General features: G+C 40.2%; 8 protein-coding genes and 1 non-coding gene across 12 annotated transcripts; 7 read left to right on the forward strand and 2 right to left on the reverse strand.

Moving 5' to 3' along the window:
• Nucleotides 1-3,779: 3,779 nt before the first annotated feature.
• rtbdn (retbindin) lies at nt 3,780-10,467 on the reverse strand. Its single transcript, XM_053338767.1, has 5 exons — nt 10,308-10,467; nt 10,092-10,191; nt 9,223-9,351; nt 8,232-8,328; nt 3,780-4,127 (listed from the first exon to the last, which is right to left on the reverse strand). The coding sequence occupies exons 1-5, from the start codon at nt 10,465-10,467 to the stop codon at nt 3,780-3,782; spliced, it is 834 nt and encodes a 277-aa protein (XP_053194742.1).
• Nucleotides 10,468-29,591: 19,124 nt separating this feature from the next.
• LOC128379194 (microtubule-associated serine/threonine-protein kinase 1-like) lies at nt 29,592-73,570 on the forward strand. Its single transcript, XM_053338837.1, has 28 exons — nt 29,592-29,630; nt 34,698-34,760; nt 39,513-39,544; nt 55,376-55,470; nt 56,341-56,416; nt 58,324-58,396; nt 60,331-60,491; nt 60,830-60,905; nt 62,020-62,229; nt 63,273-63,374; nt 64,255-64,387; nt 64,480-64,547; nt 65,052-65,128; nt 65,291-65,499; nt 66,238-66,376; nt 66,527-66,659; nt 67,514-67,679; nt 67,828-67,929; nt 68,629-68,751; nt 69,151-69,260; nt 69,400-69,560; nt 69,714-69,940; nt 70,069-70,293; nt 70,396-70,625; nt 71,043-71,165; nt 71,278-71,411; nt 71,503-71,690; nt 71,946-73,570. The coding sequence occupies exons 1-28, from the start codon at nt 29,592-29,594 to the stop codon at nt 73,568-73,570; spliced, it is 5,100 nt and encodes a 1,699-aa protein (XP_053194812.1).
• Nucleotides 73,571-75,828: 2,258 nt separating this feature from the next.
• Nucleotides 75,829-80,714, forward strand: LOC128378454 (cysteine protease atg4da-like). Its single transcript, XM_053337976.1, has 11 exons — nt 75,829-75,964; nt 77,014-77,264; nt 77,389-77,472; nt 77,605-77,778; nt 78,261-78,564; nt 78,643-78,707; nt 78,853-79,001; nt 79,319-79,397; nt 79,483-79,559; nt 79,752-79,871; nt 79,959-80,714. The coding sequence occupies exons 2-11, from the start codon at nt 77,072-77,074 to the stop codon at nt 80,127-80,129; spliced, it is 1,416 nt and encodes a 471-aa protein (XP_053193951.1). The 5' UTR covers nt 75,829-75,964; nt 77,014-77,071; the 3' UTR covers nt 80,130-80,714.
• Nucleotides 80,715-82,722: 2,008 nt separating this feature from the next.
• smarca4a (SWI/SNF related, matrix associated, actin dependent regulator of chromatin, subfamily a, member 4a) lies at nt 82,723-97,906 on the forward strand. Of its 3 annotated transcripts, none has more exons than XM_053338785.1 (34): nt 82,723-82,888; nt 85,645-85,909; nt 86,226-86,358; nt 87,260-87,700; nt 87,920-88,018; nt 88,112-88,367; nt 88,649-88,775; nt 88,934-89,107; nt 89,245-89,418; nt 89,539-89,706; nt 89,790-89,840; nt 89,950-90,080; nt 90,341-90,434; nt 90,508-90,617; nt 90,928-91,075; nt 91,176-91,339; nt 91,457-91,523; nt 91,666-91,776; nt 91,872-92,114; nt 92,249-92,362; nt 92,486-92,593; nt 92,692-92,778; nt 92,872-92,918; nt 93,050-93,216; nt 94,044-94,207; nt 94,394-94,660; nt 95,200-95,277; nt 95,376-95,594; nt 95,687-95,949; nt 96,061-96,169; nt 96,261-96,362; nt 96,610-96,742; nt 96,829-96,968; nt 97,208-97,906. In XM_053338785.1, exons 2-34 carry the CDS (start codon nt 85,688-85,690, stop codon nt 97,238-97,240), a joined length of 4,944 nt encoding a protein of 1,647 aa, XP_053194760.1. In that variant the 5' UTR covers nt 82,723-82,888; nt 85,645-85,687; the 3' UTR covers nt 97,241-97,906. The 3 variants fall into 3 exon arrangements, with proteins under 3 accessions (XP_053194760.1, XP_053194762.1, XP_053194761.1); XM_053338787.1 differs by having other exon boundaries at nt 90,341-90,404; nt 90,505-90,617; XM_053338786.1 differs by having other exon boundaries at nt 89,793-89,840.
• Nucleotides 97,907-102,236: 4,330 nt separating this feature from the next.
• On the forward strand, nt 102,237-113,148 carry ldlra (low density lipoprotein receptor a). The gene is made up of 18 exons (XM_053338788.1): nt 102,237-102,509; nt 105,673-105,798; nt 105,920-106,042; nt 106,599-106,979; nt 107,102-107,224; nt 107,344-107,466; nt 107,608-107,727; nt 107,867-107,992; nt 108,113-108,284; nt 108,372-108,599; nt 108,702-108,820; nt 108,938-109,077; nt 109,233-109,374; nt 109,588-109,731; nt 109,846-110,115; nt 110,258-110,338; nt 110,459-110,622; nt 110,831-113,148. Exons 1-18 carry the CDS (start codon nt 102,437-102,439, stop codon nt 110,885-110,887), a joined length of 2,712 nt encoding a protein of 903 aa, XP_053194763.1. The 5' UTR covers nt 102,237-102,436; the 3' UTR covers nt 110,888-113,148.
• A 5,283-nt stretch (nt 113,149-118,431) lies between these two features.
• kri1 (KRI1 homolog) lies at nt 118,432-127,286 on the forward strand. The gene is made up of 18 exons (XM_053338789.1): nt 118,432-118,602; nt 118,747-118,823; nt 119,150-119,252; nt 119,348-119,447; nt 120,551-120,608; nt 120,695-120,744; nt 120,823-120,934; nt 121,030-121,107; nt 121,207-121,310; nt 121,423-121,651; nt 121,772-121,942; nt 124,539-124,614; nt 125,103-125,209; nt 125,329-125,491; nt 125,596-125,726; nt 126,299-126,363; nt 126,461-126,556; nt 126,645-127,286. The coding sequence occupies exons 1-18, from the start codon at nt 118,518-118,520 to the stop codon at nt 127,135-127,137; spliced, it is 2,298 nt and encodes a 765-aa protein (XP_053194764.1). The 5' UTR covers nt 118,432-118,517; the 3' UTR covers nt 127,138-127,286.
• LOC128379679 (Z30 small nucleolar RNA) lies at nt 126,106-126,201 on the forward strand. The gene has a single exon (XR_008323449.1). It is a non-coding gene; the product is annotated as a Z30 small nucleolar RNA (small nucleolar RNA).
• Nucleotides 127,287-128,214: 928 nt separating the features above from the next.
• On the forward strand, nt 128,215-131,198 carry spc24 (SPC24 component of NDC80 kinetochore complex). 2 transcript variants are annotated; one of them, XM_053338794.1, is made up of 6 exons: nt 128,215-128,263; nt 128,861-129,040; nt 129,372-129,516; nt 130,276-130,380; nt 130,787-130,863; nt 130,978-131,198. In XM_053338794.1, exons 2-6 carry the CDS (start codon nt 128,875-128,877, stop codon nt 131,082-131,084), a joined length of 600 nt encoding a protein of 199 aa, XP_053194769.1. In that variant the 5' UTR covers nt 128,215-128,263; nt 128,861-128,874; the 3' UTR covers nt 131,085-131,198. The 2 variants fall into 2 exon arrangements, with proteins under 2 accessions (XP_053194769.1, XP_053194768.1); XM_053338793.1 differs by having other exon boundaries at nt 128,235-128,263; nt 128,858-129,040.
• Nucleotides 131,199-133,368: 2,170 nt separating this feature from the next.
• On the reverse strand, nt 133,369-136,917 carry s1pr5a (sphingosine-1-phosphate receptor 5a). The gene is made up of 2 exons (XM_053338790.1): nt 136,841-136,917; nt 133,369-136,086 (listed from the first exon to the last, which is right to left on the reverse strand). The coding sequence occupies exon 2, from the start codon at nt 135,791-135,793 to the stop codon at nt 134,588-134,590; it is 1,206 nt and encodes a 401-aa protein (XP_053194765.1). The 5' UTR covers nt 135,794-136,086; nt 136,841-136,917; the 3' UTR covers nt 133,369-134,587.
• Between the last annotated feature and the right edge of the window lie 6,671 nt (nt 136,918-143,588).

Consider the following 143,588-nt stretch of genomic DNA (forward strand, 5'->3'; position numbering starts at 1 on the left):
ACACACATTCACAAATACAATAATTATCAGTTTTAAGAGATAAATCATCAGTTTTTAGTTGAAAACTCACCTAGCAGCGATATAGAATGAATTCCTTCACTTATTCCCACCTCAGGTCAAACCTCTGACTTGACATTGGCCTGCCAGGACAATTCAAATAATTAATTTTTCAAATACAATCTTTCAATTGAATGAATTACTTAGTCTAAGTTTGACTTGGTCTGCAGCAGCAAAAACTGTGTTATTGTTACTGTAATTAGATGGAGTTTGTGTTTCTCCTGTTGCTTGAATATTAAACATCAACTTCATCTTTAACATGGAATAACACAGTGCAGCTCTTCATTATAATGTATTTTTCATATTGTATTGTATATATATAGTACTGTGCCATGGGAGTCATTTCTCTTTGATATGAGGGTAAATCACAGAACGAAACCTGACACAGACAGACAGAGGCACCATTAGTTACCTGTCAGATGTACTAGTGTGTTTGCTTGAGAGTGAGAGTGAGAGAGAGAGAGAGAGAGAGAGAGAGAGAGAGAGAGAGAGAGAGAGAGAGAGAGAGAGAGAGAGAGAGAGAGAGAGAGAGAGAGAGAGAGAGAGAGAGAGAAATGAAGAGAAAAGGAGTAAAGGGTGTTTTTCAACTTTGAAGGTCAGATTCTGGCCTTGCTGAAACAAATTAAAAAGATAATCTCATCTCATTTATGTTGCAGTTTGTTTAAGATGGTGTCCTTGTAAAAAGCCCAGACACATGCTGAAACAAACTGATAAGATAACTTTGCCTGTGTTACAGTGTGTCCTATTACTGGTGTGCTCACATTCTTGCATTCATCAGTTTAAAAATGTGTGTGTGTGTGTGTGTGTGTGTGTGTGGTGTGTGTGTGTGTGTGTGTGCGTGCGTGCGTGTGTGCGTGTGTATGCAGAAAGACATTTGCGACCCTCTCTCTGTCCGGCTCTGTCATTTGCTGTGATGATGACTTTCACAGAGGACAGAGGAAGCTAACATCATCAAGTACTGTAGCACCAGTTCACTACAAAAATAGCTGTGATGGATTCAAACACACACACACACACAGACACACACATGCACACACACTCGCGCGCACACACACACACACACACACACACACACACACACTGCACACCTCATTGTCTGTACTCTTACCAGAAAAATGTCAAGTGGCATTATCAATATGACGCACAGCTTGTGTTGACTGCATTTTCACCTGCAGAGGGCACACATTGTTCTAGTGAGGAACACATCTTATAAACTATTCATGTATAAAATCCATGTATTAGTTATTGTTAATGACATATGCCACATTGTGAAGATGCAGTCTTGCTGTCAGTTCAGTCGCTGCGAAGCTGAATCACTTAAAACACCTAAACCATTTGAAGCTTAAAAGGCATTTCATTGTAAACATAACAAACAACCCTGTATAATAAAATCAAACTTTGACAGTGTTAAAATAAATTGTCCTGATATGTATTTAAATATAAGACAATTTGAATTCCTCCCTTAAAGCAATGGTTAGGAGAGGGTGAGACTGAGTGACAGCTGTCTGGACGGGAGGATAAACACACTTGTCATGATGTATCAGTAAATTGGGGGTTGACAGTGGTGAGAAGACACTGCATACACACTAGCTACTCCCATAATCAGAGGTGTAGGCCATGTTCTGAGACACCAGCACAGCAGTCAAATGTTTCTCAGCATACTAATATGCAATGCTCAGCCATAGATTGCGGCCATGGGTTGCTGGCTTTGATTTAATTAGTTCTGAACAAAAAGGAGCCCACATGCTGTAGTGTAGAGTTATGAAAATGGTGTGATCTCTTGAACATTTAATCTTTAGACTAAAGCAACACTTTTCTCAAATCAAGGGAAATAAACATTTTGGACATAATTTTTTTTTCCATAACTTTATAATTAAACTTTAAACCTAGTTACAAAATGCTTAATGGTAAAACAAAAAGAATAAGCCTAAAACTGCTAAAATAATTAGAATGTAAAAAGATTTCAAAAGTGGTCGGGGAACACAAAATTAAACATTGAAACAATGAGCAGCATACAAATTGAGCCTTGGGGGTCACCACAGGCGAGGGAGCCATGTGTGGATTGGATTCTCCCAATTTCAAGTCAAACTTGTATCACAAAGATAAGAGTGAAACCAATGGAGAACCATATCTTAAATACCAACCCCCCTTTTCCAAACATTCAGTTACAACTGGTTGACAGTGTGTTATGTGCAAGAGTATTACGTTTCAGGGCAGCAGTCAGTGGTGTATCAAATAGAGAGAACACGGAGGAAGGAATTATCTGCTGTGTTGTGTCTATTTCAAGAGCTTTGAGGTTTGTGATGCGTGTTGCAGAGAAACTCTGCAAGTAGCTCTGCTCAGTAGGGGTTTTAGTATTTGAAGAAAGGAGTGTGCAGTAGCATTTCCAAACAAGGCTACCCTCTTTGTAAGAATCTACGTTCTTTGATAAAATGAAAAAAATGCAGAAATCTCCTGTGTGCAGAAAAAAGTTTGTATGTAAACTTCTCTAAGAAAAATAAAATCTTTCCAGTGTTTTACACCCTGCTTTATGTCTACCTAAAACATAAGGGTAATTCTAGTATAGTGAATAATCTTTCATTGTTTTTTGGATGAAAAACAGCTTGATGACAGTCAGAAGAACTAAGACAAGCTCAGGATGACATTTAGAAATATTTTCTTTATTGAGAACGTAAAGAAAAGCACACAAACACCCATTTCAGCAAGCCTACCATAAATCAGATGAGTCAGTTTCCCTTTTTATAAAACATTTACATCTAACAGTGCCTCTCTCTAGAAATACATGTTGTAATTATAAAAGAAAAACCCACAGTAAATTGATGATCAAACTACCAGAACAACCTTATCTGGTATGAATGCTACCTCGGCAGATTTACTCTGGCTGGTAGGCAGATTTAGTTTCTGAATATTAAACCTTCCCTCAGGTATTAGGCATACTTCTTCAGTCTTATTATCATACCAGATTCTTTAGTAGTCTCTGTTAGAAAGCCTAAGTTACATTCATTATTTATCATTACTTGGAGTGACCTTCTTCACTATCATACATCTCATGACAAGCAGACTGCACGGTACAGCATCACAACAGCAAGTTCTGCATGTAACAATAATGGACTAATGCACAGATTAAAGTCACCTAGATGATTGAAAAGAGAAGCAGGGTAGTGAAGTACTGGTACAGGTACATCATGTATACAACACTAACGTGAATAGTCCTCTGGTTAATGATGACACATTTGGTTCATGCACAAGCGCAAACAGGACTAAACATTTTCCATGTGCAAGACTTCACACTCCTGAAAATGTGAAGTGATATATTTTACTGAACCAAACAAAGCCAATAAATCTTTACCTTGTTATCTGGCAGTAAAACATTAGTCCAACCATAATAGGGTATGAGCAACATATTAGGAGAGTTTTATTGAAGTCAGTGCCTTTTCAGAATTCAGGGTCTCTCTTTAAATGCTTGTTCAGCTGTGGCGTCTTGAATAGTAATTACTTTTTAAAATCCTGGCTGTTCAAACAAATACCTGACCGGGTGACACCTTAAACCAGATACATTTAAAACCATAGAGATTACATGTGAAATGTGATGATACTGATAATGAAAGCTTAGGTTTGTGTGGTAAGGTTAGTTAGAGGAGCAAGGTTACAACTCCATTTCAAAAGATAGATTTAGGATCTAGACAATTATCTCTAAATATATTTCAATCTATCATTCCTCTCTACAAGCCACTCCCGCTCCCTTCCCCGTCGTCCACTATGACTGAGCGCTTACGCAGCACAGAGTTCCCCTTTCTGCCGCTCCTGGCCTGCAGGGGCAGCTTGGTCTGGCAAGGGGCGCGGTACTGAGGGAGGCCAGTCTTGGTGGTGTCCAGTTCCTCTGGGTCGTCCTGCTGGGCCCTGAGGGCAGCGATCACATCCTTGTCTGAGGGACTGAGTGTCAGGCAGCCACAGGGGTGACCGCCGTCACCAGTCTCTCCAGGCTCTCCCATCTCCTCTGGCTCATCCTCCACTGTCATGAAGGCATCACCCCACAGGCTCTCGCAAAGATCCCGGCCATGCTGGTACATCTACATACCGCACAAACACACACACACACAAATATTTTTAGGAAGTGCAGTGAAGACATATTTTTCCTGTTTAAAACAACTTTACTGATGAAGATGATGGCTCCATTACAGGTAATGACCGGTGGTGAAAAAACTACTCACATTCTTAGCTTAAGTAGTCATGAGGGAAGCAGAGTGTGCATTAAGTCAAAATGAAAAATCTAAAGTAAAAGTACTCATTATGCAAATGGGCTCTTGTCAGAATGTTAAATTATGGAGCCCCCAAGGTTGAAAGATTACAGTTTTTTATCTTATGTGAACAAGATAGTCATTTGTGTGCACAAGTTAATGATTTCATGCAACAAGATTAAAAAGTACTCTTTTTCAGGGCTTCAGGGCTCTGCTGTTAGTTTTGTTGCGAGACAGTTACAACTTTATCATTCCTATTAGAACATGATGACGCATATCTTTGCAAGGTTTTAACAACTTTAACACCACAAAACTGTAAACACGCAGAACTTTTGGTCTATAATAGTGCTACAAATATATATTATAACTTCATCTAATGTTCTGAATGTAAAATATATATTAAGTAGTCACTACAGCTGTTAAATCAATCTAGTGATGAAAAAGAGTCTAATTGTACTGAAAATTGTACTTAAGTGCAGTTCTTGACTAAATGTACTTAGTTCCTTTCCACCACTACTAACTATTAGAGTTAGGAGAGCTCTCAAGTAACAGGTACATTGCCTCACTGACACTGCATTTTCGAGTAGATGCAACATTCACAAAGTATAGCCTTTCTTTGCTTGTAAACATCCATCGGAATAATTGATCTTGCCCTTTCAGGGCTGCACCAGCCTTGAAAGCAGACACCCTCTGCCAGGTGTTAGAGGGGGCTGCAGGCACCTGGCAGCTGCTCTTATGGCTTTTGTGTGCTTCGCTCGTTTGCCTCACCTCATCTCCAGCAGCCTTCAGAGCAAATTAGAAGACGTGACCTTGAAAAGCTCATGCCAGTATCTGAAAGACTTCATCTCTGCGCCGTCTTAACGGTACAGTGATGATTCTTGCAGAGCAGACCGACAGATATAAACTAATCAGTAAGGTCACATCCAGCACCTTTTGTGTCTCCATCTGACAGAAAAGCTATTACAGTGCTACGTCTTTACAAAGTTATACTTTGAGGAAAAACTCCAATTACTGCTGACATTAGCCATTAGACATTTACGGTTTCTGGAGCATGGGAAATTATATTCCTCACTAACAAGACACAAATGCGGATTAAAAGGGATATTGCATAACAGTGCAAAAAAAACAAATCATAATTTAACATTTAAGCTGTTTAAAACCTTCATGGGATACTGTAAATGGCCTATAAACTTATAAATAGTTGGGAAACCTAATTAGTGAAGTTTTAGTGACACACACACTGTGTTTAAGCTCCTATTCACTGACTGCTTCATAACCAGTCATTAAGAATGTGCTGCCAAGTCACCGTCTGTGTCTCCTACCATACCTCATTTCGTCCCCTACCTACTTTTTACATAACTTCCGCCATATCTCACCATTGCATTTCTTTCTTCTCTTGCTTATTGCTTCTCTTGCTGTTTGTGTATCACTCCTATTCTCCGTGTGTTTCTCTGTAGCACACCCCCACCCCAACGTCTGCTTCCTTTCATCCTCCTGTCTGTTGGGGGATTAAGACTGAGTCACACAGGGTGCTCAGAGAAGAAAAAGCTGTAATATATTTACCGTGTTCGAAGGACAAAGAGGATGACGGCTATTTCTCTCCACTACATATACTCTCGGTCTGACACTTGGGTCTTATCGAAGCGACCCTGTAATACACATGGAGGCAAGTGTGCACACACATACACACATTTCTGTCCCATCCCCAGGCAGACATGGTTTGCTGCCAAAGCTAATTCAGTACAAGCGCAAGTAGTTTTAGACGACATGGTGTGATCGAATAAGTGAGATACAGAGATTTCCTGAGGCTCTATCCTGTCCCTCTGATCCTTATCTTATTCAATTCTGCCCTTCTCTGTCCTAAATCTATGACATTACACCTTGTTTGAAAAAAGGAAACAGAAAAGAAAATCAGTAAACTGAGTGGCAGCAACAAAAGGTGTACTCTTTATATAGCAGTCATCTAAAGCAATAATTCTCTTGATCATTGTTGAAGATCAGATTTAGGAAAAAGCTTAATTTCATTCTTTATGTGACCAAATAGAAAGTATACTGATTTGAAGATATACAGTATATCAGACCATTCATTTGCTATATATCTGATCCGCAGATGCTGCTCTAGATGTGTTTCGTGCCAACTTCCGGCACACACACGATCACTCTTTGCGGATGTAACCTCATTCCCACAAAATGAGGAGCAGAAAGAGTGGCTAATGCTGAGCTAAATCAGACCTTGGCTGGCAAATAATGTTACCAATGAGTACAAAGAGAGAAAGAGAGTGAGAGAGAGTGTGCCAGAGGGATTTTTGCATGCAATCGACGTGTGTGTGTGTAAATGTGTGTGTGTATGCCTTTATGTAAATGTATTAGCTTGTTTCTATGCAAATTGACACCTACTGCAGTCAGCATTTACTAATCCTGTCTATATCTGTGTATATTTATTCTACACACACACACACACACACACACACACACACAGACACACACACATTGTGCTTCTGACAGATGAACTTTTCAGGAGCTGGGAGAAACACTGGCTTGTGACCACAAAGGGGTTTAAAAAGGTTTCATGAGCATGTGGTGTCATATAGTGGAACTGTGTGATATTTTATTAGAAAGGGAAGCTTGAAAATATCTTAGATCTGTGTGATATTTTCATGAGATGGCAGGGACAGATGTATCTCAACACGTCTGCAACTTTGCTAACCCCATGCTGCACATGGATTAAAGTGCCGCAAGCTCAAATCTGCCATCTCTGCTGGCTGAAAAGAAAAGAAAATGAAGCTTTACTGCTGTGACCTCCAAAAATGTTGAGAGAGAAGCAAGCATTTGTTTGCGGTCTCTCTGAGGGTGATTTGTTAATGAATGTGCTGAATGCCATGACTCATTTCATTGTGTTCCTTTTTAAAACACTCAGTTTTGATAGCTATTTAAATTTATTGGGAGCCTATTTCGTGCCATTTGTGGTGCCCTATATGATAACTATATGAAATGCCAACACAAGCACAAAAAGCACAAGAACAAACAGGCACACACACACATACACACATTTATGGAACACTCAGATATTCTCTCTTTGCATTTTCTCGCTTATACAAATCTGTTATTTCTAGCAATCATCTAATTGCCACCAGAGAGCCTTAATAAGTCCAGTGCCTGTGGGCGGGTGTTCATTTGTCAGAGTGTCCCTCTCTCTCCCTGTGTGTGTGCGTGAGAGAGAGAGAGACACAAAGAAGGAGATAAAGGGGAAGAGAAAAATGGAGAAAGAAATGGACACACACTCGCATGGACAGATAGAAAGATATTTAAAAATGTCCAAATTTCTCTCTCTGTCAAGATAAATAGGTAGATAGATAGATAGATAGATAGATAGATAGATAGATAGATAGATAGATAGGTAGATAGATAGATAGATAGATAGATAGATAGATAGATAAATAGTGTCCTGGCATTTGGTATGTGACACTTGGTTTGCTGTTGGCCCCAGCTGCACACCAGCCCCTCGGCCACTTTGCCTCTCTTTAAATCACCCAGCTGGTCTCTGCCCACTGAAGCAGCACCAAACCTTTTCATGCTCCAGCCATTGCGCCATTAACCCCTCGCTTACCGCTCTCAACCACCAACATGCTGACTCTACTGTGACATAGTGCCTGACCTTCCACCTGCGACACCGCACTCACAAGCTTTGAGGTCAGTCAATGGGAATCAAACCTCTGACACCTCGTCCTATGCTGACTTCTTTTGGCAGGACAATCTTGGCTAAGTCGTGACTCTATTCTGCTGACATCAGTTTTTGCAAATACTAAAACACTTGGTTTCAATTCAACACCCTATTTGAGGTAGAGACACTGAAAATGACAGATTTCTACTGAAAAATACACAGGTGCCAAGTTATTACATAACAATCAATCACTGAGGTGCCAGATCACAGCCTACCTGCTGATACTGAACACAGGTACCAGTGCAGTTCTGTCCTCTGGGGTCTCTGGCCCAGTTACGAGCGCACGTCAAGTCCATCCTGCATGCATCAAACCTGAAGAAAGATATGTAAATTCTCTAAATAAAACATCTGAAATGGCAAAACATTAAACTGTAATTATGTCATTTGAATATTTTCAGGACAGATTCATACTGTGTCAAAGAGAACTGAGGTGTCACTTTTTCAACTGAGGTACACTGTTTATTATTCTCTGTCTTACTGAAGATAAAAAGAGAAGATGTCTATCATTTATGTCTTTACAGTTAATATGAAGCTAGAACCCTGCAACAGTTGGTCAGCATAGCTTAGCATGAAGACTGGTTGGGCAAAGAGGGAAACAGGCAGCCTGACTCAGTCCAAAGGTAACAAAATCCACCTACCAGCACTGCTAATGAGCTCACTAATGAACACTATTTATCTAGTTTGTTTAATCCGTACTAAAGCCAAAGAGTAATAAACAAGATTTTGTTGCACAAAGCCTTCTTTATGCTAAGCTAAAATAACTGGCTACTGGTTCCCACTATGTATTAGATAGAGATATGAGAGCGGTATCAATCTTCTTATGTAACTCTTTACAAGAAAGCAAATAAGCGAATTTGTAATTAATTCCCTCTCACTGCAATCCCTGCTAGGACAAAGCTGTAGCCTTCTGAAGATGCCTATATTTGTTTTTACAACAGTAGTACCTCTGTTTCTATCAGTCTTTCTACTACATTTTCCATGAAGCTGTTTGTCATTTTGCTGGGATCTCCTGGGTGTCTACATGTATAATTGGTCTTACCTGTGTCATACAGGTTTATGCTTTTTATGGGGCTCTCTATCTTAGTATGAGTAGACATGCCATTGTTACACTGGCTGGTAATTTCTCACTTGACAGCCTTATAGGTGAAGTGGGACAGATACTGATTTTGATTTAGGTTTGCTTGGTAATGTGTTTGGCAGCCTCACCAATCACGGCAGAAGCTGTGGCAGAGCGGCACAGCCTGGATGTATGAGCGGCGGTGAGGATGAGGCCAACGTGCAGCATCAGGGGAGCAGCGGTAAAAACATGACACACGTTTCAGGAAGCCTTCGCACCTGAGGAGTCAGAGGGGAGCATTTAGCACAAACATGATGTATAGTGATGCCTGTATTTATATCTTAATTTGCCCTGGGAAAGTGAAATGTTCTCAAGGGAGATCAAAACAAAAACATGTGATAACCCAGTAGTTGATACTGATATTGGTATTGTTATGAGTTATGACGTTTTATCCCTTTAGAGAGTCTGTTCCACTTTTGTTTATATTACTTTCAAGCTGGCTTCCCTTATTACATTTGCTGTTGCCTTCGGTATAGTAGTAGGATCTTTGTCTTGTCTTTATACATTTTCCCCTAATTCACCACCAAGGTGCATTGTGCCACTTGACAAGGATTAATGTAATAAAGACTGTCTTGGTTGAGTAAAGGTAAGTATCTTCACTGGGCCTACTGTCTGTGGTATTGTTCACTCCATATATCTACATAAGATATCAAGGTTATTTTCTGTTCCGGCTTTGAATATTTAATTCAATACAACATTAATCGAAGCCTTGGAACAAACAAGTAAAGAAATAAATAAAGTAAATACAAATCTCACACTGACAAAACCTGCAGTGCCAAAATCTTGGCCACTTGGGGGCAGCAGAAACAGGCTGTGAACAACATAATCTCTGTAAATTGGTGCGGCAAACTTGTTAGCAAATAGTTATTTACACACCCAGCAGAGACGGAGCGACATTATCATTCATTTGGACTGGACATGGACTGGACTATAAAGACCTCTACTGGGTGACACTTACATAGGGCTGAGAGGCCCACACTTGTCCCAGGGTTCATTCTTGTTGATAGCAGAGGGAACATGGGAGATGTCCTCGATGTCATCTTCTGTACAGCAGCTATCTGTCAACAGCAAGAATGTCAAAACATGTCAGCCAGGAGCTCAGATGTAGATTGATGCTGTCATTACAACATTGAAAATACTGAGTTTCTACTCAGGTAAGCACACAGTTACTTACTGTCGGCGTACAGCGAGCAATCCCGCAGGTGTGGCTCCGGGCTGGGCGTGGTCTTGTGCTTGCCGTCCTGAAGACACACCCCGCCTGAGCGCGCTTCACCAATCAGCGCAGCCGTAAAACATGCGCAAACCAATAGCAGAGAGCGAGAGGTGACACCCATCTCTACAGCCACAAACAAGTCTGTGGAAAAGAGTTCAGCACATTGGACAGCGGCACGTTGAGGCAGAAATTCGTACTATTGTTACAGCAGTGCAGGAAACAAGGTAACAGATACGAGCTAGGATCAATAAACAAAATAAAATGAAAAGTAAAGTTGATGGAAATTAACCTATACATTGCAAACGTACTCAGGCGAGTGGGTTGTAAAAAAGTAAAGTTGTAGAAGGGGTAGGGGTTCTGGTGTATGTAGCTGCCTACATAATAATAATAATACTATTATTAATATTAATACTCCTAATAACAACAGCAACAACAATAATACAAATAATAATAATAATAATAATAATAATAATAATGATACATTTTATCTGTAATGCACTTTACATTTGAAGCAAATCTCCAAGTGCTACAAGGTAAAAGTGTCAATATAAAAGACAGATATATATATATTTTTAAAAACTAACATAAAACATCACAAAAATAAGAGCATAAAAGCAGCAACCAGCAAATCTCAACTGTTGTTGGACCTTTATATAGGTAGAAACGTACATAAACTTCATGTCTGTGATTGAAACTGCGTGTGTTTAAGTTACATATGTAGGCTATCACTGATTGGATCCATGTCACTGGCTATCACAAATCCAATTATGGCTGTTTACATCAGGTTCAATATAATTATAAATGACCTCTTCAAAATAAATCAACAGTTTGTTGATACATGACACACAAAGTAGTTTTCACGCCTCCTGATCTGTCAGCTCTATTCATTATGGCACATAGTGAGTTATAAGAGTGAGACATCCAGCACAGGCTCAGTGTTTGCTCTGCGTGTGGTGACCTAGTAGACAGGGTGAGCCTAATTAGGCGGGATTGAGACATCGTGCTGAGATGGATGACATGCGTAGTTGTTTAATCTGACAAGCGGCTGGCCGATGTGTAGCCTACATAACACGAATTAAACAAATCTGTCAGACATGACCGCATGGCCCCTGGACAGGTCTGATGTAGCCCTGAGTTTACACTGAGATAAACAGTAAACACGGAGAGATCTGTCACATTAGTTTACTCTTCATAACTCCCAGTTTGAAGCTATCATACAGTCTCAGTGAATTATTGATGAATTGATATGGCTGTAGGCTGCTCACTTATTCAACAATATCTTACAAATAAATTTGAATCAGATAACATTGAAAAGAAAAACAGCAGATTCCATTACTTATCACATACTTATTTTCATTAATAACATGTATCCATGGTCACCAGCTTTAGGCTTTACAAAACACACTCAAAGTGAGGCTCAGTCAGTTGCCTTATCATTGCAACATATGAAGATCACCTTAACAAAAAAGCTGCAACTTTAACAGGTAAAAGGGATGCAATTGTCAAAACCCCCCCCCCTAAATTTCATTTTCCCCTCTATGATGTATTTTAGTGCTTATTGATGAGTTTGCAGTGACCTCAAGGTACTTTATAATGTTCTTTAATTTGTTGTAGGAGCTGTGGCACAATAAACATCCCAATATAAACCTGTAGTTTTGTGTAGTATTACATCAATCTGATTTTTTTACTGTAAGATTACGACGTGTCCTATTCAGTGTTGCCTAATCAATCTACTAACAGTCTCGTGCATTTTTTTTTACCTGTCGGTGGGGTAAATGATGCTCCGTCCGGATTAGTTCCTTCTGTTTTAAACACAAAAAACAAACGTTGAATGCTTTGCTGTTGCAGTGTTTTCCCGGTGTGTTGCTGTGGATGCAGCGTCTGTACGCGGTGCTCTGCTCCGGTCTCCTCCTCTCTCTCTCTCTGTCTCCCTCTGTGCTGTGATCTCTGCTGCCCGGGGGCCGCTGCTCGCCACTTTGTCACCGGTTTATATGAAGGACATTTCTTCCACCAGGCAACTCACCCCCTCCCTCTGCCCCATGCTGGGAAGTCCTCTCTCTCTCTCTCTCTCTCTCTCTCTCTCTCTCTCTCTCTCTATCCCTCTGCCTTCTGTCTGTCTGTCTCTCTCTCTCTCTCTCTCTCTCCTCCCTCCTCCCCCCTTCTCTTTTGCACATACACACGCACGCACACACACACACACACACACACACACACACAGAGAGAGAGAGAGAGAGAGAGAGAGAGAGAGAGAGAGAAAAGACTGGGCTCCTTTCCTTGTTAATCTCCCAATGAGACGTTCACCAAATCCTCCTTGTTGACAGCTTTCCTTCCAGCACCAGTCTGTACAAGCAGCATCAAATCAAAGACGGAAACACTGAAATTAGATTTCTCAAATTGATTTAAAGGCAAAGCCTACCCACCCCCCATAAAGGATGTGTTGCCCTTGATTTTGAGAGGATCATTCACAGGTGGTGCTGAGTCACACCTGTTCTGTCTCCCACCAGCTTTCTCTATCCATATACACACTGAGGTCAGGGCTTTTTCCAGATGACAGGGTTAGAGGAGAGTATTGCTGAGATTTAATACTGGATGTATGATATGCTGAGGGCAGAGAACACAAATCTCTGTGGAACAAAACACCATGAACTCGATGGCAAGCTGCTTCACATTGCAAAATCACTCCTGTCATCATTATCAGAGTTCACTTCAGCCTATTTTTCTCATTTGTTCTTTTCCACCAATGTCAGAGGACATGTCAACGGATGCATGTGGGTCATTTGTGTAGAAGAAGTGTAGGAGATGGTAATGTTGCCAACAATGCTATACCAAAACGTGAAATCCTTGAAATTAGTTTATTGATTCTTTCCTTTTTGCTGACTGACATTTTAAACATTCACATGTGAGATATGAATGGAGATATACTGGATGTACACATGAAACGTCAGTGTGTTTTTCCACCATGTGTGTATTATTGCTCCTGCTTTTAATCTCACCTCCCCTTAGACCTGCCAACCTAATCCCTGGCTGGGTGCATATCCCTCTCTCTCTTTCTCTCTCTCTCTCTCTCTCTCTCTCTCTCTCTCTCTCTCTGGGTGCCCTTCCCAAGGCTTTTGGACACACAAGAGCAGATGGAGAGTGTCTTGTGGCCTAGATACGTCTGCCTAAAACCAAGACTGTGAAATTGGTGACATGCCTTACACATGATTGGTTTTGGCAACAAAAACCGTGCAGGGACATGAGAGTAGACAGATCGGCCATCAAATAAACACACAGATTGAGTGCAGATGAAATGGTCTCGGTGGAGAAGCGCTGTACACGCTCAACTTGGATTCACACTGTATACGAGCTGAAGGAGGAAATGAGGTCTCACTTGGGCCCCGTTGGCCACCAGACTGTTTCATAACTGCCGAGGGTCGTCACCACTGAGCACTTTATTTCTGGGGGTGAGAGCAGAGGAGAGGGAGGCAGACAAACAGCTCTCCATCTGGTAATTAGAGAAGGAATAACGATATCCTTTGTGCTAGAGCTATTCAGGGAACAGAGAGAGGGAGGACAAAGCAGGCCATCATGGCTCTCTGTGTACCCTTGTTGTCGTTCTCATTTAACAGGGTTGGGTAACTGCCTGCATTTGAGCCTTACTGGTCCTTTGCTGGCAAACAGTGTCACCCATCCTTGTCGACTCACTAAGTGATAGACATTCATTTCCGCCATTTAGAGTTTCTTTGATTTGCTCCATTGACCTATTTCTCCATGATGGCAGACATTTTAAACAGCATGAAAATAAAAGGTGAGGAGAACCTGTCTGAAAACTCTACATGATACCAGGATGTAGTGATTCCCATCCAGGAATGGATATACCCCATGGGGTACTTCTGCAGTTGCCAGGATGTAACTATGTGGAAAGCTAAACAAATGAACTCATTTCAACTCAGCTTTGATTAAAGAATATATCCACATCTTTGTGCTGAGGGGGAAAATAAACAGACAAATCTTTAGTAAATTTAGTCATTAAGCAGATCAATAGAAATAGTTAAAAAGTAAAGAATAGGCTTACATTTTTCATTACAATTACAAATCAGGCTAGCAGCTAGCTAGTTAAGATAAGAGTAATAGATAAACAAAGCTAAAAGTACATTTTTGAAATGGTTAGCTAAATGTAATGGTTATACAGTTGAAATAGCTAAAAGTAATGGATAAACAAAGCTAAAACATGCTTAAGCATGAGCTTAACATGATGGATTAAGAGTTGAAATGGTTAGCTAAAGGTAATGGATAAACAAAGCTATAAGTAACAAGCAAGCTGTTGACTTATAAACTTAACGTAATGGATTAAGATTTGAATTGGTTACCTTACAGTAATGGTTAAACAGTTGAAATAGCTAAAAGTAATGGATAGTTGAAATAGCTAAAGCTAATGTATAAACAAAGCTAATAGTAACAACCTGTTGATTTATTATCTTAACATATTGGATTAAGAATTGAAATAGTTAGCTAAAGGTAATGGATAAACAAAGCTATAAGTAACAAGCAAGCTGTTGATTTGTAAGCTTAACGTAATGGATTAAGAGATGAAATGGTTAGCTTAAAGTAATTGATAAATGGTGGAAACATTGAATTTCTGTCACTCCAAGTATTAGTAGTATGAATGCAGACACTGACAGTTCAACTGTATGAAAAATATGCTGTAATAAAAACCACTGTATAATCCCTTAAAGAGACCACACTTGGAACACAATGGGGGGCGCAGATGAGTTCATATGATATTGCTGTGGGGAATCACCAGATACTGGTTCACTGAATGTTGAACATTTTCTCCCATGGAAAGTCAGGGAGTCCTCAGGGTCTGCATGTATCTCCTCAGCACGAGATAATCCACTGCAAAGGATATTCAACATGATTTTATACATTAAAATATGAGAAAACTCCTCAAACTCAATCAATGCTATCTTTTCATTTTAAAAATGATCCTGCATGTCATGTCAGCCAGCTGGAGTTTATATTACGTACTTTGCAACATTTAATGTTAAAAGGAGACACTAATGTGAGCACAGAAGCTCCTCTCAAAGAAAGGTCAAAAGCAGTGACCTTTCTGTTGACAGAAATGTCACTGGTCAAATACCAAATTGTTGGTGTTGCTAATTAAGGTTTTTGCTAAGAACAAAGTTTTTTCAAATGTCACTGGGAGTCAGAGGTTTGCAATTTGATAAATAGGAACAATGACGACTGACTGAGATTTTTGTTTTTCTACTAAATGATTCAATAAAAAGTTAAATTTGCTAATGTACAGTACTTTGCCTGGACTGGAATACTCTCTCCCTAAAAATCTTTATTTTTTTATCTATAAAAAAACACATGGCTTTGATCTTTTTGTCTAAATGTTTGTGCATCCATTGCACTAAATCAATTCAAATCAGAAGAGAAATCAGCACACTAGAATACATTTCACCATGAATTCAAAGATGGGCACATACACACGGTTTATTTTGAAAGTCTTTTTATTGTACAATTGGCTGACACTCAACAAGCATCAGTGCAGCCCCACAACCTCACAATGTAGTTACATAAAACATATAGTCAACATGAGCAATGTGACATTATGTGTAAAAAAACAACCAGATAATCAATCCACCTTCATTCACACAGGCTTTTAACACAATTAAAAGGCAATTTGTGTGAACAAAGACTTAAAAAAAACATCAAGAACATTGGACAAAATTGGACTAAAATTCTACTTGATAGCCATAGAGCATCCGAATATCTTCTTTATCTATTCTGTCTTATGCGTTGAAAGAGTTTTGTTTAATAATGTCACTGTCCTGGGAAATTGGTTAGATGATCTGACAAATGTCCAAAATCCAGTGAGCTTGTATTTTGTTGTTGTTGGGGATCAGAAAAGAAGTGAAGTAGTCCGAGTTCTCCACCCTGTGGTCACATGGCAGCACTGCATTCAAAGTATTAATGCCCGTATGTTATTATTCATCTATGACCAGGACCATCTTTCATTGTGCAACACCTACTTTAAGACCACATCCTACCATCTCCTTGGTAAAACTTGGTATGTATAGGCACCCTGACTGACTTAAGTAGATTTTTAATCATCTCCACGTCGTCGCAGATGAATTCAGTTGAAGTGACCCATTTCATATGAGGAGAAGCATTTCGGTTCAGTGCAACTTTTTCTGTCATTTGTAGCATTGATAGAGAGTCCAGATCTTTGAGAAGACCATCATTGCTAGTGGGTGTTTGATCTCAATCTTCGTTCTTGGATCTTTTTCCCAGTGTTCATGGTCAGGGTAGCAACCGCATAAGTGGACAAGATCATGATAGTGCTCCCCACAAACTGTGAAGAGGCTCCCCGCTTCGGTATAAACTGCCAGCCACGTCTTTGGAAGTAAGCATCTGCTGCCTCCACTGTCTGAGTGATGGGCTCCATATCTGGATCCTGGAGTTGATGTTGATGTTGATGAATTCAAAAGTCAGTGCTCCTGTCTTGTCTGTCTCTCAGGGTGGACTGTGTCCTTCTTGTTGTAGCTCAGAGCAATGGTGCTTCTTTATGTAGCCGGCCTTCTTTGCATACGTCAAATCCTCAGGGTCAGCTGGGTGCCAAGATACGTCAACAACACCTGCAGGAGACTGACTGAATGAACAAGATCTCCTGCCAGTAGAGACTGTACTGCAGCACCAAATGTCCAGACTCAATAATAGAACCAACAGAAGTCATTCAGTCTGACCTCCTTTGTATGTCAGGACAAGGGTCAGCACCAATCATCCAGTTCTAAATGCATACTATCATCAAATCACAACTTAATCCCACCACCTATCTGCCAAGTATTACAGTCACAAAAAGCACATTATTGTGTTGAACTCTTTAATGGTCTTATATTTTATAGAGCACATTTAAATAAATCTGAAAATGATAGGGCTGCAACTAATGATTATTTTCAATTCATCTGATGATTATTGGTAATTTGATTAGTTGTTTGGGCTTTAAAATGTCAGAAAATAGTAAAAAAAAAGAAACCAGAAAACATTCACATTTAAAAATGACTCAAAGCAATTTAAGAATTATTAATGTAGTTGCTAATTGATTTTCTGTTGATGGATTAATCATTTAATAGTTGCAGCTCTAGAAAATTAGTTGCACTCACCATAACCAAGCAGTAGTGCTAATTAAATACCAAAATAGTATAGAAGTATAGAAGTGATTCAGATGAAATGTTGAGGATCCATTCATGGTCCCCAAGGGGTGCACCCCACTGATTTAGATGATCCCCTGACTTTGCCTATAGTGCTACCATGAGGTTAGCATTTTTGTCTTTTAGTAAAATGTCTTGTCAGTTATTGGATGGATTGCTTTGACATTTGTTACAAATATCCATGGTTCCCAAATGATGAATCCAACTGTGGTTTCCCCCTAGTGCAACCATCGGGTCAAACTTGACATTTTACCAAATATGGCCAAAGTGTGTTTTCTTGTGTTTGAATACATGTCTGCAATGATTTATAGAAAACCACAATAAGAAGATACTTTGCTCACAAAAACTTGAGCTATTGCATCACCACACAGATCTGTTTTCATGAAGATTGCACTACATATTATATGACTCTTTATTTATTCATTTAAAAAAAAGGTTCATGGGAATTTACATGTATAATGTTTTATTTATCAGATTTATACTGTTGTTCATTAAACTGATGAAATGCCTGTTACAGTATCTCACTTTAATAATCTATGCTGGGGCATGTTGTAGCCTAAGATGCATATCACACAACTGGTGATTTTTGTTGGATATCATACTCTAGTTTCCTGTCTCACTGCACTTTGAAGCTATCAAATAAAGGCGAACACACCAAAAAATAGTCTCTAATCTATGCAGTGTGCTTTTACTGTGAATCTCTACCTTTTTGTTGAAGTTTATAAGTAAAAAACTAGCATCCAACGAGGAAAAACAAAGACAATATGTGTTAATGGGTGGAACCATTAAATTGTCAATTATTATCAAATGCAATAGGGTTTACTTTTTTTAGTAAATTACAATAGTTAAAGCCTCCTCTTTTAAATGTCAGTGTTACCACCTTCCAGTCCAACGAAAGGTGTTCAGGTGAAAATTAGTGAGAGAAAACTGATTTCACAAAACCTCAGTACATCATCATCTCCCTCATATCCAGATTATTGCTTTTTGCAGGGGAGCCTATTATTATCTCATTTCCACTGCTCATAAGAAGCAAATCACTAGCTAGAAAGATGAAATACTACATATAAAGAGAAAATCTCTGAACCATGGTCAGGCTGAATTTTGACTTTAAGGAGGATATTAAGAGACACACAAGAGACATTTCTTAATGCCTTAGCTGTGTGAGTGCACCTTTGGGAAGATATATCTGATAGCAAATGCCCAGACAGATTCATGTTTGTATTACGAGCACAGGCTCTGCAGCTAGAGATGGATGGCAGAGGAACGTCCCGACAAACAGCTGTGTTTGTCCCATAACTCTACTTGTGATCGATACACAAGACAAACCTCTCTTTCCCTCCCGCTTTCTCTGCAACAGCCCTGTTCTCAGGTCTTTCTGCAGCCTTAACATCAGGCTTTTAAAAATTTCAAACCTGCACCCGATATTTATTCAAATCAAACAAGACAGGTTTGTGCACCTACGATTATGTAGGTTTGGCAGATTTGAAATATTCAAATCTAATAAACCACATGAGCATTTTTGTCCACATGCAAGAGGTCAGTGGACATTGCATCAGCCTGAGCACAAAGCCACAGCTGTGTGCTACTTTTGGGATGTTGTGTACTCTTGCAGGACTCTTTGCGTCATTGTAATAGGCTTAGCTGTGTTTGTGTATGTGTGTGTGAGTAGGTAGGCCTTTTCATCAACTGTCTGGACTAAAAATACTGGGTAGGCCTTGCCAATTCTGCTTCGAAACTACACTAATTCCCATTCATACAAAACACATACAAACACACATACATACAAACTCATACAACTCAAAAAAATGTATTCACTTTAGTCAATTAATTTCTAAAAGCACTATACTCTGATAACATCTGCCTTTATTCTCTCTATCTCTTTGTTGAGTCTTCTCTCTCCTTGTTGCTTTAGTAAATGTTAATAATTAATACAACAAAGTTCTTATAATTTTTTCTGTCTCCTTTCTTCTTTATCCTTCTGTACACCAAAGATCAACTGATACCATACAAAGGAGACAGCAATTGCCTTGAATCAAGAACACTTACTTTAATTAATGGGCTTTAATTAAAGTTTTAAATGTTTAAAAAAAAAAATCTCAGTTCTGCATTTGATGAAGAGCAAAAATATAGTGTTGGATTCATTGAAATGGGTTTAATGTTTACAGACCAAGAACTTTTTTGTCTTTATTGGAGCAAGAGAGGCCTAAACAATAGACTGTATATGGAGTTCTTCAGGGTTCAATTCTTGGTCCTGTTTTATTTCATCTTAACATGCTTTCACTTATACATCAGTAATATACATTCAAACATAAATATGTATGCAGTGCATTGGGCATATTAATGACTGGGCCTCACAGAATTTTCTTCAACACAGGAGCAAGAAAACAGAATTTTACTAACTACTAACATAGGCAAGACAGAGAGAAAGTGTCTTAATTTTATCTCCATGTCAATTCAAATGTCAAATCCAGTCAAGAATCTGGGCATAATGATAGACTGTGTTGAATTCAAAACTGCTTATATCAATAAATGACTAACCTGCTCCTACAATATGAAACAGCCGGACCTTGGAGAGCCTCTGCATTACAGTGGCTTGCCACACTTGTGGAATAAATTACCAGATTCTGACCACATTCTAGGGTCAGACCTTTAGGGGGGCTCAGCTCCTAATGAAAATTTGACATACAATGCCCTGCAAGTGTTCAAACCCCCTGCTAAATTACTCATTTCAGTGGATAACATAAATTACAACAAGAAACATTAATACATAGTAGAGTGGTCTACTGTAATATATAATAATAATAATAATGGTTCAGAATAAACAATCACAGATTTCTACAGAGAGGACCCTAAGATTATAAAAGATTATATAAATAACAGAACTATCCAAAGTACATTAGACCTGTTAAAATAAAACCATTTGAACCTGTAGAATAATCGTTTGTCCCATCTCGAACAGAAAATTCTATAAAATTATTTTTAGAAAATACAATAATTGATTTATTTTTAGGGGTGCTGAGATCAAATTTAGTGGTGATTGAGCACCCTTAAAAAGAGTCTTAAATCGCCACTGATTTTCTGTTTCTGTTATTTTGCTTTTGTCTTTCTTTCATTTTTTATATCAGTGTTTCCTCCAGATGTATATATGTGTATGTATATAACCCTAACCCTATAAGTTTTAACTGAATGTATGTACTTATGAGCTATATAAAAAAGTTGTGTTTTCTAAATTGAGGCAGGATAAATGTATGGATGACCTTGGATGTATGGATTTGTGATTGAGGTATGTGTATTTGTGTGTGTGTGTTAATGTGCATTTGTTCATTTGTGTGTATTTTGGCTAGAGTGAATGGAGCAATCCTCTTATAGTGTCCGTTCGTCAGTAGCAGCAGTCTGTCATGCAGTACTGAGGAGGGTTTAGGGATGTCCCGCTGGGCCAGGCCTCTGGGCTGCCAGCAGGAGAAGCACCTCCTGATTCAGAATGAGGCTCGGAGGCCATTGGGATTACCCACAATGCCCACTGCTGCTGTCTCGCCTTTCTAATTGGTGACGTCAGTCCGTGGGTGTATGTAATTAAAGACTGAAGCACAAAACCAGGGGAAAGATTTATTTAGACTACTTTGTCTAGACTACAACAAGACAAACACTAAAAACACCATTCTTACATATTGGGTTCAAGCAAAACTGAAAAAATAAAATAAGTGTCTGCAATATAATATAAATGTAGAATTATAAGATTATCTTTAAAATTGAAAGCATAATTTGTTCTCTTATAACTATAATAATCAAAATTCTACCAGAATCTTTTTTTTGACAGGCACAGTTTCTTAGGCTCATTACTTTAAATAAAAACTGTATTGGTGTATTGGTAGAAAAATACACGGATTATAAAGACAACATAAGCCTCTTTCATCGTCCTTTCTAATTAGAGCATGTTTAAACTGGATCCAGGTAGGATGGCTGCCATATGGTTACATCCCAGAACGGCAATGTGATCAGGACACATCCTATCTAGTGTTTTATAACTAAGCTTTAATTACGTCCTAGTAGTGTATGTGTGTGTTTAATTCTGACTTTATCATGACCCTATGATCGTCTTACAGATTAAGTAGTGCTCCTTGTGGCTCTCTAATTGAACTCATGCAGGGAGTGATGTGTACTTTTAAATGGGAGTGCAAATCTTCCTTGCATTTCGACTTAGATAATAAAGGATATTCCCCCCATTAGATCAATCATGCATATATATAATCACCCAGGAGGAAAAATATCACTAAACACATTATTCACTTGTGTAATTTAACAGGAAAATGTGACGACTGGGGCTAGAATAAATCACATGATGTTTCAATTCATCATGCCCTCGCAGGCAAACAAAGGAATGTCTAATACAGTGCAGCAGTCATACAAAGTCTACGTTGCACTGCCATCTCTCACCACAGGGAGTCACAGTGGTGATTCATTATTGTGAGGTGAGGAGAGAAGTTACCATAAGGGAATGTTAGAGCTTCATTTTATTAACGAGACTCTTACTTTAGTTTCACTGAAGTTACCTCACATGCACACTTTTTTTTAAAACATGTGATTTCTTGTAAGACATCATGAGTCCTGTTTACTCCAGAGAGCTGTGCATGTTTCCTGGCAGTAATGATCCTCTAGAGGTCTCTCTCAACACAAGCATGTTGTTTGGTTGTTTGTGCTCACATCTGAACCCAGTCCACACACACACACACACACACACACACACACACACACACACACACACACGCGCGCTCATGACGTGCATAGAGCATTTAGGCTTGTTTGTGCTGTGTGTTTGACGTGGCTCAGTTGACGTTGTTGATATTGTAAAACTATGGAAACAGAAGATTTAACAAGCCTTTGAATATTTCCTCTTTATCAATCTCCTTTCAAGAGTGTCTGAACCATTGGGCTTTAATGAAAAAAAACAGAGGCTTTAAAAAACACATTAATTTATATTCAGTTCGCTTCACGACTATTTTTGAGGATCATGCCTGCTTATATTTAATCTTTTAGTTTAATATTTCACATTTAATATTGACATTATTTTGCTATTCCCTCATCTGTAGATAAATGTGAAAACAGCCTTCTAATATCAACGTCTGTACATACATCATACTGCATAGTGAAGCTCAAATATTCAACCGAAGTAACAATCAGCAAAACACATTTCTGAATGGAGAGAGACTTACTGTAGGTGTTAAAGCATGTTCACCATTAGGCCATATTAGTTTGAATACCAAGTGACAGTGTCTATTAGAGCTACAACAGAAATTTAGTATTGCACTTCCATAAAGTTGAGGGGCATTGTGGGATAAGATTAAAAATACACTTCTCTCTCAAACACTTTACAATGATTTAAATGGGGAGAAAAGTCTCAAAGTAGCTGGACTGTCAAAGAGTGATGAGAAAAACCTCACTAGCAGTTACTGTAACTGACAAAGACTTACCACAAGGGCACAAATCATATGCCTTAGTAATGCTTAAGTAATGCATGAGTCATGATGAATTAGTACAGGCTGCATCATGAACACTGTTGCTCACTGTAAGGACATTTGCAAGTCACTATTGGCTCATTTGCATCAGAAAGCACCTAAAAAACAGTGACTATCCTGAAATATAAAGCTTCTTTCAGATCTAAACATATTGATACAGGGCAGTCTTTGAGAGAATATGTGCTGTTCTGCTCTCAGACATGATGTATAAGCCTTTTTTTCTATTTAGCTGGAGTTCAGCTAATTTGGTGATGCATTACTAAAGTACATGTTTTGTAACCTTGTTATTATGTGTTATATGTTTATATAAATCATATATCAATATGAAACACTAGTATATATTTGTTTTCTGCACTGCAAACTACAGAGCTTCAAAAATGATCCTTATAGAAAATGAAAACCCGTTCAGGTCTCAGAAAAACATTATGAGCTTCAAGTAATGTTATTTATTGTAGGAGTTTGTAAGTTGGTTGATTTAGGAATGTGGTCTAACCATGATTATTGATTGTGACCCTCACTATACTGCTCCAACAGTGATAGAGTGCCACCCAGTGTTTTGTGGACTCTAATATATCATTCTACTGTATGAACTTGCAGACAGATGTAATTTGATGTTTTGTGCTGAAGCTCGGTACACTGTACACTGTACAGCTGTTTTTCAGTGATGCTTAGGCTAGATGAGAGAGAAGGTTGTGATCTGGAAAACATTGCTTCCTCCATCTGCTCATATGCTGTGTGTGTGTGTGTGTGTGTGTGTGTGTGTGTGTGTGTGTGTGTGTGTGTGTGTGTGTGAGTGAGTGAGTGAGTGAGTGTGTGTGTGTGTGTCCACTGGCGAAACATACCAACACCATATGTCATATTTGTGGTCATATTCCACATAATCAATGCAGCTGCTACAGACTTATCCTCGTTGGTGGGTGAAAACCTGATATCTCCGCTGTGTCATTTTTACCAGAAGCAAAGATACTTGTTTTCAACTTGGTGATGATGAACTTTTTGTTCATCTGATGGGTTTTAGGGAGGCTTTAATCATCCCAAAGACCACATCGTCTCTCAGTGTTGTGCTTGAAGCATGAGGGAGGGGGAGGGAGACTCTGTCCAATTTTCTGTCTTAAGACAATTTGTGCTGTTTAGAGCGTGGGTGCTTCAGTTGTGTAATGGGACATGAATGAATGGATGTGTGTCTGAGCACTAATCCTTACTTTTAGGAGGCCTGTTGCTGAAATTTCAGAGGAAGAAGTGTAATTTTTTTAGATGTTAATAGACATTCAACATCTGTAACTTAATTCTAAACATCTTTAAAGATAGTTGTGAGTTGCCAGATGTTGACCCAACCAAAAAGTCTAACCGCCCAATCAGCCTTCTCTGTATTCTCTTTGTATCAGGACAAATTGATTAAAGAGGATCTAAACAGATGGGAGGTGCTGCCCCTGTCACTTTTTGGCAGGATTGAGTCATTGAGTATGACCCAAAACTAAAACTACTTTTCTTATTTCAATCCCTTCCTGCCCTAGTACCATAATCCACATTTAAGCTGTTAGAAAAATGAATATAAAAATGTATCTGGCAAAACAGGCGACCGAGAATCTGGTTGAAAATATTGATGTCAACTAAATAATATTAAAAAAAATATATACTACTCCAAAACAAGGTTGCCTAACTCTTGAGTGACCTTTACAGACATCTAAAGATGAGACACTATATTACAACAAAGACTGGGATAATATAGAAACCCAGTCTACACATCTGTCTGAACAACCTGCATTAACAAAAACCAAATATCCCACATTTCTAAAAGGCTAATGCTAGCCACATCAAATAACACTCTACATATCAAAGGTCAATGGGAACAGAAGCTGAATACAATAGTGAACGATGATGCCTGGGTAAACATATGCTCTAGATGTCACAGGAGTGTTTGGATGCCAATATATGGAAAGAATGAGGTTCTTTAGGACCCTGTTGACAGCTTGTGTCTTTAAGAACAATTCTACCAACACATGCTGGAGAAACTGTGGTATGTTTGGTGACCATACTCATATATTTTGAGACTGCCCGAAAATGCAGACATTATGGAAAAAGGACACATTCTGGAAACGAACATCCCTTTGGACCTACTATCGTTCTTGTTGAAAGTATTATCTGAACACCTGCACAGACTAGTGTTATATATTGTTTATTCTATTGATATTGAAAGAAAAATAATTACTATTAATTGGATGATTTTACAAACACAACTGCTCAGCTACAACTAAATATGCCTATTTTTAAAAGGATATGGACATCAGTTATCAACTACACTAGTTAGAAACCTTGTAATTTATTGTTTTTAGGTATAACTTTGTAGGTATATAGGTAATATGTATGTGTTGTATTTTTATGTTATTTGCATTTGTATGTGCAAGTATGTCAAGTGAAGCCCAATCTCAAGGTGATTTTGTTTTGTAATGTTAATAGCAATACAATTAAACAAAAGAAAAAAAGCCAGGTGTTAGCATTTTTCATTAATATAACTTCTGGGTTAATTAGTATGTTTTGTCCTTGAGCTTTACAGTGATGAACAGAATAGCATCATCTCTTGTTCTAAACAAACTGAGCAGCTGTTACTGTCCAAACTCAAATGGATTACCACATCATTATGTAAGAGGATATGAAAGCAGCATTGGGTTTGAGCACCACCACTTCATCCTACAGCATCTATAATGACGACATAATGAAACTCAATGAGGTGTGTCTGCCTGGCCAGACTTCCACCTGCACTCTGCTTTTAAAGCTGCCGTTGCCAGAGCAGAAATCAATAGCCTGTCCTGCCTGCTATGTGTCCTACAGCTCCACTGCGGCACAGGCAATGTATAGGCTTTGAAAGGCAACAAAGATTTGTATTCAGGAGAGGGAGTTGAGAGTGCTGTGAGAGTTTTGTGTGTGTGGCAGGGTTTACACAGCTAATGTACAGACTACAGAACAAAGCACTGCCATCAGCACTGAGAAGATCTGGCTCTCTGACTGCCAGCCAGACGGCCCTGACAGCTCCATTTAATCTAACAAATAACAGCCTGCTTACTGGAGCTTTTTTCTGACTAGATTTGTGCGCCTCTGAACACATTCTGCCACATCAGAGGAAATGTTATCATATTTCACTATTTAGTTATCTGTGATATGTAGTCTTGTCTGTTTTCTATACATCTATCTTCTTATCTGTCTATATCTCTCTATCTATGTCTATGTTTATGTATTTATCTCGACTGACAGAGAAATCTAAGCGCTTTTAAACATCTACCCATCCATTCCTTCATATTTTAGTTGTGTGATTTTTATTTATAAAGAAAAAAATGCTACAAATTTGTTTCAGTAAGACATGTATGTGCTTGTCCAGTGATTCTGCTGCTCTGCTGCCAAATTACTGTCTTTTCACAACCTTTACCGTTGCCCGTATGTGCCTATTTTTATGTCATCATGTCTAATTTTATTTGTTTGCATTTTTTCTGCAACCTTTGTGTTTATCTTTGCTTGTTTCTTGGTTTTGCATCTATTCACAAATCTGCAGCCGTGTTAGTGGCTCTGTTAAGCTGTAAAAACTAACTCACAACAACGATAACATGGTGATGTTTAGCAGGTGTAATGTTTTCCATATTCAGCATCTTAGTTTTGCATTATAGCAATTGCTAATTAGCACTACATTCAATCATAAACCGGAAAATTAAGTAATTAAAATTTTGGCCTGATGATTGCACTAAATGAAATATCACAAAAGTGATTATAATTAATTTAGGGGCCATGAATGTCTGTACCAAACTTCATGAGACATCTCGCTAAAAACCTTAAATATGAACCAGGTGATGCCTGTGAGGTGATTTCAGGGGGTCACCAAAGTCATTACGAGTCATTGTTGGGGCGCCATGTATATCTGTACTAGTTTTGTTTTGCCACTTCATCCTGTTAATCCAGTATTTTACAACATAAGTGAAAATGTTGATCTCCTGTTAGCAGCCAAAGTCATTAGGGGATGTCCTCTTGGCACCATGAATATCTGTACCAAATGTATACATATACATATATATATAGTAATAGTTGCTGAGACATTTCTGAGACTAGAAGTTATGTCAAAGGTTCATACCAAATATAGTTGAATTAATCTGCTGGACACCATCAATGTCTGTCCAACAATTTTGTGGGAATCAATCCAATAGTTGTTGAGATATTTTAATCAGGACCATCTGTGATGCACAGAAAGTTTTAAGTCAAGGTACTTTTTATTTTGCAGACATCCTTTTATCTATGAAAACATTTGGTAAAAGACCAGCATATTCCCATCAGCGTTCCTGGCCATTTGCTTTCAAATGGGTCAGCGTGGGTTGAGTTTGGAAGCTGTGTTGCAGATCTCTCACTGAGTCTGGCACTGATGAGGTCATAGCTGTGTGGGCAGCTCAGACCATATGTTGCATAAAAACTGTGTGAAAGCCCTAATCCTCAACAAGGCATTATGCAATGACTTTGCCAAAGGGCCACCCGCCTGTCAATCATGGAAGTAATATCACGGGTGTAAACATCATGTCGCCCAGTGTGACCCAACCTGATGCCTGTCTTTGTTTTTTCTAGCCTCAGGTTGTGTGTTGTGCTGGTGTTAGTGAGGTTTAGTGGTGCTGGTAGGCAGATTGTTCTACTTTTGGAGAGAGCCCAGCTTACTGTTTCCCTGTTTTCCACTTTTCATTTATGCTGTCGGCTGCCTGTTACTTCATAGTGATTAGTCTTCTAATCTAACTCTTGACAAGACATCAAATAAACACATTCACAGAAATGTTGAATTATTGCTTTAAATCATATTATGCTGCAGTGGTACAACTTCTTAACAATTTTGCAATCACTGACCATCTGACCATCATTTCCAAAGTGTACCACACTGCAGCCCAGTTTACTAGAAACCACATCCCCAAGACCACACCTTTGTATGGACACTGAATGCATGAATTGGCCTTTAATATGAGCAGATAAAGATGAGGTGTGTGTAAATGTGTTCTTGTTTTGAATACCCTATTTATTATGGAGTCAAACTGTAATAAATTTAGTGCTACACTTTACAAATATCCCTTCTCTCACAGTAGGGAAGGTGACACCCCACAAATTAGGCTATTTAACATTATTCCTGAGTGTAGACTCTTGACTTAATCTACAAATGGACATCTCTAGACTGTGTGTTATGATAGTGTTTTGCCATTATCTTTCCTGCATTTACCTGTTATTGCAGTGCAGATATTAGCCTTTAAGTAAACTATATTGTAAGAAAACTAACTGCCCTGGTTAGTTTTACTGTGCAGTGAGATAATCACACAGTCATATTTTACAGTGATGTAAAGCAGCTTTTATCCACACTATCTTACTATACTCTCGTGTCGCTGTCTGTGGTGCTGAATTTAGCTCTAATTGGTGTTTTTTTAATACACATTACACATCCTTGCGATAACTGGAATTATCCAACACATGTTCAGGATTTAAATCTACACAGTTCAGCACCGGAAAAGCCACTCTGACGTGACAAATGTGTAGGGCCTGCGTTACAGCATGGGTTGTATCTGCTGGATTGGATGTCGCTCCATTCATCTGAGGAGACTCCCGTTGTGAGTGTGGGAGGAGGGGCGAGAGGGAATCCCAGGAAGGGGTTACAAATATCGCGTTGCTGCTGTCGCCCCGTCTAGTCTCCAGTTTCATAGGAAGTGAAGGTGGAGGAGCGACGAATGGATGAATGACAAGAGTGCAAACTTTCTGTGTGTTATTTTTTGAAGAGGGGCGAGAGGGCAGGACGTGCTCTTCTCACTCCCGGTGATGTTTACGGGACCGGACAGCCTCCTCCGCGGCGAATCAGCGGCAATGTCAGCCCGACCGAGGTGCTGAAGGATGAAGCGCATCTCAGAGCAGAGCTACTCAACTACCTCGCAATAGTATGTATGAAATCGCCCGCTTGTTTTCGCTGTGAACTCGTTGCTCTTTTGTTACCAAACGTGGGGAAGACGCTCACGTTTCTTCGGGAGATTGTTGTGACAGAAGAGGAGAAGTTCAGGATCTGGTCCGCTGCTCCTACGTGGATAGTGTGATCACAGAGGGATTTGTTCAGGCCTCCAATCGGTCGGCTGGACAGCATCGAAGTGCACAAACCTCTGGCAAAATGTCAAGGATGCTCCGGGAGGCAGTGCAATACGCAGAGGCAGCAGCATGACTGTCACCACTCAGACACAGGACTCAGGTCACAAGTGGGTGTGAGAGAATTGTTACCTTGCTTTTTTGAAAGAGATTTCTTCAATCAAGACAGAATGGGGCTGCTTGACATTTGTGTATATTCGTGGGCTTCCTCGTGACACCGGACTCCCTCTCTGCGTGCGCCCCTTTGGCTCCGAGTGCACCAGGACGCGGCTGCTGCTGTGCAGTTCGGTTGTGAACTCGATGCCGCAGCCCTGCTGGGTCAAAACACAGATTAGTGAAGGGTCAAGTGATTGTTTTAGTGAGGGGAAATCCCCGCCAGGAGCCCCACCGCTCTTCATTACGCCATGGATGACTCGGGGATAATACGGCGCCGGAGGCTGCAGGTGAGCTGGTTTGGTTCGTACAGCAGGCTGGATACCTTTCTCACACTGGACATTGTCATCCTGTGATGTGATTCCAGCTCTTTACTTACACATCTACCATAGCTTACACTTCAAGGCAACACAATAGTGTCTACAGGCTAATTTGTGTATGTGTAATGACAAGTTAGTGTGATTTTGAGTTGGATTTGTATTGCTCCATCACCACAGGAATTCATATACAGGCCTTATTATAGTGTGTCATTATAACATTTTAATACAGACTCTCCTGTCTGTATTAAAATATGACCTACTTCATTGTGTCTATTAGCTTCTGTATAATGGAACCAACCAAATATAGAACATAGAAATATCACACTTTGCTTTGATACTGTAGCCTATATAAACACTATCTTATATTGCATTGGGCTGCAGCCAATAATCATTGTCTTTGTTAATTAATTTGCTGACTATTTTCTGGAATAATGGATGAGTTCCTTAGTCTGTAAAACACCAGAAAATAAATAAAATAATGAAAAAATATCACAATTTGGCAGAGCCCAAGGTGAGCTCATCTTTTACCAAGCAACAGTCCAAAACCCAAAGATACTGAGCTTTTGGAAAAGTGCCCACATTCAAAAAGCTGGAACCATCAAATGTTTGGCATTTATGCTTGAAAATCTACTTAATGATTTATCCATGATTAAGACTGCAGGTGATTTATTTTATGTCAGTAGAATAATCGATTGATCAACTAATTGTTTCAGCTCTAATTGAAGGCTGTGTGTAAGAGAATAGCTCAGTATAGCCTCAATATGAGCCTTTAAGCCCCCAACATAAAGGCAGTCTCACTGTATGCTTCCTTATGGTGCATCTCAGGTGGTAAATGTCTAACAATAAAGTGACAACATTGTACTTCAAGGTATTTTTAATAAATCCACACCATCCATACATGCAATATTTAGACTTTTAGCTCTGTGTTTATTTTGTAATGAGCTTATGTAGGCTATACAGTCCCTTTGACGAAACATTAGTAATGAATCGTCACTCATGCATACTGATGTGACGTGTTCAACTCACTGTGTTCATCCATTATGAAGCAGTCTGCTTAACCATGGGTCATACGCCTCCCCCACCCACCCCACCACCCCCGCCCCCCTCTCCATCTTTGTGTGATTCAGTCAAGTGAACTGAGCAGAGATGAGCAGCCTGCAGGCCGGGTGGAGTGCAGCCTCCTGTGGGCTTGTGTGCATGCCATTGTGTGTGTGTGTGTGTGTGTGTGTGTGTGATCATTCATTCACTTTGTCTTTGTTGTTATGGTGCTTTTTGCTAAATATTGCACATCCAAGCTGCTCAGTGCCAAACTGACCCCTGTAACTGCAAGGAAGGGGAAAGAGAGAAAGGAGGAAGGGTATAGAAAGGAATCGAAGGAGGATTAGTTGTGAGGTGAGCTGATGGTTTCATGTCTCATCATCCCCACCACTCAGCTCACTGCTCTGCTGCCGTGATGTATGACAGGAGCCGCAAAGGAATTAATCATCATCGAGTCAGACTCACAAAGTCGCTGGCATTTTATAGATATAGGCAGGCCGGCTCAATGATTTAGTGTATGCCTGTGTGTGTATCTGTGTGTTAGTGTGGGAGCTCGTGTGTGTGTGTGTGTAGACTCATAGTTCAAGGGATGTGTGCATTAAGCTTATCTACATGAGGTTTTATGTCCATGTTTTATCACTGTGTGTGCGCAAATGTGTATATAACGTTGTGTGCTGACGTGTGATTGGCTCTGCTTGTCCCATTCAACTGCTTTGTCACTCCCCTGAGTCTCATCATCCCAACCGTCACTCTCTCTCTCTCTCTCTCTGACTCTCTCTCACACACACACACACACAGCCTCTCTCTAAGCACCATATGGTGACACACCCCGTTCCCCTGCAGTTGGGGTCAGGGGTCACACCCATGATGCATTGCTTCAAAATGACTAACATGAATTGAACATCTTTGTGCCTGCTGCACTCGATTACATTGCAGTTGGCTTGCAGACACATATAAATGCATTATCATGAATAGCATACATAGCAAATATTTCGTAATAATAACAATTTAATTCGATATGTGTGTGAAATAGTAACAAATATGCCAGCTATATAATTAAACTACTTTTTTTAAAGGAAATTAAATTAGGATGTGCTGTCAGCTTATGTGGTACACTATAGCCTGGAGCATATGATAGTGCTGTTGGCTTATGAGCGTTGATATGGGATATTTCCCCATTTTCATCAAGCCCACATTGCTAATTAAAAATTATTAGCAATTTAAGCCTGTCCCTTTGCAATAGTCTTTATTTTTGACAACCCATCATGCCGTTCAATTTGTTTTTCACCAGAAGCCTGCAAGCTAGGCTAACTAGCTCCCTCCAAGTGGAGCCTCTTCTCCAGATATGAAGGACAGTGTGAAGGATTCTTAAGTTTTCTTCCAGACAAGTGTTTTTGGTCCCACACATGTGTCATTAAGACTTTATGGTTTGTTTGAACCTTTTTGGAAATTTTGACATGAAAGCTCCTCTCTGAAAGGGGAAGCTAGTTAGCCTAGTGTGCTAGCATAAGCACAAACTAATGTATTTCAATTGGAATATCATAAGTGCCCGCACCAGTTGGGACTTGAAAGCGCAGTGTTTTTTTTCTAATTCATTACTATTATTATTATTAGTTTAACTGCTACATTACTCAACATGTAATTACAAGATTTTGTCTTACGGGTGATGTCTTGTCACTTATATATTTTGTCTATTTATTTCTTATTTCAATATTTTAGTTATTATCAGTAGCAGTTCTGTTATGTGGTCTCTGAAGGTGACACATTCAAACAAACAAACCCAAAAGCTTTATTTTACATATTGGGCCTTCAAAATGCTCTCTGAACCTTAGCCTGTGATGGCTTGTGTCCATAAAATGAGACAATTTACATTTTGTTGTAGATCTAAACCAAATACATCACTAGAAAGGTCACGACCTGGAGAGTAACATGTCAATAAGACTCTACATGGCACCTGCTTTAATATACTGACCTTTGAAGCTTGACCTCAGTTCATGTTTGAAGGCTTATAATTCAGCAATTCAGCAAGGGGCAGCAGACTGTTATAGAGAGCTCTTGACCTCAGCTGTCAACAACTGGGGTTTAGGCTGTCAAATATAGATACATACTGGTTTAAATTAATTTTCAACGATTTAACAATTAGATATTTAAAATATGATTTCACACATGTGTTTCCTATCCCTTTAACCCCACCATTGTACTCTCAATTCAGCATTTACAACTTCCACTTCTGGGAAAAACATGTTTCAACATATTTTTAAAAACTGCAGCTTGACACAAATCAGCACCCAACTAGTTTTTCTCGTTTTCAAAGTAGGGTTGTGAATAGGGTCATAAAAAGATATATCTACTGAATATATGAAATGTCTATTGCAACTGAACTAGTAATTATTACACTACATAAGCCAAAATAGGGGTCCAACATGCAAAGTCCGTTAGCCACATCATACACCATTGAGTGGGTGTGTGTCTATGTGTCAAATTTAGATCGGTTAGTCAGTCACTGCTGTGGATGATGACTGGTCTGGTCACCATGTCTTGACAGCATGACACCACATGATTGATCCCCGTTGTTCGTCTCCAGGCCGGCTCCCTACCATTTGTCTTTACAGTGTGTCCACAAAATAATTGGACTGGACCAGCTCATCCCGACAGAGCAGCTCTGTGCTTTATAGGCATGCTGCTCAGCTAATGCCATTTCATTATTACAGGGGCACTTTTATTCCTTTAGTGCAGGCAAGATGACTTGAAGGACACAACAGCGAGGGGACCTTTTATGGTTTGTCATATGCCAGGGGAAAGATGTCCCAGGAGACAGAATACCTTAGCCTTTCAAGTCTCAGTTATTGTTTACAGCTTGCATTAAAATCTTTACCTCCTGGCTTTTTAGATGGCTGACTGAAAGGACTGATAGATGGATGGATGCAGGAATGGTTCTTAACTGACTTCACCTTGTTAAATGACAGAAGAGAATCATCCTAGACAAGTCATATTATCATGACTCTTTCACCATTGTTAAGATTTATGTTTTTGGGAGGAAATTAAAAAGAGAAAGGAGGAATTTTGCAGCTGAAATATGCAGATAAGGTTTATAAAAACAACTTTTAATTTCAACATGCTCTTCATCTCTGCACATTTTCGCCTAAAGCTTGAGTGAATTAACAAATGATTCATCGAGAACGACAGTGACTCAAAACATGAGGCAACCATAAAAAACATGCCCCGGGAGTGTGTTCAAACACACGCACACACAGTATAGTACATGAATATAAACTGTATGAGCGCTACAGTTAAGCCATAAACGAGGTTATTTGTTGTCAAAGTGAACATGCTTTGACAGAAATGGGCCATCTGCAGGTTAGGTAGTAAAAAGCCCAACATTCATCTGCAAGAGCTTCAAATTGGAGCTGCAAGTAACGATTCTTATTATCAATTCATCTGTTGATTATTTCCTTCATTAATCATTTTTCACCACTCAGAAAGTGGTGAAAAATGTCAGTCATGGTTGCACAGAGCCCAAAATGACGTCCTCAAATCTCTTCTTCTTTTGTTCTGATCAACACAAACACAAAGATATTCAGTTTACTGTCATAGAAGACTAATTTATCATGAGAATATTCATATTTGAGAGGCTGGAATCAGAGAATTTTGACTTATTTTTCTTACAAATGACTCTCTATGACTAATTGATTACCAAAATAATGAGTTAATGTAATGGGTGGCAACTAATTGATCATCCAACCAATCGTTGCAACCATCTTTAAATGATCTTAAGACAAAATACCCATACATAAACCATAGACATCACAAGACAATCACCCACCAGTGAGAGCATCTGAATACTCATTGAGGTTCGTGCAGTGTCCCTTTCTTTATCTCTGTTGCTTCATGTTTTACACAAAAACACATAAACACATAAGCTGCTGTCAGTGTGATAGCCTGAAACTGAAGGGGATCAGATGATCGTTTATAAGCTCGAACCTCCGCTCTCTCCCCCAGGGGACGCAGCTAAACCTGGATAAAAAAGAGCAGCCGTCGCTGTCGGGAGAGGGAGCAAACAGAGTGTGGAAGTGTGTTGCTTTCTAATCTGTGAGCGGTGGGCATGTCATGTTTGTGACAGAGCCTCCCATCTGTTGTCAGTCGGCCTTCACCACCACCAGACTTCATTAGCGGGAATCAGGGAGCATTTAGCTCTAAACCCAGCAACACATCAGCCACAGATAATGTTTAAAAATAATTTAAAAAAAAAAATTATTTACATGCTGTGACGTGGGAAAGGCAACCATGCGCTAAGCAAAAAGCGTGGCATTTCTGTCACACTAATTACACCACCAGAGAATGAAGTCGCACAGAATTCAAGCTTGAGTCAGACTTGTTGTGTAGAGCAAAGATCATACTTCCTTCATGCTATATTGTCTGCTTGTTTTTTACTGTGTCAGACAGGAATATTTGATTCACTCTGTGGAAATGCTGAGGCTGTGAGTCACAAAAGCAAATTTAGAAGCTGACTGGTGTGCCACTCTCCTGGCACAATGACCACTGACTGAGCCTAGATTGGAATTGGGAAATGAGTTGTCTCTGTTTGACCTTTTTGCAAATTAAAGTGCAGGGGGGTAAAAAGCTGGGGGATTGAGGATCATGAGGGAGATTCAAGCAGATACCATGTGACAGCATTTACTAAGGAATATAGTATCTAAGTGATGGTGACAGAGGATTACTTTAATGGAATTTTTAGCGGGTTAATAAAGGCCATGTCACTAGAGGATTTGATAATTGAGCTACAGTAACACAGCAGGGATATAATCTATAGTCCTGTACATTCACTACACAGTCTGGACTCAGTTATAAATCTGTATTTAGCTCCTAGTTTTTGTGTTTACTATGTGAAACCATTAACCAGGGAAATAAGTCATGTGAGGAAGGGATGGTGGAAGCCTCATATTTATGGTACCTATTTATTCTTTCAGGCACGTGCCAACTGGTTCTTTTTATTGTCTAGACATGCCTGAACATTAAAGAATCCCACAGAGGGAAGTCAGAGAGACAGTGAGCAGATGTTCTCAGGTCTGAAATCAGATCGAAAGATGTATCATCTGCTTTGGTCCGCTGATAGATTTTCTTCTTGTACTTTTTGTCCAAAACAGTCCTTTGTTTGTTATGACTGCACCTCTAGAAGCAGTTAGAAAGCAGCCCAACACATACTGAGAGTGTGCCTAAAGTACACACAATTAATACATGGTGTTTTGTTAGTGTTTACACCGCCCAGGGCATGCCATTAAAGACACTGAAGTCAAGTTTTGGTGTATTTTTTGAGGAATTTGGGACTTTGAGCAGTTAAAGTAAAACACATGGTTTGTATTTTATTGACTGCTTGACAAGCTTAGCCTCATTTACTGTTAATAAAAGCTTTATTTTCTTGCACAGCATACATATTTACTACTCAAAATTATTCATAATTTTTCAAACAATGTGTCCCTCTGCTTTTACCTTAACTGCTGTTCGCTCCATGAATTAGTTGGAAGCCTTATTTCCAGCTGACCTTAATGTTTAAAGCTGCCCCTTTTTAAAACAAAGTAAAAAAAAAAATGGGTCGTAGTTATGTAAATGATGACTACATGCATGACATAAAGAAAGCATTGTTCTTTAATTGCAGTGCTAATTAGTCCTATTATGATGAAAACACTTCAATAAATTCCTTACACTTTTGCTCTTGTGTTCTTAGTTTGAAAAGGTTATTTAAAAAAAGACACCACCCCCCAACACTCTTGAAATGCCAAGTATCACTACAGCTCTGTGCACATTGCTTTAGCAACAAAGCTTGAAGCCTCCCCCAAAGCTTATGGGGGAGGGGTTTTTAGGGTATAATATTCAGTAAATTCTTTCAAAGCCAAGAATTCATTATTTTCCTTCCAGAATCTATTCCAGGTTTTGAAATAGCATTTAGACCTTAATGATGGTCATTTCTGTTTTCAGAAAATAGAATTGGTCCGTTCAATATATATAATCCAAATAAAAAAAATAGAGACTTTCCTTTTGTTGTCAGTTTTTTCTGAGGGGGGAGGGCAGTGCAGTGGGGATCTTTATGACTTTCTAAAATCCTAGCTACAGCCTTGATACTGCCCCCGTGTACAGTTCAGTGTTCTGTATTAGGCTAAACGAAGCCTAATAAAATAATCAATAATGTTAAACCACTATGTCATTTCTTGTGAAACAAGGTGAGTGTGTATGAAGGTCATATAGTGTGGCACATTTACACTGGACTGAAATGCTGCTGCATAAAATCATTGAGTGTCAGGTCTAGTCATGGTTTGTCTGTACATGTAACCCTCCTAATCACTAAGAAGCCTTTCCGGATGCCTCTCGTCCGTTAGTCATCTTGTCCTCGGCTCTGACGGCTCAGGGTCAATTAGCCTGATCAACGAAGGACAAAGTGAAGGGGGATCAATGGCTTGAATATTCAGTCATCCTTGTGAAGAGGGATTTGTCCCTGTTAGCGTGTAAACCCTCAGGAAATGCAGGCGTAGTGGAATAGCTGTGTAGTGTGTAATTTGTTTATGATGCGGAGGTGAAGAGAAAGATTATTTTCTGTCTTTTATCAGGTGGGTGATTTATGTTTGGCATTGTGGTGCCTCTTCTACTCCGTTTTCTCCTTTGCAGGTAATTGTCGTCTGTGTCATAGGTCGTCACAGTCGTCCTCGGTGGATGACAGCTGACAACATACAAGCACTCTGCTGTGCTGTAGGTTTGTCCTTGTAACACAGAGCTATCGGGCAGCCGTAGTATGATTCACATATTGTATTGTTGAGGCGATCAGTAGCAGCAGGTCTACCGGCACACATGCTCACTCAGACATACACAAACACACCCACAGAAAATCGTTATCTGAAGGTTAACCTAATAATTGCATTGACTGCGGTTACCAGGCGGCTAACAGCACCTTAACAACATTACCCTGCATGTGACAGGAAAAGGTGTGAAGCAGCTAATGCACTAATTGCATCTGCTACTATATACTATGTAATGGCTCAGAAGACACACACACACAGAGTCAGAATACTAAAGGCTCAAGGATGTGGCTCCAGGCACAATCTCTCACCGCCCCCCACTCCCCCTTCTTCTCGCTCACCCTCTACTCCACCCTTGTTTACACCCTGTGTCCCCTCCTTCTCTCTCTATCTCAGTGCGCAGGGTTTTGTAAAGAGCCAGGCTGTGCTGGCATGAGATCTGGCACTGCTCGCAGTGTTTTCATTTGGTGCAGTGAGTGTCTGCTGCTGTTTCAGCCCAATGTTCCCTGTCCATCTGGACTCAGGAGATGGGAGGATGGATGGATGGAAAAAAAGAGAGAGAGATGTGCCCCGCTGATCTAAGCAGAGGCAGAAATGAACAGACCCACTAGTTTGAAAACATAGATGGAAATACATAAACAACATGCAAATGCCACACTGTACATGTGATGCTGAAATGAACTAGGATCAGTTAAGGTTAGAATTGCTCTCTTGTTACTGTAGCTTATTTTTTTCAAGTCTGGATTACCAGACAGACCAAGTTGGCAACTTCCCATTTGGGCCATTGACTCTTGGAGTTCCCCAATTAAATATTTGGGAGTATGCTCTACTAAAGTGGGGTAATGCCCTCATAACCCCCCTACTGTATATCTGTATTTGCAACAGCAACATAGCTTGACTACAAATTAAAATGGTTTAAGTTTAAAAAAAGGTAAAGGAAGGTAAAATATCCAGCAATAAATCATAATTATAGCACAATTATATTTAAATTCTAAGTGAAATAACATGCAGTCAAACGTGAATGTGTGTTTTTTAATGTATTGTTTTGACATTTTTTCTTTATTTTAAAAGAAAGAACATTGATTGTCATTAGCTGGCAGGCTGGCAGAGTGCTGGCTTTACATGGTATTTAACCAAAGTAAACACACATGTGCTGTAGCATGGGCAGACAGTGTGTTGTTAGCAGTGGTATTGAAGACTAAGAACAACACCAACATCTAACTGCACATACTTGAAATGACATTTTTAGGTAAATGTTCATACTGTTTAATTAGCTGCACCTGACAACTAACTAGCCTGCTAGCTGATGTTTGTTTGGTGGTTTGTTCAGCAAACTAAGGTGCCATACGCTGGTTGTAGAAGGAGACTTTAGCTGCAAGCCAAATATGGGTTGTTGTTCAAAGTGTTGTGTGTTGTTTAGCAGGACGCAATCAGGCTCAGTGTGACCATCTGCTATGCTTATGATAGAACGGCATGTTATCACTGTATACAAGATTTGATTTGATTGCGATGGACTGATAACAAACAGTATTCAGTTGGGTTAATATAAAACTAAGAAGTGCCATCATGAAACCAAGAGAAGAAATTCTTCCAAAATAAAATATTTTCTTCCTGTATAAACAGTGTTTTTTTTTAATGGTTAGATATTTTATCAGTCAAGCAAATATAAAAAAACCCAGCAGAGATTTCTCAACAATCCCACTTATCCTTTCTCTCCACTTGACATTGCATTGAGGGCTTTCTTTGTTTTTTGTTGAATGTCAACAACCAGTTTCAACATGAGTCATAAAATTTAAGAAAAAAGATGCTCTTAAAAAGCTCATACACATCAATTTCCATACAAAGGTAAATAAAAAGAGTACTACTCAGCCGGTGAAAAGGGTTGTATAACGCCTTCTGTTGTTCTGGGAGCACATGGTAGTGTCAAGTATGTACATAGGATGTTTTTCTTTATTGTTCATGTAAGTATATATTTTTTTTCTCTGTACCTGATCTCTCTTTTTTTTCTTTTTCTGTGTCTTTCTTCCAGAAGGATTTGCCACTGCCTCGCAAGAACAGCAGGTAAGTGTTACCTTGGTTCATCTCTACCTCTGTCTTTTCTCTCCTCTCTGGGGAGAGACCTCCAAGAAGAAAAACAATCACGCCTAGAGAAGCTACTCTGCGTCTGGTCATTCATCAGGTCTCTCCTTGTGGGCTCTCATGAGACTGGCAGGCTTCCTTGGATGAGCATGATTTGCACATTGTGTTTGAAAGCTCTGAGGATGCTTCAGTGGTGTTTGTGATGCTGAGTGTAGTCCTTGTAGTTAAAGAGGAGGAGGAGGCTGGAGGGGTGGTGGGGTGGTGGGAGTCTGTCAAAGTCTGATTAAGGCCAGCCGGGAGCTCTGGATGCTGTCCATGGTCCTGAAAGCCAGTCCGCCTTCTCCATTTGCTCAGTTTCTCGCTCTTTATCTCCCCTGTTCGCCTCCTACTGCTTGTTTATTAATCTGATTCTGTTCTGCTCTCTTTTCCACCCTTCAGTCTTTCAGTCCCCCTCTAGCTATCCTTCTTTTCTAAATCCCCTCTCTCGCTCTCTATCTCTTTCCCACACAATTGGAGTTTGTCTGGTTATCGGTTTATTTATTAGCATATTAGCAATCTTAGCCAAGCCACAAGCAACACTACTGTAGAAAAAACAAAACAGACACATAGTGGTAAATATCAATGCAGTACAATACACACACACACACACACATACACACACACACACACACACACACACACACACACACACACACACACACACACACACACACACATATATATACACAATAAAACATACAGCAAAATACACCTAATTGCATTCTGGCAAAGACTTAGACAAGAAGATTGATACCACTCTCATAACCATGCGCTAAATGTAAAGCTACAGCCAGCAGCCGCTTAGCTTAGCATAGCATAAAGACTAGAAACGGGGAAACAGTTAGCCTTGCTCCACCCAAATGTTACAAAATCTACCAACAATCACCTCTTAAGCTCAGTAATTATCACATTATATCTTGTTTATTTTACTTGTACAAAAACAAAAGTGCAAAAACGTCAATTTGCCATTTTGAAGGGTAAAAATATATGCTATGCTAAGCTAAGCTAACTGGCTGCTGGCTGTAGCTTCATGTTTACGGTACAGACATGAAAGTGGTGTCGATCTTCCAGTCTGAATCTCAGCAACAAAGCAATTCAGCAACTTTCTTTAATATAGCAAAAATAAAACAGGCATTAAAGCAGCTAAGAACACTGTAAATACATTTTGAGTAGTGAGTAACAACAATGAAAGAAATGCTAAAAGTATTTTAGCCTGATACCAAGAGGCAAAAGACAACATTTTGATGTGTGCAGTATTACATTTAGACAAATAGCATGTTATTTGCGGTTTGAAGCATCAGTTTAAGAGGCTTCATTATCATCTCTTTGCTCCATTGAGTAAGTGTCAAGCTGTTTGTGTGTGTGTGGTCACAGCCCACTACCTCTGTCTCCACTGTCTTCCCTTGTCCCCATCTCCATCTCCCTGACCTATCCATCTTCTACACTGCCCCCTCATCCCGAATCATCATGGGTAATCAAACATGAAATGAGGCCGCCGACCAACTCTGTTTCTGTGTCCTTCTATCCATCTCACTGTTGTCTTTCACTTTATTTCCCTCTCTCTCTCCGTTTCCCTCTCTCTCTCTGTTTCCCTCTCTCTCTCTGTTTATCTCTCTCTGTCTGTCTGTCGCTCTCTCTCTCTCTCTCTCTCCCCCTCTCCCTCTCTCTCTCTCTCTCTCTCTCTCTCTCTCTCTCTCTCTCTCTCTCTCTCTCTCTATCAAGACTTTTTCCATTTGGGTCCAGTCTGTCTTTGTCTCCTTCACATCACATCCCGTCTCTCTCCGTAGGACGCTATGAGCCACCATTTATTATAGATGAGCTCAGAGGACTCGGCTTCACATTCAATCTGCCTACTGCATTCATTCATGGGTAAACACAGCGTACGCATTCAGTGTGTGTGTCTGTGTGTGTGTGTGTGTGTGTGTGTGTGTGTGTGTGTGTGTGTGTGTGTGTGTGTGTTTGTGTGTGCTTGGCATACAGCCTTATTAGCTTTTGTGGATCTTTGATTCCATTTCATATCTTTTCCACAGTTACGTAACAGTCCACATGACCTTGTCCCCTTTATTCACTCTCTGCTGGAATGAATTAACCTTCCTTTGCTTCGTCTTCCTTCATTCATGGTGTCCATAGCCTGCAGTAAAAGCTTTTAATTCCCTGTCAGGTTCTCTCAGTGCACAGACACTGAGAGAACAGAGGGAAAAAAAGAGGAAACCACAAAACACAAGCACACATAAGTCATAAAATTACACTCTGTACCATGGCATGTTAGCCTTGAGAAAATGACCCACAATCCCCTGCCGCCTTTTGTTATTCCTCTCTCTAAAAGACAGACCCACCCTACCTCCTCCAGCCTCCATCCCTCCCTCTCTGTCTTTCTCTCTCTCTGTCTCTCTATCTCTCTCTCTCTCTCTCTCTGCTTTGGGTCTTGGCCACACTTGCCCAGACACACAGACATCAGTGCACATCCAAAGGTTGTGGGAGTTATGCGTTGCATTGCGATGACATTTTTCCCGAGACCTTCTGCTTTCTGACTGCTCTCTCTCACCGCTCGGCTGTTGTTGCTGCTGCTGTTGCTCAGAGCTACACCCAGATACCCAATGAGCAACATGTTCCGACGCACTAAAAGGTACAACAAGAGGTGTAGACAGAGTGGGGATGATTCGGTCTTTGATGTGGGGTGTGGTGTGGTATTTGCTATATTGTTTAGTCTTCTCTCTGTGTGAGGTTACAGTGTCTGCAGTATGGTATACGAACAAGCTGGCATTGGCAGTGTTAGTGTAAGGTCACTGTTTGCACGTGTGCATGTGTGACTTACTGTGGTTTTAGATGGCTGCTGTGTTTTGCTTTTGAGTGTGCATGTTGAAAATCTTAGTCATTGCTTCTCAACGGTTGTTATACAGAATACTGTTACCATCATACTAAAGAGCTGATAGGTTCTAAACAAATCAGGAGTCAAAGGGTGCAATGTGAAAACTTGCAAAAGTTGTATGATATGCATACTTAAAGGTGCAATGTTTAGGATTTAGGGGATCTAATGGCATAAATTGAATATTATATTTATAATTATGTTTTCATGAGTGTATAATCACCTGAAAATAAGAAGTGTTTTCATTAACTTAAAGTGAGCCCTTCATATCTACAAAAGGACCGGGTCTTACAATATTGCACTGCCATGTTTTTACGGTAGCCCAGAACAGACAAACAACACACTGGCTCTAGAGTGGGCCTTTTACAGTTTTTTTACAGTTTTTTCTGGCATAGATGCCTATTTGACAGTAGAGAGACAGGACATTATGGGAGAGAGAGGGGGGTGTGACATGCAGAAAGGAATCGAACCTGGGTCTGCTGTGTATATGGCATGCGCTGTTAACCACTCGACCACGTGCACGCCCATTTTTTGTTCAAGTTTTGTGACCACTGTAGGTTCCCCTACAAACTTGGAAAGGGAGGGTTATTTAGTTGGTTGCTCTCTTCAACCTCATCACTAGATGCCACTAAATCCTATTTGCATATTCATCCAAATCATTATAGTGTTAAATCCTTTTAACTGTGCCACATCTATTTTAAAAGAGTCTTTAAAATCAATACTTGCAAATTTGTCAGCACCTTTTATCAATGTTAGCAGTGTGGCTCTAAGAATGATAAGAGTGGTTGGTCAGTTAGTCAATCTACCATTTGTATCCACACAGAACTATTGCCACAAACATCTGATTGATTGCCATCAAGTTCTGGAGCATGGTGACTTTGCAGTTTCTGTGACTTTTCTCAGGTGCTGCCAGTTGGTCAAAGTTTTCACTTATCCAGTGAAGATTTGTCACGTCATACAGTCACACTGTACTTACTGACTTTGGAGATTTTTTCCTCTAAGGCCACCATGTTGACATTTATGGTTTTGATTGAAATATCTTGGCGACTATTGGATAGATAACAATTGGTACAGGTATTCATGTTTCCCACAGGATGAATTGTAATATTGATCTCTTGATTTTTCCATTTCCATGACCAAAAACTAATGACATTCTTATCAATATCAGCTGTACTTTGTGTTTAGTGCCAATTATCAAATATTAGCACGGTAACACACTAAACTGGATGGTCAACATGGTAAACATTATACATGCTAAACGTCACCATGTTAAGATTGTGACTATGTTACCTTAAGCATGCCAACATAATCACACTGTGGCTAGGTGCAGGATGACAAAGCTGCTAGTGTGGCTGTGTCACTGTTGTGATAGGTGCCATTTGGGATAGATATTGAATTGGAGAATAGTATGTGCTTCTGACACATACAATTTCACATTTTATGTATTTAGCACTTACATTGGTGTTTCTTGTCGTGTAGGACAACCTTCATCTTATGGCTGACATGATCCAGCTAACAGCTCACACTTGATGTGAAAGTAAAAGGTGCATCAGTGACTCAGTGATATTTTTAGCAGACCTGCAGACTGATTCACCGTCTGATGTGATCAATGAATGATTTCACAAGTCACATATGAGTCAGTCAGAGGTTTTACATGGATTTATCCTAATCTGATTCATTGATGCTGAGAAATGGTTTTCTGTTGGAGGATGAGGGGGTTATTGGGGGTAAGTTTTTAATATGATAAAGTTTTCTTGTGCCAGACATTGAATCCCTACAAGCTGTAGCTGCATTTTCCTGCAGGGATCAAATATCGCATTATTGCATTTCTAAGATTAATAATACTGTATAAGCACTATTTTCCTTTGTACTTAATTGCTACTTTTAATCACTCTGATGTCAACACCCAGAAAATTTGAGCTGACATTAAAGCACTGGGGGTTTACTCCTTAGCAGCGGCACTAGTGGATGTCATGCTGAGTCTCTCACAGTGACTTCATTCTCCCCTGCTGATCGGAAATTAAACCGGCTTCTATTACAGTATAGACTGTCTTCATGGCACACCTGAGCCCAGACACACAGGCAGATAGATGGAAACAATGAAGAAGTTTCATCCTGTTTAATGCCGCTCAAACCCTGAAATGTGTATGAAATGCAGTGTAGAATAAATTAAATGCCTAAAGATGTATAAACAGTAATATACAGTAAATGTGTGTGGCTGCAGAGTGCTGAAAAGTTTATTTCTCGGCTGCTACAAGAAAACAAGCTGAGGAAGGAAAATTACAGCCAAGAAAGACAGAAGAAGGAGGGATGATTAGGATGTGATGTGAATAAAGGTGGAAAAAGAGGGCGGTTGTGCAAGAGGTGAAAGAAGGAGAGGCTGAGATAGAGCTCAGGGCCCTGGGGTGATATCTGTGTCTGCTCTTCCATTAGGGACTAGCTCACTAAGGTTACGTGAGCATCCAAGACATGCATACTGGCTTTTACTGCCTGACTCTCACTCTTTCTGTCTTTCTTTTCTTCTTTGATCTCACTCTCTATCACTTATTTTTTTCTTTTTTGCCATCCTTTCTTTCCTTCTCTCTTTCTGCAGTGTTCTGTACATCACGGTCAAAGTGAGACAAGAAATGGGCGTTACATAATTTAATCATTAAGCCGTGTACTTGAGCATAAGGGTTTTTCCTATGAAAATACATGATACATAAGTACATAGTTAAGCAGCCAAATAGGGTTTACTTTAGAACTAGAGCTGCAAAGAACAGTTGATCAACAGAAATATAATTGCCAACCACGTAGATAATCAAGCAATTGTTTTCTGTCATTGTTTAAGGAGAAATGTTTCAATTCTCTGGGTGCCACTTTCTAAAATGTTACATTTTGGGCTTCGGGAAACAGTGATCATTATTTTTTCACCATTTTCTGACATTTTAAAGACCAATTGATTATTAAATGAAAATTCTGATTAATCAATAATGAAAATAATCTTTAGTTGGAGCTCTAGTTTGAACAAAGTAATGGTCTGATCTTTCTTCTTTTCTTATAATACTTAGTAGTAGTAGTAGTAGTGATAGGACTAACTAGCTCTACACTACACTACAAGAATAATGCTGACTTTTTGCTCAATATATGCAACTTCTCTCTCTTTTATTTTATTTTGACCAGTGTGTAGGATTTAGTAGCATCTAGTGGTGAGGTCGTAGACTGCAGCCAAATTAATATCCCTCCCTCTCCCTGTACCCTTCCAAATGTGAAGGAGAACTTACTGTGGCCGCAAAACTCATGAAAAACACAAAAGGCCCTCTCTAGAGCCAGTGTTTGGTTTGTCCATTCTAGGCTACTGTAGAAACATGGTGGTGCAATATGGTGGGTGCCAAGGAAGAGGACCTGCTCCATATGTAGATATAAAGCATTCATTCTAAGGTAAGGCAAACACAGCAACTCTTATGCTAATGATTGCTATTGTTATAATGTTATTATAACATACTTATTATATTTCTGCCAAGTCTATTCCACTAGATGCTACTAAATTATACACACTTTTAATACTAGTCAGCTGGAAACATTAAAAAGTCAAAGTCTACGTTTTCTACCATTTCAGGTAGCTAGCTAGTGTAACATGAGATTTGATTGATGTTCATGATTTGTTATCCTTTATATTTGTATGTTAAATGGGAACAATATAACACTATGCATCTTGAGTGAAAAGACGTATCACGTTTGCTGTCTGTGTTTTTTGTTCTCCTACTATTTTCAACAGTCATTGAATTACACTTGTTCCTCTGATTTAGCTGTGCGTTTACTTCCCCACAACCCAAAATCAGATTTGATCAATCCAGAGCCCTGTAATTTCAGCCAACAAAATTATAAACTGTGAAAAATTGTGCCATCCAAGAAAAAGCTTGGTTGGTTGGATGGATGCTTGAGGAAAATGTGGGTGTGTGACAGCTCAAGTGCTGTGAGGCATACAGAAATACACACACACACACACACACACACACACACACACACACATGCATACATGATCACACCCAGTTAAAGTCCTGCATATACACACAACCATACTCTCACACATGTACATCCTCTGAACACACACAATCATCTCCGCGCCCTTTGCTCCTAAACGCTCTTCCTCTGTAACTAAATACACCATTCCACTTCACTTAACCAATAATGTGCAAACCTAAGGAGGTCAGTGGGAGGCCAAAGCACCTGAGCCAGACTGTAGAGCCTCCTTCTTCTAAGTGCTGCAGCTTCCCCCAAGAGGAGCCCAGAGTTCAATGCACACCAGGTGCTACATCTCCCATTAGCTCCTGATTTCAGTAAAGGGCACCATCTTGCCTCTCCTCTTAGAGTAATGGCACTCTTATTCTCTTTGATCCTCATCCTCCACCGCTGTCTCAGGGCTTCTCTAACAGGAGAACACTTATAAGAACAGGGGCTTCTCGACAGGACTAAATTTACCTGTGCTTGATAGATATTGCTACTGTCAGCTGTTGTGTAACTCCCCAGTCTAAGACAGATGATTTAAGTATATCACAGGTTTTTCTTTTTAAATAGATAAATGAGAAAAGAGTGTTTCATCCTGCCTGAGAGGCTTTTGGGATGTTTGAGACCCCCAGACAGCTGAGGAAAGTGAGGCAAAGAGGCACAAGAAAAGGGTCATTGTGTCTATTTTATCCTGGCTATTGTGTATTAGGCCAGGCGAATATTGTGGCATTTAACACAATGCTCGGTGCAGTGGAGTGGAGATTTGATGGAGCTGAGTGAGGACAGTGCTGTGCCTCCGGCTCTCACCGTGACCATTTTAGCTTCTGTCCTTGCCTTTTACAGCTGCTCATGTGACCCAGCGTACAATATTGTTAGATTAACTTCAAGACAGGCCACTAAACAATATATACCGTCCATATACTGTACATACATTAAATTTAGGTTTAATGTCATACCCTAGCTCTAGAGCTGAAATGAAAAAATGCTATTAATTATCCTCAATAAATTGTAGACATTTGAAGGAAAAATGAAAAAATATTCTCTTATCTCACCTTCTGAAGTGTGAGGATTTGCTGCTTTTCTCTGTTTTATATCACTGTAAACGTTTCCCCCAAACCGCTATCTGCCAACTTAACGACTGTAACAAGACACAGCAGACCTGTCAAGGTTTAAGATACTGGGCATTTATAGTGTGGAAGAGGGTGTCTTTTCTTCCCTGCCTCTCCAAAGAAATAAGCAGCAGAGCAGAAGTTTGATGAATGGATTAAATCATGTGTTTTGTCTGCCATCATTAGCAATTTACCGGCTAATTATCTAACTGCCAGCAGTAGTAACATAGCATTACTTTACTTTTTTATTCTTTTCCCTTTATTAAGGTGTAATGAGTGTGAATCATTGCTTACAAACCTAAAGAGCACATCATTAGCTAACTAGATTAGTTTGTAGGTTTACAGTTTACAACCACCACATCCACTGTGTAGTATTTTCTCACAGTGTGGAAGCTAGTCCAGGATGTAGAGTTTGGTGTAACGTTAGTAGCTCTGTTTTTCTCCTGACTGTGTTGGTAACTGATATCCTTACATTTGCCAAATACATTCGTTAAGTCATTCTTGTAACGCTATATGTGGGAATATAAGGTTTGAAAATCATAAATATTTAAGTAGCCCAACAGTCAGATTTCATATTTTTCCTTTACAAACACTAAAATCTGACAGTGACAGTTGCTATTTTAGCCATCAAGGTAAATCAGCCTCTGCTATTATAACTGCATGGATACTGTGCAATAATGAGATTTAGATTGTTGGACAAAAAGATGTCAGTTTGGGCTCTGAGAAATTATGACCGGTCCTTTTTACTATTTGACATATTATAGACCAAATGATCATTAATCACATAATAATCATACATAATAATAATCATTACATCATTATTAATTGCAGCCAGCCAAAGCATCTTATAGCACTTCATCTTTTATTTGATAATTCCACTACACGTTCCTTTTCTCACATTTATATTAATGTTATAGTATTATCCATCCATGTTATAGGGTCATCCACTAATTCTCGGCTCCTCTAGTCCACGTGTCGGTGTGTCCTTGGGTAAGATACTTCACCCCAAATTGCTCCTGATGGCTGCACCAACAGTGTATGAATGTGTGTATGAATGTTAGTTTCCTCTTGATTAGCAGGTTGGCATCCTGTGTGGCTGCCTCTGCCATCAGTGTATGAATGTGTGTGTGAATAGGTGATTGCGACATGTAGTGTAAAAGCGCTGTGAGTGGTTCGAAAGACTAGAAAAGCAGTAGTTCTGTATTTCATATGCTGCTTATTTTATAACTATACCTTCATTACAACTGCAAGCACATATGTTTTTCTTTCCCTTTCACAGACTTTATACACTATTTTTGTCAGAACCTGTCATTTAGTTGTTTGTTTGTATGCCACACTGGTTTTTTCTGATAGTGGTTTTTTCTTGATTCATGTGCACAATCTTACCTGTGAGTAATTCTCTGCCTCTATACCTACAATCTCTTAAAAAAGCACCTATTTCTGTCTTTTGCCATCTCATATTATAAATCTTTCCTAGCAACCACAGTTTTATCTGTTCTGTGGTCACGGTAAATGCAATAAAAATGTAAATATAATTGATTTAGGTCTTTTATATCACCTCCTAAGATTTAAAGGGAGACTAAGAGGTGCACAGGAATTTTAATATCAGTCATTTTAGTGATACAGGCTATTTATGAGTACATGGATAAAACCTGTGACATTTTGACTAATGAATGTCACTCTCACAGTGGCCCAGAGTGTTCTTTTACACTAATGTACCGCTCGCTTCCTTCACCCGATGCCAGGCGATGCCACATTACGTCACCTTTCAAAATATATTTTGCGCATCCTTTTTCTTTCTGTGTGTTTCTTTGTCTCCCTCCCTTCGCTCCAGCCTCCAACAATGAACTTGAGTGACTTCTGTAATGAGCAGTATTTTCTCTTCTTTCTCTGTGGTCCCTGGTCGGCGTTATCAGAGCCTCCCTGCCGCACGCTGCGTAGCAACAAGGTGTCACATGACCATGACTCCCTCCCTCCCCCCTCCCCCCCAGGGCTGTAGACGACACTTAAATTTCTTCAGGTTTTTTTTTTCCTGTAATAAAGTGCTTTTGATGCTTTTGATGCTTTCAAACTTTAGATAAGCAAGCAGTGAAAGAAAACAGAGCTGAAAATAAAGAACTGTGAATACTTTTCTTTAATTTAAGGTAGTGCAACAACACTTCTATTTACTCCCCTCCTTTCATCCTCTTTAACCCCCTCCCTGACTGATCCCTTTCATCTTTTCCAGCCTCAACATATCCCATACACTGATTTATCACCACTATCATTTCTATCTCTGGTCATCTCTAATTCATTCCCTACTCTCTTCATGCTGTAGCAGTAAACAAGCCAGTCTTCCAGTCCTCCTTATCAGCAATTCTCTCTCTCTCTCTCTCTCTCTCTCTCTCTCTCTCTCTCTTTCTCTCTCTCTCTCTCTCTGCCTATTCTTTTCTCCTTCCATTCTCTATGAGGCACTTTAGCTTTTATTCTCACTTTCTTTTTCTTCCATTCTTTCCTTTGTGCCTCAGATATATTACCTACACTTCAATTTGACTTTTTATATCACAGCTACATTTGTGTAGTTTTATATAAAGGAACGGTTTGGTTAGATCAATATAAATGGTCTCAACCCTCCTGCTGTTAAGTAGAGGGAGGATGATGAACATGCACAGGATGAAGGCCCCTATTTGTCTGGCTTTGTTGGAGCATTGGATGCCTCTGTCATCTGCTCAGGCTTACACACCCAGTGCGCAATGCCCATGTGGTCTGTTTCAAACATGCATTCTGTCATTTTTATGCAGTGTGAATATACTAAGTGTGTGTGTGTGTGTGTGTGTGTGTGTGTGTGTGTGTGTGTGCATGCATGTGTGTGCATGTGCGTAGTGGTGAAAAAAACTGGGTCATGTTTACCTTGCGCATTTGTGGGTGATGAGCACCATTGGGAACGCTTTCAACCTGCATCTCATTTTTCCTTGTATTGTTTTCCAGTTGCTTTCTTCCTCTTTCCCTGAATTTGCAGTCACTCCATTTTCCCTAAACATTTGCTTCCCCCTCATCTTACTTTCATGTGTGAAACTCCTCTATCTGTCTGTACATCTTCTTTGCCGCATCCTCCATACCTCCATCCCTCTTTCCAGCCTGCAGCAACAGCCAGTACAACCCAGATTTACTGAGTGCAATGGAGTGCATCTCTAACTCCTACCTGCCTCTTGATCTTGAATGACCATCGAGTTATGAGCGGGCCCCCGAGCAACCACTCTGAAATTTGGACTCTGCATCAGCAGTGTTGTATTGTAGACTTGCTTGATGCGTAGAGTAAATACACGCCAGATAGTGTCTACATGTTTACACTGACATGCAAGCTGTACGGGGAAATTCAAGGCCAAGAACTGTGTTTTTGTGTGTTTTACAGCTAGCTTCCATTGATTTCCTGCAGCACTGAGAATCCATTAACTAAGAATAGTTACTGCTTGGTTTGTCTTTGTTTTTCTCTCTCTCTCTCTCCTTCCTTTCCCTTTAGTCTGCAGCAGTTATTGAAGTGATGAAAGCCAGTGAAATCATATTGAACCTTACACACCAAGTTTACATGCACAAACATTCATTTAGATGATTGGTATCACTGTAACCTCAGTTCCAGTTAATCCCAGTGAAAAAGGTGTAAGGTTAGAGAAAAACGTCAAGATATAATTGATCCAGTTTAGAAAGTGTGAAAAGGCACAATAGCAGTTATCTGACATGCACATTAAATCCAACCTATTGACATATGTGATCAATATCCATAAAGCTAGTTATAGATTTGATCGATGAAGACATCTTGTGTGCAGCTAAATGTAATGAAAACATAGGGATGTATTGGCGCCTGCTCCGTTTTGTGACCATATGGTAATATTTTCAATGTGGATAGGAAGTGGAGTTACATGCTGTATACATTCCTTCATTGAGATGGTATTAGCTCCAGATGGGCGGGAGGGCCACTGAAAAAGCCAGGTGGGATTAGCTGCTGGCAATACTCCAACAGCCAATCAACTGTCAGCTGTCTGCTGGTAGTATTGGAGTCTTTTTCTTTGATCATATTAACAGTGGAGATCTTAGTTTTTAAAAGCCTTATGAATACATTAATAGAAGATTAACAGATAATGCGATAATGTAATTTACCACAACTGTTACAATTCTTCCTCTCCCATTTTCATGATGCAGATTCGCCAACATGTGCATGAACAAATAGGCTATAGACGAAAAACACTACACACCAGTAGTAGATAGTTTCAAATTCAATATTCAGACATTTGGTGAGGTTCATCCTCAACAATGTTTCATCAGTTTTCGTCAGATGAGTTGTGCAGTGCAGGATAAAGCTTGACAGATGAAGCCTGGCATCTTGTACAACTTGACAGAAGACAGGAAGTGATGAGTTGGAGTTAGGGATCTTCTCCAAAGTGCATACAAAATAGTTAAGAGAGCTTTTGAAACGTTGTCAGTAGCTTCAGACCAACTGTACAGTCATACTAACACAGTTTCAAATCCTGTTTTATTATCTGATTCATTAGACACATGGTTAAAGTAGTATGTATGTTTTGTTGGTAGCTACACTGTACATATAAGGAGTGTAAATGTCAGTTGTAAGAAATTGTTACAAAACATCCCGTTTATGCCATACCCACTTCCATTATGAATCAGAAAACAGATACTTCTGTGTTGTATACAGATAGAGATACAGATAGCAGCTCTGCGTAACACCTCTACAATACAGAAATGAAAGTTTATGCTTTCTTAGATCCCCTGGTCTTGTCTAGGTGGCACAGTGCTGTCCAATTAGTAAAGATGCCATGTGTTAACACTGCTGTAAGCCATGTGTGTAACCATTTACATGTGTGGGAACAGCATAGAGATTAAAGAAGAGAGATTTGTACAAGTACAGCAGCAGTGTGATCTGTTTTTAATGTTATTAAATTATTCTGTCTAACCAGCAAGGCTTGTTTTTTCTACACACGATTATTGTGTAATATTAGTCAATTCAGTTGTTGAATAAATTGTTCACATTCAAACATGGAGTAGAAAGCACTGTCTAATTCTTATAGTAGTGTTGCTGTCTCCCTCTATACCGTCTGTCCTTGATCTCAGTCAGCTCACGTCTTTGCACTGGAAGTGTCAATGAAGGTGTGAGTGTGTGTAAATGTAAGTGTGTGTGTTTGTGTGTGTGTACGGGTTGTGCATCCCGCTCACATGTGAACCCATGTGACCGGGACTGAAAGCAGAGAGAGGGGGGAAACAAACCATTCTCTTCATCTGACAGCGTAGATGAGATGGCGCTGTTTGCATTTTGTTTGTTCTCTCTCTCTTTGTTGTTTTTATTTGCATTTATTTACACGCTTCGCCGCCTTGAAAACCAAAGCGCATTGTGACGCTCACGTTTGAAAATCCCTCTGGAACGCCTAAACCTACCGCAAATATATGAGCAGCATCGATGGGAAAATTGCATTTACAGAGATAAAGGAAGCTTCTGGCCCTGATGGCTTTCTCTCAGAACTACACTTTTTCATTCCACTCTTGAGTAAAATGTACAAGCAAATCTTCCTGACTCAAAAACCTGCCTGAAACAACACAGACAGCTGCCATTATCTTACCAAAGCAAGGTAAAAACCCAGAGGAGACTTCCTTCCTCATACAGACCAATTAGTTTGCTGTGAGTGGAAAATAAAAAATTTTAACTAGAAGATAAGACCCTATCCTACTCATCACCACTGGGCCTGATTAAACAAGATTTGGGCAAGGGCATCATTCCTATACTAATGAAAGGCTTACTGGGGGTCATTCAATGTGCTAAAAAACAAACTTCTACATTTTATGGTGGTCTCTTTAGACCAATCAAATGGAAATACATGTTCAATGTTTTGAAGCATTTCTGTCTAGGCAATAAGTTGTATGGAATTACTGTATACCTTTCCACAATATCCCCAGTTCACTCTTGGGCGTGGCACTTGTCCTAACCCTAACCCTAACCCTAACTTGTCCAGTGTCCCCACGTTTGAACTATTAAGACCTGTCAATGGTATTAACAGTGGGACAGTGAAGCACATTATTTAATCATATGCAGATGATACACTGATATTTCTCTGCAACCCTAAATAATCAATTTCAGCTGTGCCAGAAACAATCTGTATGGGTGTACAAGCTCTGTGGGTGCCCTTCAGCTTTGGCAAACCAACCACAACTTTATTGTGAGTAATGCTCTTAGTATGTGAATAGTGTAAAGAAAACATATACTATCACCAGAAGATAATCTTTTTATGCTTCTTGTGTTGACCTTGGTTTAAAAGAGCAGAACACATTTGAAATCCAGGTGATATATGATCTTATAAATGATAAATGATAAAGGTGTAATCATGAAATCATTTTTCCAACTTCAGGAAGACTAAAGCCTACCTGAGATACACGTTTTCAGACTTTTACAAATTCAAAGTTATTTAATTCAGTACCATAATATAAGGAAGGTCATGGCCCAGAGCAGATTGAGGCACTCACTCACCATGTCAGTCTGCTGAAGAGGAAAAAAATAGCTACATTTAAGTAATATCAGTACTCTCAGCAGCAGGCAATCATAGGAACAGGACCTTTAAACTGTAGTCACAGATCACCAATGGAAAGCAATAATGTAGTAAATGAGTAACAATCACAAATCACACAAAAGTAATCAGTAATGGATTATACTTAAATTTGACCCCATATTGCAAGATAAAGTATGACTATGACTGTTCATAGACATATAAGACAGATTTCTTACTGTATGTGTAAGGTTCAAGCAGCATGTAGGCACCTATCTGCAATTAATGTGACTCTGGGTTGACATTGGTAACCAAGTATCACCAGAATACACTGTCCTATTGAGCTTGTTGTCTACATCTAGTATTTATGTTATGTACCATTCTATTTTGAGGGTAACATGAAGTTTGTAAGCTATATAAACTGAAAAAAAAGATTGAATGAATGAATGGAAAGCCTTCTGGTTCAATTGTACTCCTGCTGCATGAGTATTCTAACACAATAAGGTGATCTCTTAAATACAAAAGGCTTGCTCTATTCAATGCCTAATGGTGTGTGAATCAGATACAGTGTCATCATGTGCAAAATGAATGTGTGTGGAGTCCACAGGCAGATTTGAAATGACTCAGTGTGGAAGTGACTGCTATTAAGTGACCCAAACATAATTTAGTGAGGTCATGGAAAAGTGGAGTGGAGTTTTTCGGGGAAAAGCTAATGTTTCTACAAAATTGTTTTCTGGCTCCAACATCCTTTTTTTATGATTGTCATCTCTATCCTTCCTCTTCTTGTTGTTGTAACTTTTTACTCTCTCATCTTTTTCCACTCCGCTCCCCCCACATTTCTTATCTCGACTGAGACGAAGCAGACAGGGATGAATGACTGAGGAAATTGAATTCTCTTTATCGCAGTTGTGCTCCTGCATTGAGCCCTGCGTTTGCACACGCCTGCTTCTTCCGCACATATCCATGCAGCTGTGCAGAGATACTGTACTCAAACATGGCTCTGCATGCAATATCATCTTATGTTTGCATTTCCATTCACTTCAATTCAAGTAGGCTTTATTGACATGAAGGGTTTAAGAATAATGTTGTACCAATACAGGAATGTAAAAATACTCCATTACAAGCTAAAGTCCTGCATAAAAAATCCTGCTTAAGTAAGTGCATTTCTGTCTTAGCCTCACCTGTCTAACAGTGACCACATATCCCGTTTTCTTTTGTTTGGCATGATATAACATTTTAATCTATGCCAACTCTTATTGTCTTCTTTCCCATGTTCTCTTTTTCTCTACAGTTGTCGTACAAGCAACAGGAAAAGTCTGATCTTGACCACCACCTCTCCCACACTGCCGCGCCCGCACTCCCCTCTGCCCCTCCCTGGACACCTCGGTACGTACTGTACAGTAATACAGTAATAAATCACACCTCAGCAACAAGCTTGGCTTTTTCATTTCATCTGCACCAGGGAGGTTAAATTATTAATCGCTTAGACTCCAACTTAGGTAATAAAGACTAGACAAAAGTTTCAACTCTTGTGGGTCTTGAACATATTTCTCTGGTGTATTAAACTAACCTTTTACTGAATAACCAAGAATTGTCATATGTATATTTTCCTGGCTTTTTTTTCAGTGAACCCTTTTTTTTCAAATCAAATCTCACCAGTTTAAAAAATAGTTTGACATTTTGGGAGATACGCTTATTTGCTTTCTTGAAACTACTTTCTGACCCCCCCCCCCCCAAACTAGTGGAGACTGATAGTAGAAGAGCTTGTGCAGATGTTGCAGTGACTTTACTTGGACTGCTCACTTAAATTTACTGATTTGATTCATTTGACTATGAACAAGCCTCAAGTCAAATTGCAGTCCGTTAATCAAAACACAGACATTATTGTCCCCAGAACAAGATGGGATAAATAAAATGTGCAGACTATAAAGCAATTATAGTTCTAAAAATCAATGATAGAACTTAATAATTTAGGGGGGAGGGGTCTAAATCAATTTCAAACTTCACTTTGAACCCCCTCAAATATTACCCAGTGATTAATAATAGCCAAACTGTCATATTGAACCACAGAATCAAAGGAGTCAGCCTAAGTGCAGCACTTTAAAGGTAAAGGAGGAAAACATAGCAAGAAGTTGTAAAATATCCTTGGTTTCCCTGTGCTCATAATAACAATAAATAGGCTTGATTACTGTATGTATCCCCACTATAGTCCTTTCTTGTGTGTCATTCTGTGTATATATCTTATTGTCCCATCAGGAAGCAGCCCTCTGGACAGCCCACGAAACTTCTCCCCCAGCAACCCGGCACACTTCTCGTTTGCCTCCTCCAGAAGGTGACTGCTTCACGGCACTACATATATTGAGTGTGATTTCTTACATATATGCTCGCTTGTGTCTGTGCTAGAGTTGTTGTTGGACAGAAAGTGACATAGACGAGGGGAGACAGTGTCAGAAGTCAGCGTGATACAAAGGGAGGGAGGCAGAGGGAAGAAAATGAGCATCGTTGTTGTGTGAGGTCTCGCACATCCAGGGGAGCAGGGAGCCACTCGCAGGTTCTTTCAGCGTTACAGGCTGACTCAGTGTGACAGGCCCAGCTATTACTTTGGCAGCCCCTCTGTGTTAATTCACACTGTTCTAGTGAGGAGGCATGAGGGTCGTGTTTGTCAATGTGTGTGTGGATGGGTGGGCATATTAATGTGATTTTATATGTGAGTTTATATTAGAAGGTTTTTAAGTTGTGTAATACATTCAATATGCCTGTTTGTGTACTCATATACTGTAGTAAAGTATGCACCCACACACTATTGTACATATTTTTGTCAGGGACTTTTAAAAAAAATAGTTTATGCCAAAACCCCCTATTTCCAATCAAGTGAGGGTTAGGGTTATACAATGGTATTTCAGACAATAGGGTACTTCAAACTTTGCAGCAACAGTTTGGGTGAGGTCATTTTCTATTTCAGTGTGGTGTTTCCAGTTTTTGGTTTGGTAGACCTTGACAGGCTTGCACAGAGCCCTGACTTCTACCCACTCAACACCTTTGGGATTAACAGTGACTGTGAGCCAGGCCTTATCACCCAACATCAGTGGTCACTAATGTTGTTACAGCTGAATGGGAGTAAATCCCTGCTGCTGGGTTCAGAAATCTTGTGGAAAGCCTGAAACCACCAGAGTGGAGGCTGTTATAGCACCAAATTAATACATCACAGGACATCACCCTCATTGCCTGTGCACAACTTTAAACTGCAAGTAGCTATACTGTGGGACATCATGCAGTTAACTCACTGTGAAGCTGATTTAAAGAGGTTTCAAATAACCTTTTAAACATGGATGCACATTTTAAAATACAGCATCATTTTCTGTTCAAAGTTACCATGTTACCATAAACAGAATAGTCCACATTTAGGTGTCTCAATATAGGAAATAATGGACTTGAATGGATCATGATGTCCATTTATATACATCAGCACACTGATTGTGTATTATTGCTTGTATTATTGCTTCTAAATGGAATATGAATGATTTTTTTAATTTTAGGAATTGTTCACAGAAAAAGTGAGATCTTCAGAAGCAAAAGTTATATGATGTTACTGAATCCCTAAGACTGTATTTAAGAAAAGCCAAAGTGAGTGAAATAGTAAACTTTTAAGAGAATGGTCAGGTTTAAAGTATTAACAAGAACAGGACTCTCAAGCCTCCTATAGGCAGAGATGTATGTGAAAAGGGCCAATTAGATTTACCACAGTCAGACACTGTGTTGGGACTGGGGGCTCTGGGAGCCTGGTGCTTCTGTAAATCCTCTGTCCTCATTTATCAAATCTGTCTTCCTGCCTGTCACTGTGCGATTGAGCCATGCAGAGGCACAATGAATCTGAGTCTTCTGGGCTTTCCTCTCTAAGGAACACTCTTGGGACAAACCTGACGTGATATAAGTCACTGGCCTTTTGTGCTGCTGAAATTGAGATTTGTCAAAGTAGTGTGTGAGATTAGGTTGTCAGGGTTTTGTCTCACAGTGTCACAGGCACATTTATTATTTCACAGGTAGCTGAAATAGCCATTGGTGGAGTATAGTAACCTATTTCAGTTCAATATAATATTTTTTATATATAATATATGGAATATTAAAAACAGATTGGCAATGCTTCTAATTGAGCTTTTAAGTGATAATCTACTATATAGTAGTGTATGGTAATATATTATAATATATAACACATATAGTAACATATTCTCTTCTCTGCAGAGCGGACGGGCGCCGATGGTCTTTAGCATCTTTGCCCTCTTCTGGATATGGTACCAACACTCCCAGCTCAACAGTAAGTAACTAACATTGATAATTTAACTGTATGAAATGTATTGTAACCCCACTTTTATGTAACAATACTGTTAAATAATATAGTTTCTAATTTATTGGGAACATATTTGGTCACATGACTGGTGGAGCTTATGAAGGCATACTTGAGCTCTGATAGGGCTATAGGCCTACGTTTAACAAAAAGAAACCACTAATATAAATGACTGAAACTGGCACAGATGTAATGTCTAGAGCCTGCTGTTGTATCTTTTGACAGATTCTCACCAACTCTCATTTTTACTCCACTGTCATTCTTTAGCATATTGTTCAGCTTCATCATCTTTCACTGAAAACAACACACAACACATTTAAATGTTGTTCATCTCCACCACGGTCTCCACTTCTTTCAAGTGCCTTTAAGTGTGTGCCTTGTTGTGTAACAGCAACATCACAGGCCTGGTTCCTACTCTCCATCTGGCTGTGGATGGAGGGGTTAGATGGATGGAGGGAATAGCAGAGGAGAGCAGATTGATGAGTGCCAGGCTGATGGGATGAGAGGGACATAAGAAACGTGGCATACAGAGGAGACACTGTCATGAGATAGATCACACTTTGTTCCAAAGCATGGCCTAAATATAGCCAGATACCATCATTAGAAACAAGATAAATGTGAGATTAATGCTCAGACATTCATGCCTTTATGAGTCAGACTGAGCTGTAGTGTCCAGTGCTTCCTTCAATTCCCTGAACACATAACTTTCTGCTCCTGAATTTCCTGCTTTGTTTAAAATAAAAACTTGAAATATCTTCACACAACAAATTCTATCACTAAATGACATCATGGTTTCATGAGTGTCTTAATACTTAATAGCTATCTAATAATTGTGTTGCTGTGAGTCTGTACACTGAATATGAGACTGCTAAGTAGCCAGTTAGCTTAGCACAAAGACTGGAAACAGCTAACCTGGCCCCTGTAAGGGTCGTTAGCTTAATATGATTATTTGTGCTAATACCAGAGCATAAGTGTCTCTGAGAACTGGCACAGGCTGTACTTTCCACTGTAAGCACTGGGGGACATGTCAGTCTCATTGTTTAATTTCTAAAATCCAAGGAATACGATGTCACAATCCTGGTAAAGCTTTCAGGGACCATACATAACGTAAAGAAATACAAAGCATGTTTTCAGATACACTCACTTAACAAGACAGTGGATAAAGATATTGATTGGCAGAACAACCTAAATACAGTGCAGAGCCTCGACATACATGAAACAGACAAAAAAAATGGTGTTTCCATCCATTCTTTTAAGTCTGACTGCTTTCAATTAGTCTGTCACCTGTGATTGATCAGTGATCGATCTTTCTGTTAGCGCAGTGAGTGAGAAGGTCCAGGTGACATTGCTCTGATGAAGGCAAATAATTAGGTGATGTGATGAGGTGTGTGTGTGTGTGTGTGTGTGTGTGTGTGTGTGTGTGTGTGTGTGTGTGTGTGTGTGTGTGTGTGTGTGTGTGTGTGTCTGTAATCATCACATTGTGGGGACAACAAACTGTTTAGAAAGGGTGGTCCCCACACATGATGATCAAAAAGTTGGTCCCCATCCAACATGGAAACCAATATGTGTGTTTATTGGACAACTTCATTAACATTTCAGTTTGGTCAAGTGCACAAAAAATGACAACTGTAGTATACAACATACTGTGATAATGTAATATATTAGTTGCTTCACTTATTATCCCACAATCAGAGGCAAATAAATAAAGGTGTTTTTTAGTTCCCATGAATTTTCTGCCAGTTTCTCTTTTTGATCCTGCCAACTCTTACTCCACCCACTCTAATATTCTTGTTGTTCTTGTCCTAATCCTCTCCCCGTCCTCGTCTGCTTCCTCTTCCTCCTCCACCCTTTCGCTCTCACATCCCCTCCTCTTCCTCTTCCTCTTCTATTGCTCCGTTCCTCAGTCGTCCAGTTCCTCTCAGGAGCGGCTGCACCAGCTGCCCTTCCAGCCCACCATGGATGAACTCCACTTCTTATCCAAGCACTTTGGCAGCACTGAGAGCATCACAGATGATGATGGGGGCCGCTGCTCTCCCCACATGCGCCCGCGTTCCCGCAGTCTCAGGTCAGCAGCAGCAGCACCCATGAGATTAAACAACAGGCTTCAGCTGCCCAAAAGCACTTTTAAAGCAGATTTACAAGGGTTGCCCCTGGTCGATCTTGTTATTGCTTTTATATAACCTTGTGTTGAAATTTCCTTTTAATAATGTTCTATATTTAATTTTGTGTGATTTTTATTTTATAGTAAAAACTTTCTATTTTGTACTGTTGGTTTTTTAAGCATTAATCTAATCTTAAGTGAGTGGAGACCCTCCATGTCCTTTACTGAACCCAATATATAACTGATTTCAGTCCACTCAAAATCACTTTGACTGTTCTATTTCTTTCTGTTTGTACTTCCAGCCCAGGACGCTCCTCCTCCTGCTATGATAATGAGATAGTCATGATGAACCATGTGTACAAGGAGCGCTTCCCAAAGGTGAGACACACACACACACTCACACACACTCACACACACACACATACACAACCTCCTTCATAGATAGATAGATGGATGGATAGATGGATAGATGGATAGATGGATAGATGGATAGATGGATAGATAGACAGATAGATAGATATACTTTATTCATAGTAGGGGAAATTCATGTATCCAATAGCTCATACATAAACAAAAAACACAAATACATAAATAAATAAGAACAAATAATATATACAAAAAGCCTAAAAGTTAATAATAATATATAAAAAAACCCTAAAAGTTATAAAAATGTACAATAAAATTATATTAAGAGGAGGAAAGAATATTCAGAATTATTGCAGTGCCCCGTCACTATCTTATGATGTTATCATTGTAAAATGATAACATGTTTTTGTAAAAGTATCATTATATTTCATGACAATCCATAAGCCTACAGAGCATTAAATCAATCTTTCAGTCCACAAAACTATAGCTAATCCTATAAACTAGTATTGATAATCCCATAAAGTAAATACTGAAAAGGGATATGATTGAGCATGTTCAGATATTTGTGTATATCATGCATCTACTATAGGTATGAGAGCCACTAAACCATAGCAAACACAACATTACATGACTCTTCCAAACTGCGACACATTTCACCCTGTCAGAAAGAACTTTACCTTTATTCACTGCGTTTTATAAAAGCCACAGCTATGAATAGTTGAATAAAAAGTGGTTTCTTCTTTTCCTCATTTTTCTCCCTCTCACTCTCTTGGTGGGCCGAGGTTGGTATCAAAAGGAAATGGGCTGAAAGCTTCAGTGATAAAAATCTAGCCTTAGGAAATTGGGCATTATAGTTTGGAGTTCATCTGAGGTAAAAGCTCTCTGGGTTTGTTCTGACACAAGTCAAATGGGAAAAAAAATACACAAAATGGAAGTCAGTGAAATTCTGCACAGCCATATTGTCTGGGTCAAGAATTAAATAACTTTCTGAACAATCTGTCTCACACTTTTGAGTCTGGGAAAGAAATTAAATCTTTTCTAAACCTAATCTCTTCAACCACACTCCATTCTCACCATTTTTTTCTCTTTGACCTTACTTATTGGTCCTGTCCTCTCATGCCCCCAGGCCACAGCACAGATGGAAGAGAGGCTGGCCGAGTTCATCCAGGCTTACTCTCCTGAAAATGTTCTTCCGCTGGCTGATGGAGTCCTCAGCTTCATCCATCACCAGATCGCAGAGCTGGCTAGAGACTGCCTGACCAAAGCCTGCGAGGGCCTCATCACATCTGTCTACTTCTTTGAGCTGCAGGAGAATCTGGATAAGCTGATTCATAATGTGAGCGGAAAAAATATGACATAACATTACCTGCCCAGCACCCAACAGCAAGATAGTAACTAGCTGGTGCGAGGAGGTGGGAAAGACCAAACTAGAGTGTCACTAGACCTATGACTCCTAATGATAATAAAATAAAATAATAGTAATAAACACTAAATAAAACAATTTTTAATACAGTGCTTTTAAAGGCATATGATATATTGTATATGATGGATACTATATGACTGATAAAATATGCAAATGTAAAATATGTTTGAATCTAAACTTTGCTGGTTTTATTAGTATTTAGGCGAGGTTCTTGTATGATTTCTTGTTATGGAAAATATTTGAGAACGTTGGCTAGAACTTTTGTTAAGAAGTGTTTTGAAAAATATCTTAAAGTAAAGTATTTAAATTGCATCTTTTAGGTATCTCTATGGAAACTCTGGTATCCAGAAGTATGAAAAAATGTAACGACACCCAGTCCTAATTCGCACACTACAATTCCACAACACTGGCTTTAATTTAATTTGTTAGACAACAACTATGAAATGAGTCATAACCAAAGCAGACACAGAAATGAATACATTTATGCTCTGCTTAGTTTGGATGTGAAGCTGTGAAATCTTAAATCTTCAGCTCAAATCTTCTAATTTCACTCAAATGTGTGATATGTTTGGTGAGAGATAAACCTGAAATGGCTGCGGTAAATTGAGGCTAATTGTTCTTGTGGTTAGCCAGAGCAGATAACAGGTATCAGAGAGTTTCATCAACAGCCCCATTTTGACGGCTTGATGAGATCGCTGTGATTTCTCTGGGTAACCTCAGTTTGGTTTGATTGCATCTGCTGTGATCAGATTTTCTTTTATCTCGCAGCTTTCTGAGCTCTTGTTCTGCCTCTTTCACATTGTCTTTCTGTCCTTCTTTGAATTGATGTGTCAGTGTGACTATGGAGCTCTGCCTGCGTATTACTTTTAAATGGCCTTTATAAATGCTGTTATTGTTAACAAAAAATCTTTATCTCTCTACCCCTCTGTCTGCCTGTATGTGTCCCCCTCTGCCAGGCCTGGGAGCGTTCAGAGAGCACTGAGGTAGCCTTCGTCACAGAGTTGGTGAAGAAGCTCCTCATCATCATCTCCCGACCTGCCAGGCTTCTGGAGTGTCTCGTAAGATAACACACATACACAGTCTTTACCCATTATTAACTTAACTCTACTGCGATGTTTATAACTCTCATCTAGCCTCATTTTCATCAAAGATCATTTCACAGTTCATGTCCTTCTTGTGACTTAAGACAAATTGATTTTCTTTAAATAAACATGAGCGCAGATACTCATTTGTTAGCCCATTATAAACATTTAAGCACTCTGATGTATTACACAGCGGGGGGAGAAAATGAAAACAAGCAAACACTAAGCACTCAAATATAAAAAGATGGGCCAGTCTGTCTGGATGGAGAAGATATTTGCATTTAGATTAAATTTTGCTCTGCTACAGTACTACTAATACCAGGCAGCAGGCCCCTGCTGCTCAGCTGCCTTCCTGTCGGACCTAGACAGACTGTGACCATGGTGTCATTCAAAGTTGGAGGATGTGTGTGTATGTGTGTGTCTGGGCAACCGAGTGTGACTGTGTTTCATAACAGTGTATCAATCTTATGTCCCCCTCGATGAGTCGTGCCACACTGACGCAGTTTTTTTGATTATGACCGACAGCTGAAACAGTGACACTGTGAGAATTGATTCATCAATCTAATTCCAAACTGGTTTTCTGCATGTCGCAGCATTTGTATTAAAGTGTGTTGTTATCCATTGCACATTTTTTTGACATTGATAGTGACTAGGTTTGGGTAAGCAGCCAGTGGTGCTGAAGGTGCATTAGTAGTATGATATATAAAAACCTCCTCAGCAATACAACATGTCAGGTTTAATCCAAAGTGGTGATGTCTTCCAGAAGCAAGTCAAGGAACAACTGCTAGGAGCATTCAGGGTGATTCTACAGGGATATAGTCACCTGAAAGCTAATGTGTTGACACTTTTTCTCCAGGAGTTTAACCCTGAGGAGTTCTACCATCTGCTGGAGGCAGCGGAGGACCACGCCAAGGAGGGTCATTTAATGAAAACTGACATTCCTCGTTACATCATCAGCCAGTTGGGACTGACCAGAGACCCTATCGAAGGTGAGTGACAGAGACTAGATGCAACACAAAGGTTTAACTCAAAATAAAAAAATAAATGAACTCTCAGCTGATTTACATGTGTTTATCTTCAGAGATGGTAAACCTCGATAGTTACGACAGCGAGGGGCCGCTAACGCCTGAAACAGATGATTCGACAGAGGTGAGATTCAAGATACACAATGTGATATTTCTCCAGCACTCACCACATTCATCCACCCTTTTCCTTCCTTTGCCGAGTGACAGTGGGAGGTCCTTGTAACTCTCATTGAAAATGTCCGCTTCATCTGCTAATGACTTGGCATACACACTTTTATCCATTTAATTTAGCTAAAATATGCTGAAGCACAAAAACAGGATATCCTTCTCCTTGAATCTGTGAGCCATCCTTCTGGCATTAGGCACACCTCCAAGTGTTAAAATTAAGCTAAGTAGACAAAAATAGAGAAGAAGGAGGGCGTACTGAGCAGAACTGAAGCAGCTTTATAGTTATCATTACAGATTATTTTAATTTTAACAGCCTCTCCCCTCTGAGATGTTTATCACCAAAGATAGAGTGAACATTTTCACACCTGTTAAGAGAGAAAATAATTTATTAATGTGTGCATAAGCAGTTTTGTTGGTCTTGATCATGTTTAGTTACGGTATTGTGATCTTTGATCCATAGGGTAAGATCAGAGCAATGAAACCACCAGGGGAAGCAGACTTTCAGACCATCAAGTTGATTAGTAACGGGGCGTACGGGTGAGTAGAGCATTAGAACATCCTGTTAACTCCACTAATGACAATGTGTTGAAATGCAAATGATTAATTTTCACATTTGTGAGTGAGGCATGGACAGTAATGGATTTTACAACAGTACAGAAGCTAGAAAGTGAAAATAATGTGTGCCTCTGTTTGTATCAGCGCTGTGTACTTGGTCCGTCACTTGGAGACACGTCAGCGTTTTGCCATGAAAAAGATTAACAAGCAAAACCTGATCCTGAGGAACCAGATCCAGCAGGCGTTTGTGGAGAGAGACATCCTCACCTTTGCAGAGAATCCCTTTGTTGTCTCCATGTTCTGTTCCTTCGAAACCCGTCGGCATCTCTGCATGGTCATGGAGTATGTCGAAGGTGAGAATATGGATATAAATCCAGACGACACACATTCTAAACAGGTTTGGAAGCCAAAGGGTATGCATACAATCAATCTAAATACTACCAAAAAAATGATACACACTATTCTCTAACACTGCAATACACAACCAAAATGGAGTACCAAATGGAGGAACAAAATATGTTTTAATCAGTTGTGGGTGGTAATGAGACAGGCCCAGAAAGATGTTGGAAAACAACGTCTCCTTGCACAGTTTAGTTGGCAGTGGCACTCAAAACCACAAATGTGAAGTTCATTGCGGTGCTAGTCAGTAGATCATTAGGATCTCTTCTTCTGGGCACCATGAATGTCTGTACACAATGTCATGGCAGTCAATCTACTAGTTGTTGACACATTTCAGTCTGGATCAAAGTAAGGGACTAACATAGATTAGATTAGAACGAAGTTGCTAGCATGCCTAAAAAAACCCTAACCCTAACCCTAACCCCAACCCTATCTTTATTATAGGTTTATGTCATTGGTAATCAAATGATCTGAGCCTTTGCATAGGCTGTTCATATGTTTTTATACAGTGTTGTGAATACACTCCAAAAAATTAAAGACATACTAATGTGCCAGATATCCTTGAATGTGCATGTTGTACATCAGGCTAATGGGGAAACGGAAATGGTCTCCGAAAAGAGGCACCAGGAGATATACGTGGTAATTGCTGATGTTGGCAGGAAGACTAATCAAATAATGAATTCTGCTGGCAGGTGGAGACTGTGCCACTCTGCTGAAGAATATCGGAGCTCTGCCGGTAGAGATGGCACGCATGTACTTTGCAGAAACTGTCCTAGCACTGGAGTACTTACACAACTATGGCATCGTCCACCGTGACCTCAAGCCCGACAAGTAAGACAGAGTTTGTTTTCATCAAATTGTCGTAAAAGTGTTATACATTGTTAGACATCATCTATGTCATTACTTTTACATTGCTATTTCAAAATGATATAAATAAGACTTGTATAGGTTTAGCTTAATTTATGCTGTTTCTATTCTCAGCCTCCTGATTACCTCAATGGGCCACATCAAGCTGACAGACTTTGGCCTGTCTAAGATGGGTCTGATGAGTCTGACCACCAACTTGTATGAAGGACACATAGAGAAGGATACTCGGGAGTTTTTGGATAAACAGGTATGACAAAGACACCATACAAACTGCCATTACACTGTATACTTAATTAATCCCAATCCCAATTAATTTGAATTTACTCAGAGCCAAATTACCTGGGCTTTTAGGTAAATATAAAAGATGATATATTTAAATAAAATCCAATTATTATGCGCAACGTAGCTTTCTTTTTGGCAATATTACAGCACAGGCTGTCTGATCCAAGCAAAGATTAAATATGTAATGTCCTTTGATGTCTTCATTTCTATGCAAAGATATTCTCTATCATTGTGTGCCAGGCATATCTGAAGCATGAAAAAAATGAAACTGTTAACAGTTGGCAGAACAATAGGCCAGTATTTCCTCAATCATTATAATCATTTCTCTTTTTTAAGGTTTCTTTTCTCAAGCCTTTCATTTGCTGTTCGTGCTTTGAATCTAAGCCTCATTATTTCTTGTGCGTGCATTGTGGCCACAATTGTGTTGTGTATTCAGAGCATCCCCATCTGCATATGAAACCACTCACCTGGGCTTTCATCTTGTCATGGCATCTCTGCAGTGATTTATTTGGCTAGGTTAAAAAGTGCATGCTCAATGCACATGTGCCCCTCGCTCAGTGTCAACTGTCTGCCACAGCTAGTAATCTGATATTACTAGCTGGTTTAAAATAATCTTAGTGTGAATTTGAATGAACTCTACATAACCTCTGTTGTTTCTACTATTAATTAGATGTGGAAATTAACAAACCTGTAATCAGGGCTGGGTTGTATGTAATTCAGGGGATTTACAGTCATTGGATCTAACAAACAACTGAACAAATTAAAGGAATGGCTTCTTTAAAAAAAACCTGATAAGCTAAAGTGTTGTTGTTTCTGTAGGTGTGTGGAACTCCAGAGTACATTGCTCCAGAGGTTATTCTTCGTCAAGGTTATGGGAAGCCAGTGGACTGGTGGGCTATGGGCATCATCCTGTATGAGTTCCTGGTGGGCTGCGTGCCTTTCTTTGGAGACACTCCAGAAGAGCTGTTTGGACAGGTCATTACAGGTGAGGAATACAGATTCTTAGTGGGATCCTTACTTTTTGATGGATATATAGCACAGTAAACACACTGCACATTGCTAATAAACCAACCAAATTATGATTGTATCCATCCAAAAATGCTTTCTCATGCCTTCTTCCTCCTCTCTTGTAGATGACATAGTGTGGCCCGAAGGGGATGAGGCTCTCCCTGTTGACGCCCAGCACCTGATCTCCTCCCTCCTGCAGACTAATGCACTGGTTCGACTGGGCACAGGTCAGTCACCTAAGACAGTGGTTCCCAAACTTTCTTTTTCAGACATAACCCCACAGCCCTTTCGGCTGAACTCAAGTACCCTTTAAGCAACACCACAATTCAAATGTATTAAATTTGAATTTATTTTAGTTTTAGTAGTTATTTAGTTTTGATTTGGTCCGCTGTACTATGAATAACAGAAGCTAGATGTTGCAACCATCCTTTACTTTTAGCTAATTACACATTTTAGTTACTTCTAGCTGTTTCAACTAACTATTACTTTTAGTTGACTGTGAATAATTTATACATCATGATTAATAGGTTCACAATTTATCCAATACTTTTAGCCTTTCTATTTTAACCACATTACTTTTAGCTAACTCTTAGACTTCTATGCATATTTTCTCATTTGTTTTCTCTCTCAAAATACAGTGTTCAGATGTTGCTGCTGACTGGATGTATTTCAACCAAATTATAAAATGTACTTTTACAAATTAGCTCAGCTACTGCACAATCAGTCAATGCCCCCCTTGTACGCTTGGTTGGGAATCACTAACCTTAATCTTATGCGTGTAGATTCAGTTTACCCAAATAAATCAACCTCTGTCAGGTTCAAGGTGCCTCTACATGCTTTAGGGCTGTAGTTATTACCTATCTGTCTCTCCTTCTCTTTATATACTGTACCATAGCTCTCTCTAATTCCCTTCCTCTGCCCTCTAGGTGGTGCTTTTGAAGTGAAGCAGCATTCCTTTTTCACAGAGGTGGACTGGAACAGCTTGCTGAGACAGAAGGCAGAGTTCATCCCTCACCTCGAGTCAGAGGAAGACACCAGTTATTTTGACAGTAAGTCCACTGTTGATACATCAGGATCCTCTGGAAAAATTACATTCAGGGCACAGACCACAGATCCCTTTAAGCTTATGAAATCCTTATTCATCTAAACAGCTCAGGGTCTTCTGAATCATCACCATCTTCAGCACAACACCCTCATTAAGTCTCCTGTGGTACCATGATAAGCACTGTTAATGCAGAAAGGCAGGTGTTAGCGTAAATTCAGCATGAGTTAGATTAACTTCACAGTGCAGTGACTGCTTCTGTCTCATGGAATATGGGCCAGTGTCTGTAGCTTTTTATGTTTTGATATGAGCATAAAATGAGATTAGCAGAAAGAGAGAAAGATAATACCACCACTGACTGAATTTGTGCCCATTGTAATGATATCTTGTTACCTTTCGTCATCAGCCCGCTCTGAGCGCTATCATCATGTGCAGTCATATGATGAGGATGATACCAATGACGATGAGCCTGTGGAGATACATCACTTTTCTTCTTGCTCCCCGCGCTTCAGCAAGGTCAGACCTGCTTTTTACTCTTATTTCTTTCTGGAAAGGGAATGTTTGAGGCATTAAAAGAGCAATGGTTACCCAGCAGTCCACTAACAATATAATCATTTCCAAAAAAATGTGACTGTCTCCTTGTGGGGACCTGCAGGTGTACAGCAGTATGGAGCATCTGTCTCAGCTGGAGCATAAACCTCCAACTGTGACTCTACGGGAGCATAAGGTCCCCAGGGAGGATCGAGTGGCCAAGAGGGAAAGTCTGGGTAGCCTCACTCTAAGGGACAAGAGCTGGAGGACTGGATCGCCTGAAATGTGAGTGCAGCTGACAAAAAATACTGGAGAAAGGTCGGACATAATTTCTTGGTGATTAGATTTCCACAAACAAAAAACCACTGAGCCCCACTTTTTGGGTATATCCAAAATGAGCTGATTGTAACAAAGTTCTATTCATATCTGTTTTTTCAGGAAGCGCTTGTCCTGCTCTGAGACCTCCTTTATTGACAGCGATTCCAGCCCACCATCTGGGGCCCGAAGACGCTTCTCAGCCCTCATGGATACACACCGCTTGGCCTCTCCTCTGGAAGTCGACTCTGAGCTGCCTGTCCCCAGCAGGCAGCCTTCAGTGAAGACTAGGGGGGCTTCCCTGGAAGGAGCCATGGGTGCCAGTGATCTGAGAACATTCCTAAAAGACAGCAATGGGTTCACAGCTGGAGGTAAGAAGGGATGAGGCATCACTGAACTTTTTTATTTGTGACCCTAAACCTGTGTTTGATCACAAGAGATGTAAATTATTGTTTTTCATGTGTCTACCATGCAACAGATAAGCTTTTGAGACCTGCTGATGCATCGTTGCCTATACCAGCTAGTGCAACTGTTCTGGGACTTCCAGACACACAGGGGTCCCGTGGGGCCACCACTGACCTGGTGCTGCGCAGGGTTCGCCACCAGCAGCTCTCAGCTGAGGGAGAAAAACGAAGCTCACGACCAGGAAACAAAGTTATCAAATCTGCTTCTGCTACTGCTTTGTCTGTCATCATCCCTGCAGGTAAAGGCAAGTGTTAAATTAAATTAGTAGCAAATTTACTGTAAAAACATATTCAGAAATAAATCCTGCGCTGTATTTTAAATTCCATCCCTCTCTCCTCAGTGGAGCAACATGGGGCCTCCCCTCTAGCGAGCCCAATGTCTCCTCGCTCCCTCTCGTCCAACCCTTCCTCCCGTGACTCCTCTCCCAGCCGAGACTACTCTCCAATGGTCAACGTACTGCATTCTCCAATCACCATCTACCGTTCAGGGAAGAAGTATGGCTTCACCCTCCGAGCAATCAGAGTCTACATAGGAGACAGTGATGTCTACAGTGTGCATCACATGATCTGGGTGAGAGAGAGAGCAGAGCATACACTATGTAGAGTTCTCAGTGACTCTACTTAGCAAACTTATGAAAGAAAAATGTTTTCTATTACTAACCATCATGATGAATGTTATTTGTATAGAACCTTTCATATATACAGTGCAGCGTGAAGTGCTTTAGCTATTCATTTTACACCATCTTGTCATAGAATCTAGTTGAATGAAAGCATGTATAATGAAAAAAGGAGGGGACCTAGTATGGAACCCTGTGGAACACCACATGATGTATTGGATATTTGAAACATGCTTGCCAAATTTTCCAAAAATAGCAACTATATGTTTCAAACTATAAGCACGGTGTAAACCCTATTTTTGATTGCAGCACTTATATGTTACTGCCACTAACTATGTGGCTAAATATGTTATAATTTGTTGTAATTACAGCATGTAGAGGATGGTGGCCCTGCCCAGGATGCTGGACTTAGTGCAGGGGATCTCATTACTCATGTAAATGGGGAGTCAGTACATGGTCTGGTCCATACAGAGGTAGTGGAGCTCATCTTGAAGGTGAGATTGATTTATCTGTCTGCCTAATTTATATTCATATTTAAATTTTTTTTTAAAAGATAAAATTTGCTAATAAAATAACATGAGTCATATAATTATATATCATATTCAGAGTGGAAACAAGGTGACAGTTACAACTACTCCCTTTGAGAACACCTCTATAAAAGTGGGGCCTGCCCGCAAGTCCAGCTATAAATCAAAGATGGCACGACGCAGCAAGAGAACAGGAGCCAAGGAAGGACAAGAGTATGTTACAGCAGAATACGAAAATATATTTTATTTAATGTTTTAATATGCCTTCCTTATCTTCACCATAAATGTCTTTTCTTTCTTTCAGTAAGAAGCGCAGCTCCCTGTTCAGAAAAATCACCAAGCAGTCCAACCTGCTCCACACCAGCCGGAGCCTCTCCTCTTTAAATCGCTCTCTGTCCTCTGGAGACAGTCTACCCGGATCCCCCACCCACAGTCTCTCCGCCCGCTCACCCACTCAGAGTTTGCGCTCAACTCTCGAATCCCCTTACGTGGGTTAGTATGAAAGGCCTAAGATATATAATGGGCCAAAAAAACAATACTTCAGATACTTCATTCCAGACAATAAAACAAGACAAATGTAGTGTATTAAAGGCTGTAACATTCTTTGATTTTCAGTCTAGCTCCTATCATTTATTTATGTCCAAACATGATTATTACTGCGAGAAATAAAAGTCCTGACTGCACAAATATACAGTGTTGAGATATTGTGATAAAAACTTCAAAGTTTATTTCCTCTTCTCTCCTCAGGCAACTCCTCCCAGAGCAGCTCTCCAGCATCCAGTACCCCTAACTCCCCAGCAGCCTCTCACCACATGAGACCCAGCTCTCTGCATGGCCTGTCCCCCAAACTTCACCGCCAGTACCGTTCTGCACGCTGCAAATCTGCTGGCAACATCCCTTTGTCTCCTCTTGCTCACACCCCCTCCCCAACCACCTCCTCTCCTCCACCTCTCAGTGGCCACACTGTAGGGAGTTCCAACACCACACAGATGTTTCCCGTCAAGCTGCATTCCTCGCCTCCTGTTGCCCGCCCTCGTCCCAAGAGTGCTGAGCCCCCAAGATCCCCTTTGCTTCAAAGAGTGCAGTCAGCGGAGAAGCTAGGAGCACCTATTCTGCCTTCTTCCTCTTCATCATCATCGACGCCCTCTCCTCTGACAGGTGGAGTGTCATTACGCAAGCACAGCCTGGAGGTGACGCATGGGGACTACAGGAGAGAATCTTTCCACTGTGAGCATAGTCTGCAAAGTCTGCTAGAGATAGAGGGAGAGAATGGACCCGCTCCACCATCTCCTTCATCATCTTCCTCCCCTTCTCCTCCCATGGGGAGTGAGATTGGGGGCTTGAAGGCTGTTAGGAGGCTGGGAAGGCAGGAGTCACCACTTAGCCGTGACACAATGCTCACACCAAGAGAGAAAGATACTCAAACCACAACATTTGAGCTCAGCGGGTCGCAAACTGAAAGCAAAGCGCCTAAAGCTGAGTCCAAGACCAGTGTTGTTGACACAGGTAAAACGTTATCCACTGCTGAGATTTTAATGAGTAATGCAAATGCTGCTTCAGTGGAGACCAAGCCTAGTTCTGTATCTCAATCCACTTCAGAGACCAAGTTCAGCTCGGAGGGTAAACCTCAAAGTGCAAGCACTCCAAGTTCTGAGGCAACAGTCTCCAAGAGTAAAGTTAGTGAGAAATGCTCAACTTCAGGCACATCAAAGAGTCTGCAGCAACAAGACACTGCAAAGCATGCACAGACAGACAGCGGCTCTGTAAGTAAAGCACTGGAGAAGACTGTGGAGAAAGCCACAGGCAGCGCAGGTCCAGAGAAAAGTAACATGCAGAAATCATCTACGGATCAGTCCAAGCAGCGTAAAGGCTCAGAGATGGAAGAGAAAGGTGGCGTCAGTGGTAGTGATAAAAAAATGGAGATGAGTAAGGTTAAAGGACCGGCACCCCCGGTTCCAACCCACGCTCAACCCCAAGCTGCAGCCAGACCCAAGGTGGAGAAGGTGTCAAGCAGTTTTCGTGGGGTCAAAGAGGAGAGGGCATATCTGGAAGTCCTTGAAGAGAATCCTATGTCACCCTCCTCTACCGCGGCCTCACCCTGTTCGAGCAAGTCACGCCCAGTGTCTCCAGGGGATAAAGCCAGCTTCGTTACTCAGCTCACGAGTGTGGCCAAAACAGTTCTCGCACCCATAAAAGGAGGATCACAGGAGGGGGCCAAGGCAAAAGACACCTCCAAGTCAAGTGAAGAGAAGCGAGGAAACGCTGCAGGAAAACAAGAGGCATCAACAGGTAGTGGCCGCCGGGGGGCTCAGACTGCTGTCACCTCCCAATCGGATAAAGGAAACATTCGCAGCTCTAAGCACCATTCGTGATGAAGGAAAGGGTCAGACTCTCCCATGCAATGCCTTTTACTGTAGCGTCATACTGACATATCATGAATTAACTTGACTTTACACCTTTGAATGAAGTGGAAACATAAATGCCTGAAGAAAAAAAAACACCAAATAGATGACATGCGACATGTAGACAAAAAAAGATCAAGAACAAAGATGCATCAGTTGGAAAATGTGTGCACATGGTATCATAATGTAGGCCTGTGTATGTTCTGTTCATCACAATGTGTTGTATATATATTTAAAAAAAGCATATGTCTTAATGCATGTTTGGCATTGTACATGGAAAATGAAAGAATATTTAAAGAGAAAATATAAAGCAGACCTTAAGGTAGTGAACACTGTGAACAACCGACCGCACCAGGCATACTGTTATCTACGTATAAACAGGCAGGATTCTGTTATAAACGGGCATTAATCACAGTCCAGATCAGCTCTAGTGCCATCATTTAGTTCAGTTGAAATTGTAAAAGTTCAACACATGCTGTATTGTTGTGACATTTAGTTACAAAAAAGGGATCAGGTGTAGAAAGACTTGCCATGTTATTAGGAATACAACAAACTGCTTATGGAAACTGGACCAAGATACCAAAATGCTTAGAGCAATGGTTAGAGAGTGAATCGACTGGTTTTCTCAGATCGGTTTAAGGGCTGAATCCCAGTGGAATCAAGGTAGACTAGATGAACTTGCACAGGGACACTATGCAATGTGCTGATGATGCCACTTTTGGTGTCCCCAATTACTAAGTTTACATTGTGCTGTAGGCAAGAAGAGAGGATGAAGAAAGGGTTGCAATAAGCCAAGCAAACACATTTTGTTTTAAAAGTTGTCTCCATTGATCATAGTGAAATGTGCAATTATATATTTTTGGCTGTTAGGTGAATAGGTTAGTGTGTTCAGATGTTGAGGAGAAAAAGTGTGCAGGAACAATAGTGAAACTAGCACTTAATGGAGAATAGGCTAGAAATACTCTGTCACTCACTCTTTTCTATTTATGCAGACGTATATTGTATCATGTCACGTGAAGGAAAATGCCAATGTTTTTATTTAGGGATAATGTGATTTTTGTTTGTTTACAGTTAAATGTATAATGATATGCAAACCTACAGTGCCCAGTTCCAGTGAAACTGAGCACCCTTGTCAGTGATACAGTAGTAGGCTATACACAAAGCCAGGATTAGATTTGTGGAGAGCATCTTAGTGGTGAAGTCCTGTTTGTTCTTGTGTATTTACTTAAAATGATCTAGATAGTTTTAGGACACCAGGCTCAGACTTGTCATAGGCTGCCACCTTGTGGACGACATCACATGACACCAAAAGAGAGCTCCTGAGAGAAAAGGTCAGCTCATGAAATGACATCACTGATTAGTGTAGATTTAATTAGAAATCTTATGTCTTCTATCTGTGGAACTTTTCATCTCATACATTATGATTCTGATGCATAATTAATTTTCTCGATGAAGACACTTCGATCAATATCAGAAGAGTTTTGCAGCCTGAGTCTTAGCTTAAAGAGTCTTTATTTTATCCATTATGAAGTGGTGGTTTTAAAAAGACATTAGCCTAATGTTTTGACATTAAAACACCAGTGTTTTGTGTGTGTGATGTGAGAAAATTGCACTTTATTTGGTGTCAAATATTTTTTATTTACATGTTATTTTATTTATTTACTTTGTTATTTTTCTATTTATTCAATTTTTTTATTTAATCAAATGTATTTTATATGTCATCAGATAGTGATTCTGCTTTACTACTAAAATTAGTTCATTTTGAAATGTAAGAATTTTACATCTAGACCAAGAAGTCTACCAAATCTGTGTGTGGCTGTCCCACTCTGTGCGGTTTTGACACTGTCATTTCAAAAGTCTGAAGTTGTGATATTGCTGTTCAGGTCCATCTTTGTCCAAGTGTTTTTGTACAACAACAACAACAACAACAATGTCAGACTGTTGTTGTCCATAACATTGCTACATATTTACTTGCCACCGTTGTGAAAAACCAATGCAAAAAAGCCTATAGAGCAGAAATGTAATAAAATGCAAAGAAACTCATCGTTTTGTCTGGCTTTTTTGGGGGGGGCATGCTTGTTCTTATGAAAATATTAATAAAATCATCTCTTGGTGGCCACCATAGACTGTGGTGGCCATACAGCGGGAGAACTGGGGAATCATTATTATTGGTTACCTGTTAGCCAATCACAGCGATGCCAGCACGTGACCCGTATAAACAGGAAGACGGTACAAAATCATTGCGAACATCGAGCGCAGTTTCTTTGATTAAAAAAACGATACGAGAAACAAACGAGCTTCCTCTGTGAACTTCCACCAAAGTCTCTCTATTAAAGGCGGAAATATGATCATGCCCGAGTGAAGGTAAAATAAAAATATCTCGTATTAATTATTTAATAAGAGTTCTGAGGTTGGAAGCTCATAAGTGGCTGTGAGAATGACAATTAGAAACTTGGCACAAAATGGTGACATTTATGCACAGAAAATGTTTGCAGACTTTGAATTATATTTAGCTCGTAGTGTGAAAAAAAGTTACGAAAAAATATACGATGGGTAAAGGTTGGTAAATATAGTTAATGTTTTTGTATAGCGTCTCTATGCTGCTTTGTATTCTATCTAATGAGATTAGTTTTAGTAGCTTATGACTTCTAAATGTCATGTATATCACATAGTTACCATATTACATTAGTTCATCACTTTATTGTGCCATAAAAGGACACATGACTACCATTTTGTCTGACCAGCAGTTTGAAAACATTCAGAAAAAGTTAATCATTTTAGTTTTTTTGATAAGTTACATAAATGTGGATTTTATTGTATAATATGAAATAAAGAACAATACTTGTGTACAAAAGAGCTACAACGTAAATTCATTATTTTTCTACATATATTCTTCTTGCACTTTTAAACTGTATTTTTATATGGGGAACATTTTTGATACAGTTGGTTATGGCATGTTATGCAATTTATATGCTTTAGCAAGATATGTTTCAGTGTGTCATCCTATTGATATATATTGCACATACTTGTGTAACTGCACTCACTGTGTTTTTGCATAATATGTAAGTGCTACTTTTTGCCATCCGCCTATATCTTCCAGGTGATAGGTACATCAGGCATGACGTGGGTAAGAAAAGGGTCCAGCACCTCTCCAGCCGCAGTTAAATTGGCATTTTTGAAATTCCTTCAGTCACAGGGTGTAGTCACATGGTTTCCCTCTTTCTTCCCTGTCATGGAGAATTATTGACTTTGCTGTGTTTAAAATAACCACATCAGTTCCTGCCAGGTGTTAGAACTTCTTTGTTTCAAGACAATATAATGTCATTTACTAAAAGTGGCTCTTTCATGTGTTGGGTCACATGCATAATCAGAATAGGGTTTTTTTAAAATCTTCCTACTATGTGTGTTCACAGGCTGCTATGGCGCTAAGGAGAAATTCTTCACACTCAGTCTCGCTCCACTCCAGCTGTTATGAATCCCAACACCTCCTCGGCTGGCTGTGAGGACCAGTCCCCTGCAGATGACCACATGGATGATTGGCTCTTCCTCTCCTCTGACTCTGCTGTGCCTCAGGGCCTTGAAGTGAGCAGGGAGGACACAGAGACACAGGACAGAGGCAAAATTAAAACCAAGTTGGTCTCAGCATGGAACAGTGTCAAATATGGTCAGTATTACTCATCTGGCATCATAGCTAGACTATATTATTAAAGTGTGATAAGAGCAGATCTATTTGTTCTCTTTTATCTTCTAACATTAAACTGTTTCTCTTTTTCCTTGACATGTATCAGGCTGGTCCTTGAAGCAGAAATCCCACTTCACCAAGAGCTCTCCTGTCATCATGCTCGGAAATTCCTATGAGTTCAAGGATCAAGGTAAGGCTAACTTTGCTTCAACAAATCTAAGAGGACCACTGGATCAGTACGCCCTCCTAGCTTCTGAATATAACTCATTTGTGGGATTCTAAAAACGGGTTAATCTAAACTCATGCTGTGTGGCTATGTCAGGGCAGAGAGAGAGTTTCCGTCGCTCCTTTGCATCTCTCATGTGGTTGACGTACAGACGGGGTTTCCCTCCGCTGGGAAGCTGCTCTCTAACCACCGACAGCGGCTGGGGTTGTGTTCTACGCACAGGGCAGATGCTGCTGGCGCAAGGTCTGCTCCTACATCTGATGCCACAAGGTGACAACACACAGGCATGCTGAAATATCACCCATCTACCAGATTAATGAAAAATACCATCATATTTCTGGGACATTATGTGTAACAATGCAACCTATGTATTGTACTGCGACAGTAACCACCTTAATCTATAGTATTAAGATCATAACCTTACTAATAAAGAGAGTCGATAAATGTTTTTTTTGAAGGGATTCACAACATAATGTTGGACTGTAACTTAAAAAAAGAAATTGCCCATCCTGGTAATTAAATAATAGGAATATCTACTGACTTAAGACATTATAAGCTGTACTCCATTATAGTACATCTTCCACCCTTGTGTCACATTTTGTTAGTTGTAACCAAGTCTTCTCAGATCTCAGATTTGAGCGGGCAGTAAATCTGTCCGATTTCATGTAGATTTCTGGAGTAGTTTAAGTTTTATTTCATTTAGTTAACACTATACAATGCTTCATATTACTCCTTCATTCTATAATTTTGAGGTTGGACTTGGTCTGCGAGCCACCATGTGGTCAAAGATGACATGGATCTGCCAGAGGTTCGCCCCACGGCTGGTGCAGAGGATGGCCGCAACCTAAAAGAAGGGCCTCGTAAGATGAGTCGAAAACTGAGCTTAGGTTCCCTCCTGGACAGGCGGATGGAGTCCACACACAGAAGGGTGGTGTCATGGTTTGCAGACCACCCCACAGCCCCTTTTGGGATACATCAGCTGGTGGAATTCGGCAAAAGCTCAGGGAAGAAGGCTGGGGACTGGTACGGCCCTTCAATTGTGGCACACATCCTACGGTGAGACTCGAAGCCATTACGCACCAGCTCAATTATTCACATAACTTCCTACTTTAACATTGTTTGATTCTGTTTCAGGAAAGCTGTGGCAGCATCAGTGGACATCCCAGATGTGGCTGTGTATGTAGCACAAGATTGTACCAGTGAGTAATTTCTACCATTGATGTATTTGCTCCCTCTGTTCTGACAGGCATAGCAAAGAAACACATTTCACTACCATCAGTTAAACTACTTTAATGGATTCATTTGGCTACACTGACTTTTGTCTCTTTATTTCTTTGTGTCCAGTCTACAAAGAGGATGTGAAGAGGTTGTGTGAGCAGACTCTCTCAGGGAGCTCTCCTGCAACCAGTCAGCCCTGGAAGTCCATCATCCTCCTGGTTCCTGTGCGACTTGGAGGACAAGATCTCAATCCTGCCTACATCACTTGTGTCAAAGTATCCTGATCCTGTTCTTCACATAGTATTTAAAACAGTCACACCTGTGTAAGCAATTTAAAATGAGTAGTTCTCAAAGTGGGACCCTTGTTAGGTTTCCAGGGAGATCCCAGAAAAAGTAGTGCAACTGAACATGTGCCTTAGGCTATTCTTATCTGTAGGTTTCACTCTCCCTGCTTACAGTGTGGGAACTTCCTTTATGGAATTCTCTTTTGTATTAAAACAGAGAATCCCTGCTCTGAAGCTGAAAACAAGCCAATAATGCGTGAGTTTCAAGTACACAGAACAAAAAGTAATTCCTCATTATTTTTCCATAGAAACTCTTGAAGTTACAATGCTGTATTGGCATCATTGGGGGAAAACCAAAGCACTCTTTGTTTTTCGTCGGCTTCCAAGGTATGTACAGCACAGTGTACCTCGTAACCATTGTGCTCAGCTGTTTGATGTCAGTCCTTTCACTTTTTTTCTTGCTTCTCTAAAGATGACCATCTGTTATACTTGGACCCGCACTACTGTCAGCCCACAGTGGATATAACAAAGGAGAACTTTCCCTTGGCGGTATGAGGAAGTACTATTTTTTCTTCTTCTTTTTAGCCTTCTGTTTAATTTCCTTCACTTATAACAGTGCTCAGTTATTAAGAATAAATGTTTAATGACAACATTCACATCAGGAATAATTTCTGACTCAGAGAACATTTTCTGATTAGTATTACCTCTACTTTTTTAATTTCCTCTCCAAACCACTTGCAGTCGTTTCATTGTAAGTATCCTAGGAAAATGTCTTTCTCTCGCATGGACCCCAGCTGCACCATAGGATTCTACGCTAAAGGCCAAAAGGACTTTGAATCGCTGTGCAGCGTTGTTTATGAGGTAGCTGATGTAATTTAACTAAATGAGAGATTTATATTGGATTGTCTTCAGACTGGTGGAGTTATTTTTCAGTCTCTTTCTCCCCAGGCTGTCTCCGCATCTGCAGAGACATACCCAATGTTTATATTTGCTGAAGGACGCAGTCAGGAGGAGGAGGGGAGCAATACGGCCACCAACGAATTTACCTACATCCAGAGGAAGAACGAGCGGAAGAGAGTCGACACCAGCAACAGCTTGGATGAGTTTGTTCTATTATGATCAAATCTGCCCTGAGGGTCACGCAGCAATCAGTGATCCACACGCATACGACAGTCACACTGTGTGGCAACTACTGAGCATAAGAACAATGTCCTCAAGAAGTAAAAATGAAGGGACTCCTTGTCACATGAAGTGGTTATGTATCTTTACACCAATGACACTACTCATCATTTTACTGCTGTTTACTGCAAACTTGTATTTTTATTTATTATTTTAGAGGAGAATGTATAAATTAATATTATTCAGTTGAAGAACAAATCCAGGATGTCATGTTCTGCTTATTATAGTTTGTGAGTCAAAATAGAAGAATAAAAAATGTTCCTACAGGCAAACTATTAGTGTTACAACGAAATACACAGTCTGTCTCTGTTTGACGTCATGTGACAGGATGTGCTTTCTTTGAAAATTGGATTCTAAACATGAACGTGACACACATGAGAAAGAACAGGGCATCAGTGGAGAAGTAGCTTGTTAAGTGTAGTCATGTTATAAACGTACTCTTGAAGGAGAAAGATACAATTCACTGAAAACATTACTCTGAGCTGGATCAATTCTGCTGTCTTTTATCTAAATAAACTATTTAAGAATGAGAAAGGAATTCATTTATTATTGTGATTTGTTTTCAGTGTTTTAGGGACTGTGTGAAAATTATTGGGAGGGGATTTTTTTATTTAAATTTATGAGGGGCGGGGAAAAAAAAGACTGAATATTTCCCCTGGCTCCTGGGCAGAGTTTACAAAACTGCAACACCCTTCCCCCAATATATTGAAATAATAAAATAATAGCAAAGTGAAAATACAACCGCTATCTATTTTGAATAAAGCCAACAAATGGAGAAAAAAAAATGTGCTGAGAAAAGGTTAAAACACCCCCCAATACCGACTAGCTGCTTTAGTTAAAAAATCAGAATTCATAAACCTTTGCCTTTTCTGATCCCTGACTCCCCCTAATCTTTGTACAGTCCCTATATCCCTCTAGCCACAAAACCATATAGTCAAAATGGGCATGGTACTGAAGTGTAGGCAGTATACATACAGCTCTTGCATTGTCATGTTTCCCTGTACCTGATGACTCAAGATGACGACTAAATAAGCCTGCCAGGATCTCACTGATGCCTCACCTCTCAGACCCATACCACTATAAGCCTTCTCCCAAAACAGCTGGAAGACAAAGCCACACAACAAAACATCCAGGCTGTTTCAATGCTGAGGCATACATAGGTTAGTTCCTGAACCTCCAGCTTCAGGAGGGCTAGGGACTCAAAAGTGCTCAGCAGTCATCACCAGCTGGAAGGTCTCCTCCAACAGAGTGAGGTAAGCCAACCAGGAGGAGCTCCACTGCAGGCTGTTGAGAACTGAGTCAAAGCTCATGGGGTTCTTATCTAAATCATTACCAGACTCTTCAAGGTCCCAGAATAAGAAAAATAATAATAAAACAACCCAGGACAATCAACAATGCTTATTTTCCTTTTACCAGCATCTTATTCCAATCTTTGTGCCAACCACGAGAGCTTTTTAAAAGAAACTGATTCAACAAAGTAGTTTCATATTGTGTAAATGTGTAATTAAAATTGTCACTTCAGCTCATCAAACTACTGTAGTGCAACTTTCATTATTCTAAGTATTGTTATAGAATATAGATCCTTTATGATCATTGTCACCAATACAACACATTGTTTAAAGTGCTCACCAGTCAGTGCGTCATTCATACATAAAATACATATAAAAAAAAACAAATAGGCTAAAATAAAAGATAATCAATAAATAGCCTACTATACATAAAAACAGCCCAAGTATACCCACATAAGGTTACATCCTGTCATTGCACAGCCCTATTTCACAGTCAGTTGTAAACAGTAGGTAGGCCTATTAATTAATAATTAATTAGCAGCATTGAGTGTAGTAATCGCTGTAAGATAAATGCTGTGTTTGAATGTGTTTGTCCTTATTCCTGTGCAGTCATTGCATGGAGGAAAGACAGACAGAAGGTTACAGGCTAATCTGGGGACATAAGGAGCAGAGTATCTGGAGACTGGGCTGGGTGTACAGTACGATGCTGCTATTCATAAATAAAACTACAGGAATGAGACCTGCTACACAATACTGTATCTCCAAAGCTTGGGGACAAAACGTCGTCTGTCAGTAACACTTTCATTTCATGTCGCACACCTGGACATATATTTTCAGTCATACTTTGTCGCGCTATATACTATGTGACTGGATAGTGTTACTACCGTCGCCATGGAGATAGTAGTTTTCACTGAACTTCCTTTTTTTAATATTTTTGCTCTTTAAATAAATTGTAACGTCCCCGTCTAAGTAGTTTAACTGGCACGACGAAGCATTAAGTAAAAACGTCGTGTGACTTTAAATTACGTCGAGCGACTGCTATGAATCCGCCTTTAAAGTATTTACATTATTTCACATTAGATTAGAAAAGCGCAGATAAATTATTATTCTGTCTCTCCTCTTCGACAAAACCGTGTGATTGATTTGCTCTCCCATCCCCCCACATCGGCTCCTCCTCGCTCCTTCACCCCTCCCTGCAGCAGCCTTCACTGGGCATGCGGGTAGTGAGCGAGACGGTAGATGGGGGCGCTGCAGAGCTGCACAGGCCGGTCCCTAAGATACAATCTACCGAGAGAGGGGGGTGGAGGAAAAAAACCAACTGGGTAGGTCGCTCTTTGTTTCTAGCTAGGAGGAAAAACCAAGAGACGTTGCAACCGGTGAGGTTTTTAAACATCACCTTTCACCACTCGTGTAAGTCAAATACAATTCAATATTGCAGTAAATGGGAGTTTTGTGTGTATTTTTGCTCGACTGCAGTGGGTTATATATGTGTTTGTAGGGTATTTTATGGTTGAGAAAAAGACGACACCGACATTACAGCAGCGCTGCCGTGGCGCGACAGAGAGCAATGAATGAAAAGTGTTTTTGGAAATGTGTTTAGAGCGGAGCCGTGTGCCGGGGGTACGGGAGGCGCGGTGGATCAATCAGCTTTAGCAATGAGGGATGCTCTAACCTTTCACATGTTGGCGCATCTGGACAAAAAATAGCGCAAAACAACCCATTTTTCTGCCTAATTGGCCCGGGAGAGCATGGCCGGGCTAGGCTAGCTCAACTAGCTCGTTAGCATGCTAACCGCCGTCACCAACCAGCTTATGTTGTGTTAACAATACAGGCGTTTAAAGTAGCTAGGCTAACCCGGAGTCTTTGTAGTTTTTACATAAATTTGATGTGACTTTTAATCGGGAACCAACCAGAAAACTCGCGTTATTACAGACGAGATATTAACGCGGGTTTAAAGTCTGTGAACCGACATAATGTAACGTTCACAATGAAATCCGGCTGGGCCCCGCTAACGTTAGCAAAGCTAGGAATGATCATAATAGCTCATCTGACTGCTGTCTGCTTGTACATGTAAACATTGTGTTATCTGATCTGATATTAAGTGTTATCTTTATATAGATGTTGTCTCAATTAATGTTATTCGTCGCCTGTGTCTGTCTGTTAGCTGTGTCTTGGTGACCCTTATTTACAAAGGTGTTTGACCCATGAACTTCTGGTTTTGATCACCTCTCAGGGATCCAGTTTTTATGAAGCTTTTGTTGACATCGTTACAACTCCAACTCCAAGTCAGACCTGTAACATGTAATCAGACGTATGAGCTCTGTTGTTTTACTGCCATATAAGGATCACAAACTGACCATCTGTCATCGTGTGAGGAAACTATATTTTAGTGTAAAGGGTCGATTCACCCTATAATAATATAAAACAATACAGTGGAGCCTCAAAGTTGGTAAACCTTTTATAATTTTCAATATTTTTGCATTAATATGACCTAAAATGTGATCATATTTTCCTAAATCTTGACAAAGGGAACTGAATTAAACATAAGACAAAACATTAAACTCATGAATTTATTTATTGAGGAAATTTATCCAATATTACATATTTGTGTGAGGCAAAAGTATCAACCCTTACATTCAATAACCGATGTGACCCCCTTTTGCAGCAATAATTTCAACCAAATATTTCTGAATAATTATCAGCCCTGTACATCAGAGTGGAGGAATTTTAGCCCATTCCTCCATAAAGAACCGTCTCAACTTGGGGATGTTGGTGGGCTTACTTGCATGAACTGCCCGCTTCAGGTCCTTCCACAGTATTTCTATAGGATTATGGTCAGGACTTTGACTCGTCTGTTCTGAAACATTAATTTGCTCCTGCTTTAACCATTCCCTGGTAGTACAATTTGTGTGTTTATGGTTGTTGTCTTGTTGCATATCCCACTTTCTATTGAGCATCAGTTCATGGACAGATACCCTGATATTTTCCTGTAGAATTTGCTGGTACAACTCAGAATTCATAGCTCCATTAATGATTACAAGCTGTCTTGGTTTGGTTGTTACCAAATATTCTTGCTTAAGCTACAAAGTTAGATTATGGTCTCATCTGTCCACAGAACATTTTACCAATCGACTATTGGTTTATCCACATGGTCTTGAGCAAACTGTAGATGGCAACAATGGTGTTTTTGGAGAGTAGTTAGTTTCTACTTGCAGCTCTGCCATACTCACCATTGAAGTTCAATGTTCTCCTGATGGAGGACTCATGGACACTGATGTTAGCCACTGCTAGAGATGCCTTGAGTATGCTAGACAACCCCAGGGTGACAAGGGACCCCAGGGTCCTCCCAAACTATTACACACCTTGTTCTTGGTGTGGTCTTTGATGTTATTCTTGAAGAGGGTAACAGTGTTGCTCTCTATTAGTACATGACCTGCCTGACAGTCAGCTGATGGAGTCCAAACTCTTCAGATTTCTCTTCTTTAATAAGACACGGTCTCAGTATCACACTTGATATACAAACATTGACCCATTGATTCAAACACCTGAGTCTAATTTCTCCTTCAAATGAATTGATACTCCTAGAGGTTCACATGCTATTGCCACACACAAATATTTAAAACATTGGATTATTTTCCTAAATGGATAACAGATGGGAAGTCTATCTAGTTTTAGGACTTGTATAAAAAGCTGCTGATGCTTTAGGTCGTATTTATGCAGAAACAGACAACTATATATCATATACCATGCATATATGATATGTGAATGATTGTGATTAATTATTAGTCTAAATATAGCTTGAAAGAGACATAACGGTTTAGTTTTTCTGTGTTATATTTTGGTCCTTTGAGTATCACACCAAGTCCCTGAGCTCATTATATCCTGGTTTGTACCTCCAGGCTGCAGCACATCACATCTAACCTGCCAGCTGAATTTGCACTTCAAGAAAGATGAACATTTATTTAGATGTTGTTTTGGTTGGACTGTCCCCTTTTTAAATAAGAGGGTGGATAGAGATTATTCCGATATTTTATGTATGTTATTCTGTGATTTAGACTTAAACATCTTCTTGTAGTCTCAGTGGAAAATCTTTAAGTGGATTTAAAAACAAACACACTAGTCTGGTCAGACATATACTAATTCCTTGTTGTCATCTCTCACCACAGGGGTACTTGCTGCTGCCACACATTCCCTGTGTCCCCCTGAAAGATGTCCACTCCTGACCCCCCAATGGGAGGGACACCTCGGCCCGGCCCCTCCCCAGGCCCAGGGCCATCTCCAGGAGGCATGATGGGCCCAAGTCCGGGTCCCTCTCCTGGCTCGGCCCACAGCATGATGGGTCCAAGCCCAGGACCTCCTGGATCTGGACACCCCCACCCTCCACAAGGACCCTCAGGATATCCTCAGGACAACATGCACCAGATGCACAAAGTACGTAACAGTTATTATCTCTCATCCCTTTCTTAAATATATTAGTGGGTTGAAAAGTGATTCACGCACACTGGTACATGTTAGTCTTTTTCTAACAATGCTTTAAAAAGTAACCCGTTTTCACCCATTTGCTCATTATTTTGTAATTGCCTGTTAAAGCGTAACTTATATTGACTGTCTTAATCTAAATATTACTCCTGTAGCTTTTATACAATATAGCTTTTAAAATATGTAGCTCTTGAGTCACCTGTAAAATAGATGTTCCAACCTCATTTCAGAGTTTGTTTCATGCTCGATTCTTGTGTGTTTCCTGCAGCCCATGGAAGGCATGCATGAGAAGGGAATGCCCGATGACCCTCGCTACGCCCAGATGAAGGGCATGGGCATGAGACCTGGGGGCCACAGTGGGATGGGACCCCCTCCAAGCCCCATGGACCAACATTCCCAAGGTAATACATAACACAATATTGTATTTTATGGTAGAAAGAGAAAACATGCAAATACAAGTCTCATTTAAATAACTTAGTGTTGGGGTAGAAGAGTCTGCAAGCCTCACGTAGGTTGCCAGTTTGAATCCCTGAATTATGTATGTTGTTGAAATGTCAGCGGGAGAAGGGAGACAGAGGTTGACAAATGGTTAATTTCACCTTCATAACTTTTTCTATATGGGTTTCCTTTTTGTACGTAAGTGTGAACCCATCCAGCCGGTTTCTCTTCTTTTGTGTTGCTGCTCATTTGGCAGCGTGAGCAGTGGTTAGGACAGCCAGAGGGCAGGACTGGAGGGGGGGGGGTTTCCCTTTGCCGACAATAACAAAGGCAGCTGCATCTACAAAACCACACAGTCAGTAAGCAAAAGAGGAGAAGAATAGTGAGAGATACAGAGACAAATAGAGCAGTGGAATAATATGACAGCAGTGTAAAGTCGACTAATAGTGCATGCATGTTACTGCATGTGTTTGCAAGCTTTATATGTATGTCTGTCATATATAGGTAAAGAGTGGTTTGTTTAGTCCTACTAGTCTAAACTAGAAAGATTAAAACTATATTACTTAGCTTAGTGTCATTATCTCAATTAGCAATATTGCTCAATCTTCCTGGTTGTTCTGTTTTGTGTAGTTCAGCTCTTCGCCTTTAAAGTTTAATCTGGTTGCAATAGTTGAGTGTTAGGAGAATAAATACAATCTCTACATGTCCATTTGACTAAAAGTGTAAAACTCATGTCTGTCACTTGATCTAAGTTCTTAAAAATGACTTGAAGCTTTTAAACGGTCCTCACATTCAATATGTTCTTTTTATGTTAATAAGAACTTTTTAAAATATAATGCCTGAATCATTTTCCTTGTTGTCCAGGTTACCCCTCTCCGCTGGGCGGCTCAGAGCACGCACCTAGCCCTGTCCCAGCCAACGGCCCTCCATCTGGCCCCATGATGCCCGGAGGTCCCTCAGGTCCTGGTGCTGGCCCTATGGAGGGCAGCGGTGACCCTAACCAGGGAATGGGTCAACCGAACCGCGGCGGTCCCCAGGGTCCCGGCGGTGCAGGAGGTGGACCGGCAGGAGCGGGTGGACCCACTCCTTTCAACCAGAACCAGCTGCACCAACTCAGGGCCCAGATTATGGCTTACAAAATGCTGGCGCGCAGTCAGCCTTTACCAGAGCACCTGCAGATGGCCGTGCAGGGGAAGAGGCCCATGCCAGGGATGCAGCAACAGCCCATGCCTCCTACTACAGGCCCTGGAGGTGGACCTGGGGCCGGGCCGGGACCAGCTCAGGCCAACTACAACAGACCTCACGGTGAGTTGAGGAAGGCCTACAGGAAGCTTCAGTGTATTTTTGTAATGTGCAAAATTTTTAGCAAATATGTAACATAAGCTTTAAAAAAACATAAATTGGTTGCAGAACAGTGACCCCTGGTGTCTGTACATATAATTTTTTTTTTTTTTTTTTTTTTTAATTTTAGCTACAATTTTATTGTTTGTACTTTTTATTAATATAAGATGTATGTGCTTTCAGGCATGGTGGGTCCCAACATGCCACCTCCTGGACCAGCAGGAGTTCCTCCAGGTATGCAAGGCCCACCTACCAACGGACCCCCCAAATCATGGCCTGAAGGTAAAGTTAGTCTTGGTATTAACTTCAGCAATGTGGGGGGTTTTTTAAGTGCACATACAGCAGCACTGATCTCCTCTGATTCACTCCTTGCAGGACCAATGGTGAATGCTGCTGCTCCATCCAACCCTCCTCAGAAGCTTATTCCACCTCAGCCCACCGGCAGACCCTCTCCCGCTCCTCCCTCTGTGCCACCCGCTGCCTCTCCAGTAATGCCCCCTCAGACGCAGTCCCCAGGACAGCCTGCCCAGCCCCCTCCCATGATGCTTCACCAGAAGCAGAATCGAATAACCCCCATTCAAAAACCTCGCGGGCTGGACCCAGTGGAGATCCTCCAGGAGAGAGAATACAGGTGAGACGGGATGGGGGACCAATTGGGCCTAAAACAGAACCCTGTTGAATTGTTTTCCATGTTTTCCATGTTAATGATAACACACTATTTATAGTTTTGAAGAATATTTGAACCGTGGTAGATTTTATCACAGAAAAACCTAATCCGTAAAACCTTTGAAAAGGGAAGGGAAAATTGAGTGTTTTCTCTTCTCATTATGGACAATCAACCAGAAGTGGAGATAAAATAATGGTTTGGATCCCTCATCATTATCATTTTTAAATTTATATATGTATTTTTAGGCTACAAGCCCGTATTGCTCACCGTATCCAGGAGCTGGAGAACCTGCCCGGCTCCCTTGCCGGCGACCTCCGCACAAAGGCCAACATCGAGCTGAAGGCCCTGAGGCTGCTTAACTTCCAGAGACAGGTACACAACTTTTACACAAGTTATCTGAGGGAAATGTGTGATGTACAGTCAGTAGGACTTGCTTGACTTCTGCTTACTTAACCGTTACTGTCATATTCCGTTTTCTCCTAAGCTAAGTAGATACAGTACGTAACATTTCGACTTTTGTGTACCTACAGCTGCGTCAGGAAGTGGTGGTTTGCATGCGTCGTGACACTGCTTTGGAAACTGCCCTGAACGCTAAAGCCTACAAACGCAGCAAACGCCAGTCTCTACGCGAGGCCCGAATCACTGAAAAGCTTGAGAAGCAGCAGAAGATAGAACAAGAGCGCAAACGTCGTCAGAAACACCAGGTACACCATGGAAAAACACTGTCTTGAAATTTCTTAACAGAGAAACAAGTGAAAGCAGATCGTTTAGAGGAGAAAATGTCCTTAAACACATGGTATCTAGATATAACTCTTAACTTTTTGTATTGTTTTGTTGATAGGAATACCTCAACAGCATCCTGCAGCATGCCAAGGACTTTAAGGAGTACCATCGCTCCATCACAGCAAAGATCCAGAAGGCTACCAAAGCTGTCGCCACCTACCACGCCAACACTGAGCGTGAGCAGAAGAAAGAGAATGAGCGCATTGAGAAGGAGAGAATGCGCAGGCTGATGGTGAGACAAATCATCACAAAATATGTGTTTATTTGCTAATAGGTTGACGAGATCAGTCACACACGTGAAGAAATGTTTACTGTAGCCTTGTATCCATCTAACAAAACCATCTCATCGTAGGCTGAAGATGAGGAGGGCTATCGTAAACTCATCGACCAAAAGAAAGACAAGCGTCTGGCCTACCTGTTGCAGCAGACAGACGAGTACGTGGCCAACCTCACCGAGCTGGTGCGAGCCCATAAAGCTGCTCAAGCTCTCAAAGAGAAGAAGAAGAAGAAGAAAAAGAAGGTGAATCTTTGTAATCAGTTGGTCGTTTTGTAATGTATCTAAGATTAGGTAGGTTTTTGTAAATGTACTTTTATTGTTTCCAGAAGCCAGAGACTTCAGATGGTGGTCCTGCTGGTCTTGGTCCTGATGGAGAGGTGAGACAGGGGGATGAAAATGACTTTGAAGCATCAGCTATGTTTGAACAAGATGTCTTAATGTGCAAGATGTCTTAATGTTCTTTTTTTCTTTCTTTCTTTCTTTCAGCCTTTAGATGAGACCAGTCAGATGAGTGACCTCCCAGTAAAGGTTATCCATGTGGACAGTGGAAAGATCTTGACTGGGGTTGAGGCACCTAAGGCTGGCCAGCTGGAGACCTGGCTTGAAATGAACCCAGGGTCAGTGTCATGTCTATTAGCTTCGTCTATTCAATCAGATGGTTTGATGTAACACTCTCAGTCCAGTCCAAGTTATTTAAATTCTGATATTAATACTGGAAGCTGATGTTCTTAAATGAAGGTTAGAAGTTACAAAGCGTATGAGTTTGTGATCATGTTTTCAAGGATAGCATGTGTCCTTTTAGAAGAACAGAGAGAGAAACTCATATCTTTGTAAATGTTTCTAACCTTTCCAAAAACATTTTGTTCCCTTTTTACAGATATGAAGTAGCGCCACGTTCAGACAGTGAAGACAGTGGTTCAGATGAGGAAGAGGAGGAGGAGGTACACGAACCAGTGAGCTCAAAATCAAAGGTAAAGGATCAGTTGTAATTTTGTTGCTGAAAGGTATTCTGACCTGGTTTGTTTGGCTTTTTTTTATCAGGAGGAAGAAGAAGAGCAGCCTCATTCTTCCTCAGCTCAGTCAGATGACAAGAAGAAGATCCCTGACCCCGACAGTGAAGACGTTTCTGAAGTGGATGTCAGGCACATCATCGAGTAAGTAACCACCAGGAATTTGGTCTCATTAGTTCCTGAGAAATCCCCTCCCTAACCTATCCCAAGAAAGATAAGTGTTTTTGTAGCGAAATTGTATCTTTAGTTTACAAATTGCAATTATAATTGGTCCGGTATTGTCTGTTAGGAATAAATAAGTCTATGATACATAATATATACCATTGAATCGAAGTTCTAATAATTGCTCTGTTCTCTGATGTTGTCTTTCAAATATCATGGTTGTCTTCATTTGCTGTTTTTCTTCCACCCAAACACGTCTCACTGTATTTTGTCCCTCGCTTCTCTCCACCAGACACGCCAAGCAAGATGTGGACGACGAGTACGGCAACGCAGCATTCAACCGAGGCCTGCAGTCCTACTATGCCGTCGCTCACGCCGTCACAGAGAAAGTGGATAAACAGTCCACACTGCTGGTCAACGGGCAGCTCAAACAGTACCAGGTAATTAATACAGGCAGAGAGAAACTATAGAGTAACATCAGCTCATTAGACTGTTTAATGAATTTGTAATGGCTGATCCGAACTGTGTCTTTCTGCTCAGATTAAAGGTCTGGAGTGGCTGGTGTCGCTTTATAACAACAACTTGAATGGCATCCTGGCTGATGAGATGGGTCTGGGAAAAACTATCCAGACCATCGCCCTCATCACTTACCTCATGGAGTACAAGCGCCTCAACGGGCCCTTCCTCATCATTGTACCTCTCTCGTAAGTCCGCAAATACCAAAACGTAGCTACCCTTAAAACATGAAATTAAAACAATAAGTGCTCATTAGAAAGCTGTACAAGTTCCGAACCAAACTTGTGTGTCTTTTTATTTTGTAGAACTCTATCTAACTGGGTGTATGAGTTTGATAAGTGGGCGCCATCTGTCGTGAAGGTTTCCTACAAGGTCAGTGGCTCCTTTTGATATCCTGTCAGTTCTTCTAGGTTGAGGCACGCTACGCTCTAGTCATCAAAAAAAGTGTTTTAAAACAATTAGATTTAGTTCAATTGTTGAAAATGAACTAAAACCGATTCTGTTAATTTTTCAGGGTTCTCCAGCTGCTCGTCGCGCATTCGTTCCCATCCTGCGCAGCGGCAAGTTCAACGTGCTGCTCACCACGTACGAATACATTATCAAAGATAAGCAAGTGCTAGCAAAGGTAAGAATCCTCCAACCAAGTCATACCCATAATTCTGTCTATTCTGTCACTCAGTGGTAAATACTAACCTAACTTTACATCATTTCCTCCCACAGCTTCGTTGGAAGTACATGATCGTGGACGAGGGTCACCGTATGAAGAACCACCACTGTAAGCTGACCCAGGTCTTGAACACACACTACTTGGCCCCCCGACGCGTGCTGCTCACAGGCACCCCGCTGCAGAACAAGCTGCCCGAGCTCTGGGCCCTGCTCAACTTCCTCCTGCCCACCATTTTCAAGAGCTGCAGCACCTTCGAGCAGTGGTTCAACGCCCCCTTCGCCATGACCGGAGAGAAGGTGAGGTCATACTGGTCCTGCAAATGAACATGTTCTGTGAGCTGAACACTGTCTGTCTCTATCAAAGCAGATTATGTTTTCTAAAAGACCTCATCCTCCCATCTCTCTCTCTCTCTCTCTTTTTATCCATCTAGGTTGATCTGAATGAAGAAGAGACCATCCTCATCATCCGACGTTTACACAAGGTGCTGCGACCCTTCTTGCTGCGCCGACTCAAGAAGGAAGTCGAGGCCCAGCTGCCCGAGAAGGTTCGACTCATCTCTCTCTTTTAAAGATTTGGCCCAGCGTGTGCTTTCATGGTCTGGAATTGCTTGTTTTGAACATTCTTGATATAATATGGAAGCTTTTTCGCTCCTCGTTTTTTTTTCTAGGTGGAGTACGTCATCAAGTGCGACATGTCAGCCCTCCAGAGAGTTTTATACAGACACATGCAGGCCAAGGGAGTGTTGCTCACAGACGGATCAGAGAAAGACAAGAAGGTAGGAATGACCTAGTGGACGCATTACTTTGAAAACATGAAACTTAAAGAATAATTTGTGAGAAGTAATTTTTTGTGTTCTCCCTCTGCATCTTCCAGGGTAAAGGTGGAACGAAGACCCTGATGAACACTATCATGCAGCTGAGAAAGATCTGCAACCACCCCTACATGTTCCAGCACATTGAGGTACGACTCTCCACCTTAATCAAGCTGTCACTAAATGTCTTTCTATTAAGTACAATTGAAGAGTAAAATCACTGTATATTGTTTGTTTTACAGGAATCTTTCTCTGAGCATCTTGGTTACTCTGGTGGAATAGTGAGTGGGTAGGTAAAGCTTGAAATTTTGTGTGTTTTGTACTGCACCTGTGTATCTTGTGTGTGTGTGTGTGTGTGTGTACGTACGTGTGTGTGTGTACGTTGCATACTGGCTCACATTCTTCCTCTTGTCTGTGCAGTCCTGACCTGTACCGCTCCTCTGGGAAGTTCGAGCTGCTGGATCGTATCCTGCCCAAGCTGAGGGCCACCAACCATAAAGTGCTGCTCTTCTGTCAGATGACCTCGCTCATGACCATCATGGAGGACTACTTCGCCTACCGTAGCTTCAAGTACCTGCGTCTGGACGGTGAGGAGCTTGTGATTAGCCATTTGTTATAAATCCCACTTCTCTCTTATGGGAATGTGCTCATAGCTGAATAGTAAACGGTGAATGGGTTGACTGAGCATGTTGCTCATCAACCACATGTGACTATGTGAGATAACCTGTATTAAAGGATCAGGCTGATGGAGTTCTATACCTGTCTGTAGCTCTCAGCCTCAAGCTCATTGTTGCTCATTGTACTGTCAAAATAAGTTAAAAAAATACACTTTTTAAACAAAGCTAAGAAAATTTCCAAAACAGCTGGGGCACTATTATTTTTAGTAAACATCACTAAACCAGCACTAAATAGTGTATTTGTTGAGGACTATTTTCAGCTGTGGTTACAGCAGCTGCTGGTGCACTTGTGAGTATTGTCAGTAGCAGGTAAGTGTGTGGGAATGACTCAGAACTAAACTACAGGGTCCACATTCATTTTATTGGAGGAACACGTCACCCAGTGTAACGGTGTGACTCAATTTGTTGTTAATAGTTTTTAGGCAACAATAAAGTTGTATGGCACAGAGGAATAAGATATATCAAGCTTTGTCTACACAGGCAGTTTATTTTTAGTAGAATCCACCTGTTCATACGACCAAGAAAGGAATGAAATCATCACATTTGAGAAGCTGAGACCCAGAGATTTTTTTGTTGCTTTTTTGCTTTAAATGAATAATCAGTTGCTTCTAATGATCAACTAACTGATTAATCAATTAATTGTCGCATCTCTTCATGAGAGTGATACACCTGACTTTATGATTATAAGGATCATTTGGGATTAATCTTTTTTTTCCTAATCTTTTCCCCCCTCACAGGAACCACTAAGGCAGAGGATCGTGGTATGCTGCTGAAGACATTCAATGACCCAGCCTCTGAGTACTTTGTGTTCCTGCTCAGTACCAGGGCTGGAGGTCTGGGTCTCAACCTGCAGTCTGCTGACACTGTCATCATCTTTGACAGCGACTGGAACCCACATCAGGTAAATACAAATCTACTATATGTTTACATCAACAAAGATGTCAGTGAGTGTTGTGTTCAGTCAAATACAATTCAACAATGCAAATGTGAGACCATCACATTATAAATATGTTGTTAAATATGCGATTGATACATTTTCCTTGGGTTCAGATAAACTAATCAGTGATATGTTCCCGTGCTCCTACAGGACCTGCAGGCGCAGGACAGAGCACATCGTATCGGTCAGCAGAACGAAGTGCGTGTGCTCCGTCTCTGCACTGTCAACAGTGTGGAAGAGAAGATTCTGGCGGCAGCAAAGTACAAATTGAACGTGGACCAGAAGGTCATCCAGGCCGGCATGTTCGACCAGAAGTCGTCAGGCTTTGAGCGCCGGGCCTTTTTACAGGCCATTCTGGAGCACGAGGAACAGGACGAGGTCGGGGTTCGAGGAGGTTGCCGCACTAGGGGGGCGTGGGTGGGTGTGAACTGCTTCCCACATCGCCCACCCACCCACATCCGCCTAAGTGCTGCTCCACCTCTTCATTCAATCCTTTTCTCCTCCTCTGTGTCTTTTCTTATTTTCTCAGGATTTGTGAGCTTTCATCAATCCAGACTCTCCCTTTCTCCCCTTATGTATTTCTACTTCTACACAAATCTTTGATGGTTAATATGATACTTTATCTTCTATACTAACATAACAATGCCTTCTATTCCTCTTCTTCTTCTTTCTGCTACTTTTTTTCCCTTTTCTTTTTTCCCCTTTTTCGTCTATACACTAAAACGGTAGTGGCTACATCTTGTGCTTAGTCAGTTGAATATGCAGAGCTTTAGCCATGTAATAGAAGCTTAAAAGTGATATGTTCACTGTCTAAATGAGGTAAATAGTACAATGCATTTAATATTTCTTGTTTTGCATTGACTAAGTGACTCAGTCAGTAGTTTAGAGGCATGGCTCTGTACCACATTAATCTGCCTTTAGCATTCGCTCACCGCCTCTGTCTCGTCCGTCCGCAGGAGGAGGATGAGGTGCCGGATGATGAGACTGTCAATCAGATGATTGCCAGAAGTGAAGAGGAGTTTGAACAGTTCATGGTGAGTCGCACATCCATTTCAGTTATTACAACACAACACATTTATAACCTCCACTAACTCACTGCTGTGCTCTTGTTTTTGGTTTTTTCTCCTTCCAGCGCATGGATCTCGACAGACGCCGCGAGGAGGCCCGCAACCCCAAGAGGAAACCTCGGCTGATGGAGGAGGATGACATGCCCGCCTGGATTTTGAAAGATGACGCTGAGGTCGAGAGGCTCACCTGCGAAGAGGAGGAGGAGAAAATGTTTGGCCGAGGGTCCCGCCAACGCAAGGAGGTGGACTATAGCGACTCGCTCACTGAGAAACAGTGGCTCAAGGTGTGATGTTAAATGTGATATCAGTGTCTAGTGAGAGCTTTACTGAATCAATGTCAAACGAGTTCGACCTCATAACTCCTCCTCTCCAACAGGCTATAGAAGAGGGTAATCTAGAGGACATTGAGGAGGAAGTGCGTCACAAAAAGACAACCAGGAAGCGCAAGAGAGACCGTGACCACGACGGCGGCCCGGCCACGCCCAGCTCCAGCAGCGGGCGAGGGCGGGACAAAGACGAGGAAGTGAAGAAAGCAAAGAAACGTGGCCGCCCACCAGCTGAGAAGCTCTCTCCCAACCCTCCCTCTCTCACTAAGAAGATGAAGAAGATTGTTGATGCGGTTATCAAATACAAGGATGGGTGAGGAACTGAGGATTATTGTTATTAACAGAACTTATAACAAGGCTCTGAAGTGAGCTATGAAGTGGTCATTTAATTAGTAGATGCTAATCTCTACCGCTCTGGTTTCAGAAGCAACGGGCGACAGCTAAGCGAAGTCTTCATCCAGCTGCCTTCTCGCAAGGAGCTGCCAGAGTACTACGAGCTCATCCGCAAACCAGTGGACTTCAGGAAGATCAAGGTGAGATTTTAAAAAATGTTTTACAGGTTCTCTTTTGTGGGTGCTTTTTGTCTAGCAATCCATTTCTGACTGCTGCCTTGTGTTCCATCAGGAGAGAATCCGCAGCCATAAGTACCGCAGCCTGAACGACCTGGAGAAGGATGTGATGCTGCTGTGTCAGAACGCCCAGACTTTCAACCTGGAGGGCTCTCTGGTGAGTGTCCGCCTCCATTTTCAACAAATGCTGGATATATATTAGTATTTTAAGCATCTGCCACAAGTTCATTTAAGAAACCCCCCCCCCCCAAAAAAAACCAACAACAAATTGACCAGGTTTTTACAAGATTTCACCATTAGGTTATTTCTGGAAAATGATCAACAGAGTCAAATGGCAAAGAAATGAAGAAAATAAATGATTTGAATCTTATACCGTAGACTAACTCCATCTCTAAACCTTCCAGATCTATGAGGACTCCATCGTTCTCCAGTCCGTCTTCACCAGCGTGAGACAAAAGATCGAGAAGGAGGACGAAAGCGAGGGAGAGGACAGCGAGGAAGAGGAGGAGGAGATCGACGAAGGCTCTGAGTCTGAATGTGAGTATCAAAAACTGTGATTTACAAGTCAGCTTTGACATAAGGTGCATCAAGATGATGTGTTGACGATGTGTGATATCCGACAGCTCGTTCAGTGAAGGTGAAGATCAAGCTGAGCCGGAAAGAAAAAGGAGACCGAGGAGGAAAAAGCCAACGACGTAGGGGCCGCGGCGCCCGGGCTAAACCTGTGGTGAGCGACGATGACAGCGAGGACGAACAGGAAGAGGTGAGAGAACATGCGCCCCCTGCTGTCTCTAAATGAAACTCAAGCCGGCATGAAGATAAATGTAGAAATATGGAACTTTCACAATCCTCTCGGAGCAGTTGAGATCAATATAATTTACTAAGTTTTGCTACAGTTCTTGAACATTCTCTTGTAGTATTTGATTGTCTTATTTGGACACTTCACCCCTGTGTACCTCTCTTAAGTAACGAAAGTAAATCTTTGTGTCCTTTTTGTTTCAGGAGCGTTCGGCCAGCGGTAGCGAGGACGACTGAAGTGACCTGTCCTGATGGGACCAATGGCCCACTGCGCTACTTGACTGGAATTTATATATTTTACTTAGATACAACAGGGAGACAGCCAGTGGAGGAGACCTAGTTTTACCTAGATGAGCTGATTTTTAGTGAGACACTTGTATTCTCATTAAATATACCAATTTAAAAAAACAAAAAAACACAAAAAAAAAACCTAAATATGAAAGCTATGAACCATCCACTTCCATATTTAAACCAGTTTTACCATGAATAATAGTGTGTCCTTGCCTTTTTTGTTTTCTCCTGTAAGTGAACATTGACAGAGCCTGAATTATAAGAATGATCATGGGCCATAAAGACAGCTAACTGTTTTTTTAAAATGGTATTAATTTTGTCATCTTTTACGTTGAGACAAAGCATACATGTGAACCAGGAGTCACTGCGTTCCCTGAATTTTCCCCCTTTTTGAATGCATGTCGTGCGTGTCTGTGGAAATGCACCTGGATGTGTCTTCGCTATTATCTCTGTGTTTAATTTAAGACTACAAAACGGGATCACGGTACATCCCACCCTGCAGCCCCTCCTTCTCAGGTTGTGTATGTAAAAGGGGGAGGGAGTGATAGGACCATTTTCTCGTGTCGGTGTCACTGGATTCCAAAAAGTACAATAAAGGCATCTCATAATTAATCTTGTCTTGAGGGTGTTTTTTGTTTTTTTGTTTTTTTGGTCTTTCTTAGGTAAAAACTGCAATTATCACATCTGAACACTAGGTGGCCTACTGGGAACAGGTAGCGGCATAATTGAGGCTTGTTTATATCTTGTGCCATCTTTTCTGACCCATCATTGTGTTAGAGGTGCAACATAGTTTTTTTTCTGTTTTGACCAATCAACAATAATTTTCAGATTAGATGTATCCCTACAGCAATATCAGATACATTAAATTACCCTATCATCACAAAAACCACCTGACATGTTACAAATGTGCTTATTTAAACTGAGTTTAAGCTGAATGTTATTTAACACTATGGTATTAAAGGACAGAATCATAATTTTTTATGTCTTAAAACGGCAGTCAGGTGTCTATATAAGCACTGAAAGAGGTTTTCCTCCCTGTAATCATTCCCCCTGTTCATACTGGCTATAAAAATGAATGAAATGTAAGTTACAATAGAAGTGATGGGGGGGTCAAAATCCAGTGTCATATTAAAAGTTTATGTGAAGCTTATACGAGTCATATCAATTGGATATCTTTTTAGCATCAAATTCCCTCTTTGTCTTTTCCTGTTGAGCTGTGGTGTAAGAAAAGTAACAAAAAGAAGGACTTTGGCACTAAAAAAGACTGCAACATTGAAACATACCTACTTATCTTAACTCATTTGGATGACTGATACTTCATATTAGCTTCAGATAAACTTTTAAATACATTTTTGCACATAATTAGGACTGTGGATTTTGTCCCCTATCACTTACTTACATTGTAAGTAAGTGATAGGAATCTTCTAATGGCCGTGAGGGTATGAACAGGAGGAATGATTACAACAAGAAAAACATGTTACATTGTTCATTTGGGCTCCTCACTGTTGTTTTAAGACAGACTTGAAAAATTGTGAACACATCCTTTAACTATATAAAAGCTGATATTGTTAAATATTTAAACAGTTTATCCTTTTTTAGTGCTTATGCATCACCTTAATTAATCACTTTTAGCTGTAATGTTTTCAGCCCTTACTTTTTTTTCTTTTTTTTTTCCAGCCCTTACTTTTTCTAACAATGTGAAGTATTAACAGCTGGCTCAATATGTGGATTGTATATCCTGTTTTTTTTCAAATTAACAGAGCTACTTCACTCTCTCCATGTAGCTACCCTTAGGATACATTTTGAAAATCATCTGATCTTAGTTTCCTACACTTTCCTCAGAGACTGCTGTTTGACCCTGACACGTTCACATCCTCCTTTCCCTCACGTGATTTTTACTAATATGTAGGAGCACATACCACAACACCTGAACAAACAGAGGTGGTGGTGGGGGGGTGATATGTATTTGAATCTGCTATGTGGGTGATTCTCATTCCTCGGCTGAATTTTGGATGTCTACCCAGCGTGATTCTCCAAGTTGACCCATTTTCCTATGTCAGAATGTGTTTGTACAGTTGTGGTTTGTCATTACTTCAAGATTCATTGTTAGTTTCCCCCTTCAAGTATTCTCCATTTAAATCGATTTGGGCAACTCGCCTAAAAAGATCAGATGGGGGCCTTGTGGGTTACAGGACACATTATTAGGAAGCTGGAATGTTTTTGCGGCACAGTTTCACACTGAAACTTTACCTCGAAGTTTTCAGTGTGGAATAAATCTGTCCTGTCCTTCACAAAACTATGGAAACGAGGACAGGAGACTTTCTCACATGATAAAACTCAACAATGCTCTCCACCACCACCACCACAGGATTTTATTGTTCAACACAGTGTCAGTGTCAAACTTATCCTCCTTTCCAGGGCCAACGTGAAGACACCGAATGTCTCCAAAGAAGTAGGTTATTTACAGACCTACACTCCCTATCCATGAGCCACAATGACAGCCAGGCCATCCAGTATAGCACTCTGTTGGCAGGTAGTATTTCCACCAGGTGATTGATAACCAAACTCTCTCACACACACATTTAATGTAGAGGCCAGAAAATATTCTACTGCAGAGTGCGTCCCCCACCCCTCTCCACCCACCTCACGCCCCCCCTCTCCCTGCCCCTCCCGTGTTTGAGGAGCAGAAGCCAAAAACGTGCTGGACTGCTTCTGGGAGAACCTGATTTAACCTTCAGCTGCGAAGACACTGCTTGTTTTGAAAATGAAGCAATGAATGTGAGATGTGGCAGCAAGAATACTGGAGGAACTAGTAACTGTTTCCACAAGCTGGAATGAAGAGGTGGAGATGTGCGCATAACGACACAAAGAATATCAGTTGTAGTAGAAGGGCGTGTTCTTCTCTCTGGTTCCTACTGTGAATAAAAACACTTTGACTTTTCTTTATGCTTCGGGTGGTATTAATGCTTTTTTTTTTTTTTACTCTCCCTCTCTCAACTTCAGGAATGTATCTCTCTCCAGTATCAATCATAACAGGCCGAAAGAGAAGATAGTAGGTGGTATGTGTGTGTGTGGGTGTGTGAGAGTGTGTGCATTTTGGGACGGGAGCCCACAAACTTAATCAGCAAGCATCTCATTTGAAAGTATAGAAAAATTCACAGCCAATCACCCAGAGACCCACTTTTACCAGAGGCCTGAAAATTCCTTGTCACTTCTTATTAAATGCAGCCCAATGTACAGTGGGGTTAGAGGCGGGTGGGTTCACTCTCAGAGAAAAGGCCAACATTGGAGGGAAAATGCCCCTTTTACATTCCTCTGAGGTTAAGTTGTTTGAACTTCTAACTATTGTAAACCTATTGTTTCTTCATTTCATTCTCCTTCAGGTTTATGTGTGCATATTTTATCACTGGCAACAGGGTGACAACTTTCTCTCATTTCAGATCTTCAGCACTGAGGTGAAGGAGGGCACTGCACTCTTGTACTGACCGGACGGCAGAAATACAGTCAGTGTTTTGTTTTTCGCCATGAGGATTTCTCACGTGGTCGGTTCGACTACTTTCTTTGCGTTTGTGTCATATACTTCTTTGAAATACCAATTGTTTGTGCACATTTATCAGCATTGGAGTAACACTGAAGGCCAGTCAGGCATGATAAAATGCACCAGGTCAATAAAGGCTATCCTGGGTGAGTGGTTGGACGCAGATGCCATCTTATCTGAATGTATAACCCTTTCTGTGATAGTGATGGGGTCAATGTATTTACTTACCATGACCAACCTGATTTTTCCCCTTCTTCATTCTTTTAAACCAATACCAGTGTTTCATTACCAACCATGTGACATATCTGGACTATTTAACTCTTTTCAATTACATTTCTAATATATCTGAGGTATATTCTGAGTATGAACTCAATGGTGGTCGTACTGCTTGGTTCAAGGTTGTTGTTTACTATCTCTGTGCCTACTCTGATGTAAATCTCGTTGTAAACTATCTTATGGACCTGTGAGAGTTTCAGACTTTGAACCTGGAAACACATGCTGATGTTTTTTTATGAGCGGTGGCAAGCCACAATTCAGGATGTAAGATATGAAGATAAAAGCTGTGTTAATGGATTTATGGCCTATATCCAATCTTTTTTAAACAGAAGGTTTCGACACTGGCCTGTTAGTATTAGTTGGTTGTGTAATTTTTACCAGTTTGATTACAGACATGGTCTAATGAAATGAGCTTGACATGTAACACAATCAGTAATCTTTCCCTTCCAAATCTATTGGTGCTGTTTTACCAGCACCATATGAAATGGGCCACTTTTAGATTATCTCTTACATGTGTGTGTTTGCTGACCGGGTTATTTGTTTTATTCAAATATGAACATCTGACGGAGTGTAGGCTCACAGACTTAGAGACTGTCCGTCCCAGGACACATTTTGGACTTCAATCCCTCTGACCTGGACAGCCTGTTTACCTGGATAAAATATTGACATCGCCAATTTTGGTTTTATAACAGTTATTCAGTATGAAGTAAGGTTAATGTAAGTGCATCAGAGCCACCATTAAAGAGAGAAAAATTAGTGTAGGGACCCCAAACCAGAGAGCACTCACACAGTATTGGATTTATGATAGCAGGGGCCTCAGAGCAGTTTCAACCTATAGCTACACCCCTGTTACACATGTATAGTTGAAAGGTTAGAGTCAGCCTCCAGGCAGTGAAACTAATGTATCCAAATAGTGTGTGTGCATGAATGGCTGCCTCCCCTTCATCTCTCTGAAAGGGTTAAACTCATAGTCAAAGCCATGTCCACGCAGAGCTCCGCCTCCCGATTGTTGAGGATGTGTGCCTCCGAAATCACACCACTCCAAATCCCGCCTACCCCCTCCCGGGCCCCCGTGGGCCCCACCCACCCATGGACCACATTGAAATGGGTCTGATGTTGTTGCCAAACATTACAGTGTGCTGAGCATCCTTCCGTAGAGCTTCCAGCAGCAGCAGCGGCGGCACCAACATCATCTCAGAGCAGAGCGCACAAGTACGGAGGCAACAAGAGGCTTTACTATCACCTTTACAGGGGAAGTGTCAAACAGCAGTCACATTTACTGACACTGGTGTAAACAGTCACACAACAGTCCGCAATTACATCTTCCAATGCGGCTGGAAAACATGGGACGGTCGTTTTACGCATTACTGGTGTTTCTCATCTGCTCCCTTGTTCAGACAAGTAAGTTCAAATTTCCTGCATTTCATCCTGAGATATTAATTAATTACCTACATTTTTGTCTCAAGAAAAGATCAAACTGTGTTGTACTTCAACTTAATTTTTCATAATATATATATAAATAAAAAACAACAACAATATAAATATGGTTTTGGACAGCCGCTGAGTGTATGGGTTTAAATTACCCACTCTTGTGACAGCACCGGATGCAAGGTGATGGGGGGAGGGCGCAATTATTCTCAGAATGTAGGTCAAATCTCTCTCCCACTCTGCCTTTTTCTCACAATGTATATTCAAGCCAAACAAAAAAGGTTTAATTCAATCTCACACATTTCCATAACTCAGCTCAACAGTCAGTAGTTTTTATCTATAAGCCATGAAACAGTGGAAGCTTTAGTTGTAGATTTCATCTCTATTATTCTTGCCTGTGTTTTTTGTGCTTTTCATTTAGTGGCGCTGAGCTCCCAGCACGTTCTACAGCCAATGAGGTTTCAGGAGTGTGAATACTGTGTGTGTGTGTGTGTGTGTGTGTGTGTGTGTGTGTGTGTGTGTGTGTGTGTGTGTGTGTGTGTGTGTGTAAAGATGTCAAGCGGGGTTTCTGAAAAGCCGGTTTTTGAAGCTGTTGCCATTCATAATGTGGGAATGGGCGCCACTTGCATTTTCATTGTGGAGAATCCATTATGATAGAATTTAAATGAATCTGGGTTTAAAAAAAAAAAAATCAGTATTACAGGTGCATATATTCTTACTCACACTCCACACCATGATTCCTACATGATGCAAACCTGTTTGCAAAAGACCTTCTTCCTTTTACCTTAAATGGCCATTATTCTGTGGAAATGAATGGAGCCTCCCCAATACAAACAGACATTGTCTTGAGACAGCATTCCTTAGTGTCGGTCACACACTCAGACATTAAGCCACTGTCAGACCTGTTCCCCGTATGTTGGTTCTGGGAAACGGTGTGTGGTGAAACATGTAGGAACTGGCTGTCACCATCCAGACATAATGTGTCATACTGCCACTCTTTTCTGTCCCCCATGTTGTGAAATGGTGTGGTTACCTGTATTTGTCTCTCACCCATATCAGGACAGATTATCTTTATGTGACACACCTAATAGAAATATGACTTTGAAATCAGAGTATGAACACTTTCCCATCACTTTTTCTGCTTACCTCATGGTCGATCAATTAAACACACCAGACGTCACAAAATGGGCAACATTAAGTACATTTGATCTTTTTCCAGCACTGATTGGTCAACAATGGATAGCACATGCGTTCAGTTCATCTTGTCTTTCAAGGTCTGAACTTTAAGCCCATTAAGCAAATAATCAGCGTGAACTTGGCTTTGGGTGAATTGGGGAATGAGATGATGCAGATGTCCACTTTGTCTCTCACACATTTGAGGAAAAAGGAAAGTTTATAATCTATTTTACAGTTAATATATTCCAGATTTTTTTCTTTTGGATTATCTACAAGGAAATCCCTATAATAAAACCAGGTTTATCAACATGAAATTTGCTATCTCCATGGGCGGGCAGACTGCCCACGCAGTTGGCACGCTTTCACATGCAGTCATAAAGAAATGATTGGCATAGTGTTAAGTTGTGGACCTACTTTACAGCTTTAACACAGAAATGACTGTTTGCAATTATAGAGTCATATAAGTTACTACAACAGTAACAGAAAAACATTTCCGCAACTGGCAGCAGCTTGAGGAAATAAAGCCGCTCCTTGTTAAACTACTGTTTAACCATCAACCATGACCAATGGCACCAGATGTTTGACTTCACTCAGAGGCTTTTATGATTTACTGTACTGTCAGACATTCATAGCAATAAATTATGTATTTTAACATCCATCATATGTGGTACAAACCTACTAGTACATAAATATTTGATTAGCATTTTCTCTCATTCATAAAAAGCAAATCTTACTGTAGCAGGGTATGACGACGCTAATTGCAAAGCTGCGGGTGGTGTTACTGTAGAACACCTCCCTCTGGTCCCTGTCAGAAACAGGTGGTCATCCAGGGTTTAGAGCCCCAAGGGCTAGAAGGAGGAATCCCTCATGGCCTCTATCTAGCACCTTTTCATAAAGTGCTGTCTCTCTGATGTACAGCCTAATTGGTTCTTCCACTTCAGTGGCTTCATCGGGTCCATTAAAGATGGGGGTTGGGAAAGCAACAGTGTGTCAGTAGATGAACTGCTTTCAAATGTGTTTGGATCATTAACACTGGAAAATGAGGTTTCTGTTGTGTCTGTGAACTTCTTCCTGCTGATAATGAAAAATGCAAGCTGAACTGCTTACATAGGTCTGTTTGACTTGGTGTTAACCATTTATCTGCCCTACTTACACAAGTAGTAACATGCCAGTGTGTGTTTGGGTATGTGGGTGTAGTAGCAGTATATATACATCCAAGCCTCGTGCTCCTCTAGCAGTAAATTTATCACCATCTGCCATTGCTGAACACGTGCTGTAGCCCCAACAACACAGCTGTAGTGAATCCAACTTTTTAAAGAAAAACACAAGTTCAAGTATCAAGTGAGCTAAGTCCAACGTTCTTTGGGTTACTGGTGTTTTGTGAAGTGAGGCAGTTTTATAAAAAAAGAAAAAATTGCATGGCCCTTTAAATAGTATTTCTCCATCTGTTGGTCTGTAGTTGATCCTCCTCTTTGGCACGGACTGAAATATGTAAACAGCTACTTGAATGGATTTCCAGGAAATTTTGTAAAGACATTCACAGTCTCCAGAGGATGAATTTGCTGATCCCCTGACTTTTCCTCTAGTGCCACCAGCAGGTCAAACTTTTCATTTATGGGCTAATGTGTGTTAGCTTAGGGGACCCTGACATGGAAAAGTTTGAGAACCACTGAAGAGCTAAGATAACGAACGTGGTAAAGATTATACCTGCTAAACATCAGCAGTCACCTTGCTTATGTTAGCATTTAGTTCAAAGGACCACTGTGTCTAAGTTCAGACTTGCAGAGCTGCTAGCTGGGCTCTTGTTTAATAGGAGACTTAATATTCTGTGACCTCAATTCTTTTCATTTGCTGCCACGTCTGTGTTTATGTGGAGTCTTCCTGTAATGGCCCTTGATAGATGATAACTAAAACAATAGCCCTTTTAGCTGAACTGTGAGTTTATATCTGTCTGTCATAGATGCATTGACAACATGTGGAGCCACACAGTTCCAGTGTGGGAACGGGAGATGCATCACGATCAGATGGGTGTGTGATGGCACAGATGACTGCGGAGATGGCACAGATGAACTTCCTGGTACTTGCTGTGAGTATCACATGTTTCTTAACATGAGGATTGAATTTGCATACATATGTGTAGATCCCAAAATAACTCAGCCTGATGATTGTAGAATCTCATTCATCATTTTTGTGTATTTCATTTCCAGTGGCCAAAACATGCAGACCAACCGAGTTCAGTTGTTCGGACCGCCTAAACCATTGTATACCAAGTAGTTGGCGCTGTGATGGAAAAGCTGACTGTGAGAATGGAGCGGATGAAGAAAGCTGTGGTGAGTTGATATGCAGTGTTGGAGTTAACTTCAACTAAAGTATATTACTAACCAGTCTGCAAGCCATGTATTGTATCTGTTTAACCTATTCCTCAAACATATTTGATTCGTCTTATTATGTTACTCTCAGATTTTTAATGGACTATATCTATATAGCACCTTTCTAGTCTTATAAAAGCTCTTTATAATGCATGCCAACACTCACCCATTCACACACATATTCATACACTGATGTCAGAGGCTACCATGCAATGTACCAACCTGTTCATCAGGAGCAATATAGCGCTTCCTTTCCAAAGTGGCCCATAATACTCAACCATTCACACACACACACACACACACACACACACACTAATGGCACAGTCATCAAGACCAATTTGGGGTCTGGAGGAGCTGAGGATCTAATCACCTATCTTCTGATTAGTGGATGATCTGCTCTACCTCCTGAACTACAGTGCCTTCTCTTCTCATTTTCATCCCATTCCTTCCTCCCTACTCAAATGTTTTCCTGTTGTTTCATTGCTCTAATCTCCCTGTCATCTCTCGTCTCTCTTAGCGCCCAAGCAGTGCACAGACACAGAGTTCCGCTGCAGGAATGGCCAATGCGTGTCATCCTCATTCGTGTGCGATGACGAAGCAGACTGTGATGATGGCAGTGATGAGGCCTCTTGCCCACCTGCTACCTGTAACTCTGCGTCCTTCCAGTGCAACAACACCCTCTGCATTCCTCGCCTGTGGTCCTGTGACGGTGACGCCGACTGCCTCGACGGCTCAGACGAATGGCCCCAGAACTGTGGTTCAGGAGGACATACGTCTTCTCCTGCCCACCACTGTTCAGCGCTGGAGTTCCGCTGTGGCAGTGGAGAGTGCATCCATAGCAGTTGGAAATGTGACGGAGGAGCTGACTGCCTCGATCGATCAGACGAAGCTAACTGTGGTGAGTGTAACAACAAAATTCTCCTTGCCTTGTTGGTTACACGCTTGCATTATTTAAAAGCCTGGTTTCAAGTTATCACCTCTTGGATTCATTTCAAATTTCTGCCTGTTTCATCCCTCTAGCTCATCCCACCTGCCGTCCTGATGAGTTTGAATGTGGTGATGGCACTTGCATCCATGGAAGCCGCCAGTGCAATCAGCAATACGACTGTAGGGACATGAGTGACGAAATTGGCTGTGTCAATGGTAGGAAGATCCCTCAATTTTTTTCATCAGTAAAAACTGCTGTCTGTGCCTATAACTGAACCACAGCTGAGCTTGCTCTTACCTGATCGCCGTCTTGTATTTACATATCTCATGTGCAGCGACCCACTGTGAGGGCCCAACCAGGTTCAAGTGCCGCAGCGGGGAGTGTATTAGCATGGAAAAGGTGTGTGACAAGCAGCGTGATTGCAGGGATTGGTCAGATGAGCCTCTTAGGCAATGTGGTGAGTACAGAGAGCCTCATACATAACTGTCTGCTTAATTACTACTTTCTGTATTTTAACAAGGGTGTCTGCAGCTGTAGAGTACTAGTTATGTCCTTAGAAGAAAATACTGTAGTAAACATTTTCTTCCTCCTTCTACAGGTTCCAACGAGTGCCTGTACAACAATGGTGGTTGCTCTCATATCTGCAATGACCTTAGGATTGGCTACGAGTGCATGTGTCCCACCGGATACAGACTAGTTAACAACAAACGCTGTGAAGGTGCAAAATCCCAAACATCAGAGCAGTTATACCCAGAAATAATCAAACATCCATGTGGTTTTTTAGGTTTTGTGACATCCTATTGGTTTAATTTGCCTCAAACTGACATGTTGGTGTTTCCTCCTGTTCTTTGAATCAGATATTGATGAGTGTGCCAACCCGGACACCTGCAGCCAGATCTGCATCAACCAGATAGGCAGTTACAAATGCGAGTGTGAGGAAGGTTACCAAGTTGACCCAGCAACCAAAGCCTGCAAAGCCATCGGTAAATATCATCTGTGTTCCTTCAAGAGTGTTTGTTGACTGTATAATTCATGTTTTCTGATATATTTTAGACTTTTATGAGGATAAAGAGTTAAACTCTGTGTCTACTTTGATTTTGTAGGTACAGTAGCCTACCTTTTCTTCACCAACCGTCATGAAGTCAGAAAGATGACTTTGGACAAAAGTGAGTACACCAGGGTTATCCCCCGTCTAAAGAACGTTGTGGCTCTGGACATGAACATGGCTACCAAAGAGATATACTGGTCAGACATCTCCCAAAAGAAGATCTACAGGTGAGCCAGGTGTCTGCAGTAACAATCACAATGAAATTAGTCTTTCTGCTTCATCTGCTTGATGCCAGTTTTTCACTTTTAATCCAGAACTCAGATGGACTCGGCAGAAGACTCCACTCAGCACACCGTAGTGATTGGTAGTGACATCGATGCTCCTGAGGGCATTGCCTTCGACTGGATCCATGGTAACCTGTACTGGACTGACAGTGTCCGCAGCACCATCTCTGTGGTAACCGCTAACGGGAGCCGTCGCAAAACTCTCTTCCAGCGAGACTTATCTAAACCCCGCGCTATTGTGGTCGACCCCCACAGCAAGTAAGTCTAAAAAAAACTGATGAATGTACTGCAATGCCATCATCCTTACTGGAATGTCTGGTGATTTCAGTATTTTCACAAAATATATCTTTGTTCTCCTAGCTTCGTGTATTGGACTGACTGGGGAAATCCTGCTAAAATTGAGAAGGGAGGTTTAAACGGAGCAGACCGCAGTGCTCTGGTCACCGACAACATTGTGTGGCCTAATGGAATTACACTTGGTAAACTCCAGCATTCATGTCCCTCTGGTTTCAAGTTGCTTTTTTATCCATTTATGTGTTCCAGTGGTCATAGTAGCCTGACCTGTTTCCCCCTCTTCCCCCCTGCTTCCTCCCCAGACCTGTTGAACCAGCGGCTCTACTGGGTGGACTCTAAGCTGCACACCCTCTCCAGTATCGATGTGCAGGGCGGTGGTCGACGCACCCTCATCATTGACGAGCACATGCTGAGTCACCCGCTGGGCCTCACAGTGTTTGAGGTATATATTTACCATCTGATAAACTCTGTTACACATAAACCCAGAGCCTGTAAACACAACATCCCATCAACTCCTCACTGCACGTGTGAACTGTGGTACACATGCCAGCTCCTCTGAAAAAAAAGGTTGATCTTCTTTTTTCTGTGCACTTCCAGGAAAGACTTTTCTGGACAGATGTCAGTAATAACGCCATTCTGAGTGCAAACAGGGTGACTGGTGGAGACATTATACCAGTGGCGGAGCATCTGGCATCACCAGAAGACATTATTCTCTACCACAACCTCAAACAGCCTACTGGTAAATGAAGTCTTTGAATTTGGAATTTTTCAATTTTAGTCATGAATTCAATTGCTTTATAATTATTTTATTTTATTTCCAACAACCCTAAAAATTTAATGAGTCAGTTCCAGGTACTGTTTTGGAAGCATAACAAGAATGTTTTGTTTGTCTGCATTGGTATTGGCTTCCAAAAATGTAAAGAGGTTAAACTAAAATTCCTTTCCATTGCAGGCAGGGATTGGTGCCAAGTGTCCAATGGTGGCTGTGAATTCTTGTGCCTGGCAGCTCCTCAAGTGGGCAGACATCCCCCCAAATATACATGTGCCTGTCCAGATAACATGATGCTAGCAAGGGATATGAGGAGATGTGTACCAGGTATGTAAATTGTATATGTGGGATGAAATCAAGAAGTTAATTAAACAATTGTAGTGGAATTATTACCCTTATTTTACTCTCACTCATTCTCCTCTGTTATTTGCACTCCACCAGCTGTGCCGACCACTGCAGCTCCTGTTCAGCCTCGAGTTATGACTACTGAACCACCTCGACTGCCACCAGTACCAGCCACGAACACACCCAGACCTCAGGTCCGCACCACCACAGTGCCCATTGTAATCACCAGCACTGTGGCTAAGCCAGTGCCTCGCACCACCAAGCCTTTAATCAGGACCACCACACCTCAACCTAGGACCCATTCACACCAGCCGACAACACCAAAAGTCACCCATATCACCACAGATGCTCCAGTCACTTCTTCAGGTAAGCCTTTGCATGGATTGTGATGTTAAAGTCAAATTGAGCATACACACATTGCACATTCCTGATGAACATCTTTTGCAAAGCATATATATACAGTATCAGGTTGTGTGCATCATTAACTGTGTGTTTTCTTTTCCTTCAGATATCCGACATGAAATGGCAGCAGCTATACCCAAGACTGCCTCCACCACCCCGATAGCTTTGTATATCATTTTACCTCTAGGTGAGTTGATTTGGTAGCTGATGACAAGGTGTTGTCTCATAGAAACTACTAATTATTTGAGATGACAACAGTGCCAACCATCATGGCTAATCTCTTCCTGGATGTCTCTCCCTCGTGTAGCGATCCTTTGTTTAGTGGCTGTTGGTGGTGTGCTGCTATGGAGGAACTACAGGCTGAAGAACACCAACACGATCCACTTTGACAACCCAGTCTATCAGAAAACCACTGAGGACCAAGTGCACATTTGGAGGAACCACAGCAGCGATGGTTACACCTACCCAAAAGTGAGTCTAACAGGGGTCACTTCTACTAATCAGATTTTACAGAAACAACTGAAATTAACAAATTGCATAATAGAACACCTTACAATTCCTTATATCTTGTTTTTAAAAAAATAAAATAACACATTTTAACATTATCGGCACTACTGGCGACAGTATCTTTTATCTATAAATGTTATGTCTGACATGCTTTTTATTTGTTGTCTTACAGAGACAAGTTGTAAGCTTGGATGAAGAGGCGGACAATCCAGCTTTCACAGAAAACTGAAAAAAGTTGGCCAGAGTGGAGAGAAGAGCCTCAGTGATAAGCTATCTTGGACGTCCGTGTATTTTTACCTCACATAGCACAAAGATATGGAAGTCAAAGCCAGTATCAGACAAGCTGAAACCACTATATCCTCACAGGCGAACAAGTGCTCTACAATGGAAAAACCAGGGTGAAACATTTTTGTTTAGGTGCGCTTTTTTCCCCCATCGAGTAAACAGTTGACAATCAATTCCTCACCAAAACATACCAAATTATCAGATGTTGGATCCCTCGATCTACTGTTCTTCATTCTTTATTCTAACTGTGATGCTGATGTTACAACTAGAGAACTGTGTCATTTTTATAGCCACATAATGTCTTCCTTTTCTTCCATCAGTTTAACTGAGCTCATTTGATGCAACATATAATAGTGAATTTCCCTTGTTTTAGATAGATTTCAGAAATAAGGTGAACATATCACAGTTTTATTATTTTTGTCTTGTGACGAGATGATTAAACATAATTATATCTTGCACTATTTATAGTTTAAAGGAATAGTTTGGCATTTTGGGAGATTCGCGTAGGCCTAGAATTAGATGAGAAGTTTGATACCACTCTAAAAATGAAGCTAGCTTAGCTTAGCAAAAAGCCTGGAAGCAAGGGGGAGACAGCCATCCTGGTTCTGTCCGAAAAGTAAAAGACAAAAAAAGCCAATACAAGAACCTCTAAAGCTCAGTTAGCAGAGTTACATGCTATAGCTATTTAATGGTGACCAACAAATAGCAATAGCAGTGACCTTCTGGGGAGTCCAACCTCCCATGAAACTACAACTTATCTTTTCAACAATCTGGTTTGTGTTTGGATTAATCAAATGAGACATAAATGATTAATTAGTGAGCTTTAGAGATATGCTGTTTATTTTTGATGTTTTAGAGAGACCCAGGCTAGCTATTTTCCAGTTTCCAGTCTTTATGCTAAGCTATGGTAATGGCCTTACAGCTCAAACACAAAAGTGGAATCAATCTTATCATCTAGCTCTTGGCAAGAACAGCAATAGATTTATTTCCCAAAATGTCTAACTGTTAATTTACTTCTCTTTGTTTATTGGACACAAAAAATGGGAAGTTTTTTTTAAACTATTGGGTTTATGGAATAATATGTCCTCGGACAAGTGGCATGGCACTGACAATCTGATCCTGAGGTTTTATCCCTAGACAAACACTAACACTAAAATTGAGTAGGTGAATGTATGTAGTGAATTCTGCAAGTGCCAATTTAACCAGTATGACCTCAAACAGCCTTTGCATTACGTGTATGTGTGTAATTCTTTGAGTTTCACACCAGCCATCACCATATTAGTGGAGCAAAAATATCATCCAAAGGGACCTAAAGTCATTACTGTAACTAACCTCAAAAAACACACCACACACTGTGTTTGTGCCTTGAGTATTGTACTCTTCAGATTTCACATATCACCATATGTCTTTTGAGCTGACCAGCTGGTTAAAATGTCCTCCATCAGCCATCTGGTAGGCACCTTTTCAGCTTATTCCTTCTGAGTTGTGACTGGGGGTCTGTTTTTAGAGCCATCCTTAAATTTCCCTCTCCCGTGCCCCTCTCAGGAGAACCTATACATTCCTTGAAAAACAGAATAGCTTTGATGCAATCACGTGTTACCAGTGAAGCCGTGCCTAATGTTCTGTGCTGAGACACGTGTATATATACATCCTCCCACAGGACGAGAACTTCACCTTGCCTTATTCAAGCATTCCTAACAGAAGGAAACCATGTGCCCTGCTATGGTTTTAAAAACACAGTTGTCCATAGCTGTTCAAGCTAATGTTCTCTTTGTGATTTTTGACAAATATGTGCCTTTTTAATGACATATTTTACTCAAATATTCATGTTGGTGCTATTGAACTCAGTGGATTTGTATAAAATCAATGTGTCTACCTGTTTACAAAGAGATGTTTAAGGGATGTGGCAGTGTTACATGCAGGTGAGGTTACACCTATAACAAAGATGTGATGTGGGTAAATGACCATCATGAGGCTTTTTAGGTAAAGAAACAAATTCATAAGTGCTAGTGAAGCTGTACATATAGAAGAAGTCATTTCACATTCATAGACTAACAGTGCAGATTTAAATGTGTGTAAATATAATGTTCATAAATGTAAATATTTTATTCTTTACTGTTTTTTGGTAATGATGTGAGCGTTTTAGCCTTTGTTGTAAACTTGAAACATTTGCTGTACATAAATAAATGCTTCTATTTATTATAGAATCACATCTCTCTGGATTCAGTTTTTTACGACTTTTGACTTTGGTGGTGAAATAATGCTTGTGCCAAACTCTTTCCCCTTCCAAGTGTTGCAACAGCAATGACTCAATACAGATAAGACAAGTAGAAAATAGAGGATCGAGACAAGCAATATAACAGCTGTCAGATTGTTGGATTAGAAAACAGTTCAGTTGAAATGCATGCACGATAGTAACTGAGCTAAATACAGTAATGGCAGAAGTAGTAGCAGAAATAAGGGGAAATAATTATGTGAAATATGTATGAGAATATATCAATTTATGTGAAATAGGCTCTAGAAATACCTTAAACCAGTGACGTTTGTTTTGATAAATATAATTCTCTATGATTAGGCTGGTCAAGACTACATTATAACTTTCAGCTTGTTTCAACTGTTTATTCATTACCTTTAGTTAACTATTGCCCTCCCTAGAGCCAGTGTTTGGTTTGTCCATTCTTGGCTACTGTAGAAACATATATATATATAAATGTCTCATTGTAAGCTGATGAAAACACAACAATGTTTATGTTCAGGTGATTGTACACTAATGGAAACATACCTGTCAATATTATATTCCATCTCTTCCAATAGGTCCTTTCACATCAGCACCACACCAACTTTTAATCATATTAGGCTTTTTTAAATCCTTAACACAAGTATTTGTTTGTTTTAATCAAATCACATTTTTTTGTAGCTTAAAAAATGCAAGTTTTCATTTCCTAGAAACTGGAAGTTTATCTTAGCTGAGCTTTAACTTTAAATCAGAGGAACTCGCTTAACATGAAATAAACAACTACATGAGACATATGTTTTCAATATGTTTGTCAGTTTTCAAGAACTGTCTTACTTAAATATTGCTGCAACATCTTTCCTTTATTGCAACATGGGACACATCTGAAAACCATATTCTATATTTCTTTCATACTTTTTTTATTATGTGGGGCTGAAATGCTGTTTAAGGTATGAGGAAGATGAACTTTTTTTTTGGTTGTTTTTCTTACAGTACAGCAGTATATTCCATAGTTTAACAGCTTTGGTATGCAGAAAAGGCTGAAAACGTGATTTTTTTTCTTTTTTTTCAGGGGGCTGCCTGTGCATCTGCAGCTCTTCTATGAAAAACAATACATGCTTCCTAGAAAGTCAGAGCGTCACAGTGAAAGGAGACACCGTGCAGCTTCTTAGAAATTCTCCAGCAGTTTGGGACCATAAGTTGGAGAAACAACAACACAGTGTGTGTGAAAGCCTGCAGTGTTTCCCCAGGGTTTACTTATTTGTAGTGGTGGCAGTGAAGCAGGGGTGGGGGGTTCAAAACACATTAAAAAGCACCCCTCATCATGTGGAAATATAGGCCAACAGTTTTGTATATTATTGATCTGATTTGAGCAGAGAAGTTTCCATGACTCCAGACATAGCTTAGTAGACATCATGAGCAGCTTATAATGTGTTTATTCATGGTGTCTATTACACAAAAACAATAAGTAATAAGCTGTTGTCTTGACAGGGAAAATGATAATTATAATGATACATGTGTTTTTTTCAGTCAGTGAATTGATCCGAAGCTTTAAGAGCAACAACAAAACAACAGCTATCAGATAGGAGGAGGGGGGGAAACAAGCAGCTGTGGGACCCTGCCGATATGTGGTCAAACCCACCAACAGTCATGTCACGTGTGAAGTTCAAGGCTGGGGAAGAGCGGAAGTGTCACGCTGATAACACAAATTACAGTAAAGATAGAGTGATACATCTATAGACATGTGGGTAAACATACAGATAATAAAACAAGCAGATCAAGCTGACTTTTAGTTGTCCCTCTGGTAGAAAATGTAATGATATACATGAGGAGTAACGAATCAGCATCAACCTTTCCTGATGTGTCTCTGATTTCCTTACGAATAATACCAAACACAGGAAAAACAGCTCTCGAGACGCCCCATCCTGCAGTACAATTTGTTTATGCTGGCAGAAAATCTCTGCTTTTCAAAGAAAGGTTTTTATCTGATCCCTCGACATCATCAATCATTAATCTAACCACAAAAGGTCATGTGCAGCTGGCTGGATCATTCCGGTTACTTCCACAGATGACTGGAATAGTAGTTGTAGGAAATTTAATGTTTTTTTTTTAATTTACAACACATGTTTCTGACTTTAAAACAAATCTTAAATATCCAGTTTAGGAAAGACTGTTCTCACTGACTGCAGCAACTTCTTTACTTTTTCAAGTGTATGACTGTATGACTTGATTCAGAGACAATTACACATTTATGGTTAACTATAGTGATCATGTTCAGATGTTTAATGCATGTATGTATTTGTGTTATATCATTTTATACATTCATTAAAAATACATAACATTATACAAACATACACATTTAGCATTAACTGTGATGAAATTTCTGATCATCTTCCAATACATTTCAGCTGATGTTTAAGACATGTGGTCTCTTAAAGGTTAATGATATGACATTACTGTTAACCGGATTGTTCATAAACAAAACCCACCAGGCGGTTGCCCAGTCCATGCATCACTGACCTTTGCCCAGACTTTGTTTTGTTGGAGAGGGACCAGACCAGTTTGGGACTGGTCAACAAACAACAGCTTCCTATAGTCATGATATTTGATACATGAGGAGGTATCTCCACTTTCTCCCTTGTTTTATTGATTTCTTTTAATGTTTTGTAAGACATTTATGCATTTATCAAACAGGAAGTAAGAGGAGTGAAACATGGAATGGCAAGCAAAAAATATAAAACAAGCCAAAGTGTATTCATAATCTGAAATTCTCAAAGCTCAGTGTGTGTTTCTTCAGTAACTTGCTGCAATTATATTACTTTGTCTTCCTATTCAGATTTTTAAAGATTTCTACATGGATTCTTCTGATTTAATGGATTTGTTTTTGGTTTGTTCAGACTGCCCCCCATATGTAACACACGTGTGGAAAGGACCACAGAATGCATGAATATCTTGGCTGCATCCATAGAGACATTATACTATATAATTTACTAGGCACACTCCTTAAAATTGGATGTTCAATATGCTCAAAAAAACTTTCTTCTTTCAGCAGATGGATGTGAAAACAGCCCTCTAGTGTCAAACTATGCACATACATCCTGCTGCATAGCAAAGCTCAAACATCCAACTGAAGGAACAAAAAAAACAAAAAAACATTGATAAGTGGGGGAATTAAAAATAAATAAAAAAGAAAATGAAAGGGCAAGACATATTGGAATGTAAAATAAAAATCCTAAATAAACTTTACTAAGAGAAAGTATCCCATACAGGTGAGCTTGTTACAGGTATGCAGATACAGTAGGTACATGTTCAGGTATTACTGTTTTAAATTACATGCTCACTCAGTGACATGGCTTACTTAATGGAATAGAGCAATTATTAATGTTAGTATTTACACCTGTGTTTTTCCTGCTTTGAAAGGACACAATTCCTGCCTTGAAAATGGTCTATTATCAATGTGTTATACAGACAAACATACTAATGTGTTCTTGAATGGATTTATTTTAGTATTTACACGTTTCTGCCACTTGTGTGGGATTTTTTACATTAAAAAAAACCTTTATGTTTTCCACAGCAGTGATTTAGAGGGAGAGTACAGAGTTTATGGGACAGATCTGTGTGTTTAGACTCACCATCATGTTTTGTACCCTATGCCATATGGGGATGATCAATACTCAGTGTAAACCATAGTGATTTCCCTGAATGAGGTCAAATATTTGTGTTTACCTTGTTAGACGTATAAGTTCTGCGTCATGGGGATGTTTTTGACTTCTTTTTCGAATATTGTTGCTGTCATGATATCTGAGTCATTATGGACACTCTTACAACACATCTTTTTACTTTGTTTCTATTTCCAAGTTTTGAAATTTGAGCCATTGACTTCAGAAAACCAGAAGGGAGAATTATTAGATTAGAAAATAAAACAGCAGAAATATGATATACTTTTTACTGCTGTGGCTGTTTCATTTCATGATCTACAGTGTCTGTATGCACGCATCAGAAATCAGATTGTGATGGCCTGTTAGAGTAGGTAAATACATTTGATAGTACATCAAGTAAATCAACATTTTGATTTGTCCTGTGTGATGTGTTTGTGATCGAAAGGGACGTGGCCTCATATTGTTTTGCCTCATACGTCACACAGCCTCGCCCCTTCAGGTCTGCCCATGACTGAACATCCTCTCCAATAATCTGGAGGAGGACAAACATACTGTGAGATGACATACTCTGCTTTATCAGTCACGTTATTTATCTTTTGTGGAGTGTTAGTCACACTCTTACTGTCAGTCATTATCACTGAGAGAGAGTTTTACTATCTACTACTACACTATCTGTGTCGGGCTAGTGTTATACTGCAAATGTTCAACATGTGAAGGGCAACTCAGTGTAGGAGGAAGGTCATGAGCAACTTAACTGATTTTTGAATACACTTTAGAATATTAAGTTTCTTCAAACAGATTTGCTTCTCTCTTTTATGAGCTGATATCTGTGTTTCCAAAGTTACTCTTGTACATACTCCACAACATAACTATTATTTCATTATATGTTTTACTACTATTGTTTTTATTACTTTTGTACTGACTTACTATTTGTTGTTCTTTATTCTATTGTATTGGCACTCTTCTATTTTTACTATCCACCATGATGCTCCAATAAGGTAAATTTCCCCACCGTGGGACTAATAAAGGAATATCTTATTTATTTGACCATTTCTGTTACAACATATATTTGAATATCTAAAAACATACAACAAATAAATGTATTCCAGATTTAAGTGTAAAATAGGACACAAGATTTGTTTATTTATAAAATGTTGGCAAATGAATCAAACAGGTATAGAGAGAAAGATTATGAACAATTATAATTATTACATCCCTTATTTGTTTACAAAACTACATAATACCATGCCTGCCAGGTACAAAACAAGTACACTTTATCTACTACTACTATTTAGGCAATTAGTTGGTTCTGAGTTTTCTTCAAATATATTTCTATAATGTTTTAATGCTTTTTTCACACTGTTTCTATGAGAGAGAGAGTTAAGAAGTGAGCTAATTTTAATCATAAAAAGAGCTAAAAAGCTTGGGTAAATTTGTAAATGAAGAATTTTTCACATAAATAAAGATATCAAGTCATATCTTAGAGTTGTCTCTGTCTAAAAAAATATCTAGAGGCTCACATTAAAGTTGGTGTGTGCGCGCCCCCTACAGGCCGTGTGGGACGCTTGCACCGGAAACCACGTGGTTCAGGTTTTAACATGCTTGTGTAGCAGCTGGGATGACTTCTATCGGTTAATGTGTCATTTTAACTATAACACAAAGAGATATCTTCCAGCGAAAACATGTCCGGAAAGTCGGAATTTAAAATAAACTCTCAGTTCGCGCAGAAATATGAGAAATACCGACAGAAAGAAGAGCTACAGAGACGTAAGTGTGACTGCTAGCTAATAGTGGCTAAAATATCCAGCTAACAACACAACGTGGGGAAGTGTAGCGAGATTGACGTTGTTGTGTTTTTATGACGTTGTGTTATTTGTGTAATATAATTGTGTGTCCTGTGTTGCTGTGCAGTGAAGGACCGGTATGGAGACCGAGCTGATGACAGTGAATCAGAGTCGTCTGAGTCCAGCTCTGATGACAGTGAAGTGGTGAGCATCTCTGACTTCTCTTCACACCTGTGCTTCTCAAACTTTTTCACTTTAAAGACCCCTAAACGTACACAAATCAAACCACTTACCCCCATTTGATCAGATTTTGTACCAGTGTCCCCCATCTGATAATGAAAGCCATGATCACATTAGTCATACATGCTGTCACTGTGTTGCTTATTTGTGGAGCTGTAGAGAAAGTAATTATTCCCTTTTTTGCTAGGGTACTGCTGGACCCCACTTTGAGAACCACTGCTTTACACACTCAGCACATCACACTGTCATTATATAACATGAAGTCAGCCTAACATTAATTTACCTTACAGGAGCTGGACCCTGAAGTCGAAAGAGATTTCTACAGAACATTGTCACTGCTGAAGAAGAAAGACCCAAAGATCTATCAGCCAGATACAAAGTTCTACTCAGAAGGTGATTAATCAGTTCAGTTAAGTCTTGCACAGCCTTGTGGACATCTTACATCTTTTTTTTATTATTAACGAACCATCTAAATCTCTCTGTTTCAGATGCATCCACTAGTGAAGAGAAGCCTTCGACCTCTAAGACAGCAGTAAAGCCCATGTATCTGAAGGATTATGAGCGTAAAGTCATACTGGAAAAGGAAGGGTGAGTCACCTACTGATGTGTGATTATTCACAGAATTTGGCTACACCGCAATCAGGATTGTGTGGGCCAAATCTGTCTATTTCATAGGCCCGTCACAATAATTATCGACTTATCGTACAATAACGTAATTATCATCATGTGTATATATATGTACTCATTGTATTATACATGGACATGATCTTGATAATTTTTTTGACCCCACTTATATGGAATTAAAGATAAATGACTCTGTCCTGGCTCATAATGGCAGTCTGTGTTTTTACAGAAGCATATGGCCCACTCAAATGATCGTCAAATGACAATAATATCGTTAATCAGGATTATTTCTAAGACAATATATCGTCCATTAAAAGTAGTTATCGTGACAGGCCTACTGTTTCATATTATAAAGTCAGGCTTGAAATCCTCAGTTTTGATGCTGTCTCTGTGACTAAGGAGGTAAAGCATCTGATCAGCGTTCTTGACTTTGACGTTACACACAAAAACCTTGCATATGCCATTTCTCACTTAAACTGGTATCTATAAACACAGAATGTGCAGTGAGAGTGTTGTGAGTATGTAAAGGTAGAGTTGGAGGAGTTGAAGATAGAAAAACAAGTGAGAGAATCTAAATCATTGTTTGTTTAGGTTGAACCAGCAGCACTGATTATGTGATTCATGTTTCTACACATCAGTCTGTAACATACCAATCAAAGGTCCATTTAGAAACTTTTCTCATATTTCTCATTTACACAGGTGGCTTCATTTCACCCGTAATATTCTCTTTTTATCCTTCATTGTGACAGACCTTGTAAAGTCTGTCTCTATATCAGAGCTGTAAACTAATCATTGATTACTTTCCGAGACATCACTACTGATGATGGTTTGTAGGTCTATGTGATGAATTAATTAGGAGATGGCATTCAAGCAGAGACACATTGAGCCTAAAAAATAATAAGCTCAGGGAAAATGTAGTCTTGATGATTTGGGTCTTTCACAACCAAAAACAGCAGCTCCTACCCTTGCTTAAAGTAAGGATAGGAAGCTTATTAAATCACTTGGTCCTAAGCTGTTTGTGTGATTCTTTGGAGTGATTCTGACACACCTGATGAATACTTTCACAGTAAATATGAAGATGATGAAGACAGCGATGATGAAGAGGAGGCCATCAAGAGAAGAGAGGTAGGCTGTGCTACCAAATATGCTTTTTAACTCTGAAATGTAGCCGTTTATTTAATTGGGAATGTTTTTTGTTTTTATTTTTAAAGAGAGCCGCCTCTCCAAGCTATATCCAGGAGCAGAATGAGCTGAAAGAAAGGTAAACCTCCAACAATCATAATTTACCCATCAGAATTTCTTTTAAGAATATTTAAGAAAACTCCAACCTTTTTTTCAGCTTCCGTAAGTTCATCCACGAAAGTGATGACGACAATGAGAATGATGAGGGCAGCGAGGGAGCAGAAGTGTCCCAGCTGCTGACCAGGAGGATCAAAACACAGGAAGAGAAGGTCAGAATGGACAAACATGCAGCAAACTACTCCTGATTTTGTACAAATGCATTACAGATTTGAATTAATGTCTCTGTGGCTGTATCCGTTTGTAGGATAAAGAAGAGGCAGATTATGTGGAATGGCTGAAAGGTCAGGCTGAGCTCGAGGGTCCCGAGGAGGTGAAGGACATGGTGAGTAGATGTGGAAATAATTGAAGTGGATTTGGAGAGTGTTGATTTGGGGTTTGAGTTTAACTTGCTTAGTAATGAGAGTGGTTTGTGTTGAGACAGAAGTACCTACGGGACTACTGGAACGACCCTGAGTTGGATGACAGGGAGCGTTTCCTGAGAGACTACGTCCTAAACAAAGGTTACCTAGACGAGAACGATGAACGGTACGTTGTTGTCTGTGTGATGACTATATTTGTCTTCATAATGAGCTGTGAACGAAGAAAACATAAAGTATTCAGATTCTCCTACAATGATTAATGTTCCCGATGCGTTAAGGATCCCCACCTACGACGAGGTAGTGCAGGATGATGTGGAGGATTCTGAGGAGGAAGGGGAGAGTTTCTTGGAGAGGCAGGACGACTTTGAGAGAAACTACAACTTCCGCTTTGAAGAGCCTGACGCTCAGCAGATCAAGACCTACCCTCGCAACATCGCCACCTCTGTGCGCTCCAAAGACGATCGCAGAAAACGCAAAAGGGAGGAAATAAAAGAGAGGAAGGACAAGGTGTGTGATACGTAACAAAGCCAGTGATCCCTGCTTTTCAGTGATTAATCATAATATTCCTTTATTCATTAGCTAATATAAACCAATGTCTCTCACCTGTCTTCCCTGTAACTCTTTCAGGAGAAAGAGCAGAAACGGGAGCAGCTGAAGCAGCTCAAGAACCTGAAGAGAAACGAGATCATGGAGAAGCTGAAGAGGCTTCAGGAGCTGACCGGCAACAAGGAGCTCGCCTTCAGTCAGGCTGACTTGGATGGAGACTTTGATCCAAAACATCACGACCAGCTCATGCAGGTTGGTTCACACTCTCCTATAAAGATCTGGATATAAACAAGACACATTTTGAAAGATTGTCTAAGTTTTTTTGTTAATATTAGTTGCTTGCAGAGAGATCTGCTTTTTTATTTTTTAACTTAAGATTCTTCCTTTATTTAAGCCTTGTGCATGCAGATATGTTCAACTACTCTTGCCACTCACATTGAACAATATAAGAGCTATCATACATACTTTTTGGGCAACCAACTGTTTGCAAAACCCCCTCCAAACAGTGAAGCATTCAACTCCTGTTGAATGCTAACGCTCCTCAGATGATCCTGTTTCCCAAGTTGGGAAATTGTTCTTCCGACTTCTACTTGTTTGTTTTTTTGAGCTTGTAAGTCGTAATGTGGAAACAAGTCTCTACAAAGAAGAGTCTCAGACTTGTTGTTGCATCAGAACATTCCCTAAAACCATTAAAATAGCCTGTTGCTTTACCTGCCTTGTTGTCAGGGTTCATGGAAATAATAACATTTTGTGTTACAACTTATTTAGGGGTGCAACGATGCCGATGTTGTTGACAAAAAGCGATGACAAAATTAGTCGCCGGCAAATTTAATTGTCGATAATTGTTGGTTACGTAATCAGGCGTGTTTTTCGTGCTTTGTGGAGCAGTGAGCTCCAGCAGTAACAAACAAAAGCACCTGAACAATACACACCGCAGCATTACACAATGTAACCCGACTTTGAAGTGAAGAAAATAACTGGGTGCTCAGTCTCTCTCACCTCAACAACGCTGCGTCCTCTCACTGTGTTGTACAGTGATTACTTTCCCGGAGCTAACTGGAGGCTGCTCTCCCTGCGGGAGACTGTGCACACCGCACACCACAAGTTCTCCATGTTTTGTCACCTTTGTCTCAAATATAATAATGGTGCTGTAGTAATTCATCTGGTTCAGTGGCGATATGGGCAGCCAGCATCACACACACAAAATCACTCATTTACGTCAATGATATAATGTCACCGTGTGGATCAGTTTACCTTGTTACAGTGCACGCCCTACTTCTAGTTTATGAACTAACAGCTTCTACCTGCTGAGACCTCAGTCAGAAGTAGGAGAGGAGCAGCAGTAGGTTGACCTCAGGTCTCCACTGAGGAGTCTAGCGCACCTAATTTTGTACGGTAGCCTAATGATGCAAAAGTTAAAATCAGTCACACCAAATAAACCACAGTTCATACTGTTGTATTTTTTCTGGGATGTGAGTAAAATCATTAAGAATAATGTAAAATCAGTCTTGTGAACTGGTTTATTCTTGACTCTTAATTGACACTGCTAGAGGATGGTAATATTGATGTGTTTATAAATGTGTTGTTCTATTTGTGTGATATAGCATTTGTGCAGTTTACTTTTATTAGCAATATGTTATAATTTGTAATAATTAAAATTGACTTATGTATATACAAGAATTGTTTCTATACCTTTATACTTCATTTTTTGTATTCATGATTGTATATCATTTTGGTATTTATGGTTGTTATTTCTATCTATTGATCTATATATATGGAGGGCGCTGAAGGGGAATTCATCTGGGTGCCTTACAAGCTAGAACCACTGATCCAATTAGTCAATTAATCGTTTCAATAATCGATGACTAGTCGACTATCAAAATAGTTGTTGGTTGCAGCCCTAAACTTAATACCATACTACAATTTACATGTGAGCAAAAAAAATGTATATGCAATACATGAATTGGTAAAAAGTTTGTTGCCGTCAATCAAACATTTACTTTCATCTGCCATGTTTCTGTATTGAGAGGGCATTCATAAGAATTTTCCCAGTCAGGAACTAATTTTTTCCAATTATTCCTTTACCACGTGAATTCCAATTCCACAATAGCTCAGTAAACAAAACAAGGCACATCAGGCGAGTAAAGCTTTTGGTTTTCTGCACATTTTTCTGCTTTATGAGAGACACACATATTTGTTGAGTTTGGAGGGTGCTTTTTTCATAAACCATAAACACAAGCACAAAAGTGACAGCTAGAAATGAGAAGCCTCTGTCTTTAGCTGTGTCCAAAATCACTAGAATAGAAAGCTTGACAGGGATATAATAGAACAGAAAGCCTGTATTGTCATTGTATTATAAATACAATCAAATTAGGAGTTGTTAATAGCAACAGTAACTAAGGGGGTGGGGCTTAGCAAACTGTCTGTTACCTGCAGGAGGGCTGTCAATTGCTAGCTCACACAGGTGTGCCGTGTTTTGCTAATTAGACTTCTCAGGATAGTGCGTGCCTGAACATGCCAGTTTGTCTGGGAGGCATGTTGGGTTATCAACAAACTTTTACCCAGAACACTCTTCTGACAGCTGAAGTTGGTTGATTAAACACACTCGCGGCTCACACAGGTGCAGTGAATTTGGCTACTTAGTACTCATACTTAGCAGATGCTCCAGTACAGCTGTTAAAACAGCTTCCTCTCAATTAAGAGGTTCAGTTAAAACCATTTCCAGTCAGTGTGCTGGTCTGATTTCAGAACGTTACTACGACAGTGCTTAACTTAGAGAGCATGCTTAAACTTTTGGTTACTTGGTAGATTGTAACTCATCTGCAACATTTGTTTTTTATATTTTCAGAAATTCTTTGGAGATGAATATTATGGTGAGGATGAAGAAGAAAAGCCTCAGTTTGATGATGATGAGGAACTTGAAGGTAAGCCTGTGTTTACTTGACATTAGCTGATGCAGAAGTGTTGAACTTTGCACGGTTATTTGAAAGCAGTAGTAATCCCATTGCCTTAAATCATTTGGCTTAAGATTTTACACTTAAAGTTTGCAAAGAATCATGTAGGACTGCATCTACAATCTTTTCATTACCAATTCACCTGTCACTTCTCGATTAATTGATGATTGGTCAAAAAAATATCAGAACATGGGGGGAAAAATATCCATTACTGTTTCTTTCATACTCTCATAAAGGACTAAAGGAACCAGAAAATATTCACATGTGAGGAGCTGGAGCCAGAGAATGTTCTAAAAATGACTTAACAATTACTTATTTAAATAGGTGGTGATTAATTCAGTGGTTAGCAACCAATCGATTAATCGTTGCAGCTCTACAATCGTATTGTAACCAGGAAAGTGTGATAATGTATCATGCTATCTGAAGATGTAATCCATGTTTTCTTGTGTGGACAATAGAGCACTGGAACTGGGACACATGGACAGGAGAGGAACAAGAGGACTACAGTCAAGTGGAAGAAGAGTATGATGAAGAGGACCCCCATTGCGAAGATGCAGACTTCATAGTGAGTCCACACGTTTTATCTATGTATACCACCTGTATGGTATGGAGAACGGGTAGGCAGATTCTTTTGTTGATGTTCTGGTAAAGAGAAATTCACCAGAGGTCATCCTGTTGAAATAGATGGATGCAGACTATGACCCCAACCAGCAAACTGTCTCCAAGAAGAAGAAGAAAAAGGAGAGGAAGATGATGAAGAAAGAGGATATGCCACAAATGGGCAAAAGGAAAAAGAAGTCTCACTTTGCTGAGGTCATCACCAAAAACAAGCCTGTGTTCGATCCTCGTAAGTATACTAGTCTGGGTCCTCCAAAACTCAGTAGTTTTTGTGGCAGATAGGGCAGAAGTGTAGTTTGATATTGACTATAAATTTGTCTGTCTGGGTTTCAGAGGAGAAAAGCTTTGAGCAGTACTTGGATGAGTACTATAAACTGGACTATGAGGATGTCATTGACGACCTTCCCTGCAGGTTTCGCTACAGACAGGTCCTGTCCAACGACTTCGGCCTGTCAACTGAGGAGGTGAGAAAATGATACGTTCACCAACTCTGAATAATTGACTGTTCACTAAACCTCATGCTTTCTGTTCTTGCTCTGTGCATGCAATTTATAGTGACAGCAGGGGATAAATTCCACTCCAAATTTTAGTTTTTGAAACAAGAATGGCTGATTCCATAGAGGTAGACAAAAAGCAGATGTTATCACCTGTAGTTCCACGAGTTGGTTAGAAAGGCTCTCTTGACCTCTTTGTAATGTAATTGATGGCTACATTTGTGAAAGGCTGAGACTGAAGAAATGCTAAGCTGTGGTTAGACGATCACTGCTTGGGGGGAGTGGTTTAGTGAACAGTCAGTTGCTTAAAACAGAAGAATGAATTATTATGTAGGCTGACTGTATAACGCTGCAGTGATGAGCCTCGAGAATGATCTGGTATTGCTTCCCTCCGGGGAGAGCTCTGACCAGGGAATGATCTCAACTTAATCTTCTCTCTGAGCAGACCACACAGACGAATGTCCAATATTTAAAGTAGATGAAACAAACTGATAATGTTTGACATGATTAATTGATTTGAACTAATGAGATTCTGTTTTTAGATTTTAAAAGCTGATGACAAGGAACTCAACAGATGGTGCTCTCTGAAGAAGACGTGCATGTTCAGGTACTGACTCTGTCCATGTTTAAGTGTAAGGACTACTGTTTCTTACAGGTCATTTGCCACACTTGTATAACTTTTTGTTTTGTTTGTGTTCTTTTAGGTCTGACAAGGAAGAGATGTGTGATTTGAAGAACTATAAAATCAAGGCACAGAATGAAAATAAAAAGAAAGAGATCCTGTCCTCTGTATATTCCGAGTAAGTTTAACAGTGCACATACAAGTTGTGATAAATCTGCCCTTGTCTGCAGGAAATGTAACAAATGTTTTCTGAACTTTATTTCCAGGGACCTTGAAGAGGTGGAAGAGGCTAAGACCAAAGTGGGCAAGAAGCGAAGAGATCGTATCAAAAATGCTGATCAAGGCAGAGGAGCAGAAGATGGTGATGGTGACACTGCAGCTAACATGGACTCTACAGATGAGACCATTGCTCAAGCTCTTAGAGAGGCAGGGGACGGTGTGGAAGAGGAGGAGGAAGAGATTCTGATCCCCAAGAAGAAGATGAAACCAGAAGAGGAACCCCAGATGGTGGTTCCTACTGAAGAATCAGCAGATGAAGCTGAGGTGAAAATAAGGACTGTAAGGCCAAAATGGTCCAAGAAGAAGCCCAAGCATTCAGGTGTACGCCTCACATCAGGGGTGAAAATAGGTGGCCGGGAGTTCAGTAGACAGAGACTGAAGGCCTACGGTCTGAACCCCAAGAGACTGTTCTTCAGACAGCTCGGCAGACAGAAACGAAAAGCACAGGAGAAGAAAGAGAAACAGAAAAACAAGGAGTGATAATGGCTAAGAGATAACTGTTGACAGAATTCATTTTTTAATTGGACATTTTTTCCCCACATGGTTTAAGAATTTGAAAATTATGAAAATAGTTTTTCCACTGTTTTGACATCGACTTTTTTGATAAACAAGCTATGAGTAAAAAATAAAGTGCCTACAAATGTACTGTTTAGTATATAATACTCAATTTGTTGTATCAGAAATCAAACCAGTTTCTCGTTTCATATTGCATATATGTAGACTTCAAACTGTAATAAACATCCTGTTAAAATTTGATGGCTGTTAATGATAGCATTTCCACCAAGGTTTATTTTTGAAGTAAAGACATGCTTGATGTGTTATAATGTTGCTCTTCCTCTTGAGTATTTCCTAGTTGTAATTCTCATATGCTATCATGTGTCTTTATATAGACTGATGTGAGTGTGCTATTTTCAGTGAGTAACTTCAAAGACATGTTTTGTGGACCTTAGACCTATGGTGATTATAATATTATATAAGTATAGTATAATATGGGACCACTTCCCCTCTCTCTTTTTTTTTTTTTTTTTTTTTTAAAGCAATGTTTGAATCAAATTGTATACTACCTGGTTTAAACCAAGTGGATGAAAGCAATAAACTAGAGATTACATACTTACATGTGGTGGGCTAGATTGAAGTCTGTGATCACTGACACTTCACATTTGGAGCTCCTCTTATGTACCTGTGGAACTGTCCATTATTTCATTATATAAACACAGCACCCCAAAAGTTAAATTTCCACTTTTGGTGTTGTAGTTAGATTCTCAACTACATACTGGAATGACACCATCTTGTATTTTGTCATTAAATACACAATATTTTTTGTGGGTGTTTCCCTGATGTACCCTACCATACAAGTGTATGTCATACACTTAAATATTGAATGTGGATTGAAAACCAAATAAGAGGGGGGAAAAGCAACAAAAAAAACAGTATTTTTATTATATGGTGTTCATTGAGTTTGGCACATGAACCGTCGCTATGTAATTGGTCATTTCTGGACACTAGGTGGCAGTAAACTGTGACTTGTCGAAATCACAAAGACCACAGAAGAAGAACGGAAGAGGCGCGCATTGGGTGGATATTTGAATCACAGAAGAACAGATCGGTATGTATACTTTTACTCGACTTTTACCAACAAATAGCTTATTCCTTTAATGAACATTGCTCATACTAGTTGGAGAAAGAGTCGATATTGTCTGTAAGTCGTGTAGTGTGTCAGTATCAGTTGTATCATAGTGTAGCCGACAAAAGAGGGTTAGGGTTACCACTGCACTGCACATATAAGTCGTAAACAAAACACAGCGACGGTGTCTAACGTTTTAGCCAATTTGTTACTTCTTTATGTTGCTTTGTCAGTCAAATGTAGTATTTAGCGGGAAGCTAACTTTTAGGTATTTTATCAACACTTTCATCCCTCACTCTTTGCTCAGCTGCATTTATCTGAAGCTGAAGGCACTTTTTTTATCGATAGGATATTACTTGAGTTCATAGTATAAGGAACACTTTGCTGCTTGAGTAATTTTGTAGTTTAGCTCCTAAACTGCAGGAGCTTGTTATGAATATTGTCAGACTATTGTAAGACTATAGACACTTTTATTGAGGGAGTCAATCTAACATTTTCAGTTTGGTGGTTTATTGTTGTTGATGATAATGATGTGATAACGATAGTATTTTCAGTTTGATCTCCTGTTTTTTCTAGCAGCCGGTGTCACTACAATGGCTCAAGGACATAAATTTCAAGACTTGAAGGAGATGGGGGAGGCATTGGTGGAGTACATCGACAGCAGCCAACCTGACAAACTGAAACAAGTGATAGATGAACACCAGACCCTTTTTGATCAACACATAGAAACAAAAAAAATTGTGACGCAGATATTAAAAGGCAAGCATGCACACCTTTAATGATGTGTTGTTTATTTACACATGAAAATGAATTGGGTTTATATTATCAGTTGTCTTTTATAATCTTCAGATGGATGAATAATGATCTTATGCTACACTTGACCAGTAGTCACCCATTGATACACCCTAAGTTTTTAGCAACAGTAGACTTTTCTTTTAATGTTGCCTTGTGATTCCAGTCAGTATGCGTCCATCGTCCTTTTCTAAATTACAGTATTTCAGACATGGGCCCAGTCACTCTTAAATTCATCCTCAGTGTACTTCCAGTCACTTACCATTTTGTCATTTCTATCTTTGCCCTTCGATCCCAGATGTGGCACAGATTGAGGAGAGTGCGGGCCAGAGGCTGATGGACATGGAGGAGGAGAAGAAGGAAAGGGAGAAGGAGCTCGAGAGTCTGGAGGAGCAGCTGAGACAGTGCATGGCCAAGAGCCAGATCACTGAATCAGAATTGCAGTATCCTTTATATGTCTGTTTTTGGATGGTGTGAGAACTATGTTTTAGAGCTGCAACTATGAATCAAATGGTCGATCAGCAGAAAATTAATCTGAAACAGTTTTCATTACTGAATAATTGTTGACTTATTCTTTTAAGGAAGTATGCCAACATTTGCTTGTTTCAACTCATTCAGATGTTAGGATTTTCCTTGTCAGTCATTATAGTTTTAGATTAGATTAGATTATTTTTATTTCAAATGTGTGAAAGAAGAAAAAACAAACAAAGCAAAAACAGCATAAAAAAATAAAGCACAGTGTTCTCACTGAAAACAGTGACAGAAAATATAATGCAATGCACTGTCAACCATATTTCGAAAGGGAGTGGGAAGAAGTCAACACTTATTGAATCCCACCCCTACTATAGTGAATTGTTATCTGTGTTTTGGACTGTTCAGACAAAAATAAGACATTTAAAGATGTCACCTTTGACTCTGGGGAATTTTAACAGGCCATTTTATTGACAAAACAAATAATCAGTTAATCAAGATTATTATACACTTTAAACAAACTATTAAGAAAACATATTTTCCAAAGCATTTACATTTTTCCCATACAGCAGTCCTGCAGTTTTGATCACAAAAATGACTGAATTTGTACAAAATATTTTGCCAGTGTGATTTTAGCCATAGCTGAGAAATTCATCAAAACTATTGACATGATCACAAAAAAGCGTCTTCAGCAAACCTTTTCTTTGTTAGCGTCTTTAACCTTCCTCCAGGTTTCTGCAGAGAGAGTTGGAGAATCTGAGAAACAATGACCACGAGCTTGAGACTCTTCAGAATGAGGTGGATGAAGACACCACAGAGATCATCCCTTCCGCAGTGTGAGTCTCTCATCTCAGTCTCTCTCTCTCAAATGTTGTTATCAAACACTTGTGATAAAGATATGTAATAGAGGTATGACATTTTACAGTTTAACAATAAACTTTATTGTATAAAATGACATTAGTAAACATCACTGGGAATTAAGTAATTAGAAATAGCTATGCATTTTAAAAACAGAACAAAACCCATATATATGTATATATTAAGCTTGAATTCAGAAAAAGGATCAAATATACATCGAATGCTGCCTGTATAACTTTTTTTTAAGGCCAATATCACCTGATAATATTGGCTGACTGATTTATCTATCAGGCTGGAATGGGATTATTTGCATCTGGTCACCCTGTGATGTAAGTAGTTTGTGTGTTCCTGATTTTTATTTATTTTTTAATCTTTCTTAAACAGATATGTTGCTCAGGTGTACTACCTGATAACCAAGATCAAGTGGGAGTATGATACAGAGCCCAACATCTTGAAAGGAGGTACAGTTGTTTTCTGTTGTAATTATGTGGGGGGTGGTACAGTTTTGTGTGTGTGTGTGTGTGTGTGTGTTATTATGTCCTCAGTTTGTCAGTGTTGGTTTTCTTCTCTTGCAGTCCATTATGGTGCAGACTTGGCCACTCCCATCAACATTAACACCTCCATGCAGTCTCGAAGTGACATCAGCGACCAGCTGTGGGGCTTTGTCAGTCCTAAATGGTAGATGAAGGGTGGTGGTGGTGTCAGAAGTGTGGTGTCCACGATTTCTGTCTGTCTGTCTGTCTTTTTAATGTTTTCTTTTGTTCTATACATGTATGTTGTTTAATAAATTAAATATATGACCATTTAATTTAGCGGTTATTCTCTAATGTATTTCAGTAATATCCATCAGAACATTTTTATTGTCAGACATTGCTGAGTTGGGTGTTGGCCACTAGGTGTCACTTTAGAGGTACATTACGTTTTGTTAAAGACGGAACAGACTGTTAAGAAATTACTGAGAGACAAACTCTTTTTATGGATTTCTAAAAATTCTTGTTATGACAAACAAGTCATCTTGACTGAACTGAAAAAAACTCCTTTCACTGCAGAAGATGGTGGGATGTGGTTGAAAGTTTTAGAAGTGGTTTGTAGCAAGACTACATATGACTATATATGTGAGCCCCCTCACATATGCCCTCACATATGCCTATGTGAGGGGGCTCACATAGGCAAATAAGTTTTAGGACATTTTAATCTTTAGTAAAATATGCTGTTGATTACAGGTTATACACTTAGTTTTGATGTGCCATTATTGTTATTGATGTCTTTAGAAATCAGGTTGTGCCAATCATCTGAAAATGAAACTGTACCTTATCAAACAATAAAACGTATCTCTGTAATTTGTTAGAAGGGAACACAAGGCCTGATCAGTGGTGGAAAGAGTACTTTTATCCTTTATGTTAATAAAAAGTATCAATATGACAATTTAATAATTCTCAAAATGTTAGGTTTAAGTGAAAGTAAAGACTTATACTTAGTTGTAAAGCAGCAGAATGACTCCTCTCAGTGTTAGGTTATGATTATTATTATTGATGAATAATCATGTAAGCAGCAATTTAATGTTACATCTAGTTGAGATGCCATTCATTTTAACTATACTGTTTGGTAGCTAATCTAAAATAAGTCAGATACATTTAGTGGAGTAGGAGTATAAAGTACTGTTGTGTGTTAATGTACCTAACACAACATGACATCACTAATAGGAACTAGATACTGAAACTTCTATTCAGATGATGTTTATAATGCCCAGACAGCTTTTTTGCGCTGCACGACATGCCTTTTATATTATTGCTCATACATATTCGATCCACTATACCCAGAATTGAAACTTCCTCCTCCTGTGAAAAGCAGTTTGTCATTGCGTACCACTGCAGCATGTCTGTGGTTAAGAGTGGGCAAACAGCGCAGAGAAGGCTCCTACTCACTTCTAGCATCATTTGCAAGAACCACCAGCACCAGCGTGTGGTTTTCTTACGGTAAACAGAATGAACAATACATCATCTCGCTCCTGCAGCTTGGTCTATACATCATGTCGTATTAAGTGGTTAACAGGTGGTTTAAGCAGAGGTGAGATTCTAGTTAGGGTTATTTTTGTGTCTTTATTTTTTCAGTTTGTGCTGACGTTGAACAAAATACAGTAACACACACTAGATTCACTATTAAAGCTTAATTTGGTATCAACCGAGGCAGTATGACTCGGGATTCAGTAATTTGTAATATACCGTAAGATAGGGCGTAGTTTGTGTGTGTGTGTGTGTGGGGGGGGAGGGGGGTTCAAATACTCAACCAAATATTTGAACCAAATATTTGCAAAGCACTTTGTTTCAGGTCAACATCCAAAATCACTCCCTATTGTATAGTGCTCTACATTTACCCTCCACCATTTTATTTGAGTGTCCAAATGCTGACTGTCTTCACTATATAGAGCCCTCAAATATTCCATAATGGAACAAAAAAAAAGTTATGTCTGTGGCATGTACACTACTTTCTGCTAATAATCCCTCAATGCAATGCTCCACATTTTAAAAATGTGAAAGTACCGTCACGTCTCTACAGCTGATGGTGATGACACAAAATGATGAAAATGTAACTTAAGTGTCTATAATATAGGGAGTAGTGAATGACTAAATAAGGGACTGATTTTGAACACAGCCATTTAGACATATTAAGGATTTTTTTTGTCTCAATATGTGTAGTATTTTTAAATTGTATTGATGGAAAGCCCCTTGAGATGAACCATCTCGTTTTCAAGGGGATATATGACATTTAAATTTTCTTCTCAACATGTGTTCTGTAGTTCATCATACTGCGCATTATATGTGTGTCTGCACACATTGGTGATATATATATAAATAAGACAGGAAGGATGTGAGCAATATGAAACTGAGACACTCACTAGTTTTCTGACTAATGGATTTGGCAACCCATTCTTGTAAGAAAAGAATATACAAATCTCAATGTAAACATCATTCACATGTTTATTCAGTGCACATATAAAACTGACATAACTTAAGTGAGGAGAATAGGCTATATATATATTTACAAAGTGTACTACAAATCAGTAAATAGATTTACTTTCTCTTTACATTTATGTACAGGATTAAAAAGTCAGTTATTATTTCACTGTTACCACAAAGAAATTCCCCACGGAAGCCCACACTTTGTTGTGCAGGCTCTGACAAATTTCTTTCATATGTGACAAGTTTATATCTGCAGTCTTTCACAAGAAATATATCATTTCATGGTCTTAAGATGAACTTTCTCCAACAAAAAAAGTTCTTAAGTCTCTTGTTTTTGTCTACATGCTTTAGTGTATCACAGCGATATTCCAGTCAATTAAACTCAAACCTCCACTGTCAGTTTTACTGCTTTTAGTCATTCATCATCTGCTGCTACATATGATGAAAGGACCTCCAAAGCTGCAAACCAACAAGCACAACCCTCTATATGACGTCTTCAGAGCGTCTTCAGGCCTCCGAGCCTCTGATCTTGGCCGAGGGGACCTCTACCCAATGTGGCTGCTGACCAAAACTCAGATGGCAGAAATTATATGGTTTTGGCGGCAGAGTCTGGGTGTGGATGCTCCACGTTTGTAACAACGTATCATTATATGCTCCACAGGAGGGAGAGCAGATAAGGATAAATCTCATGCTCTGGCTTTAGCCCCAGTCTATCAGACGTACAGCATGCTGCATTTATGTGAAACATCTGTACACAGTTGAATTCTTTGATTTCACCTTATGTGCAAAAGCAAACATTGAAATAATGCAGTTGAATTTGTCCAGAAGGAAAATCCTCTGACAGATACTGGCTTTGTCGAGGCAAAAATGCCTTTTTTCAAATGTAATGCTAGTTTTTCACAAGAAAGTATTAAGGCTTGGACATTTCTGTTTGTCACATTGTTACAGAAAATATGAACAGACAATTGAAATAGGTTATAATTCACCAAAAAGGTCTTTCTGCTACTTTGGAGACCTATCACATACATTGAGCTTATTGTGTTCATGAGGATTAATACCAAAACCGTGGCAGAGTGCAACACAAAACTTCACTCCTGTCTTACATGTTTGCTTGACTAAAGCACATGTGCGACTCAGTTTAGAGAGAAGAGTACTCAATGTCTCAGTGGTCCAATGCTTAGTCTGAATACATGCTCTCAGTGCAAAGTCAAAGCAGGTCCCTTTATCATGTTTTAGACATCCTGGGGTAGATAGCTTTAATAGTGGAAGGTGTAAAGTTTCCGGAGGATACAGTGGTCTCTAGTCCCTCCAGTCTGTGAGAGGCTGCATCAGTCTTACTGGTGCTGCACTCCAGGAAGGGTACCCCAATCTTCTTCATGTGTCCATCTTTTGTCAGAAGGCAGTGTCTGCAGAGCAGCCTGAGGATGGCCCTCCTCATGTCCTTGCTGGTCAGGGTGTAGATGATAGGGTTAAGAAGGGAGTTGAACATAGCGATGCCCAAGAAGTAGTCTGCCTTAAAGAGCACTTCACACTTTTTGACTTTACAGCAGAAGTCCAGTAGCAGGAGGATGAAGAGGGGCAGCCAACATGCAATGAAGACCCCTAAGACTATGGTGACTGTCTTTAGCAGGGCCATATACTTCTGGGACTTGCGGTAAAGACCTTTTCGGTGAGGACTTGTACCAAGGCGCTGAGTGTTTGACTTGACAATGCGGAAGATGCGGACATACAACACCACGATGGACATGAGGATGGCACTGAAGATGGTAATGCAGAAGAGGATATAACTTTTAGCGTAGAGTGGCAGGACTGTGGAGCACTGGTCCAGCCGTCCCATACAGTTCCAGCCCAAGACAGGCAGGACACCTAGGAACACCGACAACACCCAACTCGCTCCGATCAGAGCAAACATGCGCCCTTGTTTGTCCCCCTGATATGGCTTCATCCTCACCATGGTAACATGGCGCTCGATGGCAATGGCCAGCAAACTGATGACCGAGGCAGCCAGCATGATGAACACACCCCCCTCCCTCAGGAACCACAGCACAGGGGTCATGTTTAATGTGTTGGCCCCGGATGTTATGATGTTTACCATGTAGGTGAAACCTGCCAGCAGGTCAGAAAGAGTCAAGTTGCCCAATAAATAGTACATGGGCAGATGGAATTTCTTATTCTTCCAAATAGCCAGAAGCACCACAGCATTTTCTAAAACAATCAACAGGCAGACCAGCAGAAAGGCAATGGCCTCTGGTTTGAGCCCTTCCTTGTACTTGTTCTCCTTCAGCTTGCCTGTGAAGTTGTAGTGCTCAATGATGACCGCATTGCTCTGGTACTCATGAAACATCCCAATCAGGCTTCCTGTTGAGGGGGACATTGGAATTGCAGATGGAGCAAGACCAGCATGGGCAGCGTGGAAAGTTTCTGTTGCCATTTTATGTATTTCCCAGAGGAAGAAACTGTCTTATCTTCAACTTTTCTGATACTTTTTTAACTTAGATCCACAGATAAGGTGTCATAAAGTCTTCCGTTTGTGCATTCTCTCTTCTTTGTTTGGAATTGATGACGTGAAAAGACAGAAGTTGTCAGCTCTCGTATGCAGGGGAAAAAGTCTTCCCTTTGATGCTATCAAATAGGATTTCCTGTGGTTTCAGAATTTTCCTTGAAAAAAAAAAATCAAAATTATTCAATTCCCGGGCTGCACACTAGGAGGCGACGAGAGCCAGCCTGCATGAAACAAGAGGTAAAGAAAAGTTAGTATTAATGACAAAAAATAAACAAGGTAATTTAAGTCAGGAAATAGACTATTACATACATTTAGAGAGTCTCGTATGCCCAGAATTCATGGATAATTACAGATAATTAGCGATCATATCATTAGGACTAATAATAAATAATGAGGGGGAAACCCTTCAATACGAAAAAATTACGACTTTCAGCAAAACTTTCTAAAGTTTTTCTTCAATGGGAGTAAAAATGAGAGAGACAAAAACTTTAAATGTCTAGATTAAAGTTAACCCTTTTTTTGACCGCTTTTTCTTAATCCAATATTAGTGGCAGTGTTTTTTTTGCCAGTCAAGATTTAAACCTGCACTACATCCGCAGCATTAAACGTACGAGACACAACAACTACAAAACGGACTAATAGATTAGATAAATTCACGTATCATCGATGCGTAAATACGCATGGAAGCTGTGCGTAAATACGCGTTTATTTAACCACCAAATCTAATCCTTACAAATAATTAGGCAGAGCTCATTGTTTTGTTGATTTAGCTACATTAAAATACAGTTTTTTAAATCTTATTTTATGGTCAAAACTACCCCAAATTATCCATACAATACTACAAGAGTTCAAAATTACCACTGAAAGTCAGTGTAACCGTCTTCTTGAGCGGCACGGGGGCACGTCACGCTCCTATATGCATTTTATCATCCCAACACGGGGGGAAAAAAACTTTTAAAACATGTTTTCACGCACCTGTTAAAACTTTGAAATATCCAGTTAAACTTCAGTAGCAGTAGAATTTATCCCACGCCGCAGGAGGAGAGGCTCTGTCGATCAGCGCGCACCACAGCAACATGTGTGTGTAGGAACAGGAGCAGGGCAGGACTCAACGTGTAGTGGGTTGGTCTACAATGTTTTTGCCCTTCAACGATTTTCCTCCCTCCCCTCCTGACCTCTGGGTTTTTTTCTTTTCCCCTACAGGAAGAATTGTAGCTCCGTGCCAGATTAGGTGTTTCTGTTTGGCTATGCAAAAGAGGAGAAGAAAGTGAGAGATGTGCATCTCATCAGTTTGCCCTCAGGTACCGTCAGGCTTCTGCAGAGTGTTGGCAAGGTTGCCTATCCTCCCAATCCGTTTGTATTTGATGCGGTTTTTGGAGTATAATTATGGCAGGAGATCATTACAGCTCTGTCTTGCTCTTCAGGTTTGTCAGATCATAAGGAAAAAGCCTCTATCATTCTCCCACGGGTAATAACAGAAGCATCACGCCCAGAAGTAAACTCCTAACTAAAGCATTAGGGTGTTCATTTGTTGGTGGAAAGAATGGATTGATCTTATCTGTCTTCCTTCTAAGTTGTTTTGTGTTTTTGCAACGTGCTAAAGAAATTAAGTTGATGAATACTGCCTGGTGTTAAATGAGTTTAGCCACCTTCTACATCTCATTGCAGTCTGTCCCTAAACTCACTAACACAATAGTGAGCACAGCTGGAGAGAACCACAGCACAGCACAAACAGTTTTATCTTCAAACCCATTATTACAGCTTCAGATAACTATCAGCTTCAGATCTTTGGGTTTTGGATCGTTGGTCGGACAAAACAAGGCGTTTGAGGCATTTTCTTGGACTCAGGGAATTTGCGATCTTTATTCCTCAACTATTTTTTTCACATTTTAAACTTAACAACAGATTAATCAATAAATAAAAGAATCAGGCTTAGATTCTTAGTGTTTCCACTTCAATCAGTGTCTTCAGTTGTGTTGCATATGGTGTTAAACAATGTAACCTGGCTCCATGATTACAGGCACTATGAAATCAGGTTTTAGTAAAGTTCCACAGGACATTAATCTATTACATGCTGTAGTTGGAATATTTCCAACCTATTTCACAGAAGACTCATCAGCTCAGTTGAAAATGAGTATCCACTAGTGTGACATTGGTTGGACACTGGAAGAATGATAGGGAAATTACGTCAGATGATGAAGAGTGAGTGAAGGCCGTTGGAACCTTCTCTAAACAGGAAACAGCCTCATTGTGCCTAGAAAGGAGAGGGATATCCTTGAGAAAAACACAGATGAAGTCATTGGTCGGAATTGACACAGTGGAGTGAGGGGAGGGGGGGGTCTGTGACTATAGTGTGACGTATAACACTTAAGCACATAATTGATAACTGACTCATTTCCACACCACGTATTAATGGAAGTTTTGTTTTTACAAAATATGTTGCCTGGTGGTCCCCTAATTTTAGTCTTTCTCTTCTTTCCCCCACCTTAACAGAATTGTTCTTATTTTAGCTTCATCTGCTGAGTCTCTCACCACACCTGCCTGTCTGGGATCTCAGTCGTCATCCACTTTGAGTAATTTCCAGTTGGTGTCAGCTTGGTTGTAGAAGCCACCTGACTCATCTTATTCTGCCTCTCCTCTACGCCCCGAGGCCCACCCAAGTGATAACCAGGTTGAATTGCTCTTCATGAAATCTGTCAGCCGAGTGGCAGTTAGCACCCCTGCAGTGACACTGACAAGCTCTCAGTATGCCGCCTCTGATTAGTTAACACACAAAGACATGAGAGTAAGACTCCTTTTTTTTCCCACAGTAGGGCTCTGCTCCGTCATTCCTTCTTTCCCCTCAGGCTACAAGCAAACATTTAGCACAGAGTGACCAGTCCGGACCCACCATGTCGTCTGAATGCCTAGGGGTCCCTCTGTCTACAGTACATTCTGTCCAACACTCCTGGCTCAGGGTGATTTTTTCCTGTGACGTTAATGCGCTTGCAGAAAGGAAGTCGGTCAGTCCTGCTTTTGTCATGAAGGCCCGCTTGAGATTTAGTGCTGTTTGTGTGGAGAGACAGTGTTGTCTCCTTTACTCGCTAATTATCTGGCTGCTGTTAGACAGTGACTGATGAGATGTTTGGGTAAATAATCCTAAAATGACCGTTTCTTTTTTTGTATTATTGGACAGGGGTCACAGGTCATGAACCTCTTCACCCTACGTTGTTGCTCTTTTTTTCCTCTCTCTTTTTTTTTTTTTTTTACACAAAAGTTTGTGGGGTTAATTTCACACACGCTGAAAACACTTCTTTTAAAAGCCATGCAGCGCACACTACAAACCTGTCACATTTCTCCACTATGAGGTGTTACTGTGGGTCTATGCGATGCAAAATCACACCTTAAAGTGACATTCTCGCTTATTGCTAACACCAAAAACACACCACGTGGCTGTATAATGTTATGTAGAGACACTGGAAAGCATTCACACTAAAAACTGAAACCTCGCTAACCGACTGCTGGGCTTCAAATAACCATTTAACACACAAACATGAGAGTGGTAGCCACCTTCTCATCTAACTCTCTGCAAGAAAAAAAGAATAAGAAAGTGTTGATGCTTTTCTTTTTTTTTCTTTTGCGTCTGCCGTTTGTTTGTCAGAGACAGACATGATCCTGCGTGATAAGAAAAAAAAGAACAACAGAGTCTACTTAAAAAAAAAGAAATAAAGAAAAAAAAGAGGGAAAACACAGGAATTTATATATAAACTAATGTAGTGTCCAGTGCTGTAGTTAGTGCCAGAGATTTATGGGAATCCTAGAAATAGCCTGCCTTTGTCAAAGTCCAGCTTTTCTGCCACTCTGTTTCATGTGCAGCTGTGCCGGCCAGTGACCTCAGTCCTAGCTCCTAATAAGGGGAAATGGGAAGAACATGTTTCATATGGGTTTTTTTTTTGTGTGTGTATTTTTTTCCATTGCATACATGCTGTCCAGTGTGTTTCTGTCAGACGGGCTACCTGACTCTCCCCTCCAGACTCCAGTCTCCAGCTGCTCTTTTCTGCATGCTTGTTGTCCCTTTCTTTTCTTATCCTTAATGCCTCACAGTCAAAGCATTCGAATTCAGATCAGATTGCATCTACGACCTTAAACTCAAACAAACACATACCCTAGCGTAGCCACATCATGGTTTACTTGACCATTTCTTCTGCTTCTCATTTAATTGCGTTCTCTTAATCATGCAAACAGATGCAAATCTTTAAGAAAAAGAAGGAAAAAAAAGCCTCTGACTGTTGTAAAATGTGACATTTACATACAGTGTGCTTTATGTAGTGGCTCTGTGGAATGTGTAAATTCTTTCACCAGAGCTGACTGGCTAAAAGTGTTTTGCTCTGATCCGGGCCTCATGTTTTTACAAGGAGAAGACAATTGAAGTTTTTCGTCTGTGTCGAAGCCAAACAGTCTTTATAGAGAGTCTGCACAGTAAAACGCATTCATTTTGTTTCCACGATTTTTAAACGAAGATGGTTTATTAAAAAAAAAAAGATTCCCCAAGTAGATATTTTTCATAAGGAGTCTGAAAGAGGAAAAAAAGCTCTGTTGGTTGAAGTTAAACTAAAGTCAATGGGGATTTTCTGGTACAAATAAACACAGGAAGAGGCTGCCATTCGGGACCAGTTTGATTAGACATAAACCGAGCATATGTGAATGTCAGTTGTGTCTATATGCAAACACAAACATCCTCATTTCCTATGTAAACCATGGCTAGTTCTCACTCTCAGGCTGGCAAGTGGCTCCGTTTGAGCTCGTGGGTTCCGGCTACGCATTTTCCATACTGCCGAGAAATTGTTTGATTCATTTGTTTACTTAGTTTCTGCTTATTCATGACTAAAGCGAGCCCACTTACAGCTTTGTTTATTACATCTACGAAGGCATTACTGAAATTGGGTCTCACACGCTATGTGGAACAGTGTTTTTTAGGTTGACCACCAAGGTTTCGGAGGCGGCACAGAATGGTAATCAACTTTGTATTTGTTATTAAAGGAAGATCGCTCAGTCAGCTCGACTCAGCAGTCGGCATTGTGTTCTTCTTCATTAGTCAAAAAGCTCCTGACTGTCTTGGCTGTTTGAATTTTCACATGACTGCATTAGTCACATTGTCACTGGCATGGCGTAACAGCCTTTGGATTGAGTTTAAATGACTATTGCAACATTTGAAAGACGCTTATTCACTTTCATGCTGAGAGTTAGATGAGAAAGTTGATACCACTCCCAGATAAGAGCGTTATCGAACTTCTTATCAAACTACTCCTTTAAATTCAGCTCTTTTCATGCTTCTCATGTTTCACCATGCGTATCATCAAATGACTGAGCTCAAAAAAACAATTTTTAAATCAATATTTAGGAGCTCATGTTAGTGACGACAGCATTGACAATCTTCCTGTCTTCTTGGAACCATGAAGGCTTTGTTTCACGTCGGGGATTTTCAAACGCCTCTTTTCTCTTGGCGTCTACATTCTCACATTTCAACATTTAACCTTGCACCTTTTACCCTCTGCTTGTCTCTCCAATCTTTGAAAAAACCCCTAAAAGGCATAAGGTCAATGTCACTAAAGAGGCATTCTTTCCCTAACAGGGTTTCTCTGTCAAAGTAGAAACTTTTAAACTCCAGTTGAAGTATTTTTTTTTATGTTTAGTGAGAGAGATTCAATGTGGGTCTCAAAATCAAACTCAAGTCAAAAATGTATGAAAACATGTCCTTACTCTTGACATTTGAGAGTTACAAGTTTTCACAGAGACTTTCATTTCCAATTCATTGGCTGGCGTTCAGAGGTCACTGACTGGCTCGCTCATGCTTTCATACGTGTAGTTTGTTCCACGATTAGCTGTTAGGGGGGTGAGATCTTGAATGGTTTATGAAAGCATGTTTTGTTCATACTGCAGTGGTTTGGGATGAGTTCATCTTGGAGGACAGAATGGAAGAAAGAGCAAAAGAGCGTTCCCACATCAGGGGGGAAAAAGGGAAAGGGGAGTAGAGGGTGGGCAGGGATGTGTGACGGACTGCACGGTTGGGATGAGTCATGAGAATTAGTAACTGGTCTCTGTGAGATTTATTCAAACTTCTACAATTGCGGACGCGCCAGCAGCCCACCAGCGCTCCCAGTCGGGGGGTCAGATTCTCGGAAGAGCTGCCTTTACTTCCACACAGAGGAAGCGTGGGCATGCTGCATGGGGGCGGCTGGGTCGAGAGCACAGTCATGAACAGCTTCTTTTGTATGATGACGAAGTTTGGAAAATTCAACAACCCTTTCTAGGACAGATCCTTACTATCTGTCCTGGTTTCATCTTGGTACCTGCTGGCACAAGTTAAAAAAAGATCAAACATGAGATTTATAGCGTTGAGGATGTCCTGTATGTTGCTGTTTTGACTCGTGCTGTTGGTTAGACCACTACAACATTTGTTGCTTTTCTGAGGACAAAGTTCTTCCACCAGGGTGTTAGTCAGTGAATAAAAGCTTGCGTGGCTGAATATAAAGGAAGCCCAGCAGCAAACAGGTAGAAGCAGATTAGTAATACAATAGCTAATCTAATAGGCTATGTATTCAGGAAATGTCACGGATATTAGCCAGAAGGAAGGATTATAAATGAGTCTATCCCTGACATAGCAAATGATGTAAAAGTGATTTCAGGGTACTTAGCGTAGTGGTTAAAAATACCCTCTTACAGCACTCCATTGTGTCCGTTCAATAGCTTTACCTTTCAGCATCCACTCCCAACTGCCTATCGTCACACACACATCTCTATTCACCAAACTATTGTATAAATGTTTCACCTCCAATGAAAATAAAGCTGTAAATTTCACAGGCCAGACTCCAGAGGCCTACTTCCTATCAGGAAAGCTGTTCTATGAGAATTACAGCAAAACACAAGGGAGCTGATAAGGTAAAAGGCACGGCCATATTGGGTCAGCCAGGCCTGGATACACTGATTACACTTAATCGTTCTCTTATTCTGTTTCTCTAACACAGTGGTTTCCCAACTTTTTTGGCTTATGACCCCCTTAAAATGAGTCTGGGTCTATTAGCGGCCCCAGTTGTAACAAGTTGCATGTATACTGTATGTCTACAAAGGTTCAGTCAAAATTACTACTCTATCCCTGGTTTGTGCATTTGAATACTATTAGGAAGCTCGAATTGGTACAATTATTCATTAAAAGAAAAAAAAGGAAAAACAGCAAAGATTGGAAGAAGGTCTGAATAAATTAACATACTTTTGAGTCCAGAGTGAATTCTAGACATCAGAAAACAGCAACAATCTTACGCCAAGGTCCATTTAGTTTCTGTTATGGAAATTTTAAAAAAACTTTAACAAATGAGCCAAATTCATCTGCAGATAAACATCAAGTGAAATGATCAAAAAGCCCTAGAGCAGCTACTAAATGGAGCAAGAGGTGAGATTATTTTGTCAAACATAATTTTCTGTAGCAGAAATGTGTTTTCTTTTATTCTTGTTCTCTTGTCCAGTTAATTATCGTATGAATCTCCAGATTATTCCTGTGATTCCTTGGTGGTCTTGGCTTTAAACTCAACTGTCTGGTGAACTACTGCTGATTTCACTCTTACAGTGAATTAGCTGTTGTAGCACAACATAGTTTTACATATGACATGATTAATGAAGATTAAATAGATCCTAAGAAACATAACAGCCACTCTCATGTTTGAACTGTAAATATGAAGCTACAATTGGT

The sequence above is a fragment of the Scomber japonicus genome, chromosome 18 (genome assembly GCF_027409825.1).
Source record: "Scomber japonicus isolate fScoJap1 chromosome 18, fScoJap1.pri, whole genome shotgun sequence".
Lineage (NCBI taxonomy): Eukaryota > Metazoa > Chordata > Actinopteri > Scombriformes > Scombridae > Scomber > Scomber japonicus.

Bases quoted from the DNA above. Each gene is read 5' to 3' on its own strand.
- spc24 (XM_053338794.1), top strand. From the start codon at position 128,875: ATGGCTCAAGGACATAAATTTCAAGACTTGAAGGAGATGGGGGAGGCA. The intron at 130,381-130,786 runs GTGAGTCTCTCA...TTTCTTAAACAG, and splicing joins GAGATCATCCCTTCCGCAGT to ATATGTTGCTCAGGTGTACT. The intron at 130,864-130,977 runs GTACAGTTGTTT...CTTCTCTTGCAG, and splicing joins GCCCAACATCTTGAAAGGAG to TCCATTATGGTGCAGACTTG.
- s1pr5a (XM_053338790.1), bottom strand. From the start codon at position 135,793: ATGGCAACAGAAACTTTCCACGCTGCCCATGCTGGTCTTGCTCCATCT.
- ldlra (XM_053338788.1), top strand. From the start codon at position 102,437: ATGCGGCTGGAAAACATGGGACGGTCGTTTTACGCATTACTGGTGTTT. The intron at 109,732-109,845 runs GTATGTAAATTG...GCACTCCACCAG, and splicing joins TATGAGGAGATGTGTACCAG to CTGTGCCGACCACTGCAGCT. The intron at 110,116-110,257 runs GTAAGCCTTTGC...CTTTTCCTTCAG, and splicing joins TGCTCCAGTCACTTCTTCAG to ATATCCGACATGAAATGGCA.
- smarca4a (XM_053338785.1), top strand. From the start codon at position 85,688: ATGTCCACTCCTGACCCCCCAATGGGAGGGACACCTCGGCCCGGCCCC. The intron at 91,777-91,871 runs GTAAGAATCCTC...TTCCTCCCACAG, and splicing joins ATAAGCAAGTGCTAGCAAAG to CTTCGTTGGAAGTACATGAT. The intron at 92,115-92,248 runs GTGAGGTCATAC...TTATCCATCTAG, and splicing joins TCGCCATGACCGGAGAGAAG to GTTGATCTGAATGAAGAAGA.
- LOC128378454 (XM_053337976.1), top strand. From the start codon at position 77,072: ATGAATCCCAACACCTCCTCGGCTGGCTGTGAGGACCAGTCCCCTGCA. The intron at 77,265-77,388 runs GTCAGTATTACT...GACATGTATCAG, and splicing joins ATGGAACAGTGTCAAATATG to GCTGGTCCTTGAAGCAGAAA. The intron at 77,473-77,604 runs GTAAGGCTAACT...TGGCTATGTCAG, and splicing joins CTATGAGTTCAAGGATCAAG to GGCAGAGAGAGAGTTTCCGT.
- LOC128379194 (XM_053338837.1), top strand. From the start codon at position 29,592: ATGGATGACTCGGGGATAATACGGCGCCGGAGGCTGCAG. The intron at 55,471-56,340 runs GTACGTACTGTA...TTGTCCCATCAG, and splicing joins GCCCCTCCCTGGACACCTCG to GAAGCAGCCCTCTGGACAGC. The intron at 67,930-68,628 runs GTCAGTCACCTA...TCTGCCCTCTAG, and splicing joins ACTGGTTCGACTGGGCACAG to GTGGTGCTTTTGAAGTGAAG.
- kri1 (XM_053338789.1), top strand. From the start codon at position 118,518: ATGTCCGGAAAGTCGGAATTTAAAATAAACTCTCAGTTCGCGCAGAAA. The intron at 120,609-120,694 runs GTAGGCTGTGCT...TTATTTTTAAAG, and splicing joins AGGCCATCAAGAGAAGAGAG to AGAGCCGCCTCTCCAAGCTA. The intron at 124,615-125,102 runs GTAAGCCTGTGT...TGTGGACAATAG, and splicing joins TGATGATGAGGAACTTGAAG to AGCACTGGAACTGGGACACA.
- rtbdn (XM_053338767.1), bottom strand. From the start codon at position 10,467: ATGGGTGTCACCTCTCGCTCTCTGCTATTGGTTTGCGCATGTTTTACG. The intron at 10,192-10,307 runs GTAAGTAACTGT...TGCTGTTGACAG, and splicing joins TTGCTCGCTGTACGCCGACA to ATAGCTGCTGTACAGAAGAT. The intron at 8,329-9,222 runs GTGAGGCTGCCA...ATCTTTCTTCAG, and splicing joins CACAGCTTCTGCCGTGATTG to GTTTGATGCATGCAGGATGG.